Genomic DNA, 124142 nt, shown 5'->3' with positions numbered 1-124142 from the left:
CCTCATCAAAAGTTAAAGATTTTCTGTTTTGCACTGTTTTTGACTCCTTTCCTTCAGATGGGTCCTTACTCTTATTCTCCAGGTTAAGCTCACTATCCTTTTCCTGTACAATGGCAGGAAACATCTTAATTCCCTTCAAGGTCTCAGTTCTCCAGAATTTCTGCTCGTTATCCCATCTTGCCTCTGCTAATGTTTTTTCAGATTTTCTCATTCTCCACTTCAATTTCTGTTGTAACTGTTGCCTGGCTGCTAATTCCCAAATAGCTAAGGCTTCAAATTGGGCTGGTCTCGGAGGAGGTTTTGAATCATATAGCACCCTCCTCAAATTCTCCAAAACTTAAATTAAAAAAGGTCCCATGGACAGGGAAGGCTAAGCTTCCTTGCTTTTCTGATACTTTGTACCACTGTTTTAATCAGACATGGTGCAGCACCCTTTTCTTCAAATACGATGTATGCAGGTGTACCTTCTGGATGGGCAGTTTCTCCTACTCTAACTGGAATGAATGCGTCTCCCCTAATTGCACTCTTTTTAAAGCTTTGAAAATTCTCATTTTTGGGCGTTAAAATGTTATCCTAACCAGGAAATTAACTTCAGTCCCAAGATCCTTTTCACTCTCTCTCTCTCCAACCAATGAAGCTCCACAGCTGTCAATCTGTGCGCGGCTCTTCTCACCAACCAACCTATCCCAGCGCAGATCTAGTGATGTTACTCTCACACATAGCAGCTGACAAAGCCCTATGGCTCGTCTTCTCCAAAATCTGATTCACGCAAAACTAAATGCAGATATCGCAAGCACTAAAGAAAATCAACACACCAACTTGTTTACTACACATAGTGATCACAATCACTTCAGAAACCTTACTGAATTTTTGACTGTGTGAATTTAGCTCGAACAGCTACTCATTCGATTTTGGTTTTCTCTGACTCACAAGTAAAACTTGACCAACAAATTCTACCCCTGAATGATACTAGATCTTCCTTCTGCACTTAGGGATCACCAATATCAGTCAAACTCGCACCCTCTTTACCACACACTCTAGGATTACTATTTGTTATCCGCACCCGATTGACCACTAAACAGACAAGCTACGACAACAACCAAGTGTACCCTACACTTGTACAATACTCCGAAGTTTTAGACCACGCATGGTCCGTATAGCAACAACCAAGTGGGCAATATTTTAGCACAAAGCGCCATGCACAATTGAAGTTTGACAACTTCCCTACATACACCCTTTGGAGTATGCACACTCCCTAACAAACTACGTTGGATTACACAAACATCTCAATTCACCTGCAATTTGCTGAAGCTGTGTAAACGCAGACCCTAATTCAGTCACAAATCACACTAGGAACGCTGAAAACCTTTCAACAAGCATTGATAACACCAAATTAAAAAAAATTCCAGATTGCAACAAACATTGGCAAATCCACATTTTCTCGTGATAGTCATCAAATGGTGGCCATACAATGAAGTCATGGTAACCTCTTAGAAGCATAACCATCCATCTGCTACCAGAAACTGAGCGGGTCTAGCCTTATTTGATTTTATAATTTCTATTTATAAGGGGATGCGTTAGAAGTCTAATCGATCTTTGGACTCTCTTAAGAGTGATTTACCATGAACACCAAATCCCAACATAACCACAGTAAAGGAACACATTAAATGTATCTATTCATTAAGTCAATTAGGAGTCAGTAACTTTGACGCACCATGACCCATTTGGCCATGAATAACCACACAATTTAATAAAGTTAAAACATTTATTTCCCTAAATTAACAATGCCAGGGTCACGTATATCATTCTCAAAATTAGTTGTTAAACATAAATGAACACAGGCTGAACAAATTGACTGAAACGTCTCAACTTAGCCAAAACATTTATCAATAAACATTCGAAAGCTACCGTACAGACTAAAAGCAGTAATAATTGGACAGTTGAAATATACATTTAGACTCTGAGATGAATGAACTCACTCCTTTGTTAAAAGCATTAAGTTTAATAGTGACACACTTCTCACTAACCCTCTTATTTTGAGGAGCATGTTGGACTTCATGCAAAAGGAAAAAGCAGACAAAATCTAATTTGGAAAAAAATCTGTCTAGGCTCTAAAAAGTTTAGCGGTTGGCACCTAAAAGAGAAAAATCTGCAACAAAGACACATGCATTTTGATATAACTCTCCTAAATGGATCAGTAAGCAGAGTCGTCTTCGTCACTTGGGCACCTTCAGGCCTCCATCAGATGGGACAGTGAGGCGAATTGGTTCAGCCACAGTTGGGCATAAGTCAATCAAACCAATTAGCAGGGACACAGGCTAAGGACAACGGCATCGGATGACACGAGCTCTGAGCTCTCTTCTGAAATGTCAGCATTGATATATCAAAACTCTAAATGTCACTAGTAAAATTTTTCATTGGTCAGTTCCATAAGGTGATCGCGTCATAGCCAATAGGTTCAAAATTCTCCATCAGTGATAAAGTTCATCAGACTCTTTGAACGTCTGTGATCGGGTCTTCTTCCCTCATTTTCCAAGCCAGTTCCGTCCGTTAAGTTTGTTGTAAGCTATATCTCAATTCAGTAGGCCCATTGTCATGTCCTGGAAACATCAACATCTCATGGTCAAAGATAATAGAATCCATAGCTCGTACACGGTATTACAGCAAATGATTCTCACAGGAAGCTTGAAGAATAAAATTTCACAAAACTTGTACATTAGGTCAGTGCTGTGTAAACAATGTAAAGTTATCTGCTGAGACAGAGAAACATTCACTTATATTTCTCTAAAACATAATGCTTGACATGAGGCCTTTTTTCGAGTAGGCCTTTATACATAGTCTTTTAGTTCTTGTTAATAATTATAAGTCATCATTTTTTTATTGATATAGATCAAATTGCATTCAGTTCTACAAGTGCATGTCATTTCTTAAAAATGTTTATTTTCATTAGTACATAATACACGTTATGGTTAAAACCTATGGTGGGTGCATTTTACCAACTCCTGACTTTTACTCAAACTGCATGTTTATTCTTACTTATTAAACATTGAAATATATTTTAAAACATGTATTTAAGCTCTCACACTATCCTGCAGTGCACACAGATCATCCCAGAAAGTGCATTAACCACGGAGGTATCAAAGCAGCGTTGGACCGTGGAACCTGCTGGGGACTCGAAGATCTCTGTGATGAGTGTCAGTTCTTTGGAGAGGAGTTTTACAAAATAAATCCATAAGTTTAGAGTTTGCTCTTTGTGACTTAGTCCACTTCCTGCTGCCAACCCTTGGCACTTGTTTTGACCCCAAGAGTGGCCCAAAAGTAAACCTGCTGCATCATTTGTTCACAAATCTGAAGTTTTTCTTTATCAGTAAATTGACATCACATCATTTCAATCATTCCTCACTAGTCCATTCAATCTCCTAGACAAAGAATTGAAAAAGCACTGGCTCCAATGTTTGAGTCTTGAAGTGCTGCTACTAAAATCTAATTTCTAGCCTATGGTGCCAAACTGGGAGGTGTCAAGTTTGTAACTTTGATTTAAGAGGGAGGACTGTTAACACATGCATACTCTTCACACTCCAAAATGTGTAAAAACAGCCTGCACCTAACACTTCTATTCTCTGAAACACATTCAGTTTCACATGCAGACATGTTCTACTTTTCATTCTCATAGTCATACTCGCAATCACAAACGTTTACTTGCACTGCACCTGCTGCACTACTTACAGCTACTGACCTTAATTTTTACAACTTCAGAGGAACTTCTTCCCTATCCTGTTGTGGCCTCATACCTTCATGACCTTTGGCTTTTGCCCGTGGTACAATCATTTAACATAGATTTAAGTATTATTTTTTGTTATGAAAGCTTGCATGTTCACAATGTTTTTATGTGCATGCACTATTCTTATGCATTTTGTTGTATCTAATACTTTGTTTAAATATAATGTATATAGCCTGCTCTGGCAAGCACATTTCTGATTGCTAGCATTGCATCTCATAAGTGCTTGTTCATTATAACCTATAATCGTATACATTCTTGAAAACAGTTATTGCTTGTTCACACACTTTTTTTAGAGATTGTACACTAGTCAAACAGCTCTGTTTTAGCTAGTGGCTGCAGGGGACAACACTCTCCTCAGATCTTCTGAATGACGCAAGAGCAACATGATCATGGAACTGCACTGCTAACAATTCAAGGCTGTGCTCACAGCAGACAGCTAAGGAGAAGTATGCAGGGTTACCCAACCATTTCCACAAGGCTGTAGAAAATAATGTATATTTTGTTAGTTGGTACATCAAGTCTTTTCTTTGCATTTAGTTTTGTATTTGCCATTTTATGCACAAGAGTATGAGCGCTATCAGTGCAGAATAAATATTTGTATATGCACTATAGTTCTATAGCTCCTTAGCACTAGAAGGAGGGCTCTGGCAGATTTCAGTAGTTGCCATACTTACCCATCCCCATGAAATATCCCACAGATGGGCAAGTGAGAACCCAATCTGTTAGCACCCTGGGCACACAAGCTGCCTTCATTGGTTTGGGAGCATGAGCAATCTCCAGGGAGAGCCAAATTCGGTGACTTGAATCAATTTATTATTCAGCCAACCAAACTTTGAGCTGTCATGCTTTTGCCACAGGCCATAAAACACTTTACTGTTTACCTCCTCTACCAGCTCTTGCAACAGTATGGTGCCTTCTCATCCACTTCTGTCTTCGCTAAACTAAAACCTTCAGTTGACTGCTCCAGCTGATGAAATGTCTGCCCCCGCCTCTCCTCTTATGATTTATTTTTCATGACCTTGAGATAGCATTTTAAATTGACTCACCTAATATAAACTGCAGATATAATGGGGCTGAGTCACAAAGGTAAATATACACATGTAAATGTAGTCATGTATATTTACGACAGCAGCAAGCCATAACTATACACTTTTTTGCTGTTCATCATTTGAAGTGTACAGTTACATATAAGTGTAAACTTGCACGTTTCTACCCTTTGCATCAGGGAGTAGAGCCTCCTACAACAGGGTGTATGAGTTTAAAGTTACTCCTAGTAACATTGTGCAGTTAGATGAAGCTCTGCCACTGTGGCGCAGATCTCGCTGTGGGAAAGCACGGGAAAAATTATTAACATTTATTATTCTTTAACAAAATGATAAAACATCTTTTAATGTGTAAAATAGATGTAAAGTAATGTATACTATTTATTATTAATCTAGAACTAAAAACATAAGAGGTTACTGAACAGTAACGCATCAAAACTAATGTGTATTAAATAGGGTTTTAAACAGTAATAAATAAATGCCACTCACTAACATATGTATTAGTATATTTTGTTTTAGGTTTTGTTTGTTTAAATTGTTTTTTTATTTTTTAATAAAAAGGTAACCCATTTTTACTTAGGTTCATTATTACATTTTAACAATGAAATAATTAGAAATTATATATAATTTCTCTTTTTCACACACACTTTCAAATAATTTCAGTAATTTATTATTAGTTCCTACGAGGTGTTATTTTATTTCCCTGCCTCCGTTGTTTTCTCTGGTAGTGTGCTGTCGTACATGTGAGCAGCCATGTATGATGTTTGACTTACCCTAAGGCTGAACTGCAGTGTTTGTGCCTGTTTTCATACCTTTAGGGCCACTGTAACTTTAGAAGTGCAGTTTGTGAATAACAATAGTCTTACTGTTGTGTGTTTGTATTAGCATGTCCTTCCCTTAATCTCTCCTCACACTTCACTAAACCTCTGTTACGTCCTGATTTAGGTATAATGCATTCTTTCTCCATTTTTCTGATACCTGATGCTTAGCCAGTATGCGTGTGATGTTGTGGAACAGTGGTTCCCAACCTGTGGTCCGGGGACCCCGGGGGGTCCGCAAAGCCTCCTCAGGGGGTCCGTGACTGCTTCGAAAAAGTAATGTTAACAGTCGGTCCCCAGCTTTCAGTAATGACTCATTAGTGGGTCCCCAGATTCCAATAATGATTCAGTGGGGGTCCTTGAGTTCCAGTACTGAAAAAGTGGGGGTCCACAGAAGTAATAAGGTTGGGAACCACTGTTGTAGAATGTTTATGTATGCCCGGAGAAATCAGTTGGAAAGAGTGGGTTGAGCAGCATGATGCTGCTCCTAGTGGGGCGTTAATATAGCATTGACATATCACCTTTTAACCTGTAACTAAGGCTTTAGTCTTCAAATAAACTTCATCATAAAATCTACATTACCGGTCTACTGATTATTTATTAAAGATGCACAGTTCAGACTTGGTTGTGTATATGTTTTTAACCAATAGGTATACACACTACTTATACCATCCTGAAGAAGCCATTAGACACTAGGTTAAAATGCGTAAACACCTTCCTGAAAATAAGGAGCCCAGTCTGAAAAATCAAGACATTGTGTAAAAGCATTAAGACCGTCAACCAGCACCCACAGCGTGTGCAAGAGATAAGTAGAGGTGGGGGGATGGTGATAAGGCCATGAGAATATGGACTGCCTTATAGACGGACCAAATACGATGGACTGCATACATTAGTTTGTCAACGTTTGTATAAGGAATTGCGTGTAAAAGTTGGACAGGAGTGTTCCATTTGTTTGGGTGGTTGAGTTATGTTGAAAATCATTGTGGTTTGAATGTCTATCTGCATAGTGTCCATGATGGTTTTTATGAATGAGTTATAATACAAAAAGATAACACAAATAAAAGGGCCTCAATAAAAAAAATATATATTATTGGTGGAAAGATCATGTATTTGACCCCCTAAGGCCATTGCTTTTGGTTTGGGAATAATTTTCAAACCTATTCTGACTCTGTACTGTGACTCTGGTGCCAACAAGCATTATACAGTTTTGTGGTTAGTAACTGTCAGTGAGTGGCCTTTCAACGGAGTAGGGCACCACCTAACTTGTGCAGAGCAGCATCATTAGTGCTAAGTCAGTATTTATTATGATTTATGACTAAAGTGGCCCAAACAACGTGCCAGAATTGAAGTAACTGTCAAATTTTTACAATTGATTGCGTGGCCCTGGCCCGTGAGACTGTATGCCGTTATCAGTATATAGGTGCCAAGGCTCTTACCTAATTCTGCAGGCTGTTGGTACGCGAGTGCTCGTGGCATTTTAAAAGGCATCTGAAAAGGCTTGCGAGAGTGCCATGAGAAGTTTCCATGGTGGTACGTGTGTGTGGCCAGATTTAATAAAGTATTAAGGCGCGTGTTGAGACATAATGACAGTGGGGATTGAAGTGTCATGACGGGTAGCACGTGTACCAGGCAAGCTCTACATCCTGATAGAATGATGCTTAATGCATCAGCATGCCTGGGAACCTGCAGAGGGCCATTCAGAGCGAGGCGCAATGTGCAACAAGAAAACTAGAGCGAATGATCTGCAAGTGGGCGTCTGCATCAACTGCATCAGCATCATTGTTCATGGAAACACGTCTAAGCGGCATGAGATGAATCCACAGTGTGGTTTGGGGGAAAGTTTTGGTGCATTTCTTATCAGCGGTACATCGGCCCCATTTGGAATTGGGAGATAATTGAATTGGTGCTTTCCTGTCAGCTGCTATTGAAGGCTTGGTGTTCTATGTGGTGCTTAGTATCAGAACTCTCACCCAGGACAGAGGTGAATTTGCATTCCGGTGCTGGGAAGAATTGGAATTGTGTTTGTGTGATGGGTCGCTCACTGGGGTGAAAGACGAGACACCAGCCAGAGAATTTTTAATGCTGCTGTATTATGAGATCCTGCAATTATTTTGAGATGTTTACTGCTGTACTGAATACCTGCTAAATAATAATTTTCTTTTAATGTTTTCGTTGGCTATGCTGGAAATTTTAATGCTGCATTGAAGGTTTAACTATTTGTGAAATGGTATGCTATGGTCTGTTACCATAGTGCACGTTTTGGACCCTGGTCCTGTTAAGTGTACACTGTAGGAGGGTGTGCCTTAAGCATGCATGGGTGTGCTGTCCTGTGTGTATAGTAGAGAGGTGAGCAAGCCCTCATTTTTGCATAAAATAGTTGTTAATGTTGTTACTGCCATACTGAGTTGTATTTTATAAATGCCATGTTGAAATTGCGTATGCAGGAGAGGAAGTGTGTACGTGTAGTGTCCCTGGTCCTGCGTGGTATGTAGTGGAGAGTGAGAAGGTACTCTATTTTGGGATTAGTGGTTCTAAGTGCATGTAGTATCCTGTGGTACAAGGAAGAGCGAGGGTTGAGAGATACCTTTTGTCTACTGTTTGAGTGAGGGTGAGTGGCAGACATCTGTCGAGTTAAATTTTATGTAGTATCCTGTTTTGGATGAGGTTACCCTTTGCCTACTTTTGCCATGCATGCATGCATGCGTGAGGGTGGTAAGTCACCCATTTTGTATTAGTGATTGGGGGTTGATTCTAATGTGTATTATCTTGTGGTGCAAGGATGAGTGAGGGTTGCATACTGTTATGCATGAGTGTGGTTTGTTTCTAATTTTATGTAGTATCCTAAGATGCAAGGATGAGTGAGGGTTGGAAAATACCCTTTGCCTACTGTTATGCGTGAGTATGGTTTGAAAAGACCCTGTTAGGAATTGCTATGTGGTTAAAAGAGGCCTTTTTTTATGAATTGCTACCTGAGTATGCAAGATGCCCTGTGTTTTGGGGATGAGTGTGGGGGTGAAAGAGACCCTTTTCTATGGTCACAAGATGCCCTGAGTTTCGGGTATGAGTGTAGGTTGAAAGATACCTTTACTTTGTCTAATGCAGGGAGTGTTATTATGTGCAAGATGCTGTTGGGTTGTAAGATCTTTTGCTTACTTTTCGTTGAGGGTTTAACAATACCCATTATGTATCTTTAGTATTTTCTAAGGAGGGAAATGTGTTACATCGTGATTTAGGTATAAAGCATTTTCTCTCCAGTTTCCCTGATAACCTGCTATTCAGCCAGGATGTGTGATGCCATAAATGTTTATGTATGCCTGGAGAATTCAGTTACTCAGAGTGGGCTGAGCAGCAGGATGGTGCTCCTGGTGGGGTGTTAATATAGCACTGATCTATCACATTTAACCTGTAACTAAGACTTAATTCTTCAAATAAATTTCATCATAAAACTGTTACCTGTCTACTGAGGATCGATCTTTGATTGTAACACTCTCCCATTTAAATATTTCCTATTTTCCAGCCACTCCCTTTTGCCCCCCCTATGTTTACTACAAATATGTACACCTTTGTGTGCAGAGATCTACATATCTTTGTGCAGAACAGATAGGAGAGGTGGAGGTCTCTGGGCATAGAATTGCATTTTATAATAAGTGAGTAGTACTACTGTAGTATTAATTTAGATACTACAAAATGCATCCTGTGAATCAGGCCCCTCATCAATCAGAATCTATCATTCTCTCAGTCAAGACAAATCTTGCACGTCTTCAGCTTCATCATCACCCTTGATTACAACCTTAACACCACAGACTAAATCCATACCTCTCATCTCACCCCGATCTACAGAATGTCAGCGTCTTTGGCAACTTGTTAATTTATTCAAATACTTTTCACTCACCAATCAGAAAGCCTTACTTACCTTCCAAAAAATTGTTCACCTTACTTGACCTCAGTGGCAGAATACACCACACTGACCTTACTTCAACCTCCTTGGAAGTTTGATAGATTGTGAGGAAGTGTTTAACTGATACTTCTCTGATTCCGCTCTTTTCTACTGTACTTTCTATTTCTCTGACATACTCTCCTCAGTATCATACTTCTTCGCCAACAGCCATGGCTTGCCCACCACTTAATGATATTGTGCTGCTTGATACTCAACCCAGACAAAACAAAGATTATTTGCTTCTCATCCACATCACCTTAAAGCAGCTCCGTCTTTCTCAGTTCGACAGACCCCATCATACCAGCTTTCTCCACCTGCCATCTTGGAACCTACTGTGACAGGGAGAAGCATAACACCTCATTTACCACGATCACTAAGGCAGCTCTTGTCAACTATCTTGAGATCCAATTATCCACCACCCTTGCCTTAACATCCATCAAAAGTTCATGTCTCACCCTGGGATCCAGTGGGACATTGTAAGTGGAAGTTGAGTCTGAAGGTTGAGACTGAAAGGGCTGACAATTGGAGTGAATTGACTGCTGATGTCGCATTGTCTAAGGAACTGGCAACTGCTTATGCTGATGGGAATTAAATACTTTACTAACGTTATTGTATATTCTGTCATACAAATTAAAAACTATTAGCCTGTAGTATTGCTAGTATCTTATTCAACCCATTCCACAGGATGCCACACCAGGAGCAATCTGACTTTTTGCATTTACACTGAATTCCCAAGCCTGCATCTCGTATAGGAGATACATATTTAGTGCAGAGTCCACACATCAAACTTGTAATTGATGCTGCCAAGCTCCAACCTAGAAGTCTCTGTTGTAAAATTGCCCAAATAACTCCTCTATTGAAACAAAGACACAAAAGTCAAATGGGAAGAATCTGACATCCCAGCACATTTTTGGATTAACACATGCAACATTCTTTTCTGTAATCCCATGAGCATTGATAGCTGAAAATCCCTATTCATATGCTTGACAGAAGACTAAACCTCTAACCTTAAAGTTATGGCTAAGTGTGCACAGTCCAATTGAAAATTATTACAAAGGATAAGGCAGGTAATCCCAAATAAGACCTCAATAACACAGTTAAAAGCCTTGTACCCCAAAGAGTCCATAGTTTAATCCATTGTTCTCTCGAGACTAAGCATGCAACAATTAATTTGGCAACAGGTAGCAAACTATTTGATCACCTCGTCCCCATCCTAAAAGCAACTGAATTTCTTCTTATTGAAGCTAGATGGAGCAACAAGAATCCTGACTCGCACGTAAAGTAATACACAGACACTCCAATTTACCTTGCCAAAATGTTGAAAATCTTAGACACTCTTATTCCTTACACTGCATTGTATCTCTTCTTTTGAAACCCCCAGTATAAAAAAAAATAAGTGTCCTCTGTCTCAGTAGTGCTCTGCTTGTGCTACTGCTGGTGCACAAACTTGTCTAAAAAAAATCATACCAAAGACACGCCAATGGCTAGGACCAGGAGTAGTGTAGTCCTGATACAGACTTTAATGCTCCCCAATCGGACCCATCACTAATACATTTGTGATCAAGTTCAAGAATTAATACCGAGACCATCGTCAAGAATGACAGACACCAGATATGAAATTTAAGACTTTATATAAAAAAATTAATGAGCAGAGTACAAGAAATATGCCATCAACAGTTAGCCGCAAAGTCTACAGTTTGTAAGTACAACAAACTCAGTTAAGTTCTATGTGAAATCCAGCATATATTTGCCTTCTGAAGGTGGGAAATATGGGTGTTCCAGGGTACATAGAAATACATGTCGTTTTTTAGGACTTTAGAAAAAGGGGGTCATTACAAGTTTGGCTGACGGTTTTTACCGTCTGCCAAACTTCGGACAGGGATGTTGCTGCCACGTAAATTAACTCCCTGCCCTCCCTATTAAGAGTTTCCCGCTAGGTCAGCGGGCGGAAACCTGAGTTTACACCCGCTGGCCTAGCGGGAAATGGGCTACAGCATTGTCTCTAGCTTGTAATTGAGCCGGCAGCAATGCTATAGCCTGCAGGGTGCACCAGCACTCTCGCAGTGTTCACTAAAGCAGAAAGTTAACATTGTGAGGGTGCTGGCTGGGGGGGGGGGGGGCTGCACATGCCATGGCAGGGGCCCCTTTGGGGCCCTCTTCACCCATTCTCTGTCAGCACTTTCATGGCAGTGGTACCGCCATGAAACTGCTGGCAGAGAAGGGGGACGTAATTCCCAGAGCAGCACTGCTTGCAGAGCTGCTGTGGCAGTTTAAGACTGCCACCACCTACTGACCGCTGGGATCTCCGATCCTAGCAGAGCTGGTGGTTTCCTGGCAGCACGACTGCCAGGGTTGTAATTTGGCACTTGGACCGCCAGATTGACGGCAGTCTAACCGTCATCTGACGGTCTAGTGACCGCCAGACTCGTAATGACCCCCAAAGTCTTTCAGACATTCTACACTAGTACATGGTTTTCAAGCTATGCACCAACGAGACACAAGCAAGAAGAAACATTTTACTACAGAGTACATTCAGAGATTCTCTCATAGCAGCATTACATTGGATTTTGGTCTATTGAAGCATACTGATACATTGATAGTCTGGGACAGCTAGGATGTCCTTGGGTACAGTGCGAGAAAGTTCTCTAGGAACACTACCTTTTTCTGAGAAAAGCACGCAATTCTTTTTTTATAATGATAAACTGTAGCAGACGTCACATAGTGTGTAATGACATTGAGGAAAGATGGAGGACAGTGTAAACTTAGTTTGTTAGCATAAGCTCAGGTTCTAGCACATTTAAATGAGAAAAGAAGAACAACTCTCAACACCCTTCTGATGCCTTCTAAATCATCACTTCATTTCTTTTTTAAAGCACATAATTCCTTAACTTTGGGTTCTTCTCCTTCGATTCTCCCAGGTCTTTTAATGTGTTGTAGAGATCACTTTGCATTTATTCCACCTACACATGGAATCTCTTTTCCTTCCTCTCGTAGCTTCTTATACTTATAATCCATACCTAGGTTTGACGAAACTCTTGCAAAATTTCAGAAAAATAAGCACACATGCAACCCAATTAGAAAAACCAAAAGAGGGGTTAAATACAACTTTAAAATGTCTATGCCTACACCACCAAACCACTCTCCTATCTTAACAAACCTCTTCCAGTAGATCCAAGTATGCATACTATTCCTTCTCAGGCTCCAGACTCTTGTAGCTAAGTTAGTTCATGTGTTATGTTCGTGATGTTAGTAAAATAGCTGACAAGCTGCTTATTGATTCATGGAATGTAAGCACAGCATTCTTGAGCGGGAATAACTGCAAACTCCCCCTTCCTTCACAAGGAGTAAACCCAAGCTAATGCAATTTTGCTTAATCATAGCTCTTATTGCAAGCAATTCCTTATTGATTACCATTAGCACTTCTGGTGTGTTAGTAGCAATTCGATCTACCAAAGTGGAGAGCTTTCTAATCTGCTGTTGGGAAGTCCACAGTGGGTGAGCTCAAGGTGGGCTTCATCTCTGGGGAGCCTGGGGACCACTCTGGCAACAAATGTCCACTTCATCTCAGGCTAGGCAGGTTGGGTGCAGTGGTGGTGTCCGGCATCAGGTTTTGGCAGTCTCGGTCCTCACAGTTCATTCTTTGGGTGCCTGCAGATGCAGGGAAGCAGCTCCTCAGCTCCAATAGTCTTCTTGGTGATTTTCAAAGCACTGCCAGCTCTCCCAGTTTTTTGCAGCAGCAGGACAGGTCAGTTGCTCCTTGAAGGTCAGGTGTAGCAGGCAGGCTGGCAGGGTTGGTGCCAAGTCAGTCATACGCCTCGGTTCTCGGGTCCAGCAGGCTTCTTGTCTTTTTTTGCCCAGCGAAGATCTGAGGATCTGCTGGCAGGGGGCTTCCTGAGTACTCAATTCAGAGGGTGTTAAGGGGAGTGAAGAGCAGTAGCCAATGGACTACCTATCTTTGGGGTCACTACACCACCTAGATAACCACCACCTTTGGGGAGTGGGCATGACCCTGTCCCAGAATTCCTAAATTCCACCGCACTTGGCAGAATTTCTAAAGCTGTGTGCATTTCAGGCTGGCCACCCTAGGGATGTATCCAGCCAGGAAAGGCAACACACCTCTTGCAGAGCTAATTTTCCCACCTGCTCAGGTGCCAGATGGGCCCTGGGAGAAGGGATCGGCATCTCCCTCTGAGAGGCCAGATCTACATACCAATGGTGGTGGGCTTCTTTGAAGCATTCTGTCTGGGAATGCAGACCACCCTGTGGGGAAAGGTGTGCAACACCCCAGTCCGAGCAGGCTTTGTTTCTGACCTCCAGAGAGTAAAGGCTCTCAATTCTTGAGGTCAAATTCCCATTTGGTGGCTAGGTCTGGTCAGTGAGCTCACGCGGTGTGGATAGGTTTCAGGGTGCACCTCCAAGGCACCCTCTTGGTGCATGTATTAATCTGTCACTGGAATTAGTGAGGGTTTTCAAATACGAGATGTTTGATACCAATCATCCCAATTTTCAGCGCAGTCATCATGTAGCTGGGGAACTCGTATTGACCAGTGTCCAGCACATGTATTCAAAATGGCTTCAATGTTCCCTTACTATGTCTAAGAATCAACAAAGACATACCAGGGGCATATCTGTTTTTGCAGATATGCCCACACATTTAATATAATGCACCCTGCCTTAGGGCTGCTGTAGGGGTGGTTTACAAATATTACAGGCAGTGTTTAGGGAACATATCCGTAAGAAGAAGCAACTTTCGAGGGATCAGTTATTAAATATCTTTTAAGACAATAATACATACATTATTGTGCTACTTAGTTATCTTTTTTTTTTTATTATTATTCATCAATTGCTCATATAGAACTATGTGGGATATCCACCAAAAATCACTAATTCCTACTTATTTAAAATCCAAAATTACAACAAACTGCATTCTTCAAAGCATTCAAATTGTCAGTACATTATCCTTATTTCTATTTTGCTTGACGACCGTTATCCACAAGTATATCACATAATCCAGGTCCATCTGAGCAGGTAGACCATTATCGGAGCGCCAATTATCACAAGGACCTGGCCACTTGGGGAACAAGTGACTAGGTGTCTTGTTTTGGGAAGGGAACACGGATACTTGGCACCTGGTTAGCAGGAACCCAATGCACTTCAGTCAAAGTTGCATAAAAAACCATGCAAATAAATGGGAGGTATGGCAACCAGAACCCAGCTTCCCACACAAGGGATGTCCTGGCTGGGCCTGAATATGTCTGGTTGACCTTTCTCTCCCTTTTGGGTTGCTTGTCAAGTCCAAGCTTTCATCTACAATGTCAGGCTGATGTATCTGCTCTAGTGCCTCTAACTTTCTATAGGCCCTATTTAAATATTGGCGGAGCAGTTACTCAGTCTCAACGATGGGCTATCCTGTGTGCCGAAATCTAAATCCCATAGGATATAATGTGATTTAGATTTCAGCGGATGGGATATCCATCCCAGTTGTGACAGAGTAATGTTTCTGCCAATATCTAAGTCAGGCTCTATGTTCCCAGACTGTCCCTGGTCTTTTCTTAGATGTCAATAGTCTCTCTTGGGTGTTTCTAGTCTTTGTTCAGCTTTCTTCTGTTGGGCCTAGATCCTTAGAGGTGCTTGATATGTCTGGTTCTGATGAGGCTAATTCACTCTCAGAAGTGGAATGTCCTTGTATGATGCTACCCTCTTACTATGGCAACTTTACTCCAGCAGGTTAGTTCCAGCTTTCCATGAGTTTTCATTCCAGGCGAATGTGTATTCTCAATCCATTGGATGGTATCAGTGTGTCTTTGCATGGCCCTCGTCCCTGATGATGCTCACCTGATGGAGATAGTGGATTATTCTACTGTTATTCCTCTTCTTCAGAAGCCTTGGACACCTCAGACCGGGAGCGACTCAAGAAGTTAGTGGATGTTGGCTCCACTTCCTTTTCTTCTTGTATTGCCATCTTGGTATGGGAGGAGTGTATCCAATTTGGCAGACCAGCACACTTTACTGCAGTGTTGGTGACCAGGATCACCTGTAGAGCCTCTCCAGCATTCCTCCACACAAGATTTGCGGACATGTTTCTTGACATGAACCCAATTACCGAGGTTTAAATCATGGCTTGGAGCTTCATATCACAGGAGTAGCAGAATTGATCTGATGAGAGGTACAACACACCCAATTAGATAATCCCTTGTATTACTTGAGAACCAGGTCATCTGTGATATTCACAAGTGCAACCACTGGAACAAAGGGAATTTGCATGCCTGTCCCCATCAGAACCTTGTTGCTTACAGGGGGTACTTCGGATACTCATTACAATCAATCAATCATTTCATTTGTAAAGCGCACTATGTACCCGTCAGGGTTTCGAGGCGCTGGGGGAGGGGGGGTGAGCTGTTAGCGGTCGAAGAGCCAGGTCTTGAGGAGTCTCCTGAAGGTGAGGAGGTCCTGGGTCTGGCGTAGAGGTGGGGAGAGAGTTCCAGGTCTTGGCGGCGAGGAAGGAGAAGGATCTGCCGCCGGAGGTCTTGCGCTGGATCCTGGGGACGATGGCGAGGGTGAGATTGGCAGAGTGGAGTTGACGAGTGGGGGCGTAAAAGTTGAGTCTGGAGTTGAGGTAGGTAGGTCCGGTGTTGTGTGGAGCCTTGTGAGCGTGGGTGAGGAGTTTAAAGGTGATCCTCTTGTCCACGGGGAGCCAGTGGAGGTCCTTCAGGTGAGGGGAGATGTGACATCGGCGGGGTATGTCGAGGATCAGGCGGGCGGATGCATTTTGGATACGCTGGAGTCGTTTGTCTTTTGTTGGGATGCCTGTGTAGTGCGTTGCCGTAGTCAAGTCTGCTACTGACGAGGGCTTGGGTCACCGTCTTTCTGGTTCCTGTTGGGATCCACTTGAAAATTCTGCGTAGCATTCGAAGGGTGTTGAAGCAGGAAGAGGAGACGGCGCTGACCTGTTTGGACATGGTGAGGGCGGAGTCCAGGATGAAGCCGAGGTTTCTTGCGTGGCTGGCTGGGGTGGGTGGGGGTCCGAAGTCGGTGGGCCACCAGGAGTCGTTCAAGGCCGAAGGGGTGCGCCCGAGGATGAGGACTTCCGTCTTGTCGGAGTTGAGCTTCAGGCGGCTGTCGTTCATCCACTCGGCGATGGCTTTTAGTCCCTCGTGGAGGTTGGTTTTGGCGGTGAGTGGGTCTTTGGTCAGGGAGAGGACGAGCTGGGTGTCCTCGGCGTAGGAGATGATGCTGAGGTGATGTTGGCGGGCCAGTTTAGCGAGGGGGGCCATGTAGACGTTGAACGTAGGGCTGAGTGAGGAGCCTTGGGGGACGCCGCAGATGAGGTTGGTGGCTTTGGAGCGGAAAGGGGAGAGTCTGACTCTCTGGGTTCTGTCGGAGAGGAAGGATGAGATCCAGTTGAGGGCTTTATCTTGGATGCCGGCTTCATGGAGGCGGGTCAGTAGGGTGCGGTGGCAGACTGTGTCAAAAGCGGCTGATAGGTCGAGGAGGATGAGGGCCGAGGTTTCGCCGTTGTCCATTTGAGTTCTGATGTCATCTGTGGCGGCGAGGAGTGCAGTCTCGGTGCTGTGGTTTCGTCTGAAACCGGATTGAGAGGGGTCTAGGATGGAGTTGTCTTCGAGGAAGTGGGCGAGCTGTGTGTTGACTATCTTCTCAATGACTTTTGCTGGAAAAGGGAGGAGAGAGATCGGTCGGAAGTTTTTGAGGTCGTTTGGGTCAGCCTTGGGTTTCTTGAGGAGGGGTTGGATTTCTGCGTGTTTCCAGCTGTCTGGGAAGGTGGCGGAGTCGAAGGAGAGGTTGATGATCTTGCGGAGTTTGGGGGCGATGATGGCGTTGGCTTTGTTGAACACGTGATGTGGGCATGGGTCCGTGGGAGAGCCTGAGTGGATGGTGTTCATGGTGGTTATTGTTTTGGTGTCGTCCACGTGGGTCCAGGCGGTGAGGCGGCAGGCGTCTGTGGAGATGTCAGGGGTGGGGTCTGGTGGCGGAGTGGCGTTGAAGCTGTCGTGGATGGTAGTGATTTTCTGGTGGAAGAAGGTGGAGAGGTCGTCGCAGAGTTTCTGGGAGGGCGGGATGTCGTTGGAGTTGGCGTTGGGGTTTGAGAGTTCCTTCACGATGCCGAAGAGTTCTTTGCAGTCGTGGGCGTTGTTGTTGATGCGTTCAGTGAAGTGGGCGCGCTTGGCGACTCGGATCCGTTGGTGGTGTTCACGGTTGGCGTCTTTGAGGGAGGCGAGGTTGTCGGGTGTGCGCTCTAAGATCCACTTCTTCTTGAGCTTCTGGCAGAGGCTTTTGGAGGCGGTCAGTTTGTCTGTGAACCAGGCTGGTTTTTTCTTTCCTTGGTTGGTGGTGGGTTTCTTGAGTGGGGCTAAGGTGTTGGCGCAGTCGAGGATCCATTGATGGAGGTTGATGGCGGCAGAGCTCGGGTCGGTTGAGTCGGGTGGTGGGTTTTTGACGGGGGTGCTGGTTAGTTGGTCTTGGGTGATTTTTCCCCAACGGCGGTGAGGAGGTAGAGGGATGCGGTGGTGTTCGGTAATTTTCGTATAGGAAAAGTGGACGCAGTGATGGTCGGACCAGTGGAGTTCGGAGGTGTGGCTGAAAGAGATGTGGTTGCTTGAGGTGAAGAGGGGGTCAAGAGTGTGTCCGGCGATGTGGGTGGGAGTGTTGACCAGTTGACGGAGTCCGAGGTTGAGGAGGTTCGAGGTCAGTGATGCGGTGTTGACGTCGTTGTTATTTTCCAGATGGTAGTTTAGATCTCCCAGGAGGATGTAGTCTGGGGAAGCGAGGGCGTGGGTGCTCGCGAGGTCGGCGACGGTGTCGCTGAAGGGGGCTCTTGGTCCTGGAGGGCGGTATATGAGGGTTCCTCTGAAGGTCGTGTTGGGGTCCGTGTGGATCTGGAAGTGGAGGTGTTCGGCTGTCTTGAGGGTGTCGTCCGTGTGGGTGTGGATTTTGAGGGTGGATTTGTGGGCGATGGCTATTCTGCCGCCAATTCCGTTGGTTCGATCTCTTCTGGTGATTTTGTAACCGTCCAGTATTTTGTATCCCTCCGGTATGGCGATTGCGATGTCCGGGGCCGAGGAGTCGTTCCACCAGGTTTCGGTCAGGAAGGCCATGTCAGGGGCGGTGGTGTCGAGTAAGTCCCAGAGTTCGATGGCGTGTTTTCGTGCGGAGCGTGTGTTGATGAGGATGCAGTTCAGGTGGTTGGTGTTGGAAGTTCTTGTTGTTGGCTTCGCCTTTCTGTCGCAGGAGAAGTTGCAGGTGCGGCAGGAGAAAGGTCCTTTTGTGTGCTTCGGGGTTGCAAGGAAGCACTCTGCGGAGGGGCCGGGGTTGAGTGCGCGGAGTTCGTTGGTTGAGTAGCGGATGCGGGGGGGCGCGAGGACCAGGGGGGTGGCGCTGGGCACGGTCCAGGCGCGGACAGGCGCAGACGGGCTTGCCTCTGGTGCGCATCAAAGGAAATGCATCAGGCCATTTGAGCAACATAGAGGCACAGGCTTTCTACAATGTCTGACACCTCAGGTCTGTAGCTATAGTGAAATTTCTAGTCAAACCCTAAGGCTGTACACAACTGCATTAACTCACTCTTAAAGTGAGTTCCTTCATCCTATTCAAGATGAACTCCGAAATGAGATATTAACTTCTGCAACAATAATTTGGCAACTGTTACTGTCACATCTTCTGGTGGGGTGTGCCTCAACCCACCTTGAGAGCAAACACACATTGACGAGAATACACCTCAGTTGATTACACCAGGGCACCTCCACAAAGTCGATCTGGAGACGGTTGAAGGTACCATCACACTTCAAAAGTTTCTGCTTCTAGCTATAGTAGAGCAACACTGGCACAAACTTTCCACCATCTCTCGGAAATGGGGATTATACCAATAAGGTCTGAAAGTGGACAAGTTTCTATCTTTACCCACATGTGTTGGATTGTGCATGTGCCTCACCAGCAGGGGCAAAAGGAAATCTGGGAGAACTGGCTTCCCGTCACTGGACACCTAAATGTCACTGGCATCTCTTGCTCACCCCATTGTTTCTCACTTGGCCTTCTCTAGCTCTGGGGCCATATGTTGCAGTTCTCTCAGCTCATTGAAGGTATATACAGTATTCAGTAGCATATTGGAAATATATTCTCCCTGTGCATTACATGGTTTATCCATGTGGAAGGTGCTGTACACAGAAGCACAATATCGGGCAATTTCATCTGCATAACGGTTGCACTTGGTGACAACATCACTGCTACTCTTTTGTGCAGCACACTTTACCACACCAGTTTCCCTTGGCAATTTTAAAGCATCCAAGAAAAATGAAACATATGGTCCATTCCTAATGTGGGAATCAGCTGAGGTCATGAAACCTCGATGTGACCATAGCTGCCTGAAGTGATGCACAACTCTGAACCCATACTGGCTTTTCAGTGTAAACGGTAACTCGTGAGCCTTCCGATGTGCAGCAGGCTCTTGTAAGGGCAATCAGTTCAGCTACTTGTGCAGACGTAACATGGCAGAAGTAAGATGCTTCCACTACCCCGCTCGGTAAACAAACAGCAAAAGCGGCTCTTAGAATAGTGCAACCGTATCATAAGCAGGACCCATCCACAAAGTGTGGTCATATTCAGGAAGGGGTATGTACAGTTTTCGGGTCTCAGTTTTGTGCACAACTCAGTAACACTAGCACAGTCATGATCAAATTCGCCCTCATCTCCCTCTGGGGTTGGCAACAGAAGTAGGGTGTAGTGTACTACATCTCCTGATGGAAAAAAATCTGCTGCTAAAATGGTTCTCTCATAGCAGGTTAAGTAGCTAATTGTCAGGTGCTGCCTGCAGGTACAGGTCCTGAAAATCTCAATGGAGTGAGTGACCATCACAATGAGGGTCTACTGAATGCTAATTCTCACCCTTGCAATCACTGAGAGAACCAGGCAATGCTCCTGCCACCTGATAAAGAGTAGCAGAAAAATATCCAATGGGGCACCTGGTTGCCCCATGGGTGTGTGTTAGTACATACAGTGCACACCCATCTTTCATGACAAGATTAAATTATTTTGTGTAGTCTGTTATTTCAAGACGGGTGCACTACAAAGTAGGTTTCCGAGCTCCTGTAAGGCTTCTATGCTTTCATCATCCTTTAGCACTGGGTCATTGATATCAGTGTGCATCAGCCTCAATAAAGGCTTTGCCACAGAGGACAAGTTTGGGATCCATTGTCGAAAGTAACGAACCATGCCCAGGAACATTCACACTTCTGTCTGTTGTTGGAACTTCATTTTGAGAACTATGTGTTCATGAGACACTCGCCTCATTCCCTCTTCTGTCTGATGGCCCAAATACATGAATTTCTTTTGACAATATTGCAGTTTTTCAGGAGAGACCTTATGTCCATTCTCAGCCAGATGAGTGAACAGAGGGATCGTGTCTTGCTTGCAGGCTCCCTCGATCATTGATGCAATCAGGAAATCGATGTACTGTATTAGGGTCGAACTGCATGGCAGCTGCAGAGACTCTTCATTTTGTTAAAGTATCTGGTTGAAAAAGGATGAACTCTCAGTATACTCTTCTAGGGTGTAATACCACTCAAGGATTTTCTTTTGGAACTGGAATGTGAAGAGAAGCTGTCTCTTTGTGCAAGGGAACCAAGAAAAAGGCTTCACAAATGTGAATGATCATGAGCCACTCAGTCTCAGGGGGAATTTGAAACAAAATTACAGCAGGGTTCAGTACCATGGGATAGCATGGAACAACAATTTGGTTAATTCTCTGGAGATACTGAACTATCCTCCACTTTTTGTTTGCTTTTTGTAAAGCCATGATCTGTGAATTACATGGACTCCCAATATCCTTTAAAATACGTCCTCTATCATATGCTCAGTGATGGGAGTAATCCCTGCAATGGCTTCTTGGATCATTTTATACGGATGGGTCTGAGGAAAATGACGTTTGGTATGAGTGGTCTTGAGGGGTTTGGCAACTTTGATCAATCAGATTTCTCTCCTTGTGAAATCCCAGACACCCTCTGACTGTTTCTCTCAGATCAACCGGTAGGTCTTCCTTGGTATTGGCTGAATATAACCGGAGGACAGGTTTCGGAGACTGTAATTTAAATTCAGCATTGCCTGCCTGTGTTCCAATCACAAGTCCATCTTGCATGCAATAGATGATGTAATTGAGTTCGCAAAGATCATCTCTTCCTAGGTTTACAGAATCGCAAACTACAAACTGAGTTGCTCTCTATCTCCTATTTGTACTGGAACAAGGGCAGTAATTTGATTGGTAGGCTGTTGTTAGAAGTTGGGTCTCTAGTTGGCAGAGGTATGCACCCTGTCCAAGTAGGGACCACAACCCTAGGCCGGGTAAGTCCGTTACAAACCCTAAATTATGCTGTGCTCACCCTTTGGTAGCTTGGCACAGAGCAATCAGGCTTAACCTAAGAGGCAATGTGTAAAGTATTTCTATAACACTTAGACTACAATAAGACAGAGAAAACACCCCAAAAGGAATCCACACCACTTTAGAAAAATAGACTATTTATGTGAGTGGAGCAAGACTAAAATGAGAAAATCCAATAAGTAGAACTCAAGATATGAATTTTTTAAAGTATCGGCAATGTAGTGCTTTAAAGTCAAGAGCGCTGTTAGGTCAGTTGTGCTAGACCACGATGAATCCAAATTTGTGAGCTTCTGCGATGGAGTGGGCAAGCTGGCTACAGGAATCAGTGTCCGCTGAACAGTACCTTGGATGAAGATATGCATTGATGATGCACTGGTGAGGTGCCAGTTCTAAACCGCGCAATCGATTGGATGCTTCGTCGTAGTGCCATGCAGACCCCTCTGCGACGAAGGCAATGCATCATCGTCGAGCCATGTAAACGATGCATCGCTACTGAGCCGCACAATGCGAGATAGGTCGTCAGCGGGCTCTCAGCGAGGGGAGGCAATGCATTGACGTCAAGCTGCACAGCCCTCTTGTGATGAAGGTGATGCATTCTCATCGAGCCACTGGATGTAGATGATGTGTCAGTTCTGACCAGCGCAATGGCGGTCATGCAGCGATTTTGTTGTTGTTGCAGGAAACAGCTGCAGAGTCCTTTCTCAAGGCCCAGGACTGGATTGGCACCTCTTGGCAGGGCAGAACTACACAGTGGCAGTTTCCGGGAGCTGTAGCAGAGTTGTGGGGAAGTCTTTGATGGCCCTGATACTTCCAGAACAGGAAGCAAGCCAGCATACCCTTGGAGTCACTTGGTTCTGTAGATTATGTAGAGAGCAGAGTGGCAGTCCCTCCTGACAGCACCATAAGTTGTGATTTTTAAATTGTAAGTCCAGAGACAACAAACTCCAAATTTCTATCTTGTCATAATTGGAAGTTATACTTAAAGGCTGCTCCAAGGTAACCCCAATGTTAGCCTATTAAAAAAAAATAGGCCTTGCAGTAGTGAAAAACAAATTTAAGAGTTTTTCACTACCATGACATGTTAAACATAAAAGTACATGTCCAACTTTTTAAATGCATTGCACCCTGCCCTTGGGGCTAACCAGGGCCTACCTTAGGGGTGGCCTTTATGTAATAAAAATGAAGGTTTGGGCCTGGCAAGTGGGTGCACATGCCGTATCGAAATTGCAGTTTAAAACTGCACAAAGAGGCTCTGCCGTGGCAGACCAGAGATGTTAGAAGGGCTACTGTATTGGGTGGCACAATCAGTGCTGCAGGCCCACTAGTAGCATTTGATGTACGGGCCCTGGGCACACATAGTGCACTTTTAATAGGGACGTACAAGTAAATTAAATATGCCAATTGTGGTTAAGCCAATGTCAGCATGTTTTAGGGAACAGAGCACCTGCACTTTAACACTGGGTAGCTGTGGTACAATGCACAGAATCCTAAAGCCATCAAAAATGAAGTCAGAAAAATAGGAGGTCAAAAGGCAAAATGTTAGGGGAAACCACTCCAAGGATGCCAGGTCTAACTGTGGCTGATTGGTAATGATCGCAACTTGGACTTCTTTTCCCGAGATGGGCAGGTTAGAGACCTCTACCATTCTAACCATTAAACTGGTGGCTTCTGTGTTGATTAGGAAAGATACTGGGTGCCTGTTAACCTTTCTGTCCACATACGGTCCACTCTGGTCTACTTCCAAGACTGTGCCAAGTATGCATTCATCCTCCTCTCTCAGGCACCGTCATTGGTTCTGATTGAAATCTGTGGAAGTCTCGAACATCATGGCAACTTATTCATTTTAAAACCTCATCAGATTTTGGGCTACTGGGAAGGTGAGGTCCCTCTCTGTATCAGGTTTAAGGAATTTGGTAGCTTGCCAGACTTGGGGGGCCTTTGGGTCTGATAGTGGTTTTAGGTACTGGGGAACATCTTGCTGCCCCTCAGGACTTGCAGCTTGAGTGTTAGTCATGATTTGGTCTGGATATTAACCATACTCCCTCTACCAATTACCTCCCTGTTACAAATGTGGCACAGGGTTACCTTCTTTAGGGTACCTATGCCAGTCACTTTCATGTTACCTCTACCTCTTCCCATTCCAGAGATATTCCCACCATAGGGCATGGAGACTCCTTGCATTGCCATCCTGTAACTGGAGCCTACCTTGGGTACTTGGAGCGGAACTTTAAGTCCTGTTTGTCCCCCTTCCTCTGTGCCAGTTGTGTTTGGGCTTATAATTCTTCTTAAGCCCCTTTCGCTTTGCTTCCAGCATGTCACTACACATACTGCAAGATCTCACCAACAGGTTTGCTCTGCCAGCAGAGGACACCCTTGAATGATCTGACTGCTTATCTTGGGTCTCAGACCATATACTAAGGCAACAAGAAACACTCCTATATTGCCTCCCAATGGATTGTTCATTCCACTGTGCTCCATGTACACCGGCATCAGCCTCTTATTTTTATTTTATTTTTAAACATATTTTTTATTGTTTTCAAAACAAGTCATACAGTGGTTGTACATGGGCATTGTTTCGACTTATATGATGGTATATTGTCTATCGTTCTACATCACCAATATTGCCGTAGACTTCTCAGGATCTATACTCCATGAGTAATCATTTTACACCATCATTAATGGTACTCACCATTGGTATGACATCTTATATTCTTAACAATTAACTTTTTTAAAATTCTTTTAACTGTGAACAATTTAACTAGACATCTTTGTGTTCTGGTAGTGGGTTCTATTTCTGCGTCATTGCTGAGGGAAGTCCCGGGTATAGTATATGTAACCTGGGTGGGGTGAGATATGCTCTGTGTAATATAGCATTGGATAAATTTGAATCGCATATTACGAGATATTTGACTTGGATAGTTTAGCATGGTAGTCCACTCTTCATCCAATATCTCTCTTCCTATATCTGTTTCCCATTTGATTTTCAGCGTTGTCAGAGGCTGTATCAGGTGGGCCTTCAAATCCCTGTACAGCCATTTGATCAGGTGTGTACTGTTACCCACAGTATCTATAGAGTGTACTAGCGCATGTGTAGGTGGTTCTTTGTTGTTAGGGGCACAGTGTTTAACATAATGTGTAATACTAGCATGCAGGAGAAAAAGTGAGGATAAGTTGTGTTTGTGAATAGTCAGTATGTGTAAGTAAGCATTGATCTTTAAACAGTGAGCCTATGGAGTCAATTCCTTCCTGTGTCCATTGTTGTAGTTGCACAGTGGTTAAACTGCCCATGTTTACTGGCAGGCCCTACTGTGGAATATTAGGAGAGTAGGGGATTGCATCAGAGGTATATCGGAGTGCCATCTGCCAGTATTGTAGTGCTATTCTGCATCAGCCTCTTAAAGTAGACATGCACTAACTCTTTAACCTCTTGAGAGGTTTGGAAAATCTTGGGCCAATTCATCTAATCTTGGGGGACTTTTGTCTTCAAATGTTTTATAACTTTGTCATGTTTGGTCTTGACTATGGGTGAAGAGGCATTTGTCCCTACCACCTGACACGGTTCTTGTGGCAGCCAATCAACTGCCCTTATACATTCTGCCAACACATCCTTTGAGACCACCACCTCAAATAATACATCCACCTAAAACTTCCCACAGGACTACATCTGTTCCATCTGGGTATACTACTTATCTGGAATCTGAGTTTGGGAAAATGTCTAATCGTGACCATGGGACTTGCATGTATGATCCTCCTTGCACTGCTCTCAGAGGATAGTCTTTTACCCTTCCCCCTGCAACTCCTTCCCCATCTTTCTTCAAACTCTTTCTTATGCTTCACTATGACCTTCTCCTTCCTAGACTCCAGCTCTCTGAATTATTCAGTATCACCCCATTCCCTAATGTTTTCAGTTCCCTTATATGAATCCTTAAACCTTCAAAATCATCAACTCCTTGTTCATTGTCATCCAAACATTCTTCTGCAATTTCTTTTGCTGGGTTATGTCAAGTCTTAATTCATCCGCCACCTTTTCCATCCTTGCATGTGCCTCTCTCGCCACCATTGTTGCTTCCTTGCTCATACGACTGGCTAGCTCTCACTTTAACGCCCTAAGTAGTAAATTCCCACATTTCCTTTAACAATTTCTTTGAGTTCTCGTTTCAGTTGGGCGACATTAAGTTGCTGTGAGGTGTGCTTGGCGAGTTAACTGGTAAGTCTATACTAATGGTCTTTCATTGTACTGCTGGGCGAACTTCCTCCTTGTGAGGACCCTAGTGCCTAGTTACTCCAGGCCTTGGTGCAGACACTGAGGCATACGTGAGATAGGTTAACTAGGTAGAGCACTGACCAGGGTCTCAACCAGGAAGGCAACCACAGTGCTTGACAAAGGGATGAAACTTACTGAAGTGGGTGCGGAGACCTGAACAAGGGATGAGACAGCAGTTTCTGTATCACTCGGAGGTGCATGAGCTTCTACAGGGGATTCTGCAACAGTCTTTGTTACTGCTGTGGCTGCTACATTGTATGGAGGTGATCCTATACTAAGGAGCTTGTCTATGAAAGTATCTTCCTCCTCAATCTCTGCTGCAGTCTCTTTTGTTTCTTTCTCTTCACTTTCTATGAGGCGATGTGATCCAACAGTCCTATTGATTTCCTCCCTTCACTTTCTCAGCCTTTCCTCATGCTACATTCTTCTCCATGCACAAGACCTACTACAGGCTTTCAATTCACATTTTTTTCTTCTCTTTTCGCTTGCCATTTGTTCCCACAGATTTAAGGCTTTAAATAGGAAAGTCCTATGCTGATGTTTTAATTCATACATTATTCTCCTCAAATTCTCTATTCAAGGAACATGGAATGTCCCGCTCAATGGAAATTGTAACTCCCCATCTTTGGATGTGCATTTGTACCATAGGCTAAGCCACACGCACGTATGTAACCCTTCTTGGCCTCCATCGCCCTCACTGGGGTACCTTCGAAGGGAAACTCCTTTTTATTTACGTCCTTCTCCTTTTTTGACAAGTGATTTTCCATTCTAACAAGCTTTCAGTCACTCTCTATTCCAGTCACTCACTCTCCACTAATGGGTTTACAATCTGTCCACTAATACCAGAGCATTTCTGTCAAAAGTCACCCTATCACAGTGCAGCTACGGCATCTGCTAACCAATATCTGCTCAGCATCTTGATGATGCAACGTCTGAATGCTGCTGGAATTTCTCGAACCACTCTTAACAAGCTTTCTCGTTTGCCTGCTTCGACTGAACAGAAATCTCTACAACAGCAAGAGTACTGCCTACTTTCGTTCAACAGTAGACCCTCGACCTGTGAAAGTCACTGTACTTGGGGAATTTGGTGCACTAAGGAGCACCCCTTCACCAAGTTCAATTAGTACAACTGTGCAGACAAGATTATGGCCCTATCTTAGTGTAGCTGATAGAGCCTTACAGCACACCTCACCTCAGCAAGCAAGTTCATTAGATTAATACTCTAACTTGAGGTATCTCTCTTTAGCTCTATATCATATGTATAACGACTGGTATATTTATCAATTTCGAAAAATCAAAGATCTTCAAGAATGCAATAACTATTGCCCCCACAAATCCAAAGATCAAAGCCACACAAAAATACGTCCAGTGCATTCCAAGTACTCTGCACCTACTACAATTCCCAACATGTACTGTTCCACAACTTGTTTATTTTTTGCATGTATACAAATCCCTATTGATACTCATGTCATCCTTCAGCCACTTCCTCTCCCAGAACCAGGACTTGTCTCTAATGATCATAACAAAGGCACGTCAACTGCCAGGACTGGGAGTGGGTCAGTTCCTGATATGAACTTTGGTGCTCCCCTATTAGACTGTCACTAATACATTTGTCATGATGTTTAACAATTAGTACTGAGACAGTTGCCATTAGAGGTTTAATCAGTCAGTTTTTTTTAAAGCATAGCTACTCACCCGTGAGGGTCTCAAGGCACTTGGGGGGGAAGGGGCCTCATCCAAAGAGTCACGTCTTATGGTTCTTCCTGAAGATGGTGAGCGATGGGCTTTGTCTGAAGTTGTTCCAGCTCTTTGCTGCGATGTAGGTGAAGGATCTTTCTCCAGCGGTGGTTTCACCATTGTGAGGGATGGTGGCCAGGGACAGCTGGGCATAGCGGAAGGACCTTTGTTGGGGGTGTGGAAGGAGACGCGGTGCTTCAGGTAGGCTGGTCCTGTGTTGTGTATGGCCTTGTACGTGTGGGTGAGTAGCTTGAAGGTGATTCGTTTCTCGACAGGGAGCCAGTGGAGGGTCCTCCGTGTTGGGAGATATGTTCTCGGTGTGGGAAGTCCAGGATGAGTCTGGCGGCAGTGTTCTGGATGAGTTGTTGTTTTTTGATGTTTCCTGTCAAGGTGCCGTGTAGAGGGTGTTGCCATAGTCAAGCTTGCTTGTGACTAAGGCATGGGTGACTATCCTGCTGCAGTCTTCTGGGATGCATCTGAAGATTTTCTGAAGTTTGCAGAGTGTTCCAGCAGGAGGAGGAGACTGAGTTTCTCTGGTGGGTCATAGCTAGGGTAGAGTCGAGGATGATGCCTTGGTTGCGGGAGTGCTCATTCGGTGCAGGGGAGTGCTGTGGGATGTGGGCCACCAGGAGTCGTCCCAAGCTGAGGTGGTGTTAATGAAGATGATGAGCTCCGTATTGTCTGAGTTGAGCTTGAGGCAGCTTTCTCTCATACAGATGGCGATGGCTTCCATTCCTGAGTGGAAGTTCTATTTGGCAGTGTCCAGATCTTCGGTGAGGGAAATGAAGAGCTGTGTGTCATCGGTGTATGACACGATGTTCATTTCGTGGCTTCTGACAATGGCTGCGAGAGGGGCCATGTATACTTTGAACAGTGTAGAACTCAGTGAGGATCCTTGGGGGAGTCCGTAGTTGACTGCTGTGGGTATGGCTGTGTAGGGCAGGAGTCTGACCCTCTGAGTCCTTACAGAGAGGAAGGAGTGGATCCATTTCAGGGTTCTTCTGAGGATTCCTATCATGGAGTCTGTGCGTAGAGTGCTGTAGAATACCATGTCGAAGGCTGCTGAGAGGTGGAGTATGAGCGCTGCAGTGTGGCCACAGTCTAGGAGGGATTGGATGTCGTCAGTGGCTCCCAGGAGGGTTATCTCCGTGTTGTGGTTGCTGCAGAAACCAGACTGGGCGCTGCCCACTGAGTTGTTGGCCTTGATGAAATTCCGTAGTTGTGCATTGATTGCTTTCTACAGTACTTTGGCGGGGTAGGGTAGCAGCAAGATGGGTCAGAAATTCTTTAGTTCTGATGGGTCGGCCAAGGGTTTCTTGATGGGAGGTCGTATTTCGGGATGTTTCCAGTCCTCTGGGAAGGTGCCAGTGTTGATGGAGAAGTTCGTGTTTCCGAGCTCGGGGCAATGGCTTTGCTGGCTCTGATGTATATGTGGTATGGGCAGGGGTCCGTGGGGGCTTTGGAGTGGGTGCTGTTCATGATGCTGACTGTTTCCTCCATGGTGAGTGTGGACCAGCTGTGGATGGTGAAAGGTTTGCAACAATGCGTACATTTCATAAGTACAAATAACTCTGTGAAGTTCAATGTGAAATCTGGCATAGATTTGCCTTCTACGGGTGTCGTATAGAGGAATACACTTTTTTTAAAGGACTTTAGACAAAGACTTTCATACATTCTACACAAGTACATGGTTCTCAGGATATGCACCATTGAGAGACACGCAAGAAGAAACATGTTACTACAGAAAACATTCAGGGATTTTTTTCATAGCAGTAGTACATTGGACATCGGTGGTTCACAGAGTTTATTCAAGCATACTAATTGATACATTGTACAGCAATCGCCTGGAACAGTTGAAATGTCTTTGATTAGGCACAGAGTGTTCTATGTGAATACTGTTTATCAAAGAAAAGCATGCAAATCTTTGTTTAGAACTAGAAGCAACAGTAGGTGTCGTCACATGGTGTATTATAACATTGAGGCAAGATGAAGGATAGTTTAAATGTAGCTTATGTTAGCAGAAGGTCAGTTTAGAGCACATTTAAATGAGAAAAGAAGAACCACTCTCACTACTATAATGTGGATTTCAATTCCATCTGTCCTTGAAACTGGTACATCTCTTGTGGTATTCAAGAATTATTTTTCCTTTCAACAGATACTTCCATGCTGGATCTTTCTAACTTCCTTTTGATTTTCTTTCATGCTCTGTTTGTGCAACACACCATAAACTACTCCTTAGCCCCTTCTTTTTTGCAGTATGACACATTTGCTTCTCATGTTTGTTTTAATAATTCTTCCTTCTCTAGGCATTATTCTCCTGTCCTCTTCCCCTTCATCTCCACGCCACTTTAACAACCATTTTGTCTTTTTCCTAAACCCCATAAAATGCACTTCCTTTTACGGTTGTGTGCCTTCATTTCTGTGGCACTACAAGTTATATGCATTGATAGTCTTTCATCAAGTTGTAACCCTTTTCCAGCAATTCAGTCCAGCGCCCAATATACTCATGTCAACAACACTTATTGCACCACCTGGTAATTATCTCTTTGCTAAAATTCCCATGTTCAGATAAACCCATCTTGTTAATGTATATTTGTAATTGTGTTTCTTTGTGCCTGGACAGTATGTATGTATGTATAAATCTATCTAGGGTCGTTAGATTTAGGTTAACATTTTACCCACACACAACCATAGAAATTCAGCAGTTATAGTTATGCTTATCGTTATACTTAAGTTATGAAATTATAACCCGTGGCCTAAAGTTACTTTACAGCATGAGTAATAGTTTCTTCAGATTAGTATAACTATAACTGCTGCATTTCTATGGTTTTGTGTGGGTAAAATGTCACCCTAACTATAGCCTCCCTGTAACCTTTGGTTTTCTCGGTGAAATTCTATATTTGTTTTCCACATAAAGTAATATATAATTACCATATGTTAATACAACCAAGGCTGCGCACGGCCAAAAGCCAGGCCCTGCAGTAACTGTTCTGCATGCAGCAAACCCCATGCTACGCCAAAATGGGGACCTCAACTTTCCTGTCAGGTTGCGGCCAGCCAATCAGAGCCTTGCTTTTCCCTGGGTTCTGTGGATCCCCGCAGGTGGATCTGCATCCCTATTTCTTTTCCTTTAATAACTCCATAACTACTGAACCAAATTACAAAAAGCATGCTTTCTGGTTTAAGATCTAGCTTTCTGCCAAATGTGGTGTAATTTCATCCTGCGGTTCAGGCTGTAGTGGTGTCTAAAATCCCTTTGGGAAATTGCATGGGGACCTCCCTTTTTCTCGGGCCCCATTTAACGAAACATCAAGAATATAAAATATTAAATATTAGTTTTAATAGTTTTATTTTGTTTCGGAGTTTAATTCTTATGGTTTTTCACATTTCACGTTGCACTTCACCGGTTTGCCCTTGAATTCACTTGAGGTGGTGAATGTATCTACATACAATTCTCTGCTTGGCGCAAACCAGTCATCATCCTTTTAAATCTTTGCTGCAAATTTTAGGGTTGAATGAATTGGACTATACACTGAGACACTTACAGCAATTTAAAATCGGTGTTGTTGGATTGGATTATGGTAATTGATATATTTTTTTTTCCCCATCGCTGCTCCTGTAACTTTATAACGCCATTATGCCCTTGTACTTTTCATGTGTTTCAGGCTGCTAGACCGGCTATTCACATTGAAGAGGCTATTTTGAATCTGTATAGATTGATTTTCGCATCAACTGACTGATTGATGAGATCCTACTGCATATACGTCGCCACATATTGTATTAGATTTTATTTTTATCTGAAATATGCTCCTAATATAAATATGCCACTGATGCACCAATGCCTCATGATGCTGCCATGATTTTGACTCTGGCCAGTTAGTAATGATTACGGCAAGTTGTCATGCATTGTGGTGTTTCAAATATTTTGATATTGTAATAGTATTTATATAGCACTCACTACCCCTGACGAGGCGTCTAAGCGCTTTGATGCTGAGAGATAGTTATGCAAAATCTAGGGGGCAAAGTATTTAAGTTTCCACAAGCTGGTGTTTCGACCATTAGACATGGAATTGGCATATGGTCATTCAGGTCCTTCCGCGCAATAGTCTATTTTAATTCTGCAGTGATTGATTGCACTGATGCAGTAGACACTTTAGCTCAAGTGTGCTGCAATGATTCTGGTCTACAGCCTCGGATGGTTCATACGAGATGGAAGCACTAAGACACTTTGGGCCTGATTACAACTTTGAAGGAGGTGTTAATCCGTCCCAAAAGTGACGGATATACCACCAGACGTATTACGAGTTCCATAGGATATAATGGACTCGTAATATGGCTGGTGGTATATCCGTCACTTTACCGTCACTTTTGGGATGGATTAACACCTCCTCCAAAGTTGTAATCAGGCCCTATATTTAGTAAACATTTTTGTATGAAGTTTGAATCTAATTTTAAATGGGGGCTGTGGGGGTCATTGATAAGAACGTAAGTTATGCAAGTGGTCACTTTATTCATTCTGGTGCTGCTATAAATTGAGATCCTTAACTTAGGTTGCAACTAGAAGGGCTACCTTTTTGCACAATGTTATGATATTATGAACATACATTAGGCCAATGTGAGTGATCTGATAAAAACGTTGTGCTTTTGCACACGGAGCGCCAAAATGTGTGTTCCACATGTGTGCCTAAATGTACATCACTATTATGAAAATGTCATGATCAAATCTTGATATTCGTCCCTATTCAAGTGTTTTGATATTGCGTATCCGCAAACTTGAAATTGATTGTCATTTGTGATTTAGATATGAAATATCCCATCTTACAAAACATGAATGTCAGATGTTCTATTGAGGCCACAATATGGGTTGTGATTGAGGCATATCTATGCATGGATGCACATTATAACATTGAGTTTTTGTGATCGTGTTTGGCGGCAGTGGTCAACTGATGAATTTCATTGAATGTACCAGTTTATGCACTCAATTAATTCCTTATTTGGTACCACGATTATACGTGCGCAACTTGATAATCTGTATGGAACTCTGACAGTAGGTTCTGTTTGTGAGTCATGTATTTGTAAATTGACTTACCTTTTTAAGCAAGAAACATGACCTCTGAATTGAGTTTTGATGGCAGTTAGGCAGCAGTCTAGTCTATGTGGTTGTTGGGGGGGAATGTAATTGAAGACAGTCTATGTTCACGGAGGCGGGGTGCCCAGTTGAAGGCGCAAGTGAAATGTGTTGGTGTCCTGTGTTTGCATGACGTTTGCATCTGTTGTGTTTTTTTTTATTTTTTATATCAATATGAAAATCTTGCAATATATTGTGTGATGAAACTGCATAGAAAATAATGCATGCGTTGAAATGTGCCCACGGGGAATGGCTACCAATGTATACGAAGACTAATGAAAAGTTTATTAATTCTGACGTTTTATATGCAATAATGTCTGAATTTGTATTAGTATATCATAGTTAGAGTTGTGTGTTAAGAGTTTGCTTTATTAAATCAGAGGGCCTTAGTTTAGCGAGGGTTTGGGCCTAGCTGCCTGGCCTCATATTGAATTGTATTTTCTAACGTGTAATGTGCTGTTTTCCTGAAGGACACGAACCTGTATTTTTACAGGAGTTGTGTGTAGCCGTAGTAAATTCTTTCTCATGAGAACCGGCTTGCTCTAGGTGACGTTCTTGCTAGCTGCAACAGTGTAATTCGTAACAGGTGCAAGGTTAACCGTACTGGGAGAAGACAATGAAGACAGACTGGAGCGCAAAGTGTAACATTTCCTACCTGACATTCCAACTGTTGAAGACGTCAATAACATTGACCAATCCGTGACATGGGAACTACAAATTGTGGAAAGTTCTAGTAGGGGACTTGCCGAATTATTGGGGAGAGATAATAATGCACCAAACTTCATCCAATGAGGAATTAGGGAATAGATAGACCGTTTTGATTTAACGGCGTAACCCGAGGAAAACCGAATCCAGACACATTTCTTTTGCCACTTTAACGGGGACTCTTACCCTTGCAATTTGCCATTCCTTTTGCTATGAGACTTTTGTTAGAGAACTCTTGCCTGTTGCCACAATTAGTTTAGTTGTCCTGTCACCAAACCATCCTTTGTCCATTCTTTGCTTGATGCTAACTTTTCCTCTGAGGGAAGTAATCCGTTCTGTAGCTATGCTATAATGAGACTCTGCCCCATCCTATCTCTGCTGATGGTGAATCGACTGATGTCCTGAGGACGAAGACTGACGCTGTTTGCTGATCTGTTGGATTGGTAACTATCTGATGCAAATTGTAATTGTCTGTTTGCCTTTTCTTTCTAGGTACCAACTGCTATTTTGATAGAGGCCTTAGTTTAGATGTCTTCCAAATTCATGTTCATTAAATGTTTTGCATGAAGCCCAACATGCTAATGAGGTTAGTTAAGGCGTTCACTAATATTTTGTGCAAAGAGACAAATGACTGATTTCTTGCTTTGTTGATTCATGTACTAATGAGACTCTGCTAAGTTGATTCGTATAATGTGCCTAGATGCTAAATGAAATTAGTAGATTTATTGATTAAAATAGCATTTTGGTTATTGATTGGATTGTTTTGGTGTGGGTTTATTGCTAATGAGACTAACAGATTTGATATTAGATTGTAACCAATAGGGAAATAAATATCTTAACTTTGGCTAAACTGGTGTGGTTATTTGTGACTCAGAAATCAAAGGGGTGTTCAATTATTGATTATATCAAATGTTTATTGACTAGTAATTGTTGCTATTGAGTTGATGATTGATCTATTAATTGTCGATGACAAGAAAATATTTCGTACGGGGAAGTCTCCAAACGTGGTCCAAAGGTTTGTCAGCCTAAACACGTCTCCTGTTAAGTTTACTTATCTAGGCTCTGACGCGCTAACGCATCACCCTGAATAAAATAAGATGTTTACGTCACACGGCATTTTGATTTTCTATCTGGTTTTTCTCCACCCTGGTGCGGCTGCTTCAGTGAAGTGAGACACACACACACACACACACGCGCGATATACCTACAACTATGAGGACCGGCCATTGACCATAACTAAGTGTGCAGTTACTATTCTAACTCCACGCACGCTTTGATAGTAGGGAAGGTTATAAAACAGACCAAGGCAAATATAACTGCACTTTTAGTCTTTTGATGCACTTGCTCAAAACTATCCAAACACACTACGTGGACAGGTCCTCCTAACGCACCGGTCCGCACTAGGATAGTCTTTGTCTGGAACTGACAGTGTTTACCCACTCTAAGAGGACCGAACCAGTAGTCACAGGGTGGGCTATACATGCCCACACACACCTGTGTGTATTTCTGTTGCTGTTTTACTGTGCAGCTATAACTCCTACTTTACGTTTTATTCCTACATTACCCTACACTTGCAAAGTCAAATTTTTAATTATATCTCTTCAGGTGTGCCTCCTACGGCATTCAACTGTAAAGCGCAGTGCCATCTTCAGTTTATTAAACCGCAAATGAATAACTAAATAAAATAGGGTTTTGTTCATCTGCAGAATCCAGGATCCGAAAAGGATAGGAGCATCTGTGCCTGCCCTGATTTATTGGCTCTGCATAGTATCCCTGTAAGCTAGTTCTGATCCTACCCTGGTTAACTCTCTCTGCCCTGGACCGCATTTGGATCAACTGGGGCCTTGAAAGTTGAGTACTCTAAAAAAAAAAATTTGGTCTCTACCTCAAGACATCTTCCTGGTTATTCCATTCTGCCTGCTGCCCTCAGTCCTTTAGTCCACTGTCTTATATTTATGCACTCACACAGGAACAGAAAAAACCTCAAATAGAAAAACCTCAATGTCAGCCTTCAACATGGAGCAGTCCACAATGAATAATTACTCCCCAAAACAGAAATGTGCTGTCTAGCCACATCGAGGTCCGTAACAATGCACACGTGGCGGCTCCCATATTCTTACTCAGATGAGTGCATTCCTCTGTGCCTGAACATTGGATCAGCAAAGGCAGCTGGTAAATTCTTGTTGTATTGGGCAACTGGGAGTAAACCTCTCTACTGATGGGTCAATCAGGAAATCCCACAGCAAGGAACATTGTGGACAGCGCAACATGGGTGTTGAGGTTCCTCAGCTGGTGCTGTAATAGAAATTGAGAATAAAAACACACACTACTAAGGTGTGGAAGATTAACCCAGCCACCTACTGTGAGATTTCGATTCTGAGGGGAGGTTCCGATGTGGAATTCCGCAAACTTAGGAAGCCAGTGCCTTGACTGCTAAAACACAGCTCCATGACACAAACCTTGGTTTAGCCCTACTAGCACTGGCACAAAGCATCAGTTCTGTCTCCCAGAGAAATGTGAGTTAAGTATTTAAGCCTTACTCAAACAATGTTAAAACCAAGCCTCCAAACAGCAAAATTCCCAAGGAATTAAAGTAAAAAGACACATACAAAGAGTAAAATAATACCAAAACATTGGATAAGGGGAGCAGGAGATGTCAGTGTTTGACGAACAACCGGCCTCTCAAAGTGTTTTAATGGTCAAACACTGTTTGCAATGTACTAAACTCAATGAACAATTCGGGAAATTAGTTTGAGTCATTACAGAGGCTTAAACAATAAGGAATCTGCATTTGGAAGTGGCGTGTTTAGGGCCTCTTCTAAATACCTCTAGGTATGTATTATTATTTTGTGACCAAAAACATTGTGGTGGAATTTTACAAATAGTAAACCAGTGAAACACAACATTTTTGCCTCCCTGCATAGGAAGCCTGTTGGACTTGGCCCTTTTTACAGGTCATCCCCCAACTTTTTGCCTTCCTCCTTATTTTTGTCTGACCTCTTGTTGTTGGCTCTAGGTCTCTGAGCACTTTATCACTGCTGATCAGTGCTAAACTGCAGGTACTCACCCTTCTAAAGTTGGTATGATTGGCTTACACCTAATTGGCACATTTAATTTACCTGTAAGTCCCTTGTACAGTGGTATTCCTATACCAAGGGCCTGTAAATTAAATGCTACTAGTGGGCCTGCAGCGCTGCCTGCCCCACCCACGAAAGTAGCCATTCAAACCTGTCTCAGGCCTGCTAGCACAGGGCCTCATGTGCAGTTTACTGTCACAGGGTCCTAGCATCTAAATTTGCGTGCCAGGCATGAAACTTCCCTTTTACTACATGTAAGTCACCCCTAAGGTAGGCCCAGCTAGCTCTATGGGCAGGGTGCTATATATGTAAAAGGCAGAACATGTGCCTGATTTGTGTGGTCTGTCCTGGTACTGACAAACAGCCTACTTGGTTCTCGCTGCTGTGAGTGGTGCCTTGCTCATAGGGTTCCATTGGAAATGCCCTACCTTCTGTCTAGGTGGTATTGTCTGATCTGAGGGGAGGCGTAGACATGTTTGGTATGGTTGTAATGGTAGTGAGAAATGCTGCTTACTGGTGTAGGTGGATTTTCTTATTAGCATTATAGACCTGCCACTTCTAGAAAGTGAGCATTTCTGTGTGCGTATGACTGGTGTTTTGCAACTTGACTCCAATCCACGTCTGGGGCAGAGTGACAGCTGGGCTTTGTGCATACCTTTCAGACAGCCTGGGTGGAGGGTGGAGGTTGGAGGTGTCACAGAGGTGCATCAACATATTGAATGGTCTTCCTGGGCTTAGAGAGGGAGAGGTAGGGCACACCTGCATTTGTAAAGGCTGTGCCCTGGTCTCTCACAAAGGGCTTGTTTACCCTCTACTGATGTCTGTAGCCTGTGCTGGAGGAGAAAGGGGACACTCCTAGAACCAGTAAGGACTGGTGGGGACCTCTTTCTCCCCCCCCCCCCCCCCCCCCTTATGTAAAGCTTGTGCAAAATGAGTATAAGTACAGGGGGTTTTCCCCATGTAAGAGACACTAATGGATTACTGAACTGGACACAGGATGCTGCTTGAGGGGCTTGCCAGGAACCACCTTGGGACAGCTGCTGTTGTGCTGCCACTGACTGCAAACCTTTGTGTTGCCTGGTTACTTGGGCCCTACCGCCCTGTGCCCCCTCTTGCTGTCTCCAGGGGCTGGGTGCTGTGTCCCCTGTTCCCCTGACATTTTATTTCTTAAAATGCTGGAAGAGCGCTTTTTCTAACTAAGCGCGAGGAGAGCGCTAAATTTTTATGCTCTCCTGGTGAGCACAGTGCAGGGGGAGTGCTACAAAAAGCGCCTAGAGAACGCTGCAGCTTACTTTCATAAGCGCATGAACGCTTGTTTTTGTCCCCCTGGGCGCACCGAAGCACCTCTGTGTGGCTGTGCCCCCCCCCCCCCCTTTCCTGGATGTGGAGAGGCCGTGAGGCCAGAGAATGGAGTCTGGAGCGATCGCGCTCCGTGTGGTGCCCCTGGGTTGAGGAGCGCTGTGGGGGGGTGCCCCAGGGGCACCATCGGGCATCTGCTTTGGTGCACCACTGCCGCCCCCCCCCCATGAGAAGACGGTCCAGAGCCAGTAGCTGCTTGGCAGCTACTGTGCTTCCTCTGCATGCACCCTGCGCGCCAGAGGATTGTGGAAGGCTCTCCTGGCCCGGTAGGACCAGAGAGTCCCAGTGAGTTCACGGAAGGGTCCTGAGCCAGGAGGCTCGTCCCGCTGAGTCCCCTGCCTGTTGTGGCTTGCGGGTGGGAGGGAAGCCTCATCGGAAGTCCTTGTTCCTGCCGAGCCTTTGGCTGTGTTATCGTTAGCAGGCCGGGGTGGGGGGGTGACCCTCTATGAGGTCCCCGGTCCTGCTAGGATAAGTGCGTTATCGTGCCTTTGTGACTGGTGATGATGATTTCATGATATGTACATTTGCTTTCGGCCTGACATGTACCTTTTTGGAGGATGTGTGCATGACAATGTCCTGACCCTTGATAATGCGTTTACTGCACCATGTGTATTTTGGGGTGTTTCCTCTTAGGTGCAGCCTTGATGATGCAGTTATGATAATTCCATGAGCATTTCTGATGTTTCACTTTATGGGCATTCATGATGTTGTTTTGGCATTTATGATTATGTGCATTCTTTAACAATTATGACAACCAGACAACTGTTAATGTTGCAGGATAACCAGTAATTTATGTGCTTCGCCTGACTACTGCTTATGTCGCAGGATAACCAGTAACTTATGTGTTTTATGTGACTACTGCTGGCTTTTACAGAGTACTAGTAACCGAGTAATGTTCAGACAACTGCTTCTGCAGCGAGGTATTACTGATACATGTTGTGTTTGGTCTAATGATTGTGCAATACAGTTTATTTTTACATAACTTGGTCTTTCCTTTGTGGTGTATTTATTGTGTCACGTGTGTTGTGCAATCGCTTTACACATTGCCTCTGGGTTAGGCCGGACTGCTCGTGCCAAGCTACCAAGTGGGTGAGCAGGGGTTATCTTGGGTGTGTAACTCCCTCGCTCTGACTAGAGTGGGTAGGTTCTGCCTGGCTTAGGTGTATACCCTAGCCAACCAGAAACCTCATTTCTAACAAAGTCCATATAATTATTGCAAATAGGTTGAAGCGTTTCCAGTACTCCAGAGTTGATATTTTATTACAAAGGCAATAAATCATTGTTAATCTCCCAGCCTCTTATATTAACCTGTAGGAATGTTTTTAATGAGCTTTAGAAACACTAGAATAAAGATTTCTCCCAACCTGTTCAGCAAACAGAATGGACCAGACACCCCAAATGTCGGCATATTTTCCTTACCAAGGAGCCTGATGTTTTTTGTGACCGCATGGTACAACTATAAAAGTATTTGTGGTTGAATATCCGCACCAGAGGGGACTAACCTCTTGTTTACTGTATGTAACCTTATTTTGACTGCGATGCTTTACCTACCCGTAGCTAAAGACATATTTATTTTAGGTAATCACTTGGTCTCATATTGAATTTGTCTGGTATTTCATGTGTCATGATTTCCTAAATTCCTAGCCCACCGCTACCTACAATAAGCTATCACTGTTCAGTCAACTGCCTAAAAGGCATAACTAGCTTACCCATTGAAGTGAAATAGTACCTGAAACCCTGCGCTGCGAAATGCAGCCTCTATCACAGATACTTTCCAGTAAACACTGATCTCTCCGGAACCCACAGCAATGATTCACAGAGAGCCAAAAAAAGAACACATGCATCCAATTATATGATATTCATATAAAATGTTTACTATTGGGTCTGGAAGAGCTCTGAAGTGTCTTAGTATCACTGAGTATGACTCAAAGGTGAGATAAATGAGGGAGAATTTATTAGGGTTGTTTGGGAGATCATGTTAGTAAAGTGAGGTTTGGGTGAGGTAGATGTGGAAGAGGAGGGAAGAGCTTATGCAGGATTATTTTGGATATGAAAGTAGTAGAATGGGTTTGGGATGAGTCAGAGTGGGGATGGAGGATAGATTGATAGACACGACATATGGTGATGGGTAGACAAAGTAAAGCTTACAAGAGTACATTTATATTATGTTTATTTATAATTTTATTTATATATATTTATATATATATATATATATATGTATACTTTTTTAAATCATTATTTTTATTTATTATTTTTTACTTATTTATAATTTGAGTTATTTATAGATTTTATTTTATTTATTTCTATTATACATACACATATATATATATTCACATATTTAATCGTGAGTAAATATGCATTTGTTAAACAGGTTCAAAGAGTATGTGTGTAATTTATTGTTATCACATAGTAGCGATACATATTTCCTAAAGAACTATACATATCTAGAATATACACATTCAGATTTAAAATATTTATCAACACAGGCATATGCAGTCGATTGCTGTTTGAATATGGTGGTTATGAAGGAAAGAGACCACTCTTAAGTAGTCTTCTGAAGACAAGATAGTTATCCGTGGATCTTATATTTGGGGGGTAATGAATTCCATAGTTTGGCTGCTTGAACGGACAAGGATGTACCACCTATAGTCTTTCTTGTATGGTGGTGTTCTAAGGCGAGGCCAATCTTGAGCAGAGGTTTCTTTAGCGAATGTATTTGGTTATTCTGTATCTGATGAAAAGTGGTCCTGTTCCATGTATAGCTTTGTGGGTGATACAAAGCAGCTTGAATGTGGATCTTCTGGCAATGGGTAACCAGTGGAGTGCTTTCAAGTCAGGGGAGATGTGGGCTTGTTGCTTTACATGTAATGGTAGCCTGGCAGCGGAGTTTTGAATATGTTGTAGTTTTTCATAATCGGTAGAGGCCATTGGCATAATCCAGTTTTGATAGTACAAGAGCCTGCACCTTGTGTGGAAATCTGAGGTGGGGAAAGATGCGTCGCAGAATCTTCAAGGTGATGAAGCTCGTTTGTGCTAATTTGTTCACTTGGGCATTCATGGTTAACTTGGAGTCATAATAAATAAAGCAGTGTTATTATCACTATTTGTTGCTGTCTCTCTGACAGCTTGGAATGTAGGGTGGGGCCGGGCTATAGGGAGGAGGAGTGGTGGCCACTGTATAGTACGCATGTCCGTTTGGCCGACCATCTTAGTCCAGCCAAACCAACATGAGCACTTACGCTTGTCCAACCTGGCTGTGTTACACAGCCGGGTCGAGCAATCACACTGGCTCCTTGTGTCTGAGCGAGCGTCATACCAGCCCGCTAAGGTCACTCCTGGTGCTGCTCACGCTTGCTTTAGCATGAGAACAGTATTTGGATTAGGAACCTGTGGTGACCTCCGGGAAGAGAGGGAGCAGCCGGCAGCAGGACTGGGATGAAGCAGCAGCGGCAGGTACTTTTTTTGTGTTTTTGTTTTTTTAATACCCTCGACACCCGACTCCAACCCCCACCCCGCCCCCTTGCCCCATCACCCTTGACTTGCGGTAGCTGCCACTGCTTAGTACTTATTCACCTGACATAATGTGTGGCTGACTGCCTCACATTTTTATTTGCACCATGTGTATGCTCAAACATTTTGCAGTATTTGAAATTCAACACTTTTACAATTTAAGATATTAGAACAGCCATGGGTAATGTGGCCATCAGACTGCTCTTAAAATGTTACTTGTGCCGAGAGTGATACTCACTTCTCCATTCATTTAGTACATTACTTCCTTTGCATTTTCTTGATTCTGAATCTGACAAACCCAAATGTTTTGGAACTCTGCATTTCTCAATCATTTTCAATTCTACAGTGTCAGGGAGCTCAGCAGTTTAAATTACTTTTCTTGCCAGAGCACACAGGTATTCATTAGCTTCTCTGAACTAAAGCAAATCATGTTTGTGAAAGGATCTTTAATGTCTACAAAGGATAGTTGCTGTTGGAAAATAGAGCATCTTGTGTGTTCTATTGGTGCATGTTGAGGAAGTGGGGACGTTTAGTGGACCAACGTGTACAATGGATATTATAAATGTGACTTGCACCATGGAGTACACATGTATGAAGAAATACTCCTGTTTTGTAAATTATTCTCTTGTTTTGTGCTGGAAATCTTTTTATTTTTTAACCCATTTGATTGTGACTTCTTCTGTGGATTCAGGCTTCTTATTATACACAGGTACATGTGCTTTGCCTAGAGATGTATGTTTTTGATTCTCTAAAATGTCACAATTACCACCTTTATTAGTCGACTCCCTCTATGCATGTGCCCAAAGTACAGCTAAGGAACACACTAGTGAAGGACAGATTGACTCAAGGGTTTTTATAACTATAATACTTAACTTAGGGGCTTATTTAGGGTTTGGTGGAGAGGGTACTCTATTGCAAAGGTGACAGAGTACCCTGTCCACCAAACTGAACGTCTGCCCACCTGATTTACAGATGGGCAGACAGTAAGTATGTCAGCAACAAAGACTACTGTCTCCATTGCTTACTTCTCTGGTGTAAGGAGGGTCATCAGAGGTTTGACCATTCAATGAACTCCAACCCCCTCATTTTAGAGTGGACGGTTAAATAGCTAGTCTTCACTGTCACCCCCTGGTAAACCTTGGCAGTAGAGGGTAGTAAACTGTAAAATGACCCCCACACCATGGGAGTGAACTCCCATGGTGTTTAATGTCATTAGTTTTTGTATTTTGCACAAGAGAATCCTTCTCTGGTATTTTGTTTTTGAAAATACAAAAACATGTGAAATGTTTGACTGAGCTGTACAGCAAACTTGTAATACATTGACACGAACTGTCAACGGCATGGAAGAATTACCAGTTATTAACTTCCTGTGGCCCTTCTTCTGTTTTATTAGGTGATGGCTACAAAACTCCCCCGCTCCACTCCTCCATGAAGTGTGGATATCCCGGAGTTAGGGTGTGACACAGGAGCATGTAATGGGATTATGAATGGTTTAGGAGTCCAGTGTGTCTAGCATGTTACAGGTGGTTGGGTTCCTATACACATGAGCCCATTTGCCTTTGCAGTGTACACGCCTAAGACATGCTCTCTCCACAGGAGAATGACCATTGTGACCCCCTGAGTTCTTCACTAAGTGTATAACCACTAAGGCGTCTAAGTGTTTTGTACTTTACAATTTTTGTTGTGTATTTTTTCTTTTTCTCCTTTTCTGTTACATTATTACATATAAATGTATAATTGTTTTCCCTATAGGACTATCTTCCAAGAAGGATCAACCTCGATACAGGAACAACCAGAGTTTGCAGATCTGGTATTGATTGCATGTACACCAATATGCATGGATGTATGTGTGAGTAGGAAGATAAGACAGGGTCATATATAGGGTTATTTGGTCCTGATGAAAGCCCCATATCCAGTATTGGACCTATGAAGGGCAGAAACATGTCAAGTTAGGGGGTACAAGGATGTCAGAGTTGCTACTTTCATTGTCCTGCTGTTCGTTTTTAACCATCACTCTTCGGCCCCTTATTAAAGCTTAGATTGTACTCATGGCAGGATGTAGGGATTTTTAATATCCTCCCGTTCCCTCATTCTTCCCCAATTAAAATACCCGAAGTCGAATGACAAGGGCCTGCCTGCCATTAGAGCATGCTTTGGCGAGTGTGGGATGGCGGCTGAAGCATGACACTGGGGGGAGGAGGGGGTGTGGGGGGGGGGGGGGAGGACATTCTTTATCTTTTTTGCAAATGCTTATGTTTATGCAACAGTGGCACACCAGAAGTTAGAACCCCCCCCCCCCCCACCATATTTAAGGAATTCCCCAAACAAGTAGGTGGCACAGCCAAAATAGGTCTATCTTTACAATAAGAACCCATTTGTTGTTTTGTGTTTACAGTTAGATTGGAAGAGTATGAACTGTTGCCCTATACATTTCTCTTTCCTCCTAGCCCCACAAATTGAAGGGTTTTTTGTGTTTGACAATTGGGGAGCGCCATTCACACAATGATGGTTCAGTGTTGCCCAATTGCAACATTGTTTCAATTTTCTTCTTTACTGCTAGCCTTCGGCCTCTGGAATCAAATATAGTCCTGGTGTGACATAGGGTATCAGTCTTGTTTTAAGTTTGATTGGTACACCCTGGAGATTGGAACAAAATGGACTCTAAAGATGTCAGCAGGTAGATAAGGTCATCTTTTTGACAGCTAGGCATAGATGCCTGATCTACTAGATTTCCCCCTAGAGTTGTAATGTCACATTGGAAACGTCCTCATTTTCTGTCTGGTCTAGACCTCTCATAAGGACTAGGGAAGAGAAGTATGGTTCTTCCCATTTAATCAAGAGATTGAGTTACTACACCGGAGTAAGATGCTTTCTCCCCGGTTGTTCTGTACAATAGGATACTTGGGGCCAGATGCATCAAACCATTTTGCATTCGCAAATGGTGCGAATCGCAGAATTTGGCTGTTTGCGAATGAAAAAACGTGGTCTGCGATGCATGAAAGGCATTCGCAGGCCAAAAATAAGGAATCGCAAAAATTGCAATTTTTTTTTTGCGAAGCGACATAGTTTTGCGTGTCGCATTTTGCGTCTCGCAATTTGTGACATGAAATACCGAATCGCAATTAGCATTTCGCAAATTGCGAGTCTGAATAGCGACTCGCAAATACCGATTCGGTATTTCAAGTCGGAAATTGAGAGACTCAAAATGCGACTCGCAAAACCATATCGCAATTCGATGCATCAAAAATTCGCAAATTGCGAATTTTAGCTGAATGGCCTTTTGCACATGCAAATTACCACTGAGTGAAACCAGGTGCAACCTATATAAAGAGGCCCAGAATGCCGCAGACTCTTTTCCACAATGGCTGCACTCTACGTCATGGCGAGGAGAATGAGGATTTTGGCAGGTTTGAGGAGAGGGAGGAGGATACAGGAGCGCATTTTCAGAGTGCGCATTACCCATTTTGACCAGACTGAGGAGGAGATATGATAAGTACAGGTTGAACTCAGCCATAATACTTGACCTTATAGCTGAGCTGCACCCCATACTGCAGTGCACAACACATAGGACAAATAGCATACCCACCCATGTGCAGGTATTATGCTCCCTCCACCTACTTGCCTCAGGGAGCTATCAAGGGGTCATAGCAGCAGCCCTCTCTAGATTTTTCAATGCATTTATCAACGCCATGCTGAGTAGGATAAACCAGTACATCAGATTCCCCCCACAGGAAATACAGCAGACAAATATATTTCTACCAGATAGCACAGTTCCCCCACGTCCTAGGTGCCATAGATGGGACACATGTTGCAATCTGTCCACCATCGGCCACTGAGTATGTGTACCGCAACCGTAAATACCAACATTCAATGAATATACAGGTGATATGCAATGCCTCCTACATCATAACTGATCTTGTGGCCCGGTACCCATGGAGCACACATGATTCATACATCTTTCGGCACAGTGGGATTCACACAAGACTGCTAGCTGGGGAGTTTGGTGAAGGATATCTACTAGGTATTGTCCCTCTGTACACTGGTGCATTGATGGCGTTGTGACGTCAGATGGCTCACTTACTCATTATACCCTCTGTTCCTTCCAGGAGACAGTGCCTACGCAGTGCGCACCTACATGATGACGCCCTACCTAAATCCTACAACACCAGCAGAACGAAGATACAATTCAGCACACAGGGCAACCCGCAATGTGGTGGAGCGCACCTTTGGCCTGCTGAAGAGTCGCTTCTGGTGCATCCATAAAAGTGGAGGGGCACCACAGTACTGCCTGGACACGACCTGTAGAATAGTGGCCACATGTGCAATCCTGCACAATATAGGTACCACCAGGGGCATACCTGTGGAAATATCTGATTCCGACTCCGATGAGGATGATCCCATACCCCACCCCTACAGCCTGCAGACAGGACCAGTGCAGCAGAGGGCAGGCAAAGGCGTGCAGACATCACGCACAACCATTTCAGATGTAAGCAATAACACCACTTCACTGACATGTGTACTGGTAGTTAGAACCTTTATTACCTTAACGTCAGGTAACATAAGTGTCACTAGCAAAAAAAATAAACATGTGTCATAAAATAAGCAGTTAACAGTGTTTCACTATTTATTCATAGTTCACTGTAAAACAAAAAAAGCAGACAGTCCCCTGTGGCCATTAGTCACTTTTTACGGCCACGCAAGCCACTCGAGTACGCAGTGGCCTCACCGGCACCTCTGGTATCTGCCTCAGTGGCAGTGCTGTGCTCTGGGTTGTGGACTACCACTCCATAAGGCATTGTTGTGCCGCTTCTAAGATGTGGAATGGACTACTTATCACAATGCTTTGCACTAATTGCTAATTCCTAAGGGGCATTTGTACATACACATATGGGGTTACATTTCAATATTGCACTTACCTTTACTGGTGCTTGATGTGCCTGTCAGTGACCCCACTGACAGCTTCTGGGAGGAGTGTCGACTCCACCAGGTCTTCCATGGGGGTGGAGGGTGTCTCAGTGGATGGTCCTCCTCCTGTGCTCCTTGCCTCCTGTAGTCTTCTGGCCACCCTCTCCTTGGCACGGGAACGCAGGTCATACCACCTCTTTTTGATCTCCTCCACTGAGCGCTGTGCAACCCCCACAGCGCAGATTTTTGTTTGTATGTCCACCCAGAGTTTGCGCTGCTCACTGTCAGGGACCTAGAGTGAGCTCTTCCTGAACAGCCGGTCGTGGCTCCTCACCACCTCCTCAGTGAGCACCTCCAGTTCCTGCTCACTGAACTGGAGTTTTCTTTTCCTCTCTCCCTTCTCCTTTCCATTTGCAGAGTTGTCCGTGCTGATGTGCAGTCCTGCCTTGTTCACAGACTTGCTCCCTGTGTCTCTCACTGCTCCTTTGGGTGTGGCACCTGCAAATTGCCTGGGATGACGCACTTCCTGCTTGTGATGTCATCAGGCTCTGTCAGGTGTGCGTTCTCGCAATTTGCGATTTTCAAATACCGAATCACAATTTTTTTGCGATTCGGTATTTGGGCCTTGCAAATATGTTAAATTGCATATTGCGACTCAGAAATAGCGATTTCTTAATCGCTATGTGCGATTCGCAAAGGGGTTTGTATATACATCTGGCCCTTAACCCAAAGGCTTTATGACTGTATAAATTCCACACCTTTCAATCAAAATGTTATGTTCTGTGGTTGGGAATAGTACCAGTACCTTATCTACAGGTTGTAGTGTTCATATTCGAGTATCCTTGGTATAGTGTTACTCTGGCTTTTTGGGCCTTCTCAAGGTGGGGACTGGCTATGTCCCTAATGCCCTCAAACCTCGTTTTTAAAGAAAAGATATACACTACTAAAAGGGTCTCCTCCAGCTCCTCATCTTCCCATTGTTTTCCCACCATGTCTAACAAGGTCCTAGGTTGTTGGCCAATTCAAATGGACTGAACCCTGTAGAGGCTTAAGGAATATTCATTAAGTTAAATAAAACTAAGGGTAAAGGTTTAAATAAGCCTTTTACCATTAGGACATTGATTTGGTCAGCATTTATGGGATGGTCTAGTTGTACCCCTTACCCTGACCATCTGGAGTGGTAGACTCCGGTTCCAATTCGGATTATATTCAGTGATTGATATGCCAGTTTCAAGAACAGGGCCATACAATTTGTACCTGATATGTGAATGTTTCTGATGGGAACTGCCCTAGCCCACACCATGCAAAGCAGGAGATCACATATGCAATCTGAGTAGTATCTTCATGGGGAACACTTGTAGGCACTGGACAGCATAGTCAACATTTACAAGAATAAACTGATGCCTTCATGCTGAAGGAACCTTAATTACCAGGAGGAGTTGTAAAGAAGACAGAGGTATGCAACCCCTGTTAATCTTTTGACACACCAGACACTGTTTGCAGCAATTTGCATCTTGTCATACACCCCAGGATGACAAAATGGAAAATGAACTACTGATAGTTGTCTGACCCCCCCCCCCCCCCCCCCATGCCTCAAGCAATGTGGCTACAAGCTAGTTGAAATCTAGATCCTTTGTCTATGTGGTTGGGGTATTACCCATTATCCTATAAATCAACCCCATTTTTCATAAAATAGGGGCCTGTTAAACCCAGAGACAAGCTTGCTTATCCGAAGTACCATGGTGCATTGTAGGGATCAGTCAGCACTCTAAGCTCTTTGGAAAGTTTCTCTATCTCCTATTTTCCTTTTACTGCTTTTGAACATCTTCTGGATAACATACATTTCCCACACTGTTTTTCTTCTCTTCTCGTGGCCAGATTTTTCTTGGCTTTCTAATACAGGAGGACAAGGACCCTTTTGAACAAGAGGTTTCCTTCCACAACTGTCCTAGTGAGTCCAACCCATAGACATCTCAAAAGTTGGGAATATTGAAGCTTAAAACCACAGATGTCATACGATTCCAATTGTCAGGAAAAAATAATCATTGCCAAGTACATGGTGTTTTAGTATTGTTTCGTGTCCGCATGTATACAGGTAATAGTTATAGGATCTCCTCTTTTTTCCTTCATGTATTCTGAGGCTAATATTGGTTTGTAGACCTCAACTGTCCACCAACCCTTAGAAAGATGTACATTTACACTTATGACAAGTTATTTTTCCCTCTCTGGTCAGCTCCCACTTCCGTGGGTTCCATAGAAGACTTACATGAAATGACACAATAGGGTTTAAAAGCTTCCCTCCTGCCTCTGACTCTTCCATCACAGTGTATGGACCTACATCATTCTATAATGCATTCAGATCATAATCCTGGGAGGAAGTCCTGGAGTGGCTTGCAAAAACATGCAATTGGTATAAAGGTATAATTAGCTTATTATAACAGCCCCGGACTCCTCAAAGCCCTTTTTTGTCCTGATCATGTCAGTCAAACTGTCTCAAAACCTACATGTATTAGCGTATTGGAGACCATCCCTACTGTGCCTATAATTATTCCCTAGCTGGCTCCTCAAGCTTCTCATTTTCCTCATGCTGTTAGTTTTCTGGGCCCAAGTAGCCTTCTCCCTCTCTCTTTCACTAGTGAGGTCTCCTGAAACATCTACATCTGAGCCAAGGAAGCCCCTCTCCCTGTCATCTGCAGCCACACAGGGGGAGTATACAAAGTACTCTATCTCTTTCCATAACCTTCTCCTGGGGACTCACCAAACAAATGTTATTTCTTCTGGATCTGCTCCCTGCGTCCTCTGCTCTTGTGTGAAGCTATTTAGTTGCAGGCGACAGTCGGTGGATCTCAGCCCTGAGTGTGAGGGTGTCTGTGGGCTCCTAACGTCCGTTCTGCCGCAGTGACCCTGGCTGACATTTTGAGAGCCAAGATTCTGACCAAGGTCTTAGTGAATCGTCTCTAAGAAGTCTTTGAGACACTGACAGCACCCAGTCAATGGGTTAAAACCTGCAATGATTGCACAGAGTTCTGGCCAACGTGGGTACGATACATGAACATGCGGTGACACTTTCCATCAATGCTGAGAAGACATTTGACTCCCTTGAGTGGTAGTACTGGAAGGCAATTCTGCAGAAGATGTGATTTTGTTAAATCTTTATGGCCTGGATCAATATTTTGTCTGACGATCCAATAGCAAAGGTCTGGGTGAACAGGACATTGAGAGAATTTCCATTGGGATGTGGTACAAGAGAGGGATGGATGTCCCTTTTCTCCTTTGTTCTTCTCCCTGGCCATTGAGCGACTGGCCAGCTGGGTGTGATGCAATGCTCAAATAAGGGGAAGGTGGGATTTAAACTGGGAGGATGTAATATCCCTTTTTGCGGATGACATACTTCTGTCTGGCATACCCAGTCCCTAGGGTGCTGCAGATCCTTACGGAATTCGTCCCCCAGTCTGGCATAAAACTCAACTGACTAAAATTGATAGCAAATCCACTTATGGATTGGTGGCCTGAGGGGGAAGTGGGAATGCCCGATGCAATGGACGACAGTGGGGTTCAAACCTCTTGGCATCTACGTCACAATGAATGCAGACAACTTTATGAAAAATAACCTGGTAAGGGTCCTGAACAGACAGAGGTTAGAAACAGACCACTGGAGGAAGCTGCCGATTTTCCTTAATGGATAAAGCATCCCTCTACAAACAATTATCCTCCTGTTGCAGAAGGTATGCTAATATTCTAATGATTTGTGTTTATATACTAATGAGAAAAATGACGTTTTGAAACTAATAATTCAGAATAACGTGTAATGTGACCAGAGTGGTCACCCTCTGGGTTAACCATACTAAAATAATGCAGAAATTGTATGAAATATGTAATACTCCTCCATAACTGATATCACTTATGTTTTATGGCGCTTCATATTCTTAACTTAGCCGAACTAGAGGCATGGTCGGTGCTGGGCCTTTCTTGCTTAAACTTGGAGACGCGATGTGCCGCAGAGGACTGGAACTCGAGAAAAGGACGTTGAACTGTACAGAGTTCAGAGATGAGCTCTGCTAGAAAATTCTGCAAATTCATCAGCAGACAGGAGACGATCAGAACAAGTTGATACAATTATGTGTAGAGTAGGCCAAATGTACTTTCCCAGGATCCAAACAATAGAGGCACTGACTAAGACTGTGAGCTACAATTTTGTTACCTGAAGAGCCGGATGATGTTCTCATCGATGTAGAGACCAATCATGTTAATGGAACTTGAAGCTTGTACAAACATAGACAAGTGGTAAACAAACTATAGGTTAGTCATAACCCCTGATAAGGTTGGCCAATTAGCAATTTGGGGGACGGACTGAGAGACCCTAATAAGTCATGACACGAAAAGAAAAATCAGAGTGGAGAGCAGAAAGATGATGACGTCAGGAGACCCTGTCTGAAGTGCTGAAAAATTGGGGTTGCTCCTTGTGAGCCTGAGCCTTGTTGATGACTGATGACCTGGAGACAAAGACTGACGCGTTGCTGATCTATCTTGAATAGGTAGCTATAAATGATTGACTAACGTGTTTTTTCTTTTTAAGTACCAACTTCGCTGTTAAAATAGTTTTTACCTCTTAGTTAGATGTTATCTAAATTAATGATTTTGACTAAATTGTTTTTCTCATGAAGCCCCACATGCTGATGCTAATCGGAGTTAGGCAGGTTTATGACGGTGACTCAAGGGTGACTGACTGACTCACATTGCTGAATTAATCAATGTTATAAAATTACTAGCTTAGATGGATGTTGCTTTGCTCATTATAAAATCTTGAAGTATTGTTCATTGATGCTAATAAGGTTTGATTAACCATGAATTCATTGAATAAAGGTTTTCATTAGAATTGTAACTAATAGGGAATAAATTAGCTAATCTTGATGAGTGATGGCATTTTCTTGTTAGACTAGGTTTTATGGTTTTATATGCGCTATTGATGTTGTTGATGATTTATCCCTGTTCACCACTTGGCTAGGACTCTCTATGCGATTCAAAAGATTCATCGACCTATACGCGTTCCCTTGTAAGTTTACTTACTACGGACAAGGCGCGCTAGCAGTTTTTGGTAGCAGCTTGATGGTTAGTTTCCTTAGGGAACTATTTAGGTGGTGAGTAAGGATTATGGTGGTAGTTTAAAAATTGAGTGAAGTGTTCAGATTTGTATGAGGTTTGAATTTGTTTTTCTAAAATGGCAATGTTAGCAAATATGATGTTCCCTTGTGTCCAGAAATGACTTTCCCAGGTCCTGGATCCCGTGGGTAAAATTGAGTATGTTCCCGGCATGTTTTGAAAAGGTGTGAGTAGTAGAATTGCGCTTGCATAGGCTTAAGGAGATCGCAGGTGAGTTGTGATGTTTGTGAGATAAAGTAGGGAGTCTGCTTACTCCAGTTAAGGGTTAGTAGGAGTGTGCGTACTCCAAGGTTTGAGAGTAAGGAAGTCGTCGAACTGTATGTGGCGCTTTGTGCTCAAAAATTGTCCACGTGGTTGTTGATGTACGGACCCGGTGTGGTCTAAGACTCTGGAGTATATTGACAAGTGTAGGAGACACTTGGGTTATATGTTGTAATCTGTCTGGTTTAGTAGGTTGATCGGGCTTGGTCAACAAGTCAGGAGTGAATGCTAGATGAATAAAAACCTTTGACTGAGATTTGGTGAGTTCTATGTGCACCAGAACAGACCCAGAGATCAGTTGAGAGTAAAGTTTTCGGGTCGAATTTTACTTGTGGATGTGGGGGACTGAGAGAGGAATAGCTAAGGAGCTAGAAAGTGCCATTAGTGAAAATCCGTAAGGTCCCTGAAGCGATTGTGTTCTTTCCTGTAGTAAACCAGCAGGTTTGTTTGTTATTATCTGGTGGAGACGCTCGCAATATAATTGCATTAGTTAAATGAAATTGGGTTGAGGGAGGCGAAGCCGCAAGACTGTCAGCCACTGTGTGTCAGTGTGTGCCGCACTGGGATAGGTGGGTTAGTGAGGAGAGACGCGACCGGATTGGCAGCCGTCCGTGAGAGGCAATTGGTTGAGAAAACGGGTGAAAGGAATCCTGGGAGTAAAAGTAATTTCACTTTTTGAGTTTATAGTACACAAAACCAAGCAAAATGAAGTTTTTCAAGGCATTTAGGAGTGCGATAAAAGGTGAATCCTATATTAAGGCGTCAGTGGGGGAACCAACCCCCCCCCCCCCCCCCCCCCCCCCCCCCCCCTCCCCACAGAGGATTCTCCGGCGCATCTTGTAATGACAAAAGGGCATAGCTTTGTGTCTTTGGTTGAAGCAATGGTGTAAACTGACTAAGAATCAAGGGACGACAGTTTTTCCAGAACATGGAACGTTCAATTTGAGAGTTTTGGACCAATTAAGATTATCATTGTATGACATGAAACCATTACCGAGAACGGCACAGTTTGAGGCTTTGACAGTTTGGGAGCTAGTGGTCAGACAGCAGCAAGAGCTGAAGTTCAACAGAAGAATAAAGAATATAGAAAAGTCACTAGCTGAAGCTAGGTGGGGTTGGGAGCAAAAGAGATGGAGAATGGCAACTATGAAAGAGATAAAATTGTTTCCCGCTATTACAGAGAGTGAAGAGTCAGATAAAGGGGACAATGACAAAGCAGGGGAAAGTGAGGGAAAGAAGAAAAGAGAGAAATCCTATGTAGACGATGACAATTCTGATGTTGAGGATCTCATTACCCAGTTATTGAGAGATAGACCTCCGCCTATGACGACTTATGCAGGGGGTCCATGGACTAGTGCTACAGCCCCTCCTGCTACTCCTGGAATATCCCAGGGAGCCATGGGCGCTGTATCAGCAGAAGGAGGACAGTTACCAGGAGCAGTACAGAGTATACCAGTTGCAGGAACGAGTGCGGTAGCTCAGGCGCAGGTACATACACCTTCAGTAACCAGAATTTATCCAGATGTACCAGTTCTTGAGACAGTTTCAAATACTGTAGTGCCAAGGGAGCAGGTGCTCCCGCAGCCAATGTTGGTCCAGACTGACCTGACCCCAATGTTAATGCCACCGGCACAGACAGAGTATGGCAAAAGTCAATCAGATGACAGGGACTTCATTAGATCTTGCACCAGTTATGAATCAGGCAATGGGAGTGCCCCTCACACAGAATACGGGTACCAGAGCAGCCCCAGATGCACTATCGCTATCGATTACTGTTGGTCCAGCGGTACCTTTGTATGCCCAGAAGAATGTAGAAACTGGAGGACAGGCAGAGATGACAGAGTTTGAGAAGGGAAGTGGGAGATTCTCTGCAATCCACTTCATCCTCAGGAACTTTTCCGGGTGAGTTCAAATCTCCTGCAGGATTTAGTCCTCTTGTGACATTGCCGGATGCATCGAATGTCTCCAATGTTAATCGGAGTTTGAGACATTTGACTCCAAGCCTTGGGAGCAGGAGTACAACAGCAGTTGCCTGTGACCAATGCGAGTAACATCTCATTGCAAGGGTTAACAGCTCAGCAGTTAACTAGTTGGCTGGATTGTCTAAATTCATCGCAAAGTGCACCCAAAGGGGAAGATCAGTTTAATCGAGTGGGACTGAATATTGAAGCAAATGAGTTGGTTGAGGGAACGATGGTATTGAATACGTTAGAGTCCTACACCGAAGAAGAACTGAGGCACTCGTGCCCAAGGATTACAAAAGAAGTAGGGAAAATAAATCGGAAGTTAGCGGAAGTAGCAGAGAAGCATGACATTGATCTTAAAACGACAAAACATTTGAGACGAAGTTACAGATTAGATTTTGAGGCAAAAGATTTTGAACACATGATCAGCTGGAATGAAAGCACATTTGAGGGACTTGCTGCAAAGTGCGCAGATTTGGGGAGCATTAGAGAAATGGGAAGGCAGATGGGCAAGGTAAAAAGAGAAACGAAAAAGAGACTCTCAAGATGAAACGGCGGGAGCAGAGAAAGGGGAGGCAGTTAAAATGCTACCAATGAGAGAGATTCCAGGGAGGCAGTTTGTTCTTGCTCCATGGCACCGAAGTGACATTTTGTCTTTCACAGATGATTATCCCAAATTAAGACAGATGCCAGCAGACTGAGAGGGTTGTGAAGCTTTCTACATGTTTATGGGAAGATCTGAATACTCTGTTCGAGATTGTTGTGCCATCTGATTTGTGGGTTGAGTGTAAAAGGGCAGTGGATTGGCCAACAAGCGAACCTAAAAGGAACAAGGTTACAGGCGGACCATCACCTGAGGTAATGAAAAATGACTAAGGTGATTGAGTTTCTAAAAACTAGAATTTCACGGAAAAACATTGATTGGCAGAGGATTGACAGGACAGTTCAGGAAACTAAGGAGTCAATACACACTTATTATGAAAGGTTGTTGAAGGCTTTTAAAGAGTACAGTGGCAAGGAAGCAGTTGAACCGAAAGACATGTTACATTTTGTGTTCAGATTTGTTGAAAGGTTGAGACCTGAAGTAGGGCAAATGATTAAGAATCATTTGATTTGCTGGCAGGCAAAGCCGATTGATGAGGTGTTGCAGTAAGCTAAATATTGCAGCGATGAGATTGAGTTGAAGCAAAAGAAGTTAAAGGAAAAGGCAATGGTGATGCAGATTAAGGCAGCACGATTAGGAATGCAAGGAGCTTTAGTGCCGCCGATGCCGCAGCAGAAAGCGGTCATGTTTCAGCCACAAGTGAGAGGTAGAGGGCGTGGTATGGATATGGTGTGTGGTCCAGATCTAAGTACTGTGGTTGTTCAGAATGAAATGCAGGGCATGAAGAAGATGTTGCCATGTCACCTGTGCGGAAACGTGGGACACTGGAAGCGGGAGTGCCCATTGATCGTGCAGGAAGGAATGATTCAGCAAGGTGATGTCGGTACAGTTCAAACCATGAGAGTCCCCAGAATAAGGGGCCCAGTCCCAAATGTTCAGAATCGAGGTCAGAGTTTCTTGCTGTACAAGAGTTGTAGGTGCCTCGAGCACAAATTACTTCATTGACGCCAGTACAGCAGCAGATTCCTATGATGCCTAGACAGCAAATGCACATACCCCAAGCCCTGATGGAGCAGCAACAGGTTATGCTTACTCAACAGGTCACAGGTCAGAGACCAGATAGCAGTAATAATACAGTACATCAGTTCCCATTTCACAGTGAGGATGAAATAAACGATGAATGAATGACAGTTCGGATGAAGGAGCTTGCATTCTTGCCGCATCCCTAGAGTAGATCAGAGAGGGCCTTTTTGTAAAAGGAAAGGTAATGGGACATAAGGTCTCGTTCTTGGTTGATACTGGAGCTACATGCTTTACAGTGAGGACTGTGGAAGTACCGGATTTAACTCTTTCTGGAAGGACAGTTTAGGTCGTGGGTGTGGAGAATAGGCAGTTGACTAATCCCATAACAGAACCAGTGCAAATTGAAATTGGAAATTATCCGGGACTGCACAGATTTGTAGTATGCAACTCAAGTCCCGTATCTTTGTTAGGCAGAGACTTATTGTGCAAGATCAAATGTTCCATAAATTGTACAGATGCAGGGATAGAAGTTCAGACAAACAGCGATGATGAAGAGCACGTGTCAGCCATGGTTCTTAACGACGCATTTGAAGAGTACCCTTTGATTGAGATTTTTCCTATGCTCACTCTGAAGGAGTTGCACGCAGACTTGCAGGGAATGGTAAAGGAGAAAGTCTGGGATTTGACAGGGAAAGAAATGGGATTGATCAAAGGAGTGGAACCAATTAAAATCACTTTGAAGCAGAATGTTGAGTTCCCGAAACTTCCACAGTATAACATGGCACAGGATGTGATGATGAAAGTGGCGCAAATAATTGGGGAATTCCTAAAGCAGGGAGTCCTAAAGGAAGTATTGAGCAGCCCATGTAATTCACCGATAATAGGTTTGAAAAAGCCTTGTGGGAAAATGCGAATTGTGCAGGACTTGCGAAAAATGAATGACATGGTGGTTATGTGTTGTCAGATTGTGCCCAATCCAGCAGTTATACTGTTTCAGATTCCATGCGACGCAGAGTGGTTCGCTGTATTTGATCTGTTACAAGCTTTCTTTTCAGTGCCACTTCATGAGGATAGTCCGTATCTTTTCAGTTTCAAATTCTTAGATAAAGTCTACAGCTGATGCAGGCTTCCACAAGGGTATACGGAGTCACCATCCTTGTTCAATCAGATTTTAAAAAATAATTTGGAGTCGTTAGAATTGCCTTGTCGACCGACTATAGTGCAGTACATTGATGACATATTAATTGCATCCAGAACAAGGGACGAGTGTAAGCATGATTTGATTACCCTGTTGAATCATTTGGGAGAGTTCGGACACAAGGTTTCACCAGCAAAGTTGCAGTACTGTCAGAAGTCTGTTAAATACTTGGGTCACCAAATTGAGAAAGGGCTGAGGAGAATCTCCCGAGAAAGGACTACAATGATTCTGCAGAGAAAAGCTTTGACTTCTCAGAAGGATGTGCGTATGTTTCTGGGAATGTTAGGATATTGTAGACAATGGATTCTGAATTTTGCTGAGACTGCAAAACCCCTACAGCAGTTGACACACAAGGGAGTTACAGATCCTATTAGTTTAGATGAGGATCAGATTAAAGCTTTTACCGAATTGAGAGAGAGTCTGTGCAAAGCTCCAGCGTTGGTAATGCCTGATTACACAAAGCCTTTCACATTGTTTTGTCATGAACGTGATGCTTGTTCTTTGTCTGTTGTTTTGACACAGGTCCATGGAGGTGCTTATTGCCCAGTAGCTTATTTTTCAGCTACCATGGACCCGGTTGCAGTAGCTTTACCAGGTTGTCTGCGAGCAGTAGCCGCAGTTGGTCAGAGTCTTTCCCAATGTGAAGGGGTGGTCATGGGATACCTGTAGGAGGCTGGTCTGGCTTGTAGTGGGTACCAGAGGTACTTACACCTTGTGCCAGGTCCAGTTATCCCTTATTAGTGTAGAAGAGGTGTTTCTAGCAGCTTAGGCTGATAGAAGGTAGCTATGGCAAAGCAGCTTAGGCTGAACTAGGAGACATGTAAAGGTCCTGCTATACCACTGGTGTCAAATGCACAATATCATAAGAAAACACAATACACAGAAGTACTAAAAATAAAGGTACTCTATTTGTATGACAATATGCCAAAAGTATCTCAGTGAGTACCCTCAGTATGAGGATAAGTTATATACACAAGATATATGTACACAAACCAAAATTATGCAGGTTATAGCAAGAAAAGTAATGCAAGCAGTGTAAAGTTACAATAGATTGCAATAGGAGCACATAGGAATGGGGCAACACAAACCATATACTCCAAAAGTGGAATGCGAACCACGAATGGACCCCAAACCTATGTGAACTTGTAGAAGGTCACTGGGACTGTAAGAAAACAGTGAGGGTTAGAAAAATAGCCCACCCCAAGACCCTGAAAAGTAGGTGTAAAGTGCACCTACTACCCCCAGAGAGCGCAGAAGTCGTGATAGGGGGTTTCTGCAGGAAGAACAAACACCAGCAATGCAACAACAGTGGATTTCCGGACCTGAGTACCTGTAAGACAAGGAGACCAAGTCCAATAGTCGCGACAGTGTCGAGTGGGCAGGAGCCCAGGAAATGCCAGCTGAGGGTGCAAGGAAGCTGGCACCTGTTGGAAGAAGCTTGGAGTTCTGCAAGAAAGAAGAGGACTGTATATATGTACAGTGAAATATGGGGGTAACATGCCAGGCAAGATGGTACTTTCCTACAATACCCAGTGACAGTAATGGTACCACATTCTGTTGAGATCTTACTGACGAGAATGAAAACACAACATTTGACGGGGGCCAGACTGACAAGGTATGAGACGAGCAAATTGGAAGCTCCAAATGTAACTTTGATAAGATGTACAGTGTTGAATCCAGCAATTATATATTGCCAAGTGATACTGCTGAAATTGAAAAAGAGGAGGATATAGAGCATGACTGTCTTGAAGTGACCGAGTTGTGCACAAAGCCTAGACCTGATATCAAGAGATACTCGGCTAGAAGAAAATGATCAAATTGTTTTTGTCGATGGTTCATGCCTCAGAGATGGGACAGGCACATTGAGAGCAGGATATGATGTATGTACAATTACAGGAACTCTAGAAGCATCTTGGCTTCCCGGTGTATATTCAGCACAAGTGGCAGAATTAGTAGCTCTTACTAGAGCATGTTCTGTCTCTACCAGGCTGCAAGTGACAATATACACGGATAGTCACTACGGATTTAGAATCGTTCATGATTTTGGTCAATTGTGGTCACAAAGAGAGTTTGACATCAAGTGGAACCCCAGTACCAAACAGTGACAGGATAAAATATTTGATGTACGCAATACAATTACCTGAAGAGATTGCTGTAGTAAAATGCAATGCACACCAGAAAACACCAGATTACATTTCCTTGGGAAATGGATATGCGGATCAGGTAGCCAGATTTTGCACCCTGAACTGTATCGTTCAAGGATAAGTGGGAAGTAATGCTGGAAGAAACCAGCTGTGCAAATTTTGCATTGAAAGTGATTGACAGCCTAGAAGAATTGAAAACATTGCAAGAAAACGCAGACCAGTAAGAGAAAAAGTTGTGGGTAAAACTAAAGTGTGTACAGAGACCAGATGAGATCCGGGTATCTGAGGAGGGTCAAATGGTACTGCCGAATTGTCTGTCTCAGATGGCTCAGTATTACAATGGTCAAGGCACATATTGGAAGGGATGCCATGATCAGGTTGTTTAAAGTCAACTGGTTCGATCCGAAATTCAGGCAAGCAGCTGAAGCAGTGTGTCATAGATGTGTAATCTGTCGGCAATTAAACGTGGGAAAAGGGACAGTGGTAAATCTGAGCCACATTGGAAGAGCAGGAGGGCCATTCAGCAGAATGCGGTTGGATTTCATCGACATTCCTGCATGTGGTGGATTGAAGTATATGTTGGTGATTGTGTGTGTGTGTTTAGTCATTGGATTGAAGCATACCCCACACGTAGAAATGACAGTCTCACAGTTGCAAAATTACTCAGAGCTGATACCAAGGTTCGGTTTTCTGATCTCTTTAGAATCGGATAGGGGGACACACCTCAATAACGAAGTGATTAAGCTCTTATGTGCAGCACTAAACATTGAACAGAAGCTTCATTAGAGCTATCGTCCAAAAGCATCAGGACCCGTAGAGCAAATTAATGGTACTTTGAAGTCAAGCATTGCCAAAATGTGTGCAGCAACAAATCTGAAGTGGCCGGATACATTGGCCCTAGTGTTGATGTCAATGAGAAATATACCTGACAGTAAAACAGGATTGTCCCCACACAGGATTCTTATGGGGAGAGCAATGAGATTGCCAGCAATACCAGCCAATGCTCTTGTCAATATTACAGATGATATGGTGTTGGACTAAAGGGACTAGTTGATGTGGTTCGATCTTTTTCTCAGCAGGTACAAGCTGTTACCCTGCCACCTACCCATGACCCAGGTCACAGTCTAAGAGCAGGAGATTGGGTCGTGATCAAAAAGCATGGGCGTAAGACTTGCCTAGAGCCACGTTGGAGAGTTCTATATCAAGTGGTGCTGACAACCACAACAGCTATGAAGTGTGCTGGGTTGCCTAATTGGATACATGCAAGCCGCACAAAGAAAGTGGTGAGTCCTCAAGATCATGAAGAAGTATTGCTGAGAACGCCAGCAGCTGCAAAAAGAATAGTTCTACCTGAACCAGAGCCAGAACAGGTAGAGCAGAAGTGGACCCAGAATTGGCATAAGCAGGATCAATCACCCCAGTAAGAGACGAGGGTGTGGAAAATAAGGAGGAGGAACGAGAAATCAATGCAGCAGAAGTGACAAGCGATCCATGCACAGGAGAGGATCTCACAAAATCAAAGTGCTTAAACGCAAGGAGATAAAGTGCCCGAACCTGAGGGGGGGAAAGAGTCGAGACGGGTCAAAGCAAAAGTGATCTGACTCCTCCTGAACCCATTGCAGGTCCATCAAGAGAAGGCACTTCAGACAAGGTGAAGGAGAAGAGTCCAATCTTGAAGAGATTGTTGACAGAAGGCGTGGGAAAAGGAGATCATGGGCCAGAATCTCAAATAGGCAAGAAAAAGGGCGGTAATAAATGAGACAATAGAGGAAGAACTAGATACCACAAAGGAAGATGAATTAAGTGATGGAGAACTAACAGGAGAAAGGAGGTTGAAAAGAAAGTGGCAAGTCCCAAATATGCGGGACCAGAGTGGGCATATGCCGCAACAAGTGATTGACAAAACAAGTTTATGTCCTTTTGTTTTGATAGAGAAGTTCAAAATCAGTATTTTGATGCAACTTGAAGAAGAAAATCAATTAGACTGAGTTGTCGAGCTAAAACAAAAAGGAGATTGAAATTATTGACTTTGCCGGAAAAGACATTAAAAGCCTGATATGACACTTAATCCCTGAAGATCACCAGCTGCTAACTGACTTTGACAAGGAAGTAAAAGGGTCCTGTTGTGTGAAGTTGGAGTGTGAAGAAAAGAAGTATATTTTGATTTTTGATTTTGTTTTGCATATTAATTAAGAGTTAAAAATCCTACTTTCTGATTCTTTACAGATCAAGGGTAGATTAAATAATAGCGTTAGGCATATTAGGTATTGTAGATATTTGAGTGTAGGAATGACGATTGTGTGTGGAATATTGTTTATTTTAATTATTGTGGGAATGTCAATATATGAGGTGAGAGAAGCAAAGGTTACATCTGTTCTTGAAACTACAACACTAACAGCTATAGAGAGGTTTAAACTAGATGAACAATATTTGCATGATTAGACTAATGCAAGAGGAGAGTTGTCTTCTAATGTCTTATCATTTATTAAGTGAGAATGTGGAAACGATGGATGCAAAGGATTGTCTTGTGTGTACGCAAATACCTTCCGCTGTGGAAGAAGGGGTCACCTATCATAGCCTACCTCTGACTTATGGAATAACATGTAGTTTGCTACTAACTCTCTTCTATAACCAAGAGTATATTCAGTATTTTTTACTCAAATTATGATTTAGTGTTTTCCTTTGTTCCTATAATTAGGTATTTGAGTAAGACCGCTAAGGACCATGATATAGTATTGGTTAGAGTATTCTTAGAGCCCACACTGACCTTTGGCACGGCTTATGCGCATCGTAACAATTTGACTTGCTTATTAACACCTATGGAAAAGAGCTTTATTGGGCATACTGATGACAGGAGAAAAGCATTAAAAGAACAATTAGAAAGAACTTACAAGAATGATTATGCTTACACTGCTATTAAAACACAAGAGAAATTAGCTTTACATGCATTACATGTAGGGAAGCTTTGTATATATAGGCCAAAATCATGCACTGACACTTTATTTGTGGGAACGAGTGAATGTCGTGTTTTTGTTTCAGAGTATGTGGACGTTTATGCTGAATGGTGCGGACCCTGTGATTCCTGGGATCTATTATATTTGTAGAGTTAATGCTTGTTACCGTCTCCCTAAGGGATGGTATGGCACGTTACTTGGGAATAGTTTTTCCTAAGATTTATCAAATAGATGATTTGAAAAAGATACTGAAAATGACTGAGTTACATCAAAAGAGACAAAGGAGGGAAACAGCCTCTGCAATAGTGGGGGATATTTTTGGAGCAGTAATTCCTTCTGTAGGAGTTATATTGAATGCAAACAAGATTCGAAGGCTGTCAACTATAGTAGATAATATGCTAACTAACTTTACAGGAGCTATACTCTTACTAAATACTGAATTAGCTGCGGATAGAGCTATGACGCTTCAAAACAGGTTTGCTTTAGATAGAATATTGGCGAAAGACGGAGGAGTCTGCAAAATGATTAATGAAAGACACTGTTGTTCATATACTTTCTTGAAAATGAGAAGGAGATAAAAGATTTGCTTACTAATTTAACTAATGCAAGTAAGGATTTAAAGGAGCTGAAAGAACCAGGAGTGTGGGAAAAGTTTGGAAATGGGTTTGTTACAGTAGGTAATTGGTTTAGTCAAATTTGGGGTGGGATATTGTGGAACATTGTTCAAGGTATACTGATTGTGATCATTGTTATATTAGGATTATGGGGGGCATGTAAATTGTGGCACAAAATTCAACTGAAAAGGGCTAAAAATAATCAGAGGAGGGAAGAACAACCGAGAAGAAGAATCTATAGGGAAAATATAAACAGAAGGGATCAAATTGTGGCTGAGAGTAATTTGTAATGATTGACAAAAGGAAGTTGTGATGACACATTTAGTCATCAGAGGAGGGACTGTTGCAGCAGGTATGCTTATGTGAGAATATTCTAATGATTTGCGTTTATGTACTAATGAGAAAAATGACGTTTTGAAACTAATACCGTCAAATGTGCCCACAGGGAGTGGTCACCATCTGTGTTAACCCTACTAAAATAATGCAGAAATTGTATGAAATATGTAATAATATGCCATAACTGATGATATAACTTATGTTTTATGATGCTTCATATTCTTAACTTAGCCGAACTAGAGGCCTGGTCGGCGCTGGGTCTTGCTTGCTTAAACGTGGAGACGCGATGAGCCGCAGAGGACTGGAACTCGAGAAAAGGACCTTCAACTGTACAGAGTTTAGAGATGAGCTCTGCTAGAAAATTCTGCAAATTCAGCAGCGGACAGGAGACGATCAGAACAAATTGATACAATTATGTGTAGAGTAGGCTAAATGTACTTTCCCAGGATCCGAACAATAGAGGCACTGACTAAGACTGTGAGCTACAATTTCGTTACCTGAAGAGCCAGATGATGCTTATCGATGGAGAGACCAATCATGTTAATGGAACTTGATGCTTGTACAAACGTAGACAAGTGGTAAACAGAAACTATAGGTTAGAGTCATAACCCCTGATAAGGTTGATCAATTAGCAATTTGGGGGACGGACTGAGAGACCCTAACGAAAAGTCATGACCCGAGAAGAGAAATCAGAGTGGAGAGCCGAAAGTTGATGATGTCAGGAGACGCTGTCTGAAGTGCTGAAAAACTGGGCTTGCTCCTTGTGAGCCCGAGCCTTGCTGTTGACTGATGACCTGGAGACAAAGACTGACTCGTTGCTGATCTATCTTGGATAGGTAGCTATAAATGACTGACTGACTAACGTGCTTTTTCTTTTCAGGTACCAACTGTGCTGTTATTTATTTATTTGTTTACCTCTTAGTTAGACGTTATCCAAATTAATGATTTTGACTAAATTGTTTTTCGCATGAAGCCTCACATGCTGATGCTAATTGGAGTCAGGCAGGTTTATGAGGGCGACTCAAGGGTGACTTTGACTGACTGACTCGCATTGCTGAATTAATCAATGTTATAAAATTACCAGCTTAGATGGATGTTGCTTTGCTCATTGTAAAATCTTGATGAAGTATTGTTCATTTATGCTAATAAAGTTTGATTAACCATGAATTCACTGAATAAAGGTTTTGATTAGAATTGTAACTAATAGGGAATAAAATGAACTAATCTTAATGAGAGTGATGGCATTTTCTTGTTAGACTAGGTTTTATGGTTTTATATGCGCTATTGATATTATTGATGGTTTATCCCTGTTCACCACTTGGCTAGGATACTCTATGCGATTCAAAAGATTCATTGACCTATACGCGTCCCCTTGTAAGTTTAGTTACTAAGGACAAGGCGCGCTTGCACTCCCAATGTTTCTCTATCTGCTGCAAACTCTCCCTATGCTGTCTCTGATAGCTTTTTCATTACGGTAGATGGGATAACTAGAATGCTGCTATGGGACAATGGACTCCCTAGGATAGTACTGAAGACTCTCACCATGCGCACCTATGAAGGGCGAATTGCATTACCAGATCTAAAACTTTATTACTCAGCCATTCTTTAAGTATCCCGGCTTATCCACAGTGGAGTCTTTAATACCATGGATGAAACACTATAATGATATTTTTAATGTAGAGGAGTTAGTCTGGCACCACTTCGTTAATGGATTAATGTTTTTATTTTAACCAAACTGCAAGAGTTTAAGAATAAAGTTGGTGTACAGGTAGTGGCTACTGCTATCTCTAGCACTGCAGGGAAGGCACCAGGGACCTATGGTGTTCCAGTTTATATTTTTAAAGTCAGTATCTCACTGTGGGCGCCCCTTATGACTAATGTAATAGCTGCTATGGTAGGCCCCCCTTCCAAGATCGCAGGGCAAAGCAATTGTCATCACAGTCCTTAAAGAAGAAGACCGAGGACAGCCTAGCTGTTATCATCCAATTTCATTAATAGATTCTAGTGCAAAGATTTTAAGGAGAGTTATCCTGTCCTGTTTGGAAGCCTGGGCTGAAGAAAAGAAAATTCTTTCAAAAGTTCAGTTTGGCTTCCGCCCTGGGATTATTACAGATGAATAGTGCTTGAATTTATACCTTCTGGCTGGGAAATGTGTCCTTGCTAAAGAGGGGGTACTCCATCTAGCGCTTATGGACCTAACAAGTGTGTTTGACTTGGCAACTTGAAGTAAGCTGTGGCTAATAATGGAACAAATGGGGGTAGAAAAGAAACTTTTAACCTACAAAAACAACAAACACAAGGGTGTGATCTCCAACAGTAGTAAAGAGCTGATGCAGTATGCCATACTGCATTCCTTTTAATGCTGTTCTCTCACATAATCCAGAGGTAAGACCCTTACTACTCGGAAGTACTTTATAGGACATCATGCTCTATTCTGTATCTGCCACCATCTTCCATAACCAATGATACCCTAGCTATTTCTTAAGCATCTTGCTACCTGATAAACAGGCAGGGCATAGGGTGGCTTGACATCCTTCATTGGTGTGTCTGCATAGCGTGCCTAAATGTGGCACTAGAATGGATAGTGCTAACTCTAGGTCTGATTTATTGTATTATGGCTGTGATAGGCCCGATACACTTCCATTCATTGTTAGCGATTTTCCTCATACATTAATCTTGACCTTTCCAGTAAGGTCATGGTAAACTGGAGCTAGAAATGAGCCAGTGGTATGAAGTTAAATGTCATATGTCGGATGCATGATTATTTACATCACCCTTAAATCAAATTACTAAAGAGAACACCACTGTGTCTTGTCTGTGCTACACTTTTTAAAACCAAGGCAGTGAAATGTGCCAAAGGACAGTGCTTTACCATGTTGAAACCCTACTTTTAGATTTTTAGAAGAGACACTGGTTCTTTGGACAAGGAGATGGGGTTTTCCCTCATTTCCGTGGAGGTGAGCCTGAGAGGGGCATCATGCTTTTGTAAAAGGAAGGAGCTCAGGACCTTTTGAATGAGGGACTGGGAAGATTACTATATGGTGAAAGAGGAAGCACCAAAAAAAGAAGCTTGATTTTTGTAGGAAGATTGCCAGGTTTGGGTATTGGCTAATTCTTCAATAACTGCCTAGTGCAGAGGATACAAATTGCACCTCACCACATCTCCTTGGAACCTTCTTGGACCTGGATGAATACCTGAAGGAATAAATAAGATTTTGCCTGATTGCCAGAGATGGACAACAGACGGACATCTGATGTCCAATGAGACCCTGGGACTGGAACTGCTTTCCAAGTGTCATGTAATTGGACTCCTGCTCACTGCTAGAGGAACACAAAGGGCAGAGGGGCTCTATCCTGTAAAGATCCACATGGCCAGATTTAAGTAGACTGCAGTGGCCCTTGAGGGAGCCCATTGTTGAGAGAGAAGTGCTGCTTATAAACTTGCATGATGACCTGGGTGGCTGAAGAAGGGAAAAATTGTGTTTTTTCTTAAGACAGTTGCATCCTCTGTGGGCAGGATTTCCAGCTTTGCCCCACTTTTTCCTGTGAAGTAAAAGGCTTCAGTGGAGCATCACTGAAAGCAAGGAGTCTTATGGAGCCCTACAGAGCCTTGCTCTACTGGATGATTTTGAGAATCAAAAAAGTGATTAAGTATGAGTGGAAATTTTGGAAACAGATTGAGGAGGCAAAGTAATCCCAGTATTGAAGTACCCTCAGTGGCTACAGAAACTCAGTTTTCTTGTGCCAAGCTTTTGGCTCCAAAACTGGAATTGAACTTCAGGGTAAGCAAGATGACTGTTTATTCGACTTTAGGGACCCTCGCTGGAACATCTTCCTGCCTTACCCCACTGAAGGATTTTTAAAACCGAAAAAGTGGTTTGAATGCAATTGTAATGTGACTTTAATATTATGCTGTTTGGTACTGCATTAGTTTAGCTTAAATTTCTCTAGGGATTTGCCTGCAGTTTCTGCCACAGCAGCCATGGACTGAAAAAGATTCACATTAGTAAGTAAGTAAATCTTTATTGCTTGATTAATAAAAACCATTGAAATGTAAAACCAAATAAAACACAATCAAGTAACCAGTTACTGAAACTAAGGGAGAGTTCTTTAAAATGTTAACAGTGAGCACTGGAATTTTGTCAAGAAGAAGATAAAACATGTGTTTTCCTTAACTCTATGCTTGTCTACAGTTATCCCGAGTCTGCCCAGGATAATTTCTTTTGGACCAATTGTAAGAACTTTGTCCCCCTGCAGTAGAAACAAATCGACTCACCCTTGAGCCAAGCTATTACCGCTGGCCTGTAGGAACAGATATTTTGAGTTAAAAAAACAAGTTTTAGCAGCTTCCTTCTTTGTAGTCCAAGAGCTGGACAGGTACAAAAGGCATGCAACAGTGATTCCTGATTATAAGACTGCCCAGGCATGCCGTCGTTTGGTTAGGGAGGCCTTATCTATAAGGACCGAGAGAGCACGTATAGAGATGTTGACTAATCTGTTGAATTATAACTTCCCCATGCCCTCTTTCCAGGGATCTTCCAGGCCTAGGCTTATGATGACTTGGTTTAAGTAGCATCCCCAGGATCCTTTTGTATTACTGGATTGTTGTGCCTGCACTTCTTGCCAACAGAAATGGAGAATTGATGTGTCCTCCGCGAGACGTAGTTTCCATGATACCTTGAGAAAGGCTCCCTGTCGCTGAAAAATCATTTTTTTAGGCCCATCTCACCTGGGCTGGGAAGGCACTTTTCGGAATGTTAAAGATGGCTTTGTAAACTTTATCTTGACTGGAGTTTAATAAAGGAATCTCCCGGTCCTGCAGGATTTCAGTCCCATACGAGATAGCGGGGAGCAGCTGAGCTGACACAATTTTTAAAAGGTGGGACCAATTTGGACAATCCATTGACCTCTTATTTAGCTTGAAGCTGTAAACCAGTGAGTAGGCCTTTGCCAGGATCGACAAGATGGGGTTTCCATTTCAGACTTGGTTCAAGATGGACTCCTAGATATTTATACGGCTGCACTACTTCCACTTTTTTTTCCTCCAAGAAACCAATTAAATGATTTATAGTTTGCCTCAGCGTTTTTGTTTTGGCCAAATTTATTTCTAGACATTGCTGGTCCATGAAGACTGAGTGTTGACAGGCACTGTTGGAGGCCTCATGGGTTATGACTTAGAAGTAAGATGTTATCCGCATATTGTAAGCACCTGACTTCTGGGAAGGCTATTTACCTGTGCCAGCAAGGTCTGCCAAATATAGATTAAAAATAATAGGGGCCGGCACGCAGCCTTGCTTTAAACCTGACTTTGTGGGTATTCTTTTTGTGAGGCTGGTGCCTTCTCCGATTTTTAACCAGAAACCCAGGTGTCTGTATAAAGATCTATAATGGCCCTTAATAAAATGGGTGCGATGTCCCATTTGACCAACTGGACCAAAGCCTTTGCCTGGGGGCCCGATCAAAGGCTGACTTGAGATCAACAAAGCATGCATAGAGGTTTAGCATCTATTGGCTGGCATTTTCCACAATAAGGGAAAGGGCAGTTAAATTTGTTCCCATACCTGCCCTAAAGCCCGTTTGGAATCTCTGGAGGAGCTGTTTGTAATTGGCTTAGGTTTGAAGATGCTGTAACAGGCAGGAGCCATATAGCTTAGCTTCTACATCGATGAGAGCTAATAGCCTATAATTCGAGGATGAAGCCGGATTTCTGCTTTTAAAGATGGTGTGAATGATGCTACCTCTCCATGATTCTGGGATCCGTTTGGTATGAACAGCTGTGTTGAAGAGAGGCAAAAAAGTAATGTGCCCAGTACTCTGGATTACACTTAAAGATTACATTGGGGAGCCCATTAGGTCCAGCGGCCCACTCGGACTTCATCTTCCTTATCAAACCTGTTCAGGATCCCAGCCTTGATCTTGATATTCTCTCACAGAGGTTGTCAAAGACGTCCCTTCTGTTTGGTGACATGACGGGCAGTTGTTACGCAATGCCACATATGCCTCCATCAGTTTGGATAGAGAGTTGACGGATGATGCTTCTCCGTCTGTTCGTTTGTACAGGCTTCAGATATAACTCTCCCAAGAGGTGGAGTCAATCCCAAAGCTATGATGTTTGTATTTCCCCAGTGCCAGTTTATTGACCAGGCCCCAGAAAAACGTGGCATTTGGCATTTTGCTTGCTCACAATAATTTGGTTCATAAATGTTCTTGAAAACTATTATTTGCGGACCATCAATCTGGGCCCGCAGGGTGAGCTTTTCTCTGATTTCTCCCTGACTAATTATTTTTGCCAGTTTCTTGGCCTGCTGCACTATTTGTGTTTTGTGTGTGCGCAGGGCTTTGTTAAACCAGGACTGTCTGACTCGTGCCCTTTTAGTATCAAAAGCCGATCGCTGAAGTTACCTTGGTGGTTGCCGGGAATTTTAAAAGCAGACCAACACTTAACTCGGCCCAATCCTTGTTCCAATTCCCTTCGCGGGTGCACTCCTTTTGTTACAGGGCTGCTATGTTTGATCTCTCCTCAAGTGTCCCTGCCCTTAGAAACACCTCATCCACCACAGTCATTATCCCTGTTTGGCGGCATCTTAATTTTTTGAGGTTGAACATCACTGGGGTTGAGACTAAGTTATTCAAGGTTTGCAATTTTTCAGGTTTGTAAGCTTATTCCTGTGTTTTGTAGAAAATGGTTACTCTTTGAAAATTCTTCACCAAGGGCACCGCAGAGTAACTTATCAGTGTGTAATCAATGGTTGAGCTTGTTTTTCCACTTGCGAAGGTTATGGATGCTGGGTGATCCTTTTTGCTGTTTCGGTTTAATAATGTTAGGCACAAAACTTCTAGATGTTTCCTGTAAGTACTTGCCATTCGATTCTTTGTGGTTCCCTCTCTTGTGGGGAGTAGGTTGAGATTAAAATCGCCACTAACCATGATTATAGACTCCATGTGCTGTCTTTGTAGGGCCTTAATTAGATCGCCCAGTATTTCCACATCCCTCCCAAGTGCTTTTTTTGGGTGGATGTACACATTTATAAGGATTAGTTCTATTTGCCTACTAAGCGGCTTGCCAAAATTGACCTTGGTTTCCTGGTTCCAGTTTGACTCTGTGTCAGTTGAGGTTTTATAACCTATAAGAGCCGTGGAGACCAAAGTTACTAGGTCTCCTTTTATGTGACCGTACTTGCTGACTCTCTTTGCCGGGTTATGAAAAGCAACGTACCCAGATGCCACAATTGGCTCGGAGCTCCAAGTTTCCTGTAATAGGATGATATTGTGGTCCTGGAGAAAGGACGGCACTTCTGGATCGTTTAATATCGATTCAATGCTGTGAAGATTCCATGAGCAGATGTTAACATATGGGCCGGTGGAGCACTGATCAGCGTTTCCAGAGCAGAAATTTGTGTGCAGACTAATTGAACCTTGGCTCCCAGGCTTTTGCCTGCAATCAGGGATGATTTTGTAATGAGGGAGACCAGGGGCCATTAAAAGGCCAGAGAATATGACCCACGCTTGTTTCACTAGCTTGCTTTACTAATATAAGGTTTTTGTGGGCTGCTGTGATTGAATCTCCACCTATTGCTCCTCTTAGAACAGATTTATGATGGTGCGTGTGGGCCCGCAGCAGCATTGTGTAACGGGGGTAATCTGCTTGTCTCAGTTCAATGCCCCATGAGAGAAAAGTATCTGAAAAAGAGGCAAGTTGATGTACTAGGCCCGCTGTGGCCCATGTGGTCAGTGTGACTTCTTGGTCGCTTCTTTGCAGATGGGGAGTGAATTTGACGTAAAGTAGATCTGTTGATAAGACATGGGATAAATCTCTTATTTCCCTCTTAATTTTAAAATGTTTCCTCTGTTGAGGATGTCAAAATTCCCCTCTGACTTAGAATGTGGAATGAAGAGTAGTTTGTGTGCCTATTACTGCATGACTACTGCTGGAGCCATCGTCAGGTTTTCCCTACGATGAATTAGTGGTGGCCCATTTGGGTCCACTGTGGAGTTACACTGAACTGAATGATTTGACTGTGAGTTAATACTGGGGGTGTATTTCTTTTTCCTCTTTGGGCCTCAGACTTCTGATTAGTATACTCTGTTGGGATAGACTGCAGGACTCTGCGCTGATGGACAGGTGTGCTGTTATGCATCTCGTTTGAGCTGATCCTTCTCTAACCGTCATGCTGGTCAGGTCTTTGTCCTCATTGTCTTTGCCCTTTGCCAATTGTCCAGTGGCATCACTTTGATTCTTGTTGCTCAAACCCCCGTCATCGGTGGGTGTAGGTGAACTTTGGGAGCTTAGGCCTGAATGGGGCTGCTCCTCGACAGTGGAGATCTGTTCAAGGGCTGGCGAGGCTGATGAGCTTGTGTTGATGTTTGGCACGGCTGACTGATTCAGTTGCGCAAAGTAGTGCCAAATTCTTTTCTGCTTGTCAGTTCTTGCTTTTTATGTGCTTTCCGTTGCTTCTTTTTTCCCTTTTTGACTTTGGCAGCAGTGGGCTTTGTTGGGCACTTTGGGGGGGAGGGGTGGGGGGGGGTAGTGGGGGGGGGGGACTTGCCTCGGTTGTTGTAGTGGCGCTTATACTTTTGCAAGATTTCCCAGAGGTGCGGGTCCCCTTCTGTGAGTGAATCCGGGACCTTCTGGGCTCCATGACTCTATGGGCCCTACTAACTGGGTTGGATTTGACCTAAAAGGTTCCCTTGGTGGTGATTCCATGAGCGTCAGTATGCTCTTTGCATCTCATTCCTCTAGTTCCTCTAGTTCCAAGACTCAGAACCTTTCCCTTGAGTTTAGGGCCTGGGCCCAGACTTGCATGAGTATTTTGGTAAGAATAGGGACGATAACCTGGGGCTTGTTCTCTGAGGGGATGCAATTGCATGCCACTTGCTGAACATAGCTGTGCTTTTGGGCTCTGAGAATCAGTTTGTTGAGATCTTGTAGCTTAGAGTCAATGCCCACAATATATTTGGTCATGATGTTTAATAAATCGACTTGGATGTCTTGTTTATCTGCCTGGTGCCTTATTGCCACTGCCATAATATCAAGTGTCGATAAAAGTGAGCCTCATGTGTTAGACGGCACCTCCAGGTGTGGCCGAATATTTTGTGTGCCTTCCTGATGTGGATTTAATGGAATTAGTGGAGCTGCGATGTATGCTAGTCCTGCTTCTTGGTGGAGGAGAGCTTCAGTGGGGGAACCAGTTATTTCCTGGATGGTGCTGGTCTTGCCCCCAAGTGAGTCAAGGCCTGAAAAGTCTATTTGTGGATGGTCATGGGGATCAGCGGGGGCCAGTTGGGCTGAGTCCTTCTATATTCGTGGACTTGGAGACTGGTCCACCCAGCTACTAAAATCCAAGACTGAGATAGACCCCAAGGAGGGCCCTCTATCAGATTCTCTATTGGGTACGGCCTTTAAACTCCCCGCTGTGAGGTGGGAGTAGGCTTGGTTTTGATTTTTGCTGTGATCAGGTCGCTCTTGCAGTTTGGAGAATTGATTTTTTGGGGGAATGATCCCTTGAGGTCTGTCTTTGACGTTCTCTCCTATTGCGGGAACTATTTATTCTATTGAATCTATTGGTTTTTGTGATCTTGGATGCCAGGCGGTTAGGAAGTCGGTGATTTTATACCCAGCTTTTTCCCTGATGGCACTGGGGAGTTTCTGGAGATGTTTTCCCTCAGCTCCTTCAGCTCTGTGAGCTGAGCCTCTTCGGTTAATTGTATTGATAACAGCTAACAGTGAGTTAATTGGAGAGCTTTGCATTGTTGTTTTCAGCGGCCGTTTTCTCCCGCCATTGGGGCCCCCCTGGGCTTACAGATCGCATTGTTCTTCCCTTATTAAATCAGAATTAAAGGAACAGCGCTGGCAGCAGTGAGCATTGCCTACAAAATTGTTAAGGATTAACTAGCCAATTCCTGGATTCCACTTTCTTAAGAAGATCGGAAGATTAGAAGATAGGGATCCCGGGACATCTTGTTTGGGGTCAAGGGCAACAAGTTTTTATGTTTACTTTGTCCTTGGGACAAGTAGGCCCAACCCTCTGCAGCACAAACCCTTTGGCTGCCTGTTTACAGAGAGTGGAACTCTCTACAGTTGAGGTAATGTGTTTCCAAAAGATAATGCTGTTCGAACTTGTATTTATGGTTCATTATTTGAAAACCTTCATTATTAGGGTGAGTGCTGTAAATAAATGTTTTAAGGTCACACTTCACTACTGACGTTGGTTCCAGTACAAATAAAAAAAACGTGTATACACATGTTTGAAAAGTTTAGGCTATGAGGCTAAGCATAATGCTCCCAGAATGCTCTCTGATTAGATGCAAATGAGGTGTCATTTAGTAAAATGTTTTGATGCATGCTAGTATTTCCCAAAAATATTTCTAATGGAAAATCAGTGTAACCATTTTCAACACGATTATGGGAAGCATGAAAATAAACAAACACTGACAAAGCCAACTGATCTGACATATTTTTATAAGTCTTTTAGTTTCATCAATGCGTGTCTTGTTTTGACATGGCTTTTGTAACACTTTATTGTTGTGGGAGCTACCAGGCCCTCAACATTGTAACAAACACTGGCAAAAAAAAAAAAACGTTTTTGAACTCTAAAAGCACACGTTGCCACCAGTGGCATAACAAAGGCCCCGCAGCCGCCCTCCAGGGGGCCCCTTCAGCACAGCACCTACCCTGAGTGAGTCTGGAGAGGGGGCTCCTCCATGTTCTTTGCAAAGGGGCACCCTCCAGTTTCGTTACGTCACTGATTGCCACTGTAGTTCCTGACACTGAACAAAACTACTTTGTGTGCCAATATGCTCCTTGTGGAAGAGAATAATGCGATCACTCACAGTAAAGCCAGCCGAAAGAGAGAGAAATAGAAGTTTAATAAAAACAAAATGTCTTTAACACCAGACCTAATTAGGGACCAAGACCCACATGTAGGTAGCTTTTTGCATGTCGCAAACAGCGACTTTCGCTGTTTGCGACGTGCAAAAAGCACATTGCGGTGCACAAACCCAGTTTTGCGATTCGGTAACCTGGTTACTGAATCGCAAAACAGGTTTGCGTTTCGCAATTAGGAAGGGGTGTTCTCTTCCTAATTGCGACTCGCAGTGCAATGTAGGATTGTTTTGCGAACGCGGGCGCAAACCAATCGCAGTTTGCACCCATTTCAAATGGGTGCTAACACTTTCACAAAAGGGAAGGGGTCCCCATGGGACCCCTTCCCCATTGTGAATGTCACTGTAAACATTTTTTCAGAGCAGGCAGTGGTCCGCACTGCCTGCTCTGAAAAAATGAAACAAAACGTTTAATTTTTCGTTTTTGTAATGCATCTCGTTTTCCTTTAAGGAAAACGGGCTGCATTACAAAAAAAAAAAAACTGCTTTATTGAAAAGCAGTCACAGACATGGTGGTCTGCTGTCTCCAGCAGGCCACCATCCCTGTGAGGCCACCATTCGCAAGGGGGTCGCAAATTGCGACCCACCTCATGATTATTCATGAGGTGTGCATTTGCGAAGCCCTTGCGAATCACAGATTGTGTCAGGGACACCATCCTACATTCGGATTTGCGACTCGCAAATTGCGGGTCGCAAATCTTAACCTACCTACATGTGGCCCCAAATTCTTAAAGAAAGTCACAAAAGTGCACCCATGTTATATGTCGTACCCCTATAAAATATTTGTGAACTGTATTTTAGCATGGGTAAATACGCATGTCTAGATTTGCTCATGTGAAAATCTATTGAGCATTTGCAAGTTCATTTTCCCTCCAGCCACTTTCTTCCCAACCCTGGAAGAAGTTCTAATTCTGCCATTGTCAGGAGTAAATGTCCAACCTTTCTTATTATGGGAAAATATTAGAGAGAAGCTGGTGAAGATCTTTAAAACATGCAGGTTAGTAGGTTTGCAGACTCAAAGGCATTCCAGCCCTGGAACTATTGCTTACTGCTTCCTCCAGCCCCAGTATGCAGATCTGCAGAAAGGTTGAAAAATAAGGAAATTGCTACAGTAGGGATTGAAACTGCAAGTATTCAAGCCCTACTATGGTAGTAGCCCTGGCATAATCAGAGAGGCTATTATCAGAGCTCTTACATAATGAGATTGCTGCCATAATTTGGCGCCACACTACATGGCACCAAAGGGACAAGTAGATCTTTTTACAGGACAAGTAGATTTGAGAAGCAACCTGTCCCGTGGACAAGTAGATATTTTAATAAATTCCACACCCCTGCACTGGGATTAAGGCATTGGAGATGTTATGATCTGTTGATCAATGCCAGTGAGAGGCCAAGTGGTGGCGAGGAAGGAATTCGACTGAGATGTGGGATGTGAGCGGGGCTCCTGGGTGATTCACAAGCCGCACTCAGACCTAGGTATGCTGCTTCGGTGGCTCTCCCGAAGTACTCTCTCAGCAACGACCGACCAGTCTCTGCACTCAGGCCAGAACCACCCCAGTCCAAAACTCCACAACTCTTGGTTTGTGGAGACCTGTGGTCTTGTCTTATCGTTCCCGATGCCAGTGCTGATGCCAATTCTGGTATGCGTCCGGTGGATAGGTGGGTGGAAAATGTAATGTACTGTACTGTACTGTACTGTGCTGTGCTGTGCTATTTCCACCTGCTCTCTGTGCGTTCTGTGCATTCAGGTGTGCTCTGTGCATACCTTACGGGCTGCCCCGTAGGTCACATTAGGCAGGGTAAGTCAAGCCTGAGCAGGGGCCAGGGCAGGGCAGACTGGCAGACGGCAGCTAGGTGGCAGACAGGTGGGTCAGCAGGCCTGGGAAGGGCAAACTACTGCAGCTGCTACTGGCATTGATTCCCCCCACCGAGCCCACGAAGCCACCAACCCCCACCAGGCCCTCCTGGTCCCATAACCACATACCAGCTCTGTGCCGCCCCTACACACCTCTGCTCCTCCCTCGTGGCGTTCACGTCGGCGTCCGTGATCGGTAATTGACTACTCCTGCCTGCGTCTCACACTGCGTTCCTTGACGAATCCATGACAAATCAGTGCTCACTGCTTTCTGGTAGTGGCCGGATGCTTGAAGTTTCACAATAATTTGTGTTTTGCTATAACAGATTGGGATTTTAAATTGGTAGAGGTAGTCCCCTCGGAAATTAATAAAATTAATAATTTCTGAGCTATTTTTATGATTTTTGGTTTAGAACTACCAGCATAACATCTATGTAGTTTAGCCAGCAGGTTATAAAATAGTGTTGGAAAATTAGTTCACTAAATAGTTTTTTAAAAATAATTCTGAAGCAAATTGGGCTCATTCACCGCATTTAGTCGGCATGTTACGTAACTGTTAATAAAACAGACTAGTTTTATCTCTGTGAGTGAGGTGGTCGGAGTGGGACAGTCCTGCATTGGCGATTGCAAAGGGGGTTTTACAGTTGCCTCTGCTTGTATATAATAAATGTATTACCTACTTCTAATTTGTTGCGTGTCATCAATACAATCATCTCGACAGCCCACAAGAAAGAGTCACCAACATTTATCCAACTTAAATAAAAAGTCAATGCTACTCATCGGAGGTGATTTGAACATCAACTTCGAACCTCTGGAAAGTGTGCGCTTGGTGACTGAGGAAATCGATCTGATCACTTGATTCCGCCTCCTTTGTACCGTGTACAGTGGGTGCCACACAACTAGCCCCGCTGAGGCTTACACGTGGATTACACGGATGTAACGCCCGTTCCATAGCGGACCAAGTAATATTCACTTTTGTTAAGTGTAGGCACAGAGGTAAGATGGATCATGTCCTACTGGATGTTGTGCTTTGGGATAAAATTATTGACCTTTTGGCAGAACCTAGAGCAAGCAGTGACCACAGTGCATTGCACCTTACTTATGAGTAGTGCCTCACTTCCACCTTACTCTGATACTGTGCACCAACTTTGGTGCAAACTCAAATTGGGAACAACCACAGGTCTATGAAATAGACTAGAATTTTAGCTAACAAGGAGGTATTGACAAACATCTAGAATATCTTTCACTCAACTATAGTCCCATTTTGTGGACCTCCAACGTAATGATATCTCAATTGTATCAATTCATTGCTCCCTGTTTAGGCAACTTGAAGTAATTTACCTTGTGGCTCTTTGATGCTCTGTTGAAAAATCCCATGGTATACTAATGATTGCTGCAAAGTAAAACCTACACTTATTACAACAATAAGGTCTTGCCCCCGCCGCCATTCAAGCTGCCAGAACACACTGAAGGCACACTTTAAACATAAGCAAACAAAACTGGGACAAATCTGTTTAGACTGATCTCATTTAGGCAGTAAAGAATAGAGCTACTGCAGCTTTCCTGCAAATCATTGTCCATGGCAGTAGAGAAGAGAGCATCTCTAGTGATCACTTCATTCACCCCTCTACTTGAGTTAATCATTTTGGAAATGTATACTTATGCACCATCCCAAGAGAGCACACCACATATACTGATAGTACCATCCCAGACACTGGAAATACGCATCATCAATCGAGACTCGACCTTCACTATTGTTGACACTCAGGCTCCTGTAGAGTCCCTAAAAAGGGGCAAGGCCTCGGGCCCTGATAAAACTGCGGGGGATCTTTTTTTGCTCTAATGTCAAAATATGGGCACCCTTACATCAATGTATACACAAAAGGAAAAATAAGTTTGCTTGCAGTCGAACATATCGGCAAAACTGCAATTATCCATGTAACAGGGTCGATGGCCAAGGCAGTAACAAAACTGTTCCAAGGAGGGACAAACGTAAAGCATTTACCAATGATAACAAAGGATTTTTGAAAGGCAAGCCCATGAACGAGTGATAGTGATGGATGTGCAGTGGGTGTAGTTAAAAGCCCACAGATAGATTACAACAGGCCAGAGCGCTTGCGCGCTCGACCTAAAAAGGGGTACAGGGGCATAGTAATCAACTATAGGCAACAAGCTCATTAGATCATTTACAAAAGGTTTTTTGTAGGCAGACCCTTAACAAGCTTGAACAATGGATCGCCGAGACAGGAATTCTATCTTCAGTTCAGGCCAGGTTTAGAGCCAAGGTCAGCATTATTGACTTCGTTTTTAGGTTGGTACTAATTTACAGGATTTATATGACATTGAAGAAGGACCATCTACAAGTTGCGCTCATTGACCTGAGGGGCAGCCTTTGACTTAGTTCTCAGGCATCTCCTGTGGAAAACACTCACGTCAATGGGCATACTGACAACCCTACAGCCACTTACAATAAGGTTACACAAAAGTAATTACAAGCAGGTGCCTTGGAGTAGCCAGGGAGAATTTACAGATTGTATAACCATTCACAGCCGTGTGCGGCAAGGGTGTGTTTTAGCCCCTACTCCTTTATCTAGGTATATTAATGCTGTTGTAGGGACATTGCATGATTGTAGTCATTATTCTTCCAAATGATACAGCTCATCAGTACCAACCCTTTTGTTCGCAGATGCCACTCTGCTACTATCAGGAACTCTTATGGCCTACAGTCTTTGATGGCCAAGTACAAAGTCTACTGCGATCTTAAAGGTCTTGAAATCAATTTTTAAAAAAACAAGCATATGGCTATTAGTCCACATACGTCTTTCAGGGGGAATATTATCTTCAGGTCCACAGGTCTTGAGAGGGAGGAAAGATTTAATTAGCTGGAAATCAAACTAGATAGCAGACTATCTCGGAACTCTCCGCATCGAGAAGGGTAGGGCTATTATACAGCACAGGGCAGCCGCAATGTTAACAACTCAGCGGGCAACAATCTAAAAAATCTGTATCTCTGGCACTGGAGGTTCATAAAGCTGAGGCGCAAGCGGCAGCCCCGTATGGGGTTTCGAAAATGTTCATGTATTATCTGTAAGAGAGAATTACTCCTTTGATCCCTCCTCAATTTACGACAAAGTACTCCCATGATGCCTTTATACTTTAAAACTATGTGAAAGAAAATCGATCCTCATGCTGCACTTAGACACTACTGTTTTGGGTTAGATTGTGATTAACTGCCAAATTAGCTCCAAACAGGGACAATTTAACTGAGATTATGAGCCTTGATACATGGACTACTGCCCCCCGACTCCGTTATATTAAATCTAGATTAGGAGCCTTAGAACTAGGAAGACTACAGACCATCAGTGGCTCCTCCGCTATTGCTGTGGAGCTCCACCCCCGGCCAGCAGCAGCCCCTGCGAACTTGAAAACTAAAACAATAATAAACTATGTTTATTATCGTTTTATTTTTTGGGGGTGGGGCCATGGGGATGGCAGGCACCAATGAGTGGTAGGTGCACTGCACATGTGTAATTGGCCGGCCGTCTTAGGATGGCAAAATACACATGCGCACTGAGCTGTCTCCAACCCGACAACACAGTGACAGGCTCCCAGTCTGCTTGGGAGTGCAAATCTAGAGCGCTCAGGCCAATCCTGATGCTGCTCTCAGGCTGCCAGCAGCATGAGAGCAGTGTTAGGATTGGCCGCAGGGCAGGCTGGGAGCCTGTGCCTTCAGCGAGGGACCCAGAAGAGCGGCGAACTGACGGCGATGCAGCAGGTGGCAGGTATTTTTCTATTTTTTTGTGTGTCTTTTTTGTTTTGTGCCTTCCCCCCACCTCGCCACTTTGCCTCCACTCCAGCCGCCACTGCTATAGACTGGCCTGTTTCTATCACCTGGGCTTCCAAAAAGATTATGAAACGTCTGTTTTTTTAATTATGTAGTCAGCCAATTGCATAAAAACGACACTCATGGGAGTTTAACTGCAAATTTCCTAGAATTTAAACCTACCCCATTGTTTGAGCTATTCATGAATTAAATACAGCCACAACAATCCAAGACACATAAAAAATCCGATATGGGATTTTGAAAATTAATAGTTCCACTTCAGAGTGAAAGATCACTCTTCCAATGGCAGTTCACGCTCCCTGTGTAATAATCAGGTTATTGAAACGCTGCCCAGTACCATACAGCGAGAAGAACGTGGATTCGGCCTCTGTGCCGTGGCATAAGCTTCCCCCATAAATTGTCAGCCTTAAGAGTGCTTCAGTCAGACACCTTTCCTTCTATTGTGTTTTGCTTAAGTCGGTTTTTGTGTTGTTTGGTTAACCAGGAAGTGCCTGGGGCTTGAGTTTTAGATTTTGGTTTAAAGAATTATAGTTTTAAAAACGTATTATACCTGTATGAGTATTTATTCTATCTTTTTATGTACATATATTTCTGTTATGAACTTGGCGCTATTTTAGCATGTTGTTGTGCATCTTATTGTGTTTTATGCATATTTTATCGAGTATTACCCCGAAATAAGCATTGTTAAATGAATGTGTGAATACAATAATCTTACTAGTGCACTTTTCAACAGCAATATTGGGGAGGGATGGATTGGATTGGAGTGGATTAGACTGGAGTGTATTGTAGTGGGGTGAATTGGAGAAGGGTGGATTGGAGTCGGTGGATTGGACTGAAGTGGGGTGGATTGTGGTTGAGTGGGGTGAGTTGGATTGGGGTGGGGTGGGTTAAATGTATTGGAGTGGAGTGGAATGTATTGGAGGTTGATAAATTGGATTGAGATGGATTAGATGGGGTGGAATGGATTTGAGTGGGGTGGTTTGGCTTGGGGTGGAGTGACCAGCGTAGGTAGATTGGAATGGGGTGGATTTGATTGGGGTGGACTGGAGTGAAGAGTATTGGATTGGAGTGGGATGGATTTGATTGGGGTGGATTGGATTGGACAGTGTGGATTAGATTGGAGTGAGGTAGACTGGATTGAAGAATGGTGGATTGGGGTGGAGGGGTTGGATCTGATTGGAGTGGGGTGAATTGGATTGAAGTAAATTGGGGTGGAGTGGGGTGAATTTCGGATTGGTTTTGGGAGGAGTGGTTGGGAGTGGGTCAGATAAAGTAGGGGTGGGGTGGATTGGACTGGCGTGGGGTGGATTGGATTCGATTGGGGTGAATTGGATTAAAGTGGGGTGAATTGTCATAGGTGGATTGGATTGGTATGGATGGGTGTGGGATGGATTGGAGTAGGGTGGGGTATACTGGAGTGGGGTGGATTGGGTTGCAGTGGATTTGATTGGAGTGGGGTGTATTGGATTGGAGTGGGGTGGATTGGAATGGAGTGAGGTAGGTTGTACTGAAATGGGGTGGAATGGATTGGAGTGGAGTTGGGTGGATTGGATTGAAGTGGGGTGAGTTGAATTGGAATGAAGTGGGCTGGATTGGAATGGGTTTCATTGGATAGGAATGGGTGGACTGGGGTGGGGTGGATTAGATTGGAGTGGGGTGGATTGGAGTATGGTGGATTGCACTAGAGTAGGGAGGGTTGGTGTGAGGTGGATTGCATTTTTGTGTGGTGGATTGTGGTGGATTGGATTGGATTGGAGTGGGGTGGATTGGGGCAGGGTAGATTTGACTGGGGTGAGGTAGATTGTACTGAAATGGGGTGGAATGGATTGGAGTGGAGTTGGATGGATTAAATTGGAGTAGGGTGGGTTGAATTGGAATGAAGTGGGCTTGATTGGAATGGGTTGCATTGGATAGGAAGGGGTGGACTGGAGTGGGGTGGATTAGATTGGGGTGGGTTGGAGCATGGTGGATTGAACTAGAGTAGGGAGGGTTGGTGTGAGGTGGATTGCATTTGAGTGTGGTGGATTGGATTGGAGTGGGGTGGATTTGACTAGGGTGAGGTAGATTAGATTGGAGTGGGGTAGATTGGATTGGGGTGGGTTGGAGTGAGATGTTTCGGGGAGAGGGGTGGTTTGGATTTGTGTGGATGGATTGGATTGATGTGGAAGGATTTTATTGGTATGGAGTGGATTGGATTGAGTGGGGTGGATTGCACTGAAGTAGGGTGGATTGAATTGGAGTAAAGGGGATTGGATTGGTGTGAAGTGAGGTGGGGTGGACTGGATTGTGCAGATTGTAGTGGGGCATATTGGATTGGGGCAGCTTGGATTGGGTGGATTACTACAGGGTGGATTGGAGTGGGGTGGTCTTGGTTGGGGTGGGGTGGATTGGGGCGAGTGCTTTGGATTGGAATTGAGTGGGGTGAAGTGAGTTGGATAGAAGTGGGGTAAATTGTGGAGTGGATTGGATCGGGGTTGGTTGGATTGGGGTTGATTGGATTGGTCTGAGGTGGATTGGATTGGTGTGGGGTAGACTGGGGTGGATTGGATTAGACTGAGGTGGATTGGTGTGGGGGTAAAGTGGGGTGGATTGTAGTGGGGCAAACTCGATTAGGGTGGATTAGTGTGACATAGATTGGAATGGGGTGGATTGGGGTTTACTGTATGATTATGTGTTAAAGAATAATTTAAGACATTACACACAAGAAAGAAACAATGCAGCTTTGCAATATTTAGAAGAAGATGATTGCCGTTCTTAGAGAACAGCATCCACCAGCAAAAACAAAACAAAATATGAGTGCTAAGTGAGAAAAGAAGATTTGGCAAAATAAAAGAAAGTTAACTACAGAAAATAAAACTTTGCAATTTTGTTTGTCCTGCTGGGCATGTTTTTGCCAGTCTCATGCCTTAAGTTTGCAGAGTACAAGAAGTAAAAAAAGAACAAAATATTACCTCAATCACGTCGAAAGAGGCGGACGGGCACTGATTAGGTTGAATCAATCAGTGTTTGGTTCCTGCTCCATGTAAAGGAATGGAAATGACGCTTGGCCTGCCGTCACCAATTACGAGGCTGTAAAGAAGAGTGCCACACAAGCCAACAAATGGTAAAAAACATGCAGGCTCCATGATCTTTTTGTAATCAATAGTGTCTCACAAGCGAGAGGGATATGTTAGCGCATGCTATCGCAGGCTCAAATCTAAAAACAAAGCATTTGTCATGTTCTAATCTTTTTATATTATTATACGAGCAAAATTGACTTCACTAATGGCTTTGCATATCTCTATAATAGAGCTCCAGGATTCTCTTTTTTTTAACCGCCCACTGAATCTGTGGTCAAAATTGTGAGTCGTAAGTTCATTTTTGTGTCTACACATTGTGTACAGGCATTCTTGGATATGAGCTTTTAAAGTCTCTGCACTCCCTCAGAGGCCTTGTTCCTTACTCAGAGCCGCAGGGGCCTATGGTCAGTGATTGTGCTCTGTGTAGCTTTAAACCACAAATCACATTATTTTCTAGATAAAAATGCCAACTGCCTCCAGTCAGTTACCACAGTTCGAACAATTCTACTTCAGATTTGGTCTGCTTCTATCTGCAAGGATAACACAGCTTCAGTACTTTGATGAGCTAGTCTAGAATGCATGGTGAAAAACATGTACGTGCTTTCATGTAAAATGCCAGGGAGCGGAAGTGGCATTACCCACCCTTTGCCTCCCAAATACATTGTTGGGTTGTCCTTTTGTCACACCACTAGATAGGGTGACCACCTAAGAAGAAGGCGAATTCTGGATAGTGACAGCAGTGGCATAACAAAACCTTAACGGGCCCCCGTGCAAGGACCGGTGAGGCGGGCCCCCCACAATGCCCATTCCCTTGCAGTTGCCAACCACCCTGTAGAAATACTTCGCCCTTGCCTCCTGCATTGTTCTCGTAAGCACCCACATGACACCAGCAAGAGTTTCCATGATATGTTTAGTGTCAAAGAGAAAAAAAGTTATCCTTATGGGGTGAGCAAGCTCTAGATACATACATACTAAAAATGGAGTTGTGTTCGTATTTTTTATTATATTATTTTTATGAACAGAATTTAACTTCAGTGGCTGAGTGAATGTTTCTTTAAGGCCTCTTTAAGGCCTAAACAAGGCCTAAGGCCTAAACAAGGCCTCTTTAAGGCCTAAACAGCGGAGTAGGTTTGCAGATGCAAGTTAAATCTAGTCATCGAAAGGTGAAGATTAAACAAGTTATTTCTCCCTTGGCAGAGCAAGTTAATTTACCATAAATTCTCAGAGCTCCCATTCCATGAGACTGACAGTTCCCCTTTCCATTTATCGCCTTATTCTGAGTGTCCAGGTGCATGATCAAGGATCCTCTGCGGGTTATATACCCTAGGTGTGTCAGGAATTTTACCTAGCAATACAGATTGTCTTCATTTGAACCTCTCACAGTAGCATGACTCCATTTCCAGCAATAATTCCCTTACCAGCGTCTGCCACGGTTATCACCTGCCCAATAAAATCATGTGCTTGGTCCCCCTCATCGCAGCCCCTTAGCCACTGCCTTGGTATCACTGACTGCCTTGTTGTACGTGAGGAAAGGATTTTATTATGGAAACTAAAATTACCAATGCTGCTGTACCTTCCTACTATGGGAGTTACTAGTATGAAACACAAAGGTACTTTGTGGAAACAATGAATGAAAAGGCTCCCATGCTCTCTATGTGTACAAGACGTTATCAATTACCCCTTACACAGTGACCTCACATTTTTCCATTTCAGCTATGAGTAGTTCATACATCCTATTCTGGTACTTGTAGTCCTGTATACAATGGGAAAAGCAAAATAACAAGAGCCAAGTTTAAAAAACAAGATACATCTGACCAGAGCGAGAGAGGTTGCGATCTCTGCTTCAGAATCGTGCAACTTAATGTGGTTATTTAAATATTGAATTCTCTGATTTCCTTTTATGTAACAGATAGGCTTTAGTTTGGTTTGGTTTAAAAAAATACTTGAAGCACTTGTAAATATTTCAGTAAATCTGGTCACTTTCATTTTTCAATGCTATGCGTTTTTGGTATATTATTGATATATATTTAAACTATGTGTATTGCATATTGCTTTTAACTTTGGCCTGGCACATTATTCATAGTTATTCAAAGCATGCCGGAGGGAAAAAAGAACTCTGGGTTTCCATCAGATCCTTTAATGAAAACATTGTGAAATCACCTGCACTGACTAGCAATGGCCTTATGTTTTAAACAGATAATGTGAGAAGGAAACACTTTAGAATGTGTTCTACAGCAGTACTAATGACACCTAACTGACAAATTAAGTAAACAAAGCCATAATGGCAATGTTAAAATAAATACAGATTATTTCATATAACGTTTTACCTAACAATAGTTTGTAGGCCTTTGCAGAATCTTGAAATGTGAAGAACCGGCTGGCATTTTTCTCTAAGTAAGGTGACAACCCTACCTCTACTCCAGTACTTCTGTGCTGCCTCTTCCCTCGGTTTTCTCTCGGGGGTCTCCCCACCCACTCCTGTAAGGCTCTAGAACCAAGTGTTTTTGTTTCTTTTCAGTCTGAGGCCAGTACTGTGTCAGCTTAAAGTAGGCAACAATGCAGCTGCTTTAGAAGACACACACTGCACAGACCAGCTGAAGAGCATCCTTCTTTTGGAGAACACCCCCCCCTCCCAACTGCAGGGGTGTTTATTACCCCCCTGAGTGACAGTAAAAATTCAGGACAAAGGGTCAAAATTCAGGACAAAATGTAATTTTTGTGGATACATCTGAGGACGTTGCACGGTTTTAAAAAGGCCAGCTGGCAGAAGTACAAACTGAAATAGGTTTATGTTCTCTAATTTATATGACACATTGGAGTACTGATCTAACAGCCACACATATCTGGACATATTTAAAGATGAAAAAACTAGCAAAGATATAGGCCCCAAGCAGAATTTGACAGCCGACATAAGGGGCAATGTTTTCAATTCTATCCCAGCACCATGTTGCTGAGCGTGGACTTAGAGTTCACAGGCAGTGGAACTACTAGAGAAGGTGAAACAGAGAGCGAAATTGTGGTGAGAAAGGAGGAGAGAGGGATATGTAAAGAATGGGGGAGACAGTATGATGGAACAATGAGTGTGAACAGTGAGACTAGAAAAGCAAGCAAGGGTCTGCCAGCTGAGAGAGAAAAAGAACAGATGGTGAAAACAGAAAAGAGGATCACAGAAGAAGATTGAGCAGAGAAAAGAGAGAACAAATGCAGAATGATGCTGAGGGTGGTTGGCAGAGAAAAGATTGAAAAGAAGAGATAAAAAGGTAGAAGAAGCATATAACAGGCGAGGTAGAAGAAACCGAGACACAGCATGTGGGAGAGGGAGAGAGGCAGAGACAAATAGCAAGGTATGAGCAGTGAATAGATAGAGGAAAGGGAACTGAGAGAGGAAGAAGTTGAATAGGCAGTGAACATAGAGATGATGAGAGGGTTCAATTTGTAACTTGCACGTCAGAGCTTCCAATCCCAATTCCAAAGCACCATGGACCAGATGTAGCAAAGGGTTTTTTCCATTCTGTGTCAATTGCAAAATGTGTTCCTACATATGGCCCCATATCTTTGAAAATCTCCTGCAGTTCTGTTCTTTCACGCAAAGCAGCTACTTCAAATGCTGCTCTGTGTTGTGTGGAATCTTAGTAAATATGCCTGGCACAAATTTGACGCAGATGTCCAGATTTTATACATTTTGTCTTGGACCTTTCAAGGTGCTCTGCGGCCTTTTGCCTAAGATTGCGCTACTAAAATAACATATACATGAGGGAAAAATCAGGCTTCAGCACAGAGCCTTGGATGGATTTCTCTACACTTGTCTTCAGGTTACAGTCTAACACTAGATGATTTTGGGATTAACTGGGAATATTGAAATAAAAATTTAACAGAAACAGGGATTACAATAAAATGGAGCCCATTCGTTAGTAGGCGATGACTTCCTACCAGTCTGTCCCACAATCAGCTCTTGGAGTGTTTTTGCCTGAAGGCCTGGAACACTGCGCCGGCTGCAGGAATGATGGCTAGGCTTGGAGGTGGGCGAGTCAACAAATTAACAGAGTGAGCTGAGTCAAGGGTCTGGTTAGGCTGTTGAAGCCCATACGCGAACTAAGACCTGAAAATGTTTGCCATAGAAATCATTCAACAAACATCACGGAAAATATTATGGTCTCGTCAAAAAATTGTATTTCTTTAACATGTGAAATCTTCAGCGTGAACACGTCACGTTAAAGCACTGTACTGAGAAGTATTTATTCAAAGTAGGGGAGTGCGAAGCTAACGCAATTGCCTCTAAAGTAATTACACATAATTACCACAAAATTATGCAAAATTACTTATTATACGAGAACCATAATCCAGCATTTAGCAATATTTCCTTAGTGCAAAATGCATCCTTGTGTCTGAAGTAGGGCACAGGATGCATTTTGCACTAAGAAAATATTACTAAATGCAGCAGGACATGAACAGCAGCAACTAGCAGCCGCCTGTGTTTTCTAAGATTGGTGTTCCTGTGCACCTGAGGTAGGAGTATGCCCTAAATTACTCTTAATTATTCGATTGGTGTAATTGTGATAATTCTGTAATTTTGCATCACAAAATGATTCCACCAGGCCTAATTAAAAGTGATAGTTTGTAAACATGAATTTAGAACCATTCCTGCCCCCAGCCTCACCCTAGCGACAACATCATTAGTGAACTAAGTGGCAAGGCAGTTGTCATGTGAGCCCTTTATGTGGCCCATATCCATATAGAAAGAGCTACATTCAAGTCTATTAAACCAAACACAATAGGATTTTGTATAGCTGGTATTCACTTATTTGAAACTGAAGAAAAAGGACTGGTAAAATTAAATATTTGTCTAAGGTCACACAATTTAGTTAAGCGGAAGCTGCAATTAATCCAAGTTTTGTGGTTTCACTGTGTACAAATCAGCAACTAAATGGGTATTTACTGATCTCTCCTTTTTAGGTTTCACCTGTACAATGCTTGCTCGGTGCTTGAAAAATCACTTGTATTAAAAAAATCTTAAATAGGGCTTAGAGCTCACCCATTACTTACCTTTACTTACCACTGGCTGGCTTTCACGTCACTCGAATTACCATTAGCTGGTCCCTTTTTGGCTCCCACATCACTCTCATTTCCTTGCTTACTTTTGGTCAGCACCTCCTCCTAACCGCCGTCTTCCTCCTAGGATTCGAGTTGAGTCTTTGTCCTGCCATCCTGCCATTCTGCTGTGAAGCCTGGAACAAATACTGCTACTGGTGGCCAGTGTCCTTCCACAGCAGGATCCTGCAGTGTAGGGACTCTTGTTTACTAGCCCTAACGTGATGCTTGTAGATTTTGCATAGGCTAAACCTATTGGCTTTGCCAATGCTTGTTACCTCAGTAGTTAATGCTTTGTTTTTACCTTTTTGTGCATGACGGTAGAAGGAGGGTGGCAGGCAGAAGCCATATGATATGCTCATTACGGGCTTGAGGTTCCTTCTAGCTAAGCCCCCGACAGGGCAGGCTTTAGTGCTGGTAGCAGCCAGCATGACAATTTATGTTAGTGCTCCCCCAAAAGACCAACGTCTCCATGCATTGCCTTATTACCACCCTCAAATGGTGCCCCTCAGCTCTACATAGACCCTCTCTCCTTGTGTATTTAGTTTATTTTATAGTGCTACTCAACCCAAGTATGTAGGGCTGGTTGTCGAGCGTGTTATTTCGCACACATATCAATAGAACATTGACTCATATAAGTGTGTAAGTCAATGTATAGGAAATGTTACTTAAGAGAATAAGGGCTACAAGGTATAGGAGTCACATGTCATCCATACCGGTAGGCATTATATGTAAAGAGCGCTTGGTCTGGAAAAATACAAATTCAGGATTTAAAACAGGAAATAGTGTTTTTTTTTTTTTTTTTTTTTTTTTAGGAAAAAAGTATTCATTATAATCCAAAGGAACCGTATTTAGCAAACTTGGAAAAAATAAAGATTTTGCAAACAACACCTGCAGTAACCCACTGAGCTATTTACATAAGAACAATTATTTGATCTGCTTGTTACACCTTGTGCTTTGCAGGAGGCACATTATCCCTCTGCACCACTATGAGTCAAAATTGGGACTAGGCTAAGTGCAGATCTCTCCAAAAGTAAACTTACTTTTTTATTATCGCCTAAATTGCTGGCACACAAGGAACACTAAAGTCTATATCAGATATGTCAAAATGCAAACCCCCTGAGAGCTTGGCCTCTGGGGCAATGGCACAGGTCTCTGGACAAAAGCAGAATGCCCGGCCCTAGGCTGTGGCCGCAGGAGACCCACCACATGCTGTAATTGCCCAGACTGGCCCATTGTCATTCTGTTTGTGTTGGGAGACAGAATAACAATGGGCAGGGGCGTAGCTTCAGGGATGGTGTTTGGGGTGTTACACACCTGTTAAATTTATTTTCTGATGAATAGTCGGGTACAGGTGCTCTCAGTCGGGTATATTGAGGTATCTGTGGGATTTCACCTGGGATTTATGCATGCACACATTGTTCACCATTTTATAAAATATTGTTTCTCTCACTTACTACCCCTATCAATCTGCACTGCTCACCCTTTCCAATGCCTCATTCGCCCCTCTCATGTGCCTTGCTTGTCATATAAGGTATTTTAACAATATATGCCAGTGTGAATGTCGGAAAATCTGAAGCTCACACCTCCCTAATCTTACTGACCAAGCTACACCTCTGACAATGGGCAGGTCGACATTCAGTGCAAGCTTGAGGAGTGGCTGCTGCAGTCTCTTGAGTTGAGAACAGAAGTGCGAGCCGGTGCCAACGAGGTGTTCTGCAGAACTCTGAGGCTTCTCACAGGGGAACAGCACAGTTTACTGCAATCTCCAGAATTTCAGATAAAAGGTAAGCGTAAAAGGAATCAGCATGGACAAAGGCTGTGAAACACAAATAAAGGACAATCCTTGAAATTTATGGACTGGTGGTCACCAAGTCTGGCTGTACAGGGATGCAACCGCTGCAGTCACAATGCGAGTTGGGCATTTAGGAAATGTAATTACCACCAAATCCAAGTTGGTGGTAAGCATGTGCAATTTTTAAAAATACATTATAAATGAATTTTTTTAAATGACATGTAGCGCACACATGCCCCTATGGTATGTGTGCGATTCACATGTTCACAAATATTTTTTTGAGGTGCCTCAAAGGGGGTCTTAGGCCCCCAGCACCCTGGGGTTTGCATTATCTAATTTGCGAAATTCCTAACAGGAATTCGCAAATTAGGTAATGTAAAACCAATCGCACCTATGAGCCTACAGGCCCATAGGGATGAATGGAATCCCATTCCCTAATTGCGATTGGGTAATACCGATTGCGACCTTTAAGAAATCGCTATTACTGAATCGCAATTTTCATACATCCCATTTTGCATTTCTTAAATAGGGATTTCTTAAAAATTGCTATTTAGGAAATACAAACCAGGATGATGATACATCTGGCCCTGAGAGACTTTACTAATGTAGGGGTTTAATACCTTTGCAAACACATATGATCAATGAACCCTGTCAGGAGCAAAAGAGGTTTATTTACTCCATTTGCAGGAGTTCCATCCAAAAATTGTTCCTCGTGAGCTTTTAATTTGCTCAATGAAGGTGAGATTTCAATCAGTGGCCAGTAGAGACTCATTACAAGTTTGGCAGAAACTAGACGCCACGCTGTCGTTGGCAGTGAGACCGCTGCCAGGCTGGCGGTGCAAACCTCCATATAATGACTACGGCGGTGAACTGAACACAACACAGCCAACTTACCGCCAGTACTGCCACTGCGGTCGGACCGCTGGCAGTAGCCATCTTCACCAGACCGCCAGGATTTCTGTGGCGGTCTAACCGTCACGAAAAGCCTGGCGGAAATAGAAAGTATAAAAGGAGACACTCACCTCCAGGTACACAGATGTGTCTGCCATGGCAAATGAACTGCAAGTCTTCCCAGCATTGTATCTTGCCATACACCTTCAGGATCATTGATGATGATGAAGACGGCAACCGTACGTACCCCATCCTAGCACACACTGGAGGGAAGTGCAGTTATACACACCCACACACAACAGCACAGACTGCAAAGGCCACACACACACACAAACGTACCGTTCCAGCACACACATCTACACACACACACACACACACATGCACACGCAAAATATAAAAGCTAAGTACCTAATACACACAAAACACCAAACAGACATGTGCCAAACACACAGCACAATGCACATAAACACCACCAACACAGTCATACACATCCATGATCAACACCCCATAATCACACAATGACAACTACACCACAAAAACTTAAATTCAGTCGTAGATAGGCATGTTGAGAAATTCCACACATCCCCACAAACAAAAAGGTGTATGTAGCAACAACACAAAATCAATATCACCGAAAAGACATCCAAACAATGACACAGGTGAGACGCCACGTACAACCAACATACAAAGTAATTCACAGATGCAGCACCTTACACCTGGACGCACACTCCACCCCATACAATCCCATCATTCAAACACATCACAACATGCACATGGTACAAGTCAACTACCCAGTGTATGCAACAACATAGGCACAAACCATACATCTAACTTAACACTCCATTGCACACAGATGTCACACCACCATATAGAAGGAAACCAGGACAAGTATCTCATCTTGCCAACCACAGCAATGTGGGCAGAGGTATTTTTAAACATTATTTAGAAAAAATGAACTATGTACCAAAAAAGTGCCAAATGTCAAGTCCAATGTGCAGAAGTGCACAAAGCACATAGTCCACATGTTACTGCCCCAACTTGACTCCTGACAGCAAATAGGCCTCCACATCATAGGGGCATCAATGGGGACAGGCCTGACACCTCAGTGATGTGGTGGTGGGGCGGCTTGGGTTTGGAAGAGGGGTGTTTTTATTTGGGCTTGGGAGGGGTGGACTTTTGGTCTGGGAGGGGTGGACTTCTTACTGGGTGGAGACAAAACTAGGGGCAACACCGGAGGGGGGCGTAGAGGAATGGGAGGTGGAAGGGCCAGGTAGGAAGACATGATGTTTAGGGGCAACACGGGGTGGGACAGGAATAGTGAACAGGTCAAGGGAGGCAATGAAGACTTTTTTAGGAACACAGGGGCGTTCACATGAAAAAGGGAAGGGAGTGGAGGTAGAGGGAATGCTCGTGTGACGTGTTGGTGTGATGTACGTGGATGCTGGTATGTGCATGTGTGTGGTGGGTGGATGTTGGGTGGGTGAGTGGGTGCGTTCTCTTAGGAGGAGGGGGGACGAGATGCAGGGAGAGAGAATGGAAGATGTGTTAGTGAATGTTGGGGTGGTGTGTGCATGTGAGGTGTATGTGCTGAAGGTGGTAGTGAAGGTAGTTGTGGTGAGTGCGGATGTGGTGTGTGGGGTGGGTGTCTGTGAGTCTGCTGTTGTGGTGACTGAGGGTATGACAGGAATAGTGGCAGGATCAGGGTGTGATGATGCAGTGACAGCAGGTGTGAGTGGTGATGCGACTGTAAGGGAGGAGATGGTGGGGAAACAGTGTGGGAAGTGTCTGTGTATGCAGATGTGTGTTATGTGTGTGTGTGTGTGTGTGCTTGTGGGTTCATTTGTGGTGCTTGTGTTTGCCTTTGCACACCTTGCCTACTGTAGTGGGTGTGTGCTGGTCTGTGGGTGTGCCTTGGATGGGTGAAGGGAGAGGGGTTGTCGATTGGGCACGGGTAGCTGGGGGGGGAACGGAAGATGAAGGAACATTGGCTGCCTTCAACCAGGAGGCCAGAGCCTGAAACAATCTCTGTAGGCTAACCAGGGCACTGTGAATGCCTTCTAAGTAGGCATTTCACTGCTGTATCTGAGATACCAGTCCCTGGATGTCATTCACGATGGTTAACTGCCCCACAGAGATGGACTTCAGGAGGTCAATATCCTCCTCATTGAGGGCAGCAAGGCTGACTGGGGCAGGGGTAGAGGTGCCTGTGGCGAAGGAGATGCCCACCTTCCTGGGTGAGCGGGCACAGGCAACTGGGTGGGGAGCTACAGAGAGGGCGGTGCTGGTAAAGGGGGTGGTGGACAAGGATGTCGCTGGGGTGGTCCCAGATGGGTCTACCACTGCCAGGAAGCCGCCTTCGGAGGAGGAATCCAAAGAAGATGTTGTAGTAGCTCCAGTCTCCCCTGTAGTGCTCCCCTCCACCTCCATCCCACTGGTCCCCTCGGCTCCGCTGGTGCCAGGCTCCTGGGTCCTGTGGGCGGCAGCTTCCCCAATCTCCGGTGCTTTTCCTCCTTCGCCAGATGATGCTAATGCACACATAGACAGAGGTGGAGAGAGAAGGAGGGTGTGAGAGAAAGGAAGGGAGGAAAGGGAAATACCTGCCCATCTAGTACACATACTAACAAGAAACCTAATTGCCCCTGTTGTGACAAGAGCCCATAATACAGTTATGAACAATTGAGTCCTGGAAGCCATAACCAAACTTATCAGCTATTACCTCACCTCTTCAGCCTAGACACATGATTGAACATCCTACATGCCTGTCAACTGTCTAACTCACTTATCTATCAATTGTATCCATGATCATACTCTCCTACAATCATGACAGGATTAGACATATTTGACTTCAGAGGTACTGTGTTCACAAACAATATGACGTGTGCGTGGAATACATTCTGTACTGATGTCCAATCATATACCACTTTCGATGTACAATACACATACTTGTCATTACCCAAATACAGTGACAACAGGATCACTTTGGGCGAGTACAGTAGACTCAGGGATAGAGTATGAAGGCAGTAGAGTGCCTCAACATTGGAGTAACTCACATTTACAGTAGAAAATGTGGCACAGTACCACCACATTACTTCCTGCATGGCTTTGCATAGCTAACATACTACAGTGCAACATAATTGAAGTGACAACCAGGGCTGTATACTCCCCAAATTCCATCAGACCTCGTCATTACCTAAGTCTAGTAAGGGACACAGTAGACAACCATACAGTTGCCACCTAACAGGGTGCCTTACGTGCTGCCTTCAAGCTCCCATCCAACTCTGGGTAGGCCACCACCAGTATGGGGACACTGGGGGGTCAGGGTTCAACAGGCAACCCTTCCGTGTTGGGAGGCCATCCCCAGCTGGGCCTCAGCAGTTTTCTGGGCCCAGCATCTCAGGTCCTCCCACCACTTCCTGCAGTAGATGCTCTGCCGGCTATGGACCCTCAGGGTCCACACTTGTTTAGCGATGGCTCTCCATAACCCTTTCTTTTGGTGGGCGCTGACCTGCATGGGAAACATTGAGAAAATGGAGAACACAATGTAGAATATACATATGCAGCTGCAACATTTGGCAAAAAATAACATACATGGCCCATGCACATAGCCAATACTCCAAGCACCACCTACATCATGTGTATGCAATTCCCCAATTCATACATCCCATGTCAATGTGCACACACTTTTGCCGTCAAACACCTCCCGAAATGCAAGTTAATGAACGTTGTACTGACCTGTTGCTCTGGAGCCCCATACAACCACCCATGCAGGGATCGGACCCCTTCCACCAGTTTATCCAGCTCCTCAGCAGTGAAGGCTGGGGCCCTATCCCCTGCAGTGCCTGCCATCTTGGCATCAAGATACAGGACACAGCAGCACACGAAGTGGAGGTCTTTCGCCCGAGTGCCAGGTGTCAAGTGAGCTGTGCTAGACAAACTGGCGGTCACAACAGTCACCATCAACGGTGATCATCATTGGCCCTAGTTTCCCATAGATGTCAATGTTGACCAATGAGGAGTTGCACTGCGGTTCTGACCGGCTTCCGCCATGACGACTCCCGCCAGCAGAATGAGGTCACTGACATCTGTCCTCTGCATGCAGGACAGGCGGCTGCCATTTCACATATTTTCATATTTTCCTGTGTTCCCACTGCGTCATTACCTGTATATCATCAGGATATGCTTAATTGTAGGTTACAATATGTCAATGCTCATATGTAGTGGGTGTCAGCTGACATTACTACAGTTGTTTGTATTGACATTCCTTATAGTGAAACATTTGGAAAGTCTTTGTACATCACTACAAGTCCTGGACACGTTCCTTATCACAGCTACGGCAGTATGAGGTATTGCAACAATGTCTGGGTAGGAATGGTGTGTGGAGAAATGTGTCTTTCTACAACATGACAGACAACTTACATGACCAATACTTCCTGATTGGCATATGTCATACATAGGGCACTACATTGTGAGATATGTCCAGATTGCTGTTTGTCTCCCTACCTAGAAACCGCCAAAGTGGAGTGGTGAGGAATGCACCAGTTTACCGGCCCCTAGTAGACCTTGAAACTATGGAAGAGAGGCATATCATGATGACTTATTGACTGAATCGTCTGACCATCAGGAAACTGGTTGCCCAGTTGGAGCCAGCCCTGCTGCCAGCTTTAAGAAATTCCTATGCCATCCCTCCAACAGTCCAGGTTTTGTCTGTCCTGCATTTTTTGGCCAGTGCCTCTTTCAGGTGACTGTGGGACTGGCTGCAGGGATGTCACAGCTGATGTTCAGCATGGTGTTACAGGATGTGCTGGATGCCCTACAAAAGCATATAAACATGTACCTAAGGTTCCCACAACGTCCAGATTTGAACACTGTCAAGACAGCCTTTTACAACATTGCAAACATCTACGTGTAATAGGAGCAATTAATGGGAATCACCGTGCCTTGGTACCTCCGAAGGTCAATAACCAGGTGTACAGAAACTGGAAGAGTACATATTCGATTAATGTACAAATGGTGTGTCTTGCCGACCAGTACATATCACATGTGACAGCAAAATTTCCTGGTTTTATAAATGATTCCTACGTCCTGAGTAACAGCAGTGTCCCTGCACTGATGTTACAGTGAGAAAGGACCTGGTTCATAGGTATGTGTACTGCTATCCATGTCAGATGTTTGATCTACCGCCTACCACAGTCTGCACTATGCCTATCACTGTTTCCTATTGTAATGTTTCCATTTCCACATAGGTGACTCCAGATACCCCAACCTGCCCTGACTCCTGACACCTGTTAGATATCCCACTACAGATGGGGAGGACAGGTATAATGAGGCACACGGCCGGACAAGGCGGGTGATAGAGAGGACTTACGGCCTCTTGAAAGCTAGATTCTATTGCCTCTATGTGTCCAGTGGTACCCTACAGTACCGAGCAGGGAAAGTCTGCAAGATCATTGTTGCATGCTGCATGCTACATAATCTGGCCCTCAGAAGACACATCCCACTGTTGGAGGAGGGGGACGTAGTCGCAAGGGCTGTGGCTGAGCCGTGTCCCTGATACTGAAGAGGAGGCAGATGAGGAGAAGGCAGATGACAAAAGGACTGACCTGATTCGCCAATACTTTCAATGATTTTCAGGTATGTGTGATTTAAATGTAATGTGCACTTGGACCATGTATTGGAGATGCGAGTTTGTTCATAAATGTTGCATGCATCAAGGTGTGTGTGGAGACTACTGCCTTCCATCTTGGTCTCCAAACCAGAAAGGTTGCTGACTTAACATGAGGGAAAGTGGAAATGTATTGCTGCCAATTACATGTGATTAATTCTGGTGCCATCAGAATTCATCCCTATGGATGTACCCAGGTTTAATGGTCCTAAGTCTGAATAGTTGGGTAAATGTCAGGTACACTTATCAGACTTTTCCTGTTCTGTAGGCCCATCATGTTGTATTGTGATCTGCTGTCTGGCATCTCCCTGTTTCTGACTACACAAGGTAGTATTCTGTAGAGAGTATGTCACCTATAAGGAAGTATACCATTACTACACATGTGCTTGACTGTAAATCCTGGCCTATATAAATGTGATATCATACCCGCTGCAGCAATTATCCTGTGTATGTGAAATATTGCTGTTGATGTATAGTAATGGCCTACATGGCTTACTACATTGATCCTTATCCCATGCATTTTCCTTTCTTCAGGTCACATATCTGTTTGCAATCTGCTTTCTGAAATACCTGTTGGCACCCTTGCCATTGGATGTTACTACTAAATGGATGTACTTACACACCTGCTGGAGATTCCTGCAACATCTGTCACTCTGACATTCTTGTTATCTAGATATGTGTATTTGATTGTTGCTTGTTAACAGAGATGCCACTTTAAACAATGGAAACGCATATATCATTACTTGTGCTCACTGGTGTTTATTGAGTCTCTCACATCACAATTCTGAGGAGTGTGGACACGGTTTCTGTGACCATCAGAGTGGCTGGTCCAGCTGTATGTTCCACAGGTCCTGTATCCATTCGCTTTGGGACGATAGGAATTAGTCATTGGACAGTCAACAGGGTGTGTCAGTGGCACACAAGGGTGACAGTTCAGGAGAGGGATCACTTCCTTGCAGTGGGCTTGGTCTTGGCCTCAGGTCCTGTAAGATGTCTGGATGGTTGACCTCTTTTACAGGGTGGGGTTCCTCAGCTGCAGGGGCAGCAGGGGCTGGTGGCCTGTTGGTCCTCTTGCTGGGCCTCCATTCCAGTAGCAGGAGCAGATGTAGAGGGCTCAGGTGTTGTGTGACTACTGGATGGGGCCTGCTGTTGGGTGGAGGATGGCCGCAGGATGGTGGTGAGTTCTTTGAGCACCCCTAACATGGAGACCATGGTGGCACTGTGTGCCTCCCACTGCTGCATGGCCCACTGGTGGTATTCCCTCTGCAGCCTTTGGTTCTCCTGAAAGGTGGTGAGTATCTGGCCCATCGTGTCCTAGGATGCCTGGGAGGCTCCCAGTACTCTGGAGATGGCCTCCTGGCCAGCTATGTCCTGTTGCTGCCTCATCCCTTGGCCCACGATTGCCCTCCACTGGCCCTTGCCCCCTGTGCCTGTGCCCCTGGCACAGTGTGTCCCCTCCCACTTACACCAGGACCTTCATTGTCTTGGTTTTGGAGTGTTGACACATGGTCCTGTACTGTGGAGCACACTTATGTTTGATCTGTCCTTGGGACACAGGTTTGGGAAGGTGGGCTCGGCTGTGCAATGGATGCCACAGGGGAGGGGGAATCAGTTGTGGGCAGGGTGAGGCTGGTGGTGGTGGACTGACCAGTCATGCCTGATGGGCCAGGTAAGTCATCCCTATCTAGACATCCAGGGTATTCCTCCTCTATTGGACCTACTTCCAGGGCTTGGCTTTCTGTCTCTGGCATCCTCTGCTGTGTGGCAGTACTTGGGATACCTGTACAATGAGAGGTATTGTGTTACATGATGGTATTGTATTAGTGATACACATGTTTGTTTGCCATCACTGTCTGGAATTGCTGAACATTAATGGCATTAACTGTTTCTTGACTACTGCTTGTTTTTGCATCATTTGAAAGTTGCTATGGTAAAATCTGGCTCTATAGTTGGTATTGATCTTGCCTGCTGTCATTGCCATGCACTGATGCGCATTCCAATATCTTGGTGGGGAAGAAGGGGTGACATGGTTATATGTGCAGGTGCTCAAATGTGGAGTGGATTTTGCAGTCATACAAGGGTAGAGTGTTGCATTGTGGTAGTTGTAGTACTTGCTGCAGTGTGGGAAATCCATGCACTAGGTGGGTCTATGAGAGAATGGTGTTGGTAGGGAGCTTGGCATGCAAGGAAGGGTATTGGGTCCATGGTGATTTTGTGCACGTGAGGGTGGTGTGAGGGAGTGGCAGGGTGGTGGGAGTACATGCTGTGCAGCGGTATATGGTGGCCAGGGAGTGTGGTTGACTTACCAGAGTTCAGTCCTCCTGGTATTCCTGTTAGCCACTCTGGGTGTTCTCCCACAATGAGATCTCTAGGAGAGGTGGTGGGGGCCCACTGCCAGTCTTCATGACGGCGATTTGGTGTTGTGATGCCATGGCCCGTATCTTCCCCCGTAGGTCGTTCCACCTCTTCCTGATGTCGTCCCTTGTGCATGGATGGTTTTCCACTGCATTCACCCTGAAGACGATCCTCTGCTATAACTCCTTTTTCCGGGCCATTGATGTTTGCTGGACCTGTGCTCCAGACAGTTGTGGCTCCACTCTGACAGTTTCTTCGACCATGACCCTCAACTCCTCGTCTGTAAATCATGGGTGTTTTGGTTGTGCCGTGGTGGTTGTGCTATGGGTGGTGGGGTGTGTGATGTGCAGGGATGCTGGGTGTGCTGTTTGTTAGTGTGAGGTTGAGTGCTAGGCTGTGCGTGTGGTTTGTGATATTTGTGTGCAGTGGTGATGTGCGTGTTGTGTTGCTCTTGATGTTTTGTGTTGTGTGGTACGTGTTCAGTGTGATGGTGTGTGTGATATCTAGGTGCAGTGCCTTCTGTCAGTGTGGTCTTGCCTCACTATGTCAGACTTTCTGGGTGCAAAGGATTATGGGTATGTGTGTGGGTGTGTTATTTAGTGCTGTAATCAGGTGTGCCTGGTGTATGTGTATCAGGTGTGGGGTATTGGTATTGTCCAATGTGGTGCAGTGTTCTGGTGGAGGTGCGTTTTTGTCTGCGGCAGTTTGAGCCGCCAGTGGTTTACCACCGTGCAAAGACTGCGGTGCTGCTTTGTGAGTCGTAATTTGGAGGACGGGCTGTTGGCGTGGCAGTGCTGGTGGTGGAACTGCCTCTCTCCCGCTGTCAATCAGGCCGACGGTGTCAGATTTTTGTCTGTTTTTGGCGGTGTTGCGTTGGTGACTCGCAATACAGTGGTCTTCAGACCGCCATCAAAGGCAGTCTTTTGGTGCCCGCTTACACAGTCTTTTGTAAAGACCGCCAAACTCGTAATGAGCACTTGAATCTTTCACTTATGTCTATCTGAATATCAATCAATCAGTCAGTGCTTGTAAAGCGCAGCTACTCACCCGTTAGGGTCTCAAGGCGCTTGGGGGTGGGGGGTGCGGGGGAATGTAGTGTATACTGGTGAGGTGGTTTATAAAAGCCATGTCTTCAGTTCCTTCGTGAAGCTGAGGAGAGAGGTGGTTTGTCTGATGTGGATAGGTAGGGCGTTCCAGGTGGTGGCTGCGAGGTAGGACAAGGAGCGTCCTTCTGTTCTGGTTTTCCTGATGCGGGGTACTTCTGCGAGAGAGATGATCTCAATAGGGGCAGCTTTGATGCCCACCCCGTGATTCTGTAGTGAATTGTCTGTATTCAGTGTGATAAAATATGTGTTTTGCCCTGGTATGGGGAGTAAATGATTGTATGACTTCTTTAAGGCAACATATGCAGACTCTGTAGCCGCAACCATAACGTGCGATTATTGGTTAGCTGCTTCGATTTCCAATGAAGCAGTACCTCTTGTAAGCATTTTACAGAATAACATCACATCTTTGTTTATTACTAAAGCCAGTAACTCCCAACATTTTAAATGTTTTCTTCTGCACATAATGAAACTTATGTACCTTTGGACCCTTTGTGGGGACACTGCCAGGGCTTCATGTTTGCCCTACATTTTTAGGACCCAAGAGGCACTCTTGTCATGGCCTTTCCTATTACATGTTCTACAACTTCTTTAACGACCTTCAGTACCAAGCCTGTTGCAGTAATCTTTTCATAAATCATGCAACATATTTTCTTTAACAGAACTGCTCTGTGTGGAAGTATGATTATCCTTAAGAAAGGACAAAGAGAAATGAAGTAGCTGTTGTAACAAGGATTATTTTTATCCTTCCACAACCAGTTCAGTATATTACTTCATGGCTGGGATTCACATAGTTGTCCTCATATGCTAGGCCATTCACAGTTTTTGAAATATAACATTTTTGACTGGCGTGATTTCATGTCCTTGGGGGTAAGCTAATGTATTGCTTGCTTCAAACACCTTTTAACACCTTATTATGGCAGCAGATTCCTGGCAGTGGCAACATGTGACAAAAACATTGGTACATATGTATTGTGTGACTTTTTTTGTGGTGGTGATGTGTTCTGTTGTTTTTTGTGCTGCTGTGCATTTTTGCAACGTCATTTCAATATGATTCTGTCTGTTTTGCTGTTATGTGCGGTTATGTTTTCATGGTGGTGTTATGTTGCTTTGTGTATGCTATTATGTTATGTTCTGCTTTTTACTTTAGACATGTCAACAAATGCTGCAACGTTTCCAGCCAAAAGCAGCGCATGCCTTGAAAGGTCCTCTGACAAACAACCATTTAACCAGTGTCTAAGACTGTAAAAAACACTGCTCCAGCTCTTCAGAAACTTAAGACATCAGTCAGCCCAAAACTGTGGCAGGGACCAAAGGTAGCGCTCACAATGCTCACTTTTTGTGTTATGGCCGCTTCACTCAATATGTAGCTGTAATCTGAGTGTTTGACATCCTTCTACCTTGCAACTCAGATTGGGCAAACAACAATGCACCTCATCAACTGGTTAGCCTCTACGTGACTGACAATCAGGTTGGGCACTATCCGGGTTTTTGCAGGTTAGTCCTGCATTTGGGTGGTCTAGCCCATTGCCCCAATGAAACACTCTCCCATTGGAGCACTGTCTGGTGATTTGATATTGCTCTCTATAAATAAGACAAAAAGAAAAATCTAATTTAGTTTCCAGTTATCTTTCAAGAGAGCTGTTAATGCAAGACAAGTGAATACAGCAATGGAGACAAAGAGACACAATCTCCCCTGCAGCAAATAACCAGAGCCCAGCCACTGATAGAGGAAACAAAATAATCCGCTGGTGGTTGGTGAAATACAGCACACTGCTGTTCTGCTACATTATCCAAAAGTGATCTGAGTTGTACAGAGAAAAATAACAGGTAGAGCTTTACCAAATGGAACAACAGAGCGTGGCAGGCAGACTGCAGTAGTTCTGAGATTGTGGGATGCTTAAAGTGCCTAGACTGTAAGGAGATTAAAAAGAGGGGCACCCTTTCTGCAAACTCTCCCATCATCTTAGATGAACAAATTATTTGCCTGACGGGCGCCAGGGGTCTGTTGTCAGTTTCCTAGTCAGTTTACTTTTTGTGGTGTGGATTTGACTGAGAAATAAAAAGATACCCTTCACAAACAGAGATCAGCTTTAGCGTCTCCTACATCACCCAGGTAAGGCATCAACAAGTGTAACTTCCTCATTGCCTGCCGAACAAATACAAACAAAGGAAAGAGCAAGTTCCTTGCTGATTATCAATCAAGATAGTGGTCGCTAGTCCAAATAGTAAGCAAATATGTATAAAAGCACTCAACAAGGGGAAAGCAGTGCTGTACCAAGTGAGCTGGGTTGGCCGACCTCACTGTGTGTCTTTCACTGATTCAATGGTGGATATCAGAGCTAGACCATACAAGACCAATGTCCCTTTATCCAACATGGATTCTCCGTTATGTAGTTTCACCCTCTGGCCTTCCACGTTGGGACCAACACCACAACCATTGAAATCTGTAAAATTTGTGGTCATCATTTTTTAGCACAAACTAATCTTGGAAGTCTGAGCAACAAATGCCACCAATGTGTTTCTTCCATCTGAAAATCATTAAAAGGCTATTGCATTCTTTAGCGCTGGATCTATATGCCACAGTGGTCAATGCCTGGCGACATTAAGCTTAGACTGTGGAAGCAGCATCTAAATTGCATATGGTCCAAAATGTTGCAGTTTGTCTAATTGTAGACCAAAGAAAAGTAACAGAATTCAGTTGCATTGTGCAACCTGCAGTGGCTTCCGGTGAGGAACTGTGTCATATTTAGGGCTCTCACGTTGAGCATATAGTCCTGCATGAAAGTGCCCCCAATTTTCTTGCGACTTAGTCAAACACTCAGATCATCAAGTTGAAATCTTCAGACAATTCCGAGGTCATATTGTGAAAATGAGTGGCAGGACATTGTCAGTGCTGGTGGATACGCCTGCCGTATTCTGTCCCTGTTCCTTCGGGTTGTACGGGGCCAGCTCCAGTTCTAGCAAAAAAAACACGAGCTTGGTTTTTCAACCTGTCAGAAATCGATATGTGAAGTTCTCCTAGGAACAGACTGAAATTGACACATGTCCCTGTAGACAGAACTGACGTTGAACACCAGTCGGATTTACAGAGTACCTTTAGGGAGAGATTACAACTCTTGGTATTGTTTTCAATTGATAGGTGACTTATTACCTATTTATGTAGGTCTATGTGACTAAAAAGCAATTTGAATGCTATATGGGAATTATATCTATTGATGAAGCAGAAAATGAAGGTTTTACATTTATTAACGCATAAACGTAGTGTGAAATAATCATGTGTGACTTTAACCGAACTAATAAAGATTGTACGGGGACAAAATGTGCCCTCAGAGTAGTTTGCCAACCTTTATACGCGTGCTTTATATAACGTGATGTATTAGAATTGCACTAATCCGACATAATCATAAACGTGTGCTACGATTTGCTTGTTTGAAATGTTTTAGCTTAGCATGACTTTAGCGGAGGCTTTGGCCTAGTTGCCTGGTCTCACGGTTTAGATGCTCGTATTTTTCCACTGTGCTAATAAACGTGTATTTTTGCTTGAAGCTGTACTTTTCCACAGAAACCGTTCACATGCTTATCTTAAGGTTTCGTGCCAGCCTGGCATATTTTCTCTTTACTCCAAGGTCGATTTGCAGGTGCGGACAATGGAGGCTCTGAAAGTGAGTTAATTGGTATAAAATGTTGCAACTTGCGTACCCATCTCCAAGGATAATGTATGCTTAAGTAAAAGCTTGAGAACTGTCGTTTTTGATTGGACAATTTGAAGCTAACCTATGAACCCTCCAATGGAAGACCCTACTGGATTTGAACTGTTGTTTATAAAACCCAGGTGCACGAGAAGAAGGTAGCCATTACCAACTCGATACCCGCCATTTTGCAGACTTCGTAGCTATTATGGCCCACTTTGCTGCGATGCCATTTTGAGAGAAACTTTGATGCTTTCTCTAATCGAGAGAAAGAGACTTTAATGATTCTTGCCCTAGAGACTTTAACTTTGATCCCTTTGCATGAAGTAGTAGTCTACCTTGCCGCCGTGAGGCAATTGCCCCGTCCACCCCTGCCCCTTTGCCCCGTCCTATGCTGATCGAAACGGTACCCATGCTGATCGAAGAACGGTACCTGTGAGACGAAGACTTCCTTGTATGCTGATCGTAATTGGTAAATATGAAAGGAAATTGTAAAATTGCATTGTGTTTCTTTTAGGTAACCAACTGCTGATTTTGATAAGAGCCCTAGTTAGGAGTTTTCTAAATTAATGTTGCTAAATTGTTTTTGCATGAAGTCCCACATGCCGATGCTAATTTGAGGTTAGACGAGGATTCCTTATGTCGCACGATGCAATTTGAGATCTTGTTATGCTGACTAAATGTATGCAATTAGTTCGTTACAGATTATAGTTTTAGTGATTTGCATTGCTATTATCGAATGCCTTGTGATTCAAATGCTACATAGATTGCACCTGTTTCGCCGTTATGGACAGTTATTAATGTTCATATATGTTTATCATTTAGTGTTGAGACACATTTATATTGTGCTAGCTTTGTTAATATAGGGAAATAAAATTCACTAACTTTGAATAAACTGGTGTGGTTATTCCTGACTGAAAGGTCAGGGTTCGCCGAAATGTATTCTGGATTAATTGTTAAGTGTTATGTTGATCAAGGTATTGCTTATGTTCGTTATTGATTATTGATTTTAATGAAATTGATTGATTAAGAGTACAGAGAGTTCCCACTTAGTCAAAAGATTCATCGGCCTAAAGAGCGTCCGAAAACAGGTAAAATTATTAGTATGGACCGCTCTATCAGTAGATGGTAGCAGAGGACGGTTTTGTCTTTTGGGACCCTGTACTCTTAAAGTACATGGTGTTGAATTAACGGTTACGCATTTTGAGACCCCACTCGAGAAGTTGAATTAGATTTTTTTCTTGGATAAAATTGATTGACAGAATGATGATGGGCTAGGTCCACCGCGACTTTCCCGGGATCTCGGAGCTTGCGAATGGAGAGAATGGAGGTGTGGAATCGGCGTTGGCGGTACTAGTGATGGTATGAGTGAAGTTAGGGTTTTGCGCTTGCACAGCTTATTGCCGCAGGGTGTGTGAAAAGGTTGCGAGGATTTTTTTTTTTCTTTTTTTTAGAGGATAGCGGAGGTGCGACTCCGAGTGTAGAAGTAGTGAAGTCGTCGAACTTCATAGAAATAGCGGAGGTGCGGCTCCGAGTGTGAGAGTAGGGAAGTCGTCGAACTTCATGTGCGTGTGGCGCTTTGTGCATAAAAAGGTCCACGTGGTTGTTGTTGTTGAGACGGGCCCTGCGAGGTCAAGAGACTCCGGATTATGTTGTTTTATGTTGTGGTCTGGGCGGTTTAGTAGGTTGATCGGGCGTGGTCAACGAGTCGGTACGTGTGTTAGGGAGTGAAAGAAACTTCGACTTCGGGCTTTGACAAGATTCTAAGTGCACTAGAACAGATCATTGACAAGTTGAGAGTAGGTCTGCGGGTCAGATTTGCTTGCGAACGTGGGGACCGAGAAAGACGGAATAACTGCCGAGGCTAGTGAAAAGTCCCTAAGGTCCTGAAGCGATTGTGTTACCCTTCCTGTGGTAAACCGACAGATCTGTTTTATTTTTTGGTAGCTCGCGATACATGCAAAGGTTGTTACGAGAGGAGGTGAGTGAAGGAAGACTAGCCGCGAGGCTTTGTCAGCCGCAGTGTGTGTGAGTGTGACGTCACTAGGAGCCGCGCTGGGATAGGTTGGTTGCAGAGAAGGGTCGCGCACGGATTGGACGCAGTCCGTGGGACTCGATTGGAAGGGGAAAGGCAAGTGAAGAGTATTCCGGGAATTAAAGTCACCTATTGATTACAAACTTTGTGAAATAAAAGACGAGAAAATGAAATTCTTTAAAGCATTTAGGAGTGCGGTGAAGGGGGAGTCTTACATTAAAGCGAGCGTAGGAGAGGAGACGCCACCCGAGGGTACACCAGCTTACATTGTAATGGAAGAGAAGGGGGTAGCTCCGTGCCTTTGGCTAAAGCAATGGCACAAACTGACAGAGAAACATGGGAGCGTAGCGTTCCCGATACATGGGACATTCAATATAAGGATCCTAGAGAATTTGAGATTCACGATGTACGACATGAAGGTGCCTCCAAGGCCAGCCCAGTTTGAGGCTCTAGCAATTTGGGAACTAATGGCCAGACAGCAACAGCAGAAGAAGTTTGAGACCAGGATGAGAAAGGTAGAAAAGACACTAGCGGATGCTAGGTGGGATAATGCACAGAAGGTGTGGAGGTCAGATGTATTGCAGGGGATAAAATTGTTTCCCACAATTACTAAGGAAGAAGAGGAGACAGGTAAGAAAGCTACCTGTAAGACAGACAGGAAGTGTTCCAAGGATAGAGAGGACGAGGTAAAGTTGAGAAGAGAAGAGGAGTTAGAGGATGAGGAGCTAATAATGCAATTACTGAACGACCGTCCACCACCTTATGCGGAGAATGGACAAGGTCCAAGTACCAGTTCTGCCCCTCCGGCACCGGTACAGAACAGTGAAACCCAGAGTTCAGGAGCGTCATCGGGGTCTAAGGACCCGAGTTTATTGTTCACCCCGCAGATACCGCAGGTTAGGAGAATATATCCAGATGTGCCCATGTTGAAACCAGCAGAAAATTATCAGCCGCAGATGCCAGGGTACTACAGCTGTGACAACAGTGGAGGAATGATTCTAGAACAAACCGTAAGGGGAGGACAGAATGGTCACAACCCAACATTGACACAAGCCGAATCAACCCAGTTTTTGATGCCCCAAAAGCAGATGCAGGGGGGAAACGCACATGCTCAGATGACGGGGAGTCAGATGGGCATGCCGACAATGATGACCCATGGTGTGGGAATGAACATGCCTCAGAACATGGGAAATGGACAAAACCCAGATGCGATATCACTACCCATTACTGTAGGTCCACCGGTACCTTTGTATAGTCAGCCTAACTTAGGTATGAGCGGTCAGGGATCAATGCTGCAGAATGGGACCGAAAGGAGGTGCATAGAAAACACTCCAGGGATAACTCCTATAGCGGCTCAGCCAAATGGATCTGGGACCTTGATGGAGTTTAGTCCCATATGTGCTCAATCGACACTGGTGAGGTCGAGTCCCCCACTGATAATACCTCTGTCATCGAATACTGAAAAGTTGCCGCAACCATCGATGGCAGTCGATGTGAATGCTACGCTGATGGGGTTGAATGCGCAACAGCTGACACAGTGGTTCAACAGTCTGAATTCTACACAAAGCTCAGCCAGTGGGAAGGGAGAAGATTATATGAACAGGATGAGGCTGAACATGGAAGCACAAGAATTGGTGGAAGGGACTATGGGTGTGAATAGGTTAGAGTCCTACACGGAAGAGGAGCTGAGGTATCTATGTCCAAAGATTACGAAGGAAGTGAACAAGGTACATAAAAGCTTGCAGGAAATAGCTGACAAAAACGGGGTTGACATAGACAAGACAAAACACTTGAGCAGAAGCTACAGGTTGGATTTTGGGGCCACAGATTTTGAACATATGAGGTCAGCAGGCATGAAGGCGCACCTTAGAGAATTGCTGCAGAGTGCACAAGTGTGGAGGTGTTTAGACAAGTGGGAAAGCAGGTGGGTAAAGAGAAAAGAAAAGAGGAGGGACAGCGCTACAGAGCACAATGAGAAAAGACCACAAAGCAGCGAGACAGTAACCATGTTACCAATGAGGGAGACAGCAGGGGGAAAATTAATACATGTACCATGGCACAGAAGTGACATTCAGTCTTTTACGGACGATTTTCCCAAACTGAGAGAGAAACCAATTGAATGGTATCAGCAGACTGACAGGTTTGTGAAGCTTGCAAAATGTCTTTGGGAAGATCTGAATACTCTCTTTGAGATTGTGGTCCCGGCAGATTTGTGGGAGGATTGCAAGAGAGCTGTAGGTTGGCCGACAAGTGAACCAGAGAGAGACAGGGAAACGGGTGCACCATCACCTATGGTGATGAGCTTGTACTATAAGGTGATTGAGCATTTGAAGACGAAGGTTGCCGCGAAAAATGTGGATTGGCAGAAGATCGATCGAACGGCCCAAGAGGCTAAAGAATCGATTCACAGTTATTATGAGAGGTTGTTGAAGGCGTTCAAGAACTACAGTGGCACGGAGACAATAGAGGCGAAAGATATGCTTCATTTTGTGTTTAGATTTGTGGAAGGGCTGAGGCCAGAGATAAGTCAGATGATAAAGTCGCATTTGATTTGTTGGCAGTCGAAACCGATCGATGAGGTGTTGAATTATGCGAAATACTGTAGCGACGAAATTGAAGTGAAACAGAAAAGGTTGAAAGAGAAGGTGATGATGATGCAGCTTAAAGCAGCTCAGACAGGTCCTCAAGGTTTGCAAGGGATGCAAGGGTTCCAACAGCAGGTACCGCAACCGCAGCCGCAGTTGCAGGGAAACATGGCGTTTCAGCCACAGGCCAGAGGCAGAGGCAGAGGAGGTTTTGTGAATAGTGGTCCGGATTTGAACACTGTTGTGACGGGTGTGCAGGCAATGAAGAAGGTGATGCCGTGTCACGTGTGCGGAATCGTCGGTCATTGGAAACGCGAGTGCCCGATGGTGGTGCAGGAAGGTGCAGGTGCAGGTGCAGGTGTTGGTCAGCAAAACAATGATGTCAATGCACTTCAGACAATGAGGGGACCGAAAATGAGAGGTCCAAACCCAAATTTTCAGACTGTAAATCAATTGCAGGGATTGCAACCTATGCAGCCGCAGCAGATGCAGATGCCCCGTATGCAGATGACGCAAATGCAGCCAATGCAACAGCAGTTACCCATGGTACCTAATCAGCAAATGCAAATACCCTTGGCACCAATGAGTCAGCAGCAAGTGATGGTTCCTCCACAGGTCTCGGGTCAGGTAATGAGTACAAATGGCACCGTACAACAGTTCCCACTACACAGTGAGAGTGGAATAAACAATGTATGGGAGAGTGAAAGTTCAGAAGAAGAAGGAGATTGTGTGCTTGCAGCATCCTTGGAAGTTGATCAAAAGGGTCCGTACGTAGAGGGAAGAGTAATGGGTCATCGTGTTTCATTCTTGGTTGACACGGGAGCCACACGTTCAACTGTTAAGAGCAGTGAAGTGCCAAATTTGCCACTCTCAGGGAGGACAATTCAAGTGGTGGGAGTAGCAAACAGACACCTGACGAACCCAATAACAGATCCGGTACCAGTCAGCATCGGTAACTATCAAGGGGTACATCAGTTTGTGGTATGTGACTCAAGCCCGATAGCACTGTTAGGAAGAGACCTATTGTGCAAATTGGGTTGTTCGATCATGTGTTCGAACGAAGGAATAACAATCCAGACGAGTAGTGATGGGGAAGAAGAGGACAGTGTAGAGGGGGATGAGATGGAAACTGTAGATGAAGAGTATCCTCTGATTTGTCTTTTCCCGATGATAACTGAAGAAGATATTCCAGCCGAATTACGGGAGACAGTCGGAAAGGAAGTGTGGGACATGACAGGGAAAGAGGTGGGATTGATGAAAGGAGTGGAACCAGTGAAAGTGACTGTAAAGCCCAATGCAATCTTTCCCCAGACCCCACAATACCACATGGCACAAGACACCCTCATGAAAGTTGCCCAACTTATTGACGAATTTGTAAAACAGGGAGTACTGAAAGAAGTGTTAAGCAGTCCATGTAATTCACCAATAATGGGACTAATAAAGCCAAGTGGAAAGGTCCGACTTGTGCAGGACTTGAGAAAAATAAATGATTTCATAGTCAAGTGCTGCCCAGTAGTACCGAATCCAGCTGTGATAATGTTTCAGATCCCTTGCGATGCCGAGTGGTTCTCAGTCATCGATTTGTCACAAGCATTCTTCTCGGTGCCTCTTCATGAGGACAGCCAATTTCTCTTTTGTTTCAAATTCTTAGACAGAGTGTACAGTTGGTGTCGAATTCCTCAAGGGTTTTCTGAGTCACCGTCAATCTTCAATCAGATTCTAAAGAAAGATTTGGAAGCATTAGAATTGCCATTCGAGTCAACCTTAGTACAGTACATTGATGACTTACTGGTTGCATCGAAGACAGAAAGTGGCTGCACAGCCGATACCATTGCTCTGTTGAATCATTTGGGAAGGAATGGACATAAAGTGTCTCCTTCCAAATTGCAGTTCTGTCAGAAGAAAGTGAAATACTTGGGTCACCAGATAGAGAAAGGGTCACGGAGAATAATGAAGGAAAGAATAACGAGTGTACTTCAAATGAGTCCACCAAAGACAAGGAGGGAGGTGAGGAAGTTTTTGGGAATGGTGGGTTATTGTCGCCAGTGGATTCCCAACTTCTCGACTCTAGCGAAGCCTCTACTGAAACTGACCCAGAAGGATGCTTTGGATCAAATTGAGTTGAAAGGAGATGAGATGGATGCTTTTGTTGAACTGAAAGAATGCATGTGCAGGGCTCCAGCTTTAGGTATGCCTGATTACACAAAGCCTTTCACATTGTTTTGTCATGAACGTGATGCATGTTCTTTGTCTGTCTTGACCCAAGCCCATGGTGGCGTAAACAGACCAGTAGCGTATTTTTCAGCTACTTTGGATCCGGTCGCAGCAGCACTCCCAGGGTGTTTGCGCGCCGTAGCAGCAGTTGGTATCAGCCTCACTCAGAGTGAAGGAATAGTGATGGGACACCCAGTAACAGTCATGGTCCCTCACTCAGTTGAGATACTTTTGACCCGCTCCCGAACGCAGCACATGACTGGAGCAAGACTCACAAGGTATGAAACGATAATTCTGGGTTCACCGAATGTGCAGCTGAAAAGGTGCACTACGTTGAATCCAGCAACCTTGCTCCCTGGAGAAAATGCTGAAATTGAGAACGCTGAAGACGTCGAGCATGACTGCCTTCAGGTGACTGAATTTTGCACAAAACCTCGACCGGACATTAAGGATACTAAGCTTGATGAAAATGACCAAATTCTTTTTGTTGATGGGTCATGTCTAAGAGACGGGATGGGGATTTTGAAAGCAGGATATGCTGTCTGTACTGTAACAGGGGTCTTGGAAGCGGGATGGCTTCAAGGAGTCTATTCTGCACAAGTAGCAGAACTTGTAGCCCTTACCAGAGCATGTCAACTGTCTGCATTGATGAAAGTCACCATTTACACTGATAGTCAATACGGGTTTGGGATTGTGCATGACTTTGGACAACTCTGGTCACAGAGAGGTTTTCTGACTTCTTCAGGATCCCCAGTGAAGAACGGGGAGAGGATAAGGGAATTGTTACACGCCATTCAAGTGCCAGCCGAAGTTGCAGTGGTAAAGTGTAGTGCTCATACGAAAGGACAGGACTATGTTTCTCTGGGAAATGCATATGCGGATCAAGTCGCAAGATTTTGTGCCTTGAACTGTATATTACTGAGAGATGAATGGAACTCAATAAGTGAGCCAGAACTCGAACCAGCTGAAGCATTTGCCTTGAAGGTCGTAGATACAATAGATGAATTAAAAGCATTACAAAATAATGTCAGGGAGGATGAAAGAGATTCCTGGATTAAATCACAATGTATAAAGAGACCAGACGAGTTATGGGTTTCACATGAGGGAAAATTTGTTTTGCCAAACAGTCTCTTATCACAGCTTGCGCGGTTCTATCATGGGCAGGCTCACCTAGGGAGAGATGCCATGATAAGATTGTTCAAAACTGATTGGTTTAACCCCAGATTTCGTCAAGCTGCAGAAGCAGTTTGCCATCGATGTGTCACTTGCCAGCAGATGAACCCAGGAAAGGGAACAGTTGTGAACGCGAGCCACATTGGTAGGGCAAGCGGGCCTTTTAGTCGTATGCAGATGGACTTCATTGAGATGCCTGTGCATGGAGGTCTGAAATATGTGTTGGTGATTGTGTGCATTTTTAGTCACTGGATTGAGGCATACCCTACACGTAGAAACGACAGCCTTACAGTTGCAAAGCTATTGTTGAGGGAGTTAATACCACGTTTCGGATTCCCGATCTCTTTAGAATCAGATAGGGGAAGTCACTTCAATAACGAAGTGATAAAGTTACTTTGCGAAGCGCTAAACATTGAGCAAAAGCTGCACTGTAGCTATCGCCCTGAAGCATCAGGACTGGTGGAGCAGATGAATGGTACATTGAAATCGAGAATGGCGAAAATATGTGCATCGACAAATCTGAAATGGCCTGACGCATTGCCCTTGGTGCTAATGTCAATGAGAAACACCCCTGATAGAAAGACTGGATTGTCTCCGCACGAAATTCTCATGGGCAGGGCTATGAGACTTCCTGCAGTTCCCGCAAATGCGCTTTTGAATATTACAGATGATATGGTGTTAGACTACTGCAAGGGTCTGGCTGACGTGGTTCGCTCTTTCTCTCACCAGGTGGAAGCGACCACCTTGCCACCGATTCAAGGTCCAGGACACGCACTGAAAGCAGGTGACTGGGTCGTGGTAAAGAAGCATGTGAGAAAGTCGTGTCTGGAACCCCGTTGGAAAGGCCCTTTCCAAGTGATCCTGACGACAACTACCGCTGTGAAGTGTGCGGGGGTTCCCAACTGGATTCACGCCAGTCACACAAAGAAGGTGTTGTGTCCCACAGATGAGGAAGTTGAAGCGCTGAAACTACCAGTGCCTGACAAAGCAGTGCTGAGTGCTGAGACAGAGCAAAACCGAACTGAAGGCGAACAGGCAGGAACGGAAGAGAGAGAGAGATATTCTCTGAGGACGAAGAGACCAACTCACTTGGGGGAGACCAAGGAGAAAGTTCAGACAGCGACGAAGCAGCTGAAGGTGACAAAGAACCTGAAGCAGCTGAGGGTAGCAAAGAGCCTGAAGCAGCTGAAGGTGACAAAGAACCTGAAGCAGCTGAAAGTGATAAAGAGCCTGACGAAAGTAACGGTGACGAAGGGCTCGAAAAAGGTGAAAAAGCAGGAGAGCCTGATCAGAGGAGGGCTTTCCCAGAAGCAGACGGTATAGAAAAAGAAAAGGAGAACGTGATCGATTCCCCAGAAGGAGGGGACAAGGCAGAACAGAACGAAAAGGTTCAAGCTTCCACAGAAAAGATCACAGGTCCATCAAATGGACATGGTGCAAAGAGGAGACTAAGTATATCACCAATAAAAGAAAGGGCTAAAGAAAGTCTGAACGACGGAGAAAGGCCAAAAGTGAAAGAGAAAAGAAAGGAAGTGACTGTTGTGGAACAATCCTCAAGTGAAGAAAAAGACTTGACAAAAGAGGAAAGTACCAGCGAAGCAGAATCAAAAAGAGAAGCAAAATTGAAAAGGAAAAGGATACCAAACAGGAGATATTCCGGTCCTGAATGGGCATATGTAGTCAATGACGATTGGACTGACGAGTTTGTATCTCTAAGCATCGAGAACGAAGAAGAGGAAGAGATACCAATAGAAAAGAAAAGTTTTATGGACTCTGTCGATTGAAAGGGTAATAAATGATATTGCTTGCTACAATCTAACGTGAAACAAACAACCAGCTGAGACATATTGCTAAACCGGATGAGACATTTGCTAAACCGATAAAGACTGAGTTATTGCCGAATTGAGACAAATGCTGCTAACTGATAAGTGACTGGCCTCTTGAAGAAAACTGTGTGAACATTGCGCTCGTTCAGCTTTGTAACTGAATTGCTAAATAGTTTCTTTATAGGTGCTTCTAGCTCTCTGATTCTATACAGATCATGACGCAAAACAATAGAAAGAAATATTGTAAATATGTGTGTATAGGCTTGATAATCGCATGTGTACTAATAATAATGGCAATTGTGCTTGGAATACAAGGTAAGACTGAGAATGAGAGAATTGATGCTTCTACTCTTGCTCCTGTTACTGTCACCGAACTAACCGCATTGAAAAGACTAGCATTGGATGAGAGACTCTTGCACGATAAGAAAGAGCTTTCGTATAACGTTTTCTATCGCTTGCTAACAGAATATGTTGAGACTATGGATGCAAAAGATTGTTATGTGTGTACACAGTTACCGACATCAGTGAAGGAAGGGGTGACATATCACCACATGCCTCTTACATACGGGATTACATGTAGTATAGTAATGTCTAGATTTTATGGTCAAACTAACATACAGTATTTTTACTCAAATTATGACGTTACCTTTGCATATGTTCCTATAATAGCGCAGCTAAGCCAGATTGCTAAAGATTGGGATGCTAAAATTATGAGGGAATTTTTCGAGCCAATGCAACCTTTTGAAACGGCTCACGCTCATAGGGAAAACCTTACCTGCTCGCTCTCTGCAGTAGAAATAAGCTTTTTAGATCGCACAGATGATAGAAGAGCACAAATGAAGGCGAAATTAGAAAAAGAGCTACATAAGAGGACTTCAGTAGATAATTATGATTTTGCTGCAATAAAGACACAAGGGAAAATAGCTTTAGATGCTTGGCATGTAGGGAAATTTTGTATATATCGAGGTGAATCTTATTATGACAACATTTTTGTAGGAGCGAGTGAGTGTAAACATACGTTTATCTTTAAGGCCAAATGGACATTCATGATGGACGGACTTGACCCTGTCATTCCAGGTGTATATTACATTTGTGGTTATAATGCCTATTATCGTCTTCCAAAGGGATGGTGGGGGAGATGTTATTTGGGTATAGTGTTCCCAAAGGTTTATCAACTGGATGACCTATCGATGATTCAAAAGACATCTGGATCCCATCGTATCCAGAAAAGAGAGACCGCAGCTGCTGTGGTAGGTGATATATTTGGAGCCATGATTCCTTCGTTGGGAGTTGTGCTGAATTCCATCAAGATAAGAAAGTTGTCTACTATCGTGGATAACATGTTGACAAAGTTTTCAGGTGCTATAATACTGATAGATGCTGAACTTGCAGCTGAAAGAGCTATGACTCTTCAAAATAGGCTTGCTTTAGACATTCTTTTAGCAAAGGATGGTGGTGTTTGCAAAATGCTTGGTGCCCAACACTGTTGTACCTATATTCCTGACAATAGTGTGAAAATTAAAACTATGCTTGCTAATCTAACAAAAGAGAGTGCAGATTTGAAGGAATTGAAAGAACCAGGAGTGTGGGAGAAGGTTGGAAAAGGACTTGCTTCAGTGGGACATTGGATTGGGGGAATTTGGAACGGAATATTATTGAAAATAATAGAAGGAATATTAATAGTAATAATTTGCATATTTGGAACTTGGGGAATAAAAAGGGGAATAATAATGATTATGGAAAGAATTAAAAGAAGAAAAGAAGAGAAAATTATGAAAAGAATGGCAGAAGAATACAAGGCGCAAACTAGGGGAATTAAAAGGAAAAGAGAACTGACAGAATTTTAATGGGATAAAATTTGTGGGCATGGTTTGGTGTGATGACTAGTAGTCATCAGAGGAGGGATTGATGAAGCAGAAAATGAAGGTTTTACATTTATTAACGCATAAACGTAGTGTGAAATAATCATGTGTGACTTTAACCGAACTAATAAAGATTGTACGGGGACAAAATGTGCCCTCAGAGTAGTTTGCCAACCTTTATACGCGTGCTTTATATAACGTGATGTATTAGAATTGCACTAATCCGACATAATCATAAACGTGTGCTACGATTTGCTTGTTTGAAATGTTTTAGCTTAGCATGACTTTAGCGGAGGCTTTGGCCTAGTTGCCTGGTCTCACGGTTTAGATGCTCGTATTTTTCCACTGTGCTAATAAACGTGTATTTTTGCTTGAAGCTGTACTTTTCCACAGAAACCGTTCACATGCTTATCTTAAGGTTTCGTGCCAGCCTGGCATATTTTCTCTTTACTCCAAGGTCGATTTGCAGGTGCGGACAATGGAGGCTCTGAAAGTGAGTTAATTGGTATAAAATGTTGCAACTTGCGTACCCATCTCCAAGGATAATGTATGCTTAAGTAAAAGCTTGAGAACTGTCGTTTTTGATTGGACAATTTGAAGCTAACCTATGAACCCTCCAATGGAAGACCCTACTGGATTTGAACTGTTGTTTATAAAACCCAGGTGCACGAGAAGAAGGTAGCCATTACCAACTCGATACCCGCCATTTTGCAGACTTCGTAGCTATTATGGCCCACTTTGCTGCGACGCCATTTTGAGAGAAACTTTGATGCTTTCTCTAATCGAGAGAAAGAGACTTTAATGATTCTTGCCCTAGAGACTTTAACTTTGATCCCTTTGCATGAAGTAGTAGTCTACCTTGCCGCCGTGAGGCAATTGCCCCGTCCACCCCTGCCCCTTTGCCCCGTCCTATGCTGATCGAAACGGTACCCATGCTGATCGAAGAACGGTACCTGTGAGACGAAGACTTCCTTGTATGCTGATCGTAATTGGTAAATATGAAAGGAAATTGTAAAATTGCATTGTGTTTCTTTTAGGTAACCAACTGCTGATTTTGATAAGAGCCCTAGTTAGGAGTTTTCTAAATTAATGTTGCTAAATTGTTTTTGCATGAAGTCCCACATGCCGATGCTAATTTGAGGTTAGACGAGGATTCCTTATGTCGCACGATGCAATTTGAGATCTTGTTATGCTGACTAAATGTATGCAATTAGTTCGTTACAGATTATAGTTTTAGTGATTTGCATTGCTATTATCGAATGCCTTGTGATTCAAATGCTACATAGATTGCACCTGTTTCGCCGTTATGGACAGTTATTAATGTTCATATATGTTTATCATTTAGTGTTGAGACACATTTATATTGTGCTAGCTTTGTTAATATAGGGAAATAAAATTCACTAACTTTGAATAAACTGGTGTGGTTATTCCTGACTGAAAGGTCAGGGTTCGCCGAAATGTATTCTGGATTAATTGTTAAGTGTTATGTTGATCAAGGTATTGCTTATGTTCGTTATTGATTATTGATTTTAATGAAATTGATTGATTAAGAGTACAGAGAGTTCCCACTTAGTCAAAAGATTCATCGGCCTAAAGAGCGTCCGAAAACAGGTAAAATTATTAGTATGGACCGCTCTATCACTATTCAGTAGGAAAGCAAATAGAACAGCGGATATTGTTATGACAGTGTGCACTAGAAGGAGAAGCCCACTATGACAGATTATATTAGAAGATGGATAGAAACAGGTTTGGTGGCCAGCAAACCAGTTAATCATATACTCTGAAAGAGCAACCAAGCTCCTCAAGTGTGAAAATAAGAAGGGGAGATGGCAGAACAGTGTTATCCAAAAGCTAAATGACCAAGGAGCAATATGTGATACAATATATGTGTCAGGAATGGCCCCTTGCAGTCCAACAGCATCTGTGCCCTTAGTTGGTCCACTCTATGTCACCAGTGGTTCTCTAGGTTAGCAGTCCAGTCGTTTAAGATTCCTTTCTCAGAATGTTCAGAGGGCGCTTGCCCTTGAATCTTGAGAACGCTTAGCGTTCTAATCAGCAAGCTTCACCTTAGACTTCACCCAGTATACACCTGTATTTTGAGGCTCTGCAGTGAAGGGCAGTTAGGACCTTCTTCTTACTCTGGCGGTATATAGATGCGTTTTGAAGGCATCGGAAGTTCCGCGTCGACGGTATTCTCTCTCGAATTGCCGCTCTGCCTTTCTTGCTGATTTGTGAGTAATTTACTGTTACTGGGCATGCGTATTCTCATGTGTAGCTTCTCAAGGTGAAAGGCTACTACTAGAAACCTCGGTATTTAGGGTACCGGTGAATTAAGGCATTGTACTTCATATTGGAAATTCTCCGACTACTCGTTGTGTATTGGCATTTTAGAACTCTTCGGGAGAGTCGTGAGTTGCCATAAACATATTTGCAGATTTTGAAATACATTTTATATAGTTTTATATATATATATATATATATGTATATATATATATATATATATATATATATATATATATATATATATATATATATATTTAGTTATGGAGTCAAGAGATTTACATAAGGTTGCAAAAGAAGCAGGATGCCTGGAAGAAAAAAGGTAGAGGTGAGTAAGTGCGAGAGAGCGGATGAAACACAGAAAGTTGAGATGATAGGGGACCTAATTAACCAATCAAAGTGTACAGAGAGGAGTCAGGGTAGAGAATAAGAGTATTATATCCTAATGGCCACAGCAGGAAAGTGATGAGGGTGATGGGTGAGCTATTGGTTCTGCCAATAGGGTAGGGGTGGACAATGGGAGGGTGGGTGATAGGATGGAACTGGACAGTAAAAAAAGCACTATGACTCGTCTAGCGATAACTGTGTTATGCACTTTTTCCCTTATGTGAGTTTGGGGGGAATAAGCAAGAAGGACAACAAGGGGTTCGGGGGGAAATAAAACACACTGCGGTGGTGGGAGGGGAGTAAGCAACACTGCTGAAAGGTTAGGGGGAGAAGAATAAGCAACATGGGTGGGGTGGGATGGGAATAAGGTGACACAGATGGGGTGGGAGGAGAAGGACGGGGTGGGATGTGAATAAGTGACACAGACATGATGGGAGGAGAAGGAGCAACACAGACTGACGTGGGAAGACAAGGACCAACACAGATGGGGGTGAAAGGAGAAGAAGCAAGGACGACAGGGGAAGAAAAAAGAAAATAAATTAAAAGGAGCACCTCAGACCCTGCAGAAACAGCAGCGGAAGGCCACTTATCCAGATGAAGCAATCAGTCCTTGGTCCCTGCTCCAGCCGAAAGAAGATGAAGTGAGGCAGGCTCATGCTTCCCAATTAGAAGGTTACAAATGAGAGTGAAAATGAAGCCCACAAATGGTAAACAATGGGGAAGCTCCAATCCGCTTGTTCAACACAATCTCTCTCACAAGTAAGAGTGCATGCTGGTTGTAGCACATGTTCACACAGACGAGACTGACTGAATGGTACCAGCATCAGGAAGATTAGGTGAAACTTTCATAAACACAAGGAACGAGAAAAAGACAAACAATTGATCGTTTTTACTAAATTATTTTTTATGTATCGTTTACAGAAAAAGTCAAAAGTCAATACATGTTGTACTGTTGGATTCACATAACATCAGTAGCCATTATTTATTCTTTTAAAGCAGTAAGATAACCAGAGCACAGGACTCATTTTGCAAACATCTTCCTGGGCCTGCTACACAGAGGTGAAGAGGAGCTGGGAAGAACCTGGTCAGAGTTGTTGAAGTGAGCACCAGACATCCTTCACCTCAGACCTGGGAGATAACAAGAGCTACTGCTTCTCCGTTGTGATGTTTACAGGGACTGACTCTTGGGTGGGAAACCACCATTTTCTGTGAAACATCCACATCCACATACACATACACATACACACACACACACACACACACACAATCTCTCTCTCAAACACTCACACACACAGGGGCATATTTACAAGGAACTGGTGCATCGGCTCTGATACGCCGGTTTCCTTGTGTCACCCTGTGCCCCACTAACGACACTATGGTAGTGCTGTATTTACCATACAGCGCACCATGGCGCACACTAGGACAATAGTGTCAACATTTTTGGTGCTATTGTGGCGCTTTGCTGGACTAGCGCCAAAAATGTTGGAGCTAGTCCAGCAAAACACAGGGAGGCCCATAGACTAATGCACTAGTGTATCTTAAACATCTGCCCTGAGCAGGTGTTAAAAAATGGCGCAGTTAAATCTTGGAGATTTCACAGCACCATTTTTTTGGGCCTCCTTGCTTGTAATGCCCCCTTGCACACATTAAATCTGGCGCAGGCATAATGTGGCGCAAGGGGTTACAAAGTGGCGCAATGCTAGCGTTGTGCCACTTTCCAAATATGGTGCAGGGTTAAGGGACTGTTTAGCTCTGCCATTGCGTAAAAACATTACGCTACAGTGGCAATAAGGGGCGCGAGGGGCTTGTAAATATGCCCCACAGTTTTCTAAACAATGGTCTATGCATGGTTTGCAGAAATTAACATGTATAAATCTACTGGCTAACTAAAAATGCACCCTTGCGTTGTTTGTGTTCCTTTTGAGACACGGTGTGGAGTCATGCCTCTTCTCAGCCCGTGAATTCAGAGACAATCAAAGGTTGAGAGCGTAACTAATACTTTAAGTACTCAGTGACGGAAAATTGGTCTCCTAACCCTCCCTCTCGGGGTACATGTGGATGAGCAGTCAAGGCCTAGCTCAAACAAGGTGATATACATGAGTCCGCATAGAATGCAACACAAGTATCACAGCTGCAATAATGATGTGAATTTCCAGAAAGAGTTGTGGGAATACAGCTCTTTATAATATCTCTAAACACATTTGTACAGGGCACCTGGGAATTCAAATGCGACAAAGCACGAGAGACAAAGCGGTCATTCAATGCAACCAAAGGGTGAAACTGGGACACTGAGCTAAGCACGAAATGTTTGCAATTGTACACTCAACGACTAAAGGATGACACTCAACGCGCTATAAAGAGGAGGATCGCAATCCTTGTGCCAAAAGCGAGATACAAGGGAGTAGCCAGAAGATTAAAATACCCCCTACTTTAAACTGAAGCTCTTATGGCAGCAAGCAAGCGAAGCAAGTCATTATGATCCTCCCCAGAAAGGCTCTTGTCTCTTCCATTGAAGCATTTATCCATTCATCTTTTCAACCTTTCCTCCACCCACCATTTAACCCTTTCATTCTTTCATCTGTTCATTCTTTCATCCATCATTCAGTCTTTCATCATTCTGTCCATCCATCTCTAAACCTATCCATCAAACATCCCTTCAGTCATCCATCCCTCCTTCCACCCTTTCAGTCATCAATCTACCCTTTCACTCATCCATCCATCCTTTCACTCAGCCAGCCACCTTGCCACCAATCTATCCATTTACCATTTCACTCATCCATCCATCCTTTTACTCACCCATCCATTCACCCTTTTGCCCATCCATGCATTCATGTCACTAACCATTCCTTCAATGTGTACATCTACTATCCCTTTCACTCATCCACTCATTCTTTCACTCACCCATCCTTACACCAATGCAGCAAGCCATCTATCCATCCACTCTTTCAATCACGCATCCATCCATCCGACCTTTCACTTACCCCCCTTCACATTAATTACGAGCCTTTGGCAAGTTGCAGCGATAAGAGGCTCATCAAGAACTCTACCACCACTGTAGCTGGTAAAGTGTGGGGTTCTCAACACCCCTGTCCAACTTATCCATCTCCAAACCTATCCATTCATCCATCCAACCTTTCAATCTTCCTTCACTCCAACCATCCTTTCAGCCATTCATCCTGTTGCAAATGCATCCATCTGCCCTTCACTCATCCATCCGTCCTCGCTTTCACTCAACCATCCGTCCACCAATTCACTCCTCCGTCCACCCTTTCACTCAAGCTTCCACCCATCCATCCATTCACCTATCCACCCGTCCATTCACATCTTTGAACTCATCCATCCACCCACCCTTTCACTAATCTGTCCATCCATCCACCTATCCACTTATCTATCCACACTTTTACTCAGCCATCCTTTCACTCAGCCATCAATCCTTTCACTCAACCATCCACCGTTCATTCATCCATCCATTCATTCATTCATCCTTACAGCCTTCCTTTCTGTCATTCTTCCAGCCATCTCTACATACACCCTTCCATTCAACTATCCCTCCACCATTTCACTCATTCATCCATCCACACTTTCACTTATTCATCCAGCCGTCTCTCCATCCATCCTTTCACTTATTCATCCAGCCGTCTCTCCATTCACCCTTTCACTCACCCATCCAGCCACCATTTTACTCACACAACCACCCATCCTTCTGCTCACAAACTCCCCCCCCAGCTGGAGCTGCAGAAGAGGGGGGGAGGGGGCGTTCACGGCGCCCCTGCCTTCACCGGTTGCTGTTCGTTACCCCCGAGTTCGCAAACACCTGAACTCAAACAGGAACGAATATGGCGGCCGATGTCTGCACAGTGATCTGCAAATGAAAGGGCGACGCCAGGGAGGTCAGAAAGTTTGTTTAGTGGGTCCAGGCATGTAAACACCCTCCTGGTTTAGGTTCAAACGTGCAGGTCACCTAAAATGTTTATTTCTGATGGATACAACTACCTGTGGATTCCTCACCTAATGAATACTCCCATGGCGCCAGCATTCGACGGAAATCTTCTTACTAGTCTCTGCACGTCGACGAGGACGTCACTCTAGCCCACGCGACGCCGTCTGACGTCATACAGGCAATAAGAGGTCCTCGACGACGTGCGGACGTCAGTTCCCTTTTTTCCGTGCATTCGAAACAGTTATCTTCGAGGGAGCAACTGTTACTTTTTTGGTTACAGTGTATTTTTGCTGCGTAGTCTTTCGCTGTGGTAATAATGTCGCAGAGAAAGTCTGGATTTAAGCCTTGTCGTGAGTGTGGAGGCAAGATGTCGGTGACGGATCCTCATTCCGATTGCCTTTGGTGTTTGAGCTCCGACCACGACGTCTCGACTTGTGATTCATGCCAGCACATGAATCCAAAGGCCCTCAAGGAACGTGAGGCGAAGCTGTTTATGGCTAAATCGAAGGAGAAGCATCACAAGAAGTCTTCTTCTCCAAGACATCGGCGTCATCGAGACTCCCGGCGCCGTAGAGAATCTCGGCGTCATTCGAAGGAGACTCGTTCCAGGTCTTCGGATCGGCGCCGAAGGACATGGGAGATCAGTCCCACGGTTACGCCGCATCCTTCGACGCCGTTGCCCTCTCCGGCGTCTCCAACTTCACCTGGACAGGCATCGGTGATTGAGGTATTGGAGCCTCAGGTGTTTTCTCCGGCGCAGACGTCGAGGCTGGCGTCGGGGTCGCCTCCGAGACAGGCACCTCAGTTTCCGGCTTTTCCCACCCCTGGAGCCAATAGTTCCGCATTCTTGAATGCGATGTATGCCATCTTCCAACAGATGGCTCCAGGGGGTGCTCCGGCTGGGCCTTTGGCCTTTTCTTTGGGTGATCCTGCGCCTCTTCGGCCGGCACCCTTTATGCCCTTTCTCCCTTTTGGGAACGTGGGCTCGGCGCCAGTGTCGGCGCCGGTGGCCGCTCCGGTGGCTTCAGAAGGATTGGCCCCGGGGATTTCCATCCCGTCGACGTCGGGATTTCGGCCTGTGACTCCGGTGGGTCCATCTGCTTCAGCTGCTCTTTTGTCGGCGCCGAAGTTACCTGTGGCGCCGGACGCGGCGTCGGTGGCTTCTGAAGATCGGCGCCGATCTTCGACTTCGGCGGAGGCATTGTCGACTCCGCGTATTGAACAGCGACTTCATTCCAGGAGACGTGCTCTCCGTGTATTAGAAGAGCAGGAGTCCCAACGAGCCCTGGAGGAAGGAGAGCTAGAGGACTCGGGTGATGGGCTGCGTGGACTGGAGTCGGCCAGTGGGCTGGACACTTCCCCTGAGTGGGATCTTTCGTCCCCGGGGGAATATACTGAGGAGGCTGCTTCCTTTCATGCAGTGGTACGGAAGGCAGCTAGTTTTTTGGACCTGCCTTTGCCGGTGGTGGAGGCTAAACAAAACCTTTTAACAGAGGTGCTACATCTGGCCTCAGCTGCGGCGGAGCCTCTGTTGCCATTTAATGACGCTCTGCTGGATCCGGTGTTAGAGGTGTGGAAGAGGCCGGTATCTTCCCCAGCAGTTCACAGAGCCGTGGCCAGGAGGTATCGGGCGGCTCCGACTGACCCTGGGTTTCTATCTAGGCACCCTACGCCAGAGAGCTTGGTGGTGCAGGCCTCCTGTTCATCCAAGTCAGCGCCTGGTTCTTTCCCGACGGTGCCTGGGGACAGAGATTCAAAGAAGCTAGAGGCGCAGTCGAAGAATATTTTTTCGTCCTGCAGTCTGGCGTTAAAAGCCACCAATGCAACCTGTATCCTGGGGAGGTATATTCATGCTCTGATGGATGACATTTCCTCATCGTTTACAGAGCTTCCCCAGGGTCTTTTGGATCTTGTCTCAAATGCCCAGGCTGCTGCGACCCAGACTATCCAGACGGGACTGGATACCACCGACTCGGTAGCCAGAGCACTGGGCACAACTGTGGTGGCAAGGAGACAGGCCTGGCTCCGTAACTCGGGCTTTTCTGCAGATGTACAGTCCACATTGTTGGATCTCCCGTTTGATGGGGACAAACTGTTTGGAGCCAAGGCTGATTCGGCCTTGGAACGTTTTAAGGAAAGCAGGGCCACGGCTAAGTCGTTAGGGCTCCAAGCTCCTTCTTCCACAGCCTCTTCCAGATTTTTCAGGAGGTTTCGTGGATTTGGGAGTGGCTCTTCCTCCTCTTCCTTTCGGGGAAGATATCAGCAACCTGCCTCTTCCCATCCCTATAGATCTTTCAGGGGGAGAGGTAGGGTCCGCACCAGAGGAGCCTCTCAGCAGCACTCTGCCTCTTCCTTATCCTCTGGCGGGGTGCAGCAGGGGAAGCAGCCTTAGGCTTCCACCATTTCCCACTCACTCCTCTCCTGTAGGGGGAAGATTACAGCATTTTCTCACCAAATGGAAGACTGTTACAACGGACACTTGGGTTCTCAGTATTGTGGGAAAAGGCTACACCCTTCCCTTTCGGGAGTTCCCGCCCCTCATCCCGCCCCGCCCTTCTTATTGTTCAGAAGAACACCTCCTGTTGCAAGAACAGGAGGTACAAGCCCTCCTTTCCAAGGGCGCGGTGGAGTTGGTCCCAGAGCAGGAAAGGGGTCGAGGATGTTACTCAAGGTATTTCCTGATTCCCAAGAAGGATGGTCGTTTGAGA

General features: G+C 44.1%; 1 protein-coding gene across 1 annotated transcript; it reads left to right on the top strand.

The window, feature by feature from the left end:
- The first annotated feature begins 3100 nt into the window (after positions 1–3100).
- Positions 3101–64063, top strand: LOC138296676 (putative nuclease HARBI1). The gene is made up of 4 exons (XM_069236026.1): positions 3101–3188; positions 43497–43554; positions 45851–46230; positions 63139–64063. Exons 3-4 carry the CDS (start codon positions 45880–45882, stop codon positions 63145–63147), a joined length of 360 nt encoding a protein of 119 aa, XP_069092127.1. The 5' UTR covers positions 3101–3188; positions 43497–43554; positions 45851–45879; the 3' UTR covers positions 63148–64063.
- The last annotated feature ends 60079 nt before the right edge of the window (positions 64064–124142 follow it).

This window comes from Pleurodeles waltl, chromosome 5, assembly GCF_031143425.1.
Source record: "Pleurodeles waltl isolate 20211129_DDA chromosome 5, aPleWal1.hap1.20221129, whole genome shotgun sequence".
NCBI classification, from domain to species: Eukaryota; Metazoa; Chordata; class Amphibia; order Caudata; family Salamandridae; genus Pleurodeles; species Pleurodeles waltl.
The sequence above is the reverse complement of the archived record's forward strand: the minus strand, read 5'-3'. Positions and strand labels throughout refer to the sequence as shown.

Excerpts from the sequence above, each read along its gene's own strand:
- LOC138296676 (XM_069236026.1), top strand. The coding sequence starts at position 45,880 with ATGATGACGCCCTACCTAAATCCTACAACACCAGCAGAACGAAGATAC.